The following is a 144,179-nucleotide window of genomic DNA, read 5'->3' as shown; positions in this document are numbered from 1 at the left end:
TATTTCAGGTGCAGCTTCATTCAGTATTCCAACCTAGTTACATTACACTTAGGTATTATTGTGCTGTCCATTTTTTGTATCTAGTCCTGTTGCACAGTCTGTATCCCTTCAGCTCCAATTACCCATTATCTTACCCTGTTTCTAACTCCTGCTGGTCTCTGTTACCAATGATATATTCCAAGCTGATTCTCGAATGTCGGTTCACATCAGTGGGACCATACAGTATTTGTCCTTTAGTTTTGGGCTAGACTCACTCAGCATAATGTTCTCTAGGTCCATCCATGTTATTACATGCTTCATAAGTTTAGTCTGTCTTAAAGCTGCATAATATTCTATTGTAGGTATACGCCACAGTTTGTTTAGGCACTCGTCTGTTGATGGACATTTTGGCTGTTTCCATCTCTTTGCAATTGTAGATAATGCTGCTATAAACACTGCTGTGCAAATGTCCATCTGTGTCTTTGCCCTTAAGTCCTTTGAGTAGATACCTAGCAGTGGTATTGCTGGGTCGTAATCCATTCTGCCATTCTATGTCTTATGATTGGGAAATTCAGTCCATTAACTTTTAGTGTTATTACTGTTTGGATAATATTTTCCTCTGCCATTTTGGCTTTTGTATTATATATATCATATCTGATTTTCCTTCTTTCTACACTTTACTCCATACCTCTCTCTTCTGTCTTTTCGTACCTGACTCTAGTGCTCCCTTTAGTATTTCTTGCAGAGCTGGTCTCTTGGTCACAAATTCTCTCAGTGACTTTTTGTCTATAAATGTTTTAATTTCTCCTTCATTTTGGAAGGACAATTTTGCTGGATATAGGAGTCTTGGTTGGCAGTTTTTCTCTTTTAGTAATTTAAATATATCATCCCACTGTCTTCTAGCTTCCATGGTTTCTGCTGAGAAATCTACACATAGTCTTATTGGGTTTCCCTTGTATGTGACAGATTGTTTTTCTCTTGCTGCTTTCAAGATCCTCTCTTTCTCTTTGACCCCTGACATTCTAACTAGTAAGTGTCTTGGAGAATGCCTATTTGGGTCTAATCTCTTTGGGGTGCGCTGCACTTCTTGAATCTGCAAATTTAGGTCTTTCATAAGAGGTGGGAAATTTTCAGTGATAATTTCTTCCATTAGTTTTTCTCCTCCTTTTCCCTTCTCTTCTCCTTCTGGACACCCACAACACGTATATTTGTGTACTTCATATTGTCATTCAGTTTCCTGATTCCCTGCTCAAGTTTTTCCATTCTTTTCCCTATAGTTTCTGTTTCTTTTTGGAATTCAGATGTTCCATCCTCCAGTTCACTAATTGTAGCTTCTGTCTCTTTAGATCTACCATTGTAGGTATCCATTGTTTTTTCCATTTTTTCTTCTTTGTCCTTCACTCCCACAAGTTCTGTGATTTGTTTTTTCAGATTTTCTATTTCTTCTTTTTGTTCAGCCCATGTCTTCTTCATGTCCTCCCTCAATTTATCGATTTGGTTTTTGAAGAGTTTTTCCATTTCTGTTCGTATATTCAGCATTAGTTGTCTCAGCTCCTGTATCTCATTTGAACTATCGGTTTGTTCCTTTGACTGGGCCATATCTTCAATTTTCCGAGCGTCATCCATTATTTTCTGCTGGTGTCTGGGCATTTGATCAGATTTCCCTGGGTGTGGGACCCAGCTGGTTGAAAGGTTTTTCTGTGGAATCTCTGGGCTCTGGTTTTCTTTTCCTGCCCAGTAGGTGGTGCTCGTGGCGGTCGTTTGTCTGCGGGGCAGTCGACCCGGGAAACCGTGCATGGAGGTGGGGGTCGCTGGCCGCGGCTTGGGGGAGTGCCGGTCCAAATTGCCCAGCTGGCCCGAGACGCCAAGCGTGACGGGAGGGCCCCGCTATCCATTGTTCCCAGTCAAACCGGGGAGCCACGTGCATGGAGGGGACCCCAGTTGCCAGCCGCCCCGGCCAGGAAAATGTGCGCCCCTTGGGTATCTCACCACAGCGGATTCTCCCTGCCCGTTCAGACGTTCCAGAATGGGGTACGCTGTCTTTTTGGTCTGTGTCGTGACTCCGGGAGCTGTTTCATATTGTTTCTGTTTCTTTAGTTGCTTTTCTGGAGGAGGAACTAAGACCCGCGCGTCTTACTAAGCCGCCATCTTCTCCGGAAGTCAACATTCTTTCTTGATGAAAACACTTCAAAGGATAGGAATAGAAGGGAAGTTCCTCAACATGATAAAGGGAAAATATGAAGAATCCACAGTTAACATCATCCTCAATGGAATAAGACTGAAAGCTTTCCCTCTAAGACCAGGAGCAAGACAAGGATGCCCACTGCAACCACTGTTATTCAACATTGTGCTGGAAGTTCTAGCCAGAGCAATTAGACAAGAAAAAGAGACAAAAGGCATCCAAATTAGAAAGGAAGAAGAAAAATCTCACTGCTTGCAGATGATATGATATTATATGTTGAAAATCCCCGAACATTTACAGCAAAGGTGCTATAGCTAATAAATAATAAAGCAAAGTGGCAGAGTACAAAGTCAACACCCAAATATTAGTAGTGTTTCTATACACAAGTAATGAGCAAATTGAAGAGGAAATCAAGAAAAACAACCTATTTACAATAGCAACCGAAAGAATAAAATATTTAGGAATAGATGTAACTAAGAATAAGAAGAACTTATGCACAGAAAACTACAAGAAATTGTCAAAAGAAATCATGGGAGACCTAAATAAATGGAAGGACTTGCTGTGTTCATGGATTGGAAGACTAAATATAGTGAAAATGAATCAATTCTACCCCAATTGATTTATAGATTCAATGCAATATCAATTAAAATCCCAACAACTTAATTTGTAGAAATAGAAAAACCAATAACCAAATTTATTTGGAAGGCAAGGGTGCCCTGAATAGCTAAAAATATCTTGAGAAAGAAAAATGAAATAGGAGGTTTCACACTACCTGACTTTAAAGCATATTACAAAGCTACAGTGGTCAAAATAGCATGGTACTGGCATAAAGATAGGTATACTGACCAATAGAATTGAATAGAGTGTTCAGATATAGACCCTCTCATCTATGAAGAATTGATCTATGGACAATTGATAAGGTGGTCAATCCAATCCACCTGGGACAGAGCAATCTCTTCAGTAAATGGTGCTTGGATAATTGGATATCCACATACAAAGAATGAAAGAGGATCCATGTCTCACACCCTGTACAAAAATTAGCTCAAAATGGATCAAAGACCTAAACATTATAACTAAGACCATACAACTTTTAGAAGAAAGTGTAGGCAAATATCTTATAAAGGTGATGGTTTCCTAGACCTTATACCCAAAGCATGAGTATTGAAGTGAGAAATAGATAAATGGGAATTCCTCAAAATTAAACACTTTTGTAAAACAAAAAACTTTGTCAAGAAAGGAAAAAGGAAGCCTATACAATGGGAGACAATATTTGGAAACCACATATCAGATAAGGGTCTAGTATCCAGACTATATGAAGAGATTCTTCAATTCAACAACAAAAATACAACCCAATTTATAAAATGGGCAAAAGACATGAACAGACACATCTCAGAAGAGGAAATACAGATGACTAAAGGGCACATGAAAATATTTTCCATTTCACTGGCTACTAGGAAATGCAAATCATAACCACAATGAGATACCATCTGAAACCTAGTAGAATGGCCATTATAAAAAAAAACAGAAGCAACAAGTGCTGTAGAGGATATGGAGAAAGAAGCACATTAATCACTGTTGGTGGGAGTGTAAAATGGTACAACCATTCTGGAAGGCAGTTTGGTGGTTCCTCAGGAAGCTAAGTATAGAATTGCCATATGATCCAGCAATCCCATTGCTAGTTATATATTCAGAAGACCTGAGGACAAGGACACAAATGGACATTTTCACACCAATGTTTATAATAGCATTATTTATGATTGTCAAGGAGGAAGCAGCCCAAATGTCCATCAATTGATAAGTACCTAAACAACCTGTGGTATATACAAATGATGGACTATTACACAGCTTTAAGACAGGATTAAGTCATGAAGCATGTAACAACATGGATGAACCTTGAGGTCATTATGCTGAGTGAAATTAGCCAGAAACAAAAGGAAAAATACTGTCTTGTCTCACAAATACGAACTACCATTAATGAGGGAACTTGGAGAATTTTGGTTAAGAACATGGATTATCAGGAGAAAGAAATAGGGTAGAGATTGTTCCAGTTGGTACTGAAGGAATACAGATTGTGCAACAGAACTGACTGTAAAAATTCAGAAATGGATAGCACAATACTACGTGATTGTAGCCCAATAATATAAGTACTGAATGAAGCTGAATGTGAGTAAGATAGAAGAAGGGCTGGGAGCCCTGTATGTAACCAGAGGGAAAGATAGAGGACAAAGACTGAAATGGTATAATTTAAGAATGCCTGGATTGGACAATGATAGTTATTAAATGTACAAATAGAAAAATCATTTTTGCATGAAGGAAGGACAAATGAATGTCAATATTGTAGGATGATGAAAATAAATGGTATATTGGAAAAAGGACAATCAATGTAAACTAGGGTCTACAGTCAACAGTAACATTGTAATTTGCTTCCACTGAATGTAACAAAGGCATTATGCCAAAACTCAGTGTCAATAGGGTGGGCATGAAGTAGGGGTGTGATTCTTTGTGGAAGAAAAAGGAATGTCTTCAGATAGAGTATGGTGTTGAAGGCAGGTCTATACACTTAGGTTGGATTGTACTATGTGTGAATAAAACTGTTTACAGATGAACAAAGAGAAATAAGTGCTAGAGAAATCATGGAGAAAGAGAGGTACCTATTCACTGTTGGTAGGGAAACTGAGAGGTGTTGCCACCCGGAGAGCAGTGTTGTGGTTCTACTGGGGGCTAGGAGTGGGGTTTCTGTATGGTCCTGAAATCCCATTGCTCAGTATATAGCTGGAGGAACTGAGTGTGGAGACATGAATGGACAACTGCACACTTGTGTCTATGGCAGTAGTGTTTGCAATCCACAATGGATGGAGGTAGCCTAAGGGTACAACAAGTGAGGAACATAAGGGAGAACTAAGGTATAAACACAACAGACTATTGGCCGGCCACAGGAAGGAATAAAGTTATGAGGCATCCAACTAGGTGAATGAATCTTAAGGACTATATGTTAAATGAAATGTCCAAAACAAAAAGACAAATATTATCATACCTCATGCATATGGACTAACTATAATATAGAAACTTGGTGAACTGATTTGACAGCACAGATCATCAGGTTGGGGCCTATTGTAAAGGGTCCTAGATTGTAAGCTCTCAGACCAGTCATATATTGTAAGTGTTATTTCTAAATTCTGAGATACTGAGCTCTTTGCTTATAACCTGGTCATTCCCAGAAACTTTGGGTATTTATATGACAACTGAGACTCAGAATCAAAGCTCTGAAACTATAAAGTCAGCAGTACCCAATACAAGAACTGTTTAAAAAGTTGAAAAAGAAGTCAGACTTTGATGTGAAATAGAATGAAGATTATCTGAATAGGACTAAGGTAAATCAGAATACAGAGTATGGATAGCATCCATATTCTAAAACTTCAACTTCCATGTCAGGCCAAAGGGAAAGATGTTTGTTCAGTGCAAAATCTATATTTTGGGAGGTGCATTTCCTAATTTAACTTGTATTGTCAGTTTAGTTGAACATCAAAAGTACATGGAATCTTGAATAGGACATGAAACTTTGTTGGTTTCTCCAGGTTACTATGATGCCTTGATATATCCCAGACTTATTTGGGCAGTGAATAAAGAAGTATTTGGAAGATCCCTTGGGATACTGGGAGAAAATATGGATATTCAACTTCCCTATTTGGAGATTTTCTAATATTCTTGCAAGCAGTGGAGACAACAAATCAATAAACCAAGCCCCCTATCTTGGAGTCTGCCCCTATGAAACTTATTCCTGCAAAGGATAGGCTAAGCATACTTAAAATTAGGCCTAAGAGTTACCCCCAGAGAGCCTCTTTTGTTGTTCAGATGTGACTTCTTTTTCTAAGCCTACATAAGAAGTGAACTCACTGCCCTCCCACCCTATGTGGAACATGACTCCCAAGGTCATGTTTTCCCCTCCTCACCCTTCCCATGTCAAAGTCTTGGCCGTTCTCATCTCAGTTATCATCTGTGCCAGTAAGTCCAATACTGGGTTAAGCAGGTCATAAAACATGTATGAACTGCCACTGGGCAAAATATTTTAGCCTCTTGGGTAAAGGAACTTATACTCAGTCCTTTGTCTCAAATGCTCTCAACTGTTTTGTTTTAGACCAAATGTAGTATTCAAAACACACCTAAGAATACTTGGGCCTTTCTCTTACCTTCAAAATTGCATATTACATGGTAACATGGCCCATACAGCAGATATGTAATGGACACTTCTGAGTTCTGAAAAATACCAAGTATATAATATAAAATGATATGATAAATATAATGTAATGTAATATATAATTATATTTTATTATACATAATGATATAATCTACTCCTAAACAACAAATTTAATTTGTACCATTATTAAAAAATAAATTCCTTCAAGCCTTAACATGTGAACTATTTCTAAATACATATTTGCTTTCTTTTATGAAAAATATTTCTAACAATTCTAGGAAGAATTGTGCAGTGAAAGATAGAGAATTCTCACCATAAATTCGATGGCTCAAATCAGACACTGGAAAGTAAATCTTTCATAGTTGAGTAAACCATGCACACTTAGAATATATGAGGTTATCCTAAATATTAAGTTCTTGAAGAGAATATCAGAGCAAGTCCAAACTACTTTTTCTGCTTTAAACAAATAAGTACATGATGATTTATGTCACAGTATGGTTATATTATTTAGAAGAAACAAATTAGAATTATGGCCTCAGATCTAGCATATCAAAACAAACTCATATAAGCTTCCATTTAAAAACTGCATGCTGATTTCCCTTTCTTTGGGAATCAATCTTGATTTTTACTGGTCATATTTCTCCCTAGGTATAAAGTGCAGCAAAACAACATTGCAACTAGATGTGGCCATGAGACTATGTTTTGGTTCAGGAGCTATAAGCAGTAGTGTGTGCACTTCTGGGATATCTACAGATGGTTAAGTGCATTTTTCTTGACTGTTTCCATCCTTCCTGACTTCTCCATCCACCCAAGATGGAACAGCAGGATGTGATGGCTGTTATGCTAGCCGCCCTTTGATTCCTGAGATGAATGTCATACACTAAGGACATTGGAGCAAGGAGCTGGAAGGAGTGTCAGTGCTGACTGACTTCAGAGTGGCCTTCCAAGCTCTAGAGCGCATATTTCTGGAATTATATAAGAACATATTTGTTTAAATCACTGTTGGAGTTTTTCTGTCATATGCAGCCATGTGATATTAGCCATAACTAAACCCCCAAAATGTGATGTTTCTCAAATTTCTCAATTATCGAAAGCAGGAAAAATATATTGAAGGAGACAGAATAAATTTTTTAATGTATATATAACCTCCTTAACAAAATGGATTTAGAATAGTCATTTTCAAATGATAACTAATTTGAGCTTATTTGGTTCTCACTACTGTGGATTTCTAGATTGTGTTGATGAAGACAGGTTAGCCAAGCATGTGTTTTTAAAGAATGAAGACAATCCCTGAGAGGTTGTCAATAATGTAAATAGTTATGATGATAATTTTCAGATATGCTCTAGGCCAATCAGCTCTGGGATTTGCACCCACTCTGATTGTCCTACAAAGTCATTGGTGGTATATGGAGTGATTCCAATACGTACAAATTCAGGTCAAACTAAACCAAGACATGAAAGCACCATCTCATGGGAGAAAACACAAAATTAGATTGAAAAGACCTTCATCCTGTTCTTTTTTGTTTCTTAACAAAAGTTGACAAATCTTATATTTAAGGTATCTATCAGCCTAGTACACAGAGTAAAATATGTAATATCAAATAAGATAGCAAGGAATTTAGGGTCAACACAAGTCTACTCTAAATACTATGTAAATCTTTCAGAACAGGTTCAGCTAATGCAAATTGAAAAGGATGTAATAAGAAGAATAGCAGATGCTTTAAAATTAGAAATATTCTCTAACATATGTTCTGGTACACACTTCTAATTACTAAAACTGTATTCCTTTTTAAACTGAGAATTTAAGTTGAAATCTCTAGATAGAGTATACGATGGACAAATTTAACTTGTAGTTCTCATCTTCATACCACACAAAGCTTATTTAAAGGATTAAAATATGTAAAAGTTAAAAGATTCCCTATGTATAGTATGCTGAGTTTGACAAGCATGCCAAGTTTGAAGCAGAAAAGAGGAGCATTGCTTTGAAAATTATTTTCCATCACTATTTAGATTATGTCAATACATTTTGGGATTTTTTATTTTTATTTTCATACTTTACATCACATATTTAATGATGTTAACTCTGTATTTATTTCTGAGATTTGGAGGAATGATTGACAGCCAAGTAGTAGCCTTAGGTACAAGGCAAAAAGCTACAAACAGAATGAAAAAAATATAGTTTCAATCATATAGCTAGAAAGCACCCAAGGGCAGAAACTGAGGATAGTAGGAAATGGGAGGGGGGTTATAATGAGAAAGACTGCAAAGAGAAATGAGGAAAAGCTCAGTTATAGGTATCTTAAAGGCAAAAATTCTCCCACTCAAAGAACATCCCTTTTCCTATGTGTGCTTGTCAATTACAGTAATTCAGTGGCATTGCACTCCTTGAGTGAGGTGGTAACTTGTTCAAAACACACTGTGAGAAATTAACATGCAGTGATTATAATCAACAAATTACTATCAACTGACTTTTCTTCATCACATTTATAAAACTATTTGAAGTCTACACACTTACATAGAAAGTTATTTTTATTTTTCCTTTTTTGACAAATATTAATTTTTTCTTGAGGACCATGTCACAAGCACTTTAAAATTTACATAAGAATGTCTGATGGTCTCACTTTACATCCATCAGCCATCTGGACAGAAGATACAATATCTCTGAGACACAGACACACACACACAAACAGAGGGAATGAGAGAGGGAGGGGGGGTTTTCAACCTTTAACATTTTCTTAAACACAATCTCAAGTGAGTTCCATTGCTGATGTTATGTGAAAACTACCATTTTGCTAAGATTACTAGTTTATCACACTCACTATTGACACAATATCTAGTCTTCATAAATTTCAATAGCTGCTTCTCTTTTCAATTTGCTGCTCCCAAACTGCCTGATTTATATCACACATTTAAACAAGTTTCCAGAAATAGAGGTGAGCACTAATAAATCACATGTGATTCCCCTAAAGTATAATAGTAAGCTGCTAATAGTCCTGGAGCTCATTGAGTAAATACTGTAGCTTTTTAGATTTCAAAAATTTAGAACAATATATTTCTTTAAAAGAATAAAAATAGTAGTTACTAACAAAGTAAGTGAGAAATTCTGCTATAGATTATTTTTCCAAAAACCTACCAGTAGAAAAGAAATAAAGATTCAGTCCCTATCCTTAAAGGGCATATGTAAAGGAGAGAGAATATAAGGAGAAAATTGTCTGTCTTAAATTTATTCTTATGAGAAAAAATACAAGTTTCCTGTTTCAAAAGCAACTTACATCCTATGTCAAAGATTTAAGCCAATGTCTTAGTCATATAATAATAAAACTGAGAAACATTATCACTTCATGGCTCTACAAGAAATGTGTGACTTATTGAACAAGTCCATTATATTTTGTATTTGAAAATAGTTTCTATTTTTATATATTCTGATTCTTTGAAAATTGACAATTCATGTACATATTACGGTAACCCTCAGAATGCCAGAATATGCTATTATTTGTAAAAATTTACCTTCTAGTCATTCTAGAAAATTACATAATCTGTGGCCACTGGGATCATTATCCTAAATGCTGCCTGTCTTTTTCTCTAATAAAACTGTCAGAATCACTGCAGTCTGGGAGACAGATTTTGGACTGACAGGCCATCTGCTCTCCTACTACATGCCTGGTAATAAACACTTTCCGTCTTTGAAACCCCAGTGTCTCAAGGATTGGTTATTGAGCACACTGGGCAAAAGAATCCATGGCACTTGTCAATTTGGCAATACAGATGGGTCAAATGCCTGAGGCTCTGGGGCCTGAGGAGAGCAGGTAAGCCAGGGGACCAAGTCTTTTGCAGCCACTTGACTGAATTTTAGTCTACAGGCTTGACAACCAGCATTTCTCTGTTCTGCTGGCATTCCAGAGATTTTGGCACCTTAAAAAGCTTCAAAGAGAGAAATCATTTCCAGTTCTATGTTCAGATGTCTGACTGGGTGAGTGGGTCATTAGGATAAAAGTGGATCAGGGAGTAAGTGGGCAGTGTTAGTCCCCTTGACCTAGGCCTGGGTCAGGCTTCCAGAATGATCCCCTTTATTCTAACCTCTACACCTTCTGTTTTGTTTCCCATATATATAGTGTTTGAAGCTGACCTAATCCAACAATCAATTGGTATTTAATGAAATTAAATAGGCCTATTTAGGTGTTAGCCAGTGTGTTACCTAGGTATTATTTCATTGTTACTCAGCGTGCCAAGAGTTTAATGTCTGTTTGTTAATTGATGTGTTTGGTGTATGATACATAAATACGGCAAGAGTTAAGTGTCTATTTAAATTAGTAAGGTGGTGCATTACCACATTTATATTACCCAAGTGCTTTAACTGGTTTAACTTGTTTGCTATAGGAGTTCTTTAAAATGGAAAATTATAATTCTGTACCAGTTTGAAACTGTTGTGTAATACAGAAAACCATGCTCTTTAGTCTTCATTCAGTATTGCTTGGTAGGATTTTTTTATTGCTTCCATGGAGATGTGACCCACCCAATGGTGGAGAGTAACTTTTGATTAGATGGTTTCCATGGAAATGTGTCTCCACCTATTCAAGTTGGGGTTGCTTACTGGAGCCCTTTAAGAAGACACACAGTCAAAGATCTTTGGAGATGCAGAAGGAAAATTCCCTGATGGGAGCCTTATGAAATGAAGAGAGAAAGCTGTAGATGTTGACATGTGCCTTCCCAGCCAAGAGAGGTCTCCAGAAGCCAGAGACCCCAGCAGATGCCAGTCACATGCCTTCCCAGCTGACAGATGATTTCAGCCTTTCTTGAGTGAAGGTAGCCTCTTGTTGGTGCCTTAATTTGGACACTTTCATGGCCTTAAAACCATAAACTTGCAACTTAATAAATTCTCCTTTTAAAGACCATTTCATTTCTGGTATATTGCATTTGGCAGCTTAATAAACTAAAACAAGCTCTAATAGCATTCTTGAATTTAGCCCTTTGGGATGCATCTTGAATTTGGGGGGAAATTTTAGTTATAAACCTATGGAAAAGCAAAACTTAGTTCATTTCTGTAATGCATCTAGCCAGAATATAATTTAGAATTGGCAGAGAGATGGCCTGTAAATGGATCTGTGGATAAGAGCATCATATTACAGTTAGAGCTGTTCTGCACAAAGGAACAGAAATGGGATGAGATGAGATATGTTCAACCCTTTATTTGTCTCTCCTAGCAATTGGTGGAGGTACTAAATTTTCTCCAGCATACATTGGGTTGCCAGAATTTTCTCACTGTTTCCTATCCACTTTGTTTACAGGTAAAAGAGTTTTACATGTAAAGATAGGCAGAGAAAAGAAAAATGTCCTCCCTGATTCTAATCCAGATTCAATAGAATCTTTATTGACTCCTTCATCTGCTGCATCTCCACCCTATAGCAAAGGGGTTGACAGATCAGGAAAAAAAGGAAGATCTCCTACCACTTCCTCATCCTCTTCAATATCCATTTTTGTCAGAAGGAAAAGAGCCTGGGATATGAATGGTTTCCCTCTTACATACCTGACACTCTACTTGGTCAGGGTTTCTCTTTAAAACCAGCAAGAGAGCCACTGGAAAGAATTCTACCCCTCTGGCTAGTATTTGTAGGAGTAGGTGAACAGTGAGGCCCAGAAGGATTTGTGTATATTCATACAGCTTCTCCATATTGGGTTTATATAACTGGAAAAATAACACCCTCCTCTATAGAGAGGATCCAAAGAAAATAGAGAGCTTAACTACTTCAATATTAATAGCCTATAACTCTAGTTGGGCTGATATTTAGACCTTGTTAAATACCCTGCTAATGGAAGAATAGTGGAAAATGGTAATAGGAAAGGAAAATCAGGAAGATGATAGGAAGCAGGGAGAGAATTCTGTATGCTGGAGCAAATTTAGCAGTACCAATAAGGGATCCCGAGTGGAATCCAAATGAAGCAGATGGCTGGACTAAATTAGAACATTATAAAGACTGTAGGCCTGTGAAAAGGGGTCTCTAAAACTATAAACTACCAGAAGACAAATTAAGTAAGACAGGAACCAATGGATGCTCCATCAGCTTTTCTTGAAAGAATTTATAGCACTTAGCAGCATTACACATAGATCCAAAAAGTGCAGAAAATGACAGAAATTTGAATATGATGTTTATTACTCTGAGTTTCCCTGACACAAGGAGGAAGCTACAGCAAATAGACAATGGACTAGGACTGTCCATCTCTAGGTTGGTTGAGCTCACTTAAAAATATATTTCTATTGAGAAATCTTCACACACATACAGTCCATACATGGTTTATAATCAATGGCTCACAATATCATCACATAGTTGTGTAGTCATCCATGATCATTTTTAGAACATTTTCATCACTCCAGAAAAAGAAAGAAAGGAAAAAACCTCATACATCCCATATCCCTTACCCTCTCCTCTCATTGACCACTAATATTTCAACCTACTCAATTTTTTACACTTTATCCCCTCATTATTTATTTATTTTTATCCTTATTTTTTTACTCATCTGTCCATTCCCTGGATAAAAGAAGTTTCAGACACAAGGTTTTCACAATCACACAGTCACATTGTAAAAGCTATACAGATATTCAATTGTCTTCAAGAATCAAGGCTACTGGAACACAGCTCAACAGGTTCAGGTACTTCCCTCCAGCTACCCCAATACACCATAAGCTAAAAAAGGATATCTATGTAAGGCATAAGAATAACCTCCAGGATAAACTTTCAACTCTTTTTGAAATCTCTCAACCACTGAAACTTTATTTTGTCTCATTTCTCTCTTCCCCCTTTTGGTCAGGAAGGCTTTCTCAATCCCATGATGCCAGGTCCCAGCTGATCCTGCAAGTTCTGTCCTACATTGTCAGGGAGATTTATGCCCCAGGTAGGGGGAGGGCAGGGAGTTCACCTACTGAGTTGGCTTAGAGAGAGACTACATCTGTGCAACAAAAGCAGTTCTCTTGGGGTGACTCTTAGGCAAATTATAAATAGGTTTAGCTTCTTCTTTGCAGGAATTAGTCTCATCAGAACAAACCCCAAGATCAAGGGCTCAGCCTATTGATTTGGTTGTCTCCACTGCCTGCAAGATTATCAGGAATTCCCCAGGTGGAGAAGTTGAATATTTCCTCCTTTCTCCCCATTTCCCCAAGGGGACTATGCAAATACTATTTTATTCACTTCCCAAATTACTTTGGGATATATCAGGGCATCACACTAACCTGTACAAAACCAACAAGATCTCACACTCTATTCTAGATTCAATGTACTTACTGCTGAATTTGCTTTTAAAGTTTATAACAACAGGGATCAAGTTAAAGAAGATCGGTATTTTCAAAAGCAAGCAGCACTTGAGGATCGATAACTTAGGGGGCAACTGTCACTCCTCGTGGCTCTAATGAGCCAAGGACAACCAAGATGAGATAATAGCAAGAAGGTAAGAGTCCTCAAGAGTCAAGGAGGAATTCCTAAGGAATTAGGAGCCAACCAAGTGCATACTGCAGGAAAGAGGGGGTCACTGGAAGACAGATTGTCCTAGCTGCCCCCAGGGAAAAACCCAGAGGGAATCTAGGCAGCCCACATTTCAGATGCCCCAATGAGATGATGGTGCAGTTGACAGTGACTTGGAATGAAAGAGTCCAGGGGCTCTATTGGATATACCATTTCTTTCAATCTCCCACCAAGAGCCTCAGGTAACAATACAGGTGGAAAAACAATTCATTGACTTTCTTGTCAATACATGAGACACATACTCAGTATTAAATAAAAAACCTAGTGCAATTTCCAACCAATCAGTTACAGTACACAGAGTATCTAGGAAGAAAGCAAGTAAACCATTTTTTGCAGCTATTACACTGTCCAATTGAGAGTAAAAATTTGAAACACGATTTCCTCTATGTACCAGAATGTCCAGTTCCCTTTCTGTAAAGAGGTCTACTAACCAAATTAAATGCCCAGATAATCTTTTCTCCAGATTGTTTGTCAATAAACATGCCTCCAGGACATGCTTGTGCACTACAAGTTGCTTTACTGTTCACTGAAGGAGATAAGCAGACCAGGCCCATTCTAGAAGAAATCTTGAAAACTGAACTAGAGAAATGGGCTGATGGAAAACCTATATGAGCAATAACAGTGAGTCTGGAAAAAGTGAAACTTCAAAAGCCTGGTACTGTGACTGGAAAAGTATTTGCAAGCCCCCTTCGGGGAATGGTGAGAGTGAGGAGAAATTCAACTTCCCCAAGTTGAATTCTTGATATTCTCACAAGCAGTGTCAACAACCAAAGCTATAGGCTGAGCCCCCAGTCTTGGGGTTTGCTCACATGAAGCTTAACCCCACAAAAGACAGGTCAAGTCTTCTTAAAGTTTAGGCCTAAGAGTCACCCCCAAGAGAGCCTCTTTTGTTGCTTAGATGTGGCCTCTCTCTACAACCAATATGATGAGCAGTCTCACCACCCTCCCCTCTCTGCATGGGACATGACTCCCAGGGTTGTGGACCTTCTGGGCAATGAGGAACAAAGATTCCGGAATGAGCTGAGGCTCAGCATCAAAGGACTGAGAAAAACCCTAGAATGAGCTGAGAATTAACATCAAATGACTGAGAGAACCTTCTCGACCAAAAGGGGGAAGAATAAAATGAGACAAAGTGTCAATGGCTGAGAGATTCCAAACAGAGTCGAGAGGTTATCCTGGAAGTTATTCTCACGCATTAAGTAGATATCACCTTGTTGTTCAAGATGTAGTGGAGAGACTGGAGGTAATTGCCTGAAAATGTAGTGCTATGTTCCTGTAGCCATGTTTCTTGATGATGATTGAACAATGATATAGCTTTCAAATGAGACTCTGTGAATGTGAAAACCTTATGTCTGATGGTCCTTTTAGCTACTATATCAACAGAAGAGTAGAACATATGGAATAAAAATAAATAATAGTGGGAACAAATGTTAAAATAAATTCAGTTTGAAATAGTGGTAAATGAAAGCGAGGGGTAAGGGGTATGGTGCATATAGTTTTTCTTCTCTATTATCATTTTATTTCTTTTTCTGTTGTCTTTTTATTTCTTTTTCTAAATCGATGCAAATGTACTAAGAAATGATGAAAATGCAACTATGTGATGATATTAAGAATTATTGATTATATATGTAGAATGCAATGATTTCTAAGTATTTTGTTTGTTAATTTTTTTTCATTAATAAGAAAAGTTAAAAAAAAAGCCTGGTACTGAATGTCAAAAGCCTGGTACTGTATGTCATGTTAAGCAGTATCCGCTTAAGCTAGAATCCAGAGAAGGAATTCCTCCACTAATGGAAACATTTTTGAAATATAAATTAACACAACCCTGTCAATCTCCATATAAAATTCCAATATTGCCCATGCAAAAGCCAGGCACCCTAAATAAGTATTGTTTTGTACAAGATCTCCAGCTATTGATCAAATTGTAGAAGGCATCCACCCTACATTATCTGGAGATCTCTGTTGGTTCACCACCAGAGAACTGCATACACCTTGATTTAAAATCTCAAGAATTTCTTGCTTTTAAATGAGAAGACCCAGTTACTAAAATTAAGCAGCAATGCTGTTGGTTTGTTCTTCCACAAGCATTTTAAAATGTGCCCACAATATTTGGAAAAGCAGTAGCCAGAGATCTAAAGGATTTACACTTACATAAAGGAGAATTATTACAGTATTTTGAGGGTATATTAATAGCAAGCTATAACAATAAGGCATCAGATTAAAAAAACACTTCAATCTCTGCATTTCTTAGCAGACCAAGGTTACAAAATCTCAAAGACAAAAGCTCAAATTTCACAAGAATCAGCAAAACATCTAGGTTTTGAGCTATCAAAAGGACAGAGAGATCTATTGCCAGACCAGAGAGAGGCTTTAGCCTGAGTAGCAGAGCCATTTACCAAAAGGCACCTTTGAGGATTCCTAAGGATAGCAGGATTCTGTAGGATTTGGATACCTAATTTTGGATTAACAGCAAAATGCTTATATAAAGCTGACAGGATATGAGCAAAAGCCTCTAAATTGGATGACTGAATGTAAGAATGCTTTCCAGAAAATAAAAAGGGAACTTTTAACAGCTCCATCCGCAGGCCTCCCAGACCTAAGAAAACACTTCGACCTTTTCATACGTGAAAGACAAGAGATTGGATTAGGAATGTTTACTCAGAGGTTAGGAAATACCAAATGTCCCCTGGCCTCTTTTTCTCAACAGTTAGACAAGACCACCCAAGGATGGCCTGTATCCTAAGGACTGTAGCAGCCACCTGTGACATTCTCAAAGAAGCTGAGAAATTTACTTTAGAACAGCTCACCACTGTGCACATGCCATACTACATGCTGCTTTTGTTAGAACAGAAAGGTGGCTATTGGCTCACTGCTGGATGGGTAGGTAAATATCAAGCTATTCTACTAGATAATCCTAACATCACTCTAAAAGTTTCTTCTAGCCTAAACCCAACTACCTTACTTCTGAGTGGGGAAAGAGGACCTGTGCATGACTGCACACAGATAATTGATGAACTCTATTCCAGTCACCTATATTTGGATGATCAACCTTTGGAGCAATCAGATGTATATTGATGGGAGCAGCTTCATGGAGAGAGGACTTCAGAAAGTCTTCTTTGCTGTGGTAACTCTACAGATAATACTGGAGAGTGGGGCCTTTTACTCAGGTACAATGGGCTGAACTAATTGCACTTATCAGAGCTCTCCATCTATGAAAGGGACAGTGGGTAAACATATACACAGACTGTAAGCATTTTAATATAGTTCATGCTCATGGAGCCATCTGGAAAGAAAGAAGACTCTTAACATAGGTGAAAAGGAAATTAAACCCAAAGACATGATCTTAGCATTATTAGAAGCAGTGATGCTGCCTAAAGAAGTGGCCAAAATGCATTGTTACAGTTATCAGGAAGGAGAAATGGATTAGGTAAAAGACAATTGAGTAGCAGATCTAGAAGTAAGAGCAGCAGCCAAACTAAAATCTCCATCGTCATCATTGGTACTTTCTCTAATAGCATATAGAAAACTAAAAAATATTTCTCCTTAGTATTCATCCCATGATTTAAGAGAGAAACAGTGGGCTTTAACTTAAAAGAAATGGATGCTAGTTCTCAATCAAACATTTCACACAAGAGAGTGAAGGGAGGATGGAATTATAATAAAGAGGAGTAATTCTTATTCCTGAACACTTAATGGAAAGGGTTTTCCTTTATTTGCATCAAAGCACTCATTAGGAAGAGATACCATGAATAAATGGTTGAAAAGTTATATTGTAAAACCTCAGATGCAAAGAACCATTCATAAAATAATACAAAGCTGTTTGACTTGTGCTAGAAACAACCCTAAACTTGGGCCTCAGCCCCCTATTAAAGGAGAGCAAGCCAGGGGCACAACTCCATATTGTGGAGTGGCAAATTGCTACTGTTATGCCAAGGACATGTGAAAATTACCAATACCTTTTTGTTTCTGTAGATACATTTACAGGGTGGGTAGAGGCCTTTCCATGCAGGATAAAGAGACCTTCAGAAGTAACTAAGGCACTCCTGAAGGAAAGAATCCCACAGTTTGGACTGCCATTTTCAATACAAATTGATGATAGGGGAACTTGTACATTAAAAATTTCACAGGAATTGTCAGGATCTCTGAATATACATTGGAAATTACATGTGTTTTGGAAACTGCAATCTACTGGGAAAATGGAAAGGATGACTCATACCCAGAAGAAGACAGTGGCAGAATTTTTCCAAAAAATTAATCTCTCATGCAACAAGGTACTTCTGGTGGCTCTGATGTAGGTAAGGGTAGTGCCCAGAAGCAGGCCCCATTTGAGCTCATTTGAAATGTTTATGGGAAACCATTCCTAAAGCAAGGTGGAATGTATACCTGGACTGAGTAAGTCCAGGAGATAGAAACTAAGAAATGTGTTCAGTCACTAGGGGCCATGTTACAGGCAATTCATCACTATGCCTCAAGTTGGCTCTCTTTTCCTATGGTTGTTCCCTTACATCACTTTAAACCTGGAGACCAAGTTCTTTTTTAAAAGTGGAAATACCAATATCCAGCAGGCCAGTTTGACCCAAAATGGGAAGGCCCTTATGAAATCTTATTGACAACTCTTCTGTCAAGTTGATGGGAGTAAAACCATAGGTATACCCTAGTTGAATAAAAATAACACCCTCTAATCAGGTTTTGCCTCTTAGACTCCTCCACAAGATCAATATTGAAAAACAGATAGCTGAAAATCTTGAGGAAGGAGAGGAAACTGACCAGCTTCTGGGAGGGAGATGTCAATGTGAACTCCTAGAGGATTTAAAATTTATCTTCAGGAGAACAAATAAGAGAGAAATATTAGAGTATTTCTTTTATCTGAGTACCATTATGTATATACAAAGGTTTAATAAATATGTGTGCTACCCCAAAGATAAAACATCTTCATTGGCAGCCAAATGAATAAATTACTATGGAAGATTATTACACTCCTCCCAACATGTATTTTTGGCATATTCCTGTTTTGTATTTATGTTGATATAGCAAAGGAGCTGGTATATATATACATTATATATCATCTACCAAGGAGCTTATATATTATAAAGCATGAATGTTTTCTTATGATGGGCACACTCCTATGCAACTTCTATGAATCAATCTGATTGCTGGGTATGTGGCCAATTACCGATGTCTAGTGTTTCCAGGTTACCCTGATGGATATCACCCCCCTCCAGGGAGCTAATTGGAAGGAACTAAGAAAATTAATTAAAAGGACATGAGAGCCATGTGATTCTGAGTTCTATTATCTTGGGTGAACAGTAGTTTACAGACTTAGTCATTGTTCTAGTTTGCTAGCTGCTGGAATGCAATATACCAGAAATGGAATGACTTTTTAAAAGGGGAATTTAATTAGTTGCTAGTTTACCATGCTAAGGCCAAGAAAATGTCCCAATCAATACAAGTCTATAGAAATATCCAATCAAATGCATCCAGGAAAAGATACCTTTGTTCAAGAAGGCTGATGAAGTTCAGGGTTTCTCTCTCAAGTGGAAAGGCACATGGAGAACACATTTAGAGTTTCTTTCTCATCTGGAAAGGCACATGGTGAATGCAGTCAGGGTTTCTCTCTCATTTGAGAAGAGCACATGGTGAACATGGTGTCATCTGCTAGCTTTCTCTCCTGGCTTCCTGTTTCATGAAGCTCCCTGGGAGGTGTTTTCCTTCTTCATCTCCAAAGGTCACTGGCTGGTGGACTCTGCTTCTTGTTGCTGTGTTGTTCTGCTCTCTCAGAATCTCCTTCATTCTTCAAAATGTTTTCTCTTTTAATGGACTTGAGATACTAATCAAGATCCACCCAAATGTGTGGAGGCACACCTGTACTTAATCCAGGTTTACAGCCACTCTTGATTAAATCATATCTCCGGGGAGATGATCTAATTACAGTTTCAAATATACAATACTGAATAGAGATTAGAAGAAATGCTGCTTTGAAAAAATGGGATTAGTATTAAAACCTGGCTTTCCTAGGGTACATACATCATTTCAAACCAGCATACCATGAATATAACCAACGCAGGTCCAAAAAGATGGCCAGTTAATTTAGAAGCACCAGGACATTGAATTTCTTTTTACTTTAAGACAACAGTGGTAGAGACTATTCAACATGCAAAATGTTTAGATGATAAGGCTAGGCATTTAACTATTAGAGAAAAAGAGGGCCATTTGCAACTTTGGGATGTCATGGGAGGGCTGACACCTGGGTAGGGTAGATTAAGCCAGACAGCCCCTCTCTGTTGGGAGCAATGGGACCATTCACAACAGCATAACCCTTCCAATACAAGGAAAACAGGATGGCTGCCTCTAGAGCAATGTCTTCAAGCCATAATATTACAGGACAGACTGGGTAGACTGAATTAATAGACCTAATGTTTGCTGGATATCTCTGAATGGAACTCAAAGGTTATGTGACTACAGCCTATGGCTCTGGCTGTCTCCAGACTGGATAGGCAGATGCACTTTCGCATTATCCTAGGCTCAAGGAACAGTTCACAAAACTTTATCATCATGAGCAAATCTATCATTATTAGAAGCTCAATGGGCCCAGTCATTATTTCATTGGAATGATCATCAGCTGCTCTATTTCTGCCTTCATTAGGTATTGTTATACTTAGGATATAGACACTGAACAATTTTACATGACAAGCCTTAAATGATAGCCTCAACAGTTTATCTCTTTTAAATACTGGTATGACCCTAATGCATAAAGCAGTACTACAGAATCAAATGGCTTTAGGTGACTTAATAGCTTCACAGGGATGTTTGTGCTATAATAAAAGCTGAATGCTGTACCTTGTACCTGATGAATCTGATAATATAACTAAAGTGTTAGAACATATGAAAAATCAAACTAATTGCATAGTCATTAGCTCTACCTCCTTCAGCATATTTGATTTATTTAGCTGGCTTCCTATAGGAATAGGATCCTGGTTTCTTTCAGTATTACAAGAAGGGCTAATGATATTACTATTAATAATTGCAAGCATGTTCATCTTTAAAACATGTCCCTGTCCCTTATCCCAAACCTGTCATAACTGAAATATGGGAGAAGCAATAATATTCCAGAAAAAACCCTGAAGTTAAAAAATATATCTAACGACAATCTAAGAAGTTCCACTCCCCAAATGATTAGAGTTGATGCCCCTTTGTCACACAGAAGTAGCCAGGGCAGTCATCATTCAGATATCCCTCAAGATTGAGGAATGGTCAAATGACAAGGAGGAGTTGTGACCATGAAGTTAGTAATTAACAAATGATTATGACTATTAAATCAGTATATACGTATTTCCTTTCACTTTCTAAGTATATTAAAATAGACAGAGGAAAACACTTGAAATCTCTAAACTGAAATCCAGCTCTCTTGATATCTGAAAATGATTATATAGCTTTTATCTTGTGCCCTGTGATAATAAAAACCTTGTGACTAACCTTCATTTGTACCTATTCATTCAGTTTTTCAACTTCAGAGTCTTGTAATCACTAACAATAACCCCTAATGTTTATTAATGAAGGGTCTTGTGTCAGCCCAGAACTAAACCACCTGAAATACAAAGTTATCTTCATAAACAATACTGGAGCTAATCAAAGTGGGGGGGCCTGCTTGACGTGTGCAGTAGCTTAGAATTTAACCTACAAGTCACCTATACCTCATTATAATATTCTGTCATTTTCTTACCTGTGATTAAGCATTTAATCACTCTATGCATGCTCAATAATTAGATTACCTCTAATTATATCACCTGGACCCACGGTGGTCATAATCCTGAACTCTGACCAGCTTTTTCTCTAATAAAATGCTCAGAATTACTACAGTTCTGGGAGACAGATTTTGGACTGCTGCACCATCTGCTTTCCTACTGAGTGCCTAATAATAAACTTTTTCTGTCTTTGAAACCCCAGTACCTCAGGAATTGGTTATTGAGTGCAACAGGCAAAAGAATCCACAGCCTTTGTTCAGTAACAAGGCTTTCATTCTAACATGTCAGAAACTGGTTGCCATTTCCCTTACAAGTATTTTAAAAAGAAAATCTATAAACTCTTGTCAAGATGCTCAAGTTTTCCACAATCCTTATAGTGTGGAGGTTCAGGGCCTAATTTCTGAGGTAATTATTTTCCCTCACTGTAAGGGAAAGATAAATTTGTAGAGTCTGTTCTGTTCAATTGATGTTACCATTGCATGATCTTGGTAAGAAATTGTTGAAATGTGCACTCCAGCTGGGAGGACTGGCTATCCTCCCAGAAGGAAACATACTTTGATAAAGATTATCTAGGTCCCAGGAAGCTCCCCTCAGTCCCTAGCCAGTTCCCAGAGGACCAAACTGGGCCTGGTCATGTAAGTTCATTGGAATTCAGCCACTATATTGTGTGATACCATATAAACTGCATGCAAGCAGTTAGAAGAAGAAGAAGAGAGGAGAATCTTATGAGAAAGAGACAGAGAGTCTCATCAGAACCTTACCTGGGAAAAGAATGCTCTGTTGTGGATTTTTACGGATGAGACTCTGGATGCTGTCTCAGAGATTCCACAGCATTCCTCCTCAGGTGTTGGTTGCTGTCCTAACTGATCATGTAAGTATGTCTTATTTCTAATAATCTTTTAATTACTTTCCTAATAAATTCTATTTTTATATCACTGAAGTCTGTGTTTTCTGTGAATCTGAGCCTATAAATTAAGTGGCCACAAATACCATGTTGTCTTTCATGCAACTATCACGTGCTCCATTTCATATCTTAAAATTAAATTCCATAACCCTATAGTATTTTAGTCCATTTCCAGTGTGCTCTAAACCTGTACTTTCTCTTTACAAAACCCTCTGGAAAATATTACCCTTTTAGTGATAAAAGCCATACTAGGTAAACCAATTATAAATCTATTTCTCTTTAATCAAATACCATAGCCTTAGTTACCCAAATGTTTTATTTACTAACACACACATGCACACCCATATACGCACATTACAGTCAATTATAACTGGACAAAGAATAAACTATGGTGGAAAACTGAAAGCTAATTCTAAAATTCATAATTTAATGAAAGTGTTCATCTCTCCACTCTCCACATAGTTCACTAAATATTGGGTGACCATTGAATAAACTATTCTACATTTTTCTGAAACTTTAATCTCATTGTGAAATTATAAAAATTTCATTACTTCTCATGTGATGTCATTTGTAATACTGAAATGAAAAGTAGATTATAAGTTACAACTCAAACTATAGGTAGAGAGTATGTTGAATAAACTGAAAATGATGCAGCTTTTCAAAATGCATTCCAGCAGATCATTCTCCTTCTAAATAAGAATGGTTTCCTTGAAAGGTATGCTATATTCATACTTATTACAACCTTATCCTTGAAACAACTTCCTTTGCCCATTGGGTATGCTGTAATGAAATCTTCCACATTTCCATTATTAATCAGTGTATGTTGATGACTTTGTGCTTCAGTTCTGTCTCACTCATTTCACCTTGCTTCATTACTGTGTTAGTTAGATTCAGTTGTCAACTTGGCCAGGTGAGCGTACCTAGTCTTGTTGCTGCGGACATAAGCCAATGGTATGTGAACCTCATCTGTTGCTAATTACATCTGCAGTCAGCTAGGAGGCATGTCTGCTGCAATGAGTGATGTTTGACTTAATTGGCTGGTGCTTAAATGAGACAGCACAATGTAGCACAGCCTAAGCAGCTCGGCATTCCTCATCTCAGCATTTCCAGCTCAGTCCAGGCCTTTGGATATGCAGAAAGGACTCATCCTGGGGAAGGTTGTTGGAACCCAGGGGCTTGGAGAGAAGACCAACAGAGATCACTCTGTGCCTTCCCACGTAAAGAATAACCTCAGTGGAAAGTTAGCTTCCTTTCCTCTGAAGAACTAACAAAATAAATCCCCTTTTATTAAAAGCCAATCCATCTCTGGTGTGTTGCATTCTGGCAGCTAGCAAACTAGAACAATTACCAACAAGGGTATTCATTAACTCACAATCTCCTGGCAGTGTAAAAACATCAATTCCCTTATTATCATACATAATATCATATGTTCAAAGGTGATATGAATAGATTCATCCAGAAGATGAACACCTCGGTAAAATCTACTATCAAAATTTGATTTTTTTAACCATGTTTTCATTTGAATGGTCTAATATAGTGTCTGCTGGAACCAGGCTTTCTCTCTTTTTTCTAACCTCCTTGAAGCTGATAGCCACTTAGTGGCCATCACGCTCACAGCTGGAAACCAAGAAGCAGGTCTTTGTGCTGTAGATTAGAAGGTTCTTAAGAAGCTATCTAAACAACTAATTTGGGACTTATGGACAGAGTTGGGTAGTAGTTTTGTTTTTGTTTTTTTTAACCACAATTGTGCCTGTCATCCATAATTCTGTTCTTTAGACACAAAAGATCACTGGGATAAAGCTAAGAATATATGTAGGTCCATTTTCAGATTCAAATGTTCACTAACTTTATCACTGAAGCAGTTTAACTTCTACCTCAGTTCTATGTCTATTAATGGGAATAATTTTCCTGCACAAGGATCTGCCTAATGAAAAGAAAATTTGGATGAATGAATTGGTGTCTTGAGCAATCGTCAAATCCCAGCTCTCAGACCTGAAAGAGGCTTCAAAGTTCTTAAAGTCTAGTCCTCTGTTTTATAAATGGGGCAGTCAAGAATACTTTTACACAATTCTGATTATCTCATCATTTGTCAGTATTAATTTATGACATCTCCCAGTGCTTCAGTTACAGCTGGTAAATATATTATATTCTCTATATTAGTAATTAGGACAAAAGCTAAAGGATGTTCCAAAAAACAAGCCAAACCAAACCAAAACCATAGTAAAAAGAATTTGGAACAAGGCAGAAACAATATCCTAATTTAAGCACTTTTACTCCTAGCCCTCTTGATGCCACTTTGGGATTATTATTGTCAGTTGTAGACAGCTTTATCTGGAAAAGCAAACCCTCACTCAACTGTGGTGCCCTTTGAGGCATCTGAGGCTCAACAAGGGCAGCTGGAGTTTGTGCCAATAAATGTAATTAGTTGTCATTTTTTTGTTAGCACGACACAAAATTAACCTAATATTTAAAAGTGACTGTTTCATAAAACCGAAAAAGACCTCAAGTGACAACCTAGTCCAGCTGTTTGTCTCTGAGAAGACTATTTTCACAGCTAAAGGTGGTAAAATGTTGATAGCCTTATCAAACATTTTCAGGGATATAGATTCATGTTTTCTAGTAGTAGCTAGTCCCAACAGGAGGCAACTGTATCTACTTTAAATCTCTTTTACTTCTTTTTATTTCAATACAGTCAATTTCCTTTGGTTCTTAACCTTGATGAATATGATCAGAAATTTCATGTTAATTCTTAAAACACTTTGAATACATTAAAATACCCCCCAGCTCCTTCATTAAAAAAAACCCACGGATATACTTATCCTTAACTAGTGCCTATAATGATATTGATTATATAGCATCCATCATTTAATGTATGATATTTTCCTATTTATTTTGTTCATTGCCTGTCTCCCTTTACTAGAACATAAAACAAAACACATGTAGATATGCATGCAAAGTATTAAAATTTTCTAAGGCATTCTTTCAGGTGTACAGATAAAATAATATACAATGCACTGTTGACTTCCAAGACAATGGAGGAAGAGAAGGGAGTCATTTTAGTTTGCTAATGATGTCAGAATGCAGTACACTGGAAATGGACTGGCTTTTATAAAGGGGATTTATTTAGTTACAAATTTACAGTTCTTCAAAGAAAAGGTAGGTAACTTTCATCTGAGTCCTCTGTCACATGGGAAGGCACATGGTAATGTCTGCTGGACTTCCCTCCCAGCTTTTGAGTTCAAACAGCTTTCCCTGTGGTGATTGCCTCCTGCATCTCCAAATGTCTGTGTCTCTGTTGGCTCTGGGTTCTGAGCTGAGTTGTGCTGGGCTGTTAAACTATACTGAACTGGTCCTCTTCCTTCTGACCTCTCCTTTTAAGCTTCACTCATTGTAGAAGTCACTCCCCTTAGCTGACTACAGATGTAGTCAACCATAAATAAATTTCACATGCTGACAATTTGGGTCCACAGCAACAGAGCAACTGTGCACCATCACTTGGCCAAGTTGACACCTGAATTTAACTACTACAGGAGAGCAGATCTACTTTTCTCCCAAAAGCTATGAGCAGACAGTCAGAAACCATCTGAATCAAGTGTTTTGAGGCTTAGGACACCATGGAGTTTCAGCACAAAATCAACAGAAGTGTGGGACAATGAGACAGAGAATCTGTGGTCACAAACTATAATGCTATCAGTGGCTCTTGGCACCCATCCTTGACCCTGAAGAGAAGTAACGGCAGATGGCTTGATCCTTGTGTGTCGGGTGACTGCAGATTAGGTTGACTCCTAGGGTCCCCTGCCCCAAGAACAGAGAGGAACTTTCCTCAGTACTCAGTGCGGTGAAATTAGAATGTGAAACCCCACAATTCCAGCCCATCCCAGTCAGAAGTCACTGGGAGCCATTGTTTCAACTGTATCAGTCATGGAACTCCAAAGGATCCTGCTTTCATATGACTGAATGGAATTTAGGTAGTCATAGAGTGTCATCTGCTGGGAAGACCAGAAAGTGCAGGTTGGTGACAAGGAAGAGAAATAAATAAGGATTTATAGAGTCTTTCCTGACATTTCACAGCCTTGATATTATTTGCATCCACTGCATAGGCATCCACTGATGTTATGGTTGGAAAATACAAACCAACTGTGAAAGAAGAGCATTAACATAAACCCAATCAACAACAAAATCTTAGACAAGAGAGAGAAGCTTTTCTTAAGAATAAACTCATAAGATAATCATATGCCCAAATCAGCAAGAAATCACATCTTACTGAAATATGGGAAAATATGGCCCAGTCAAAGGAAAGAATTAAAAATTCAAAGGAAATACAGAATGTGGAACAACTAATCAAAGATGTTCAAACAAATCTCCACAATCAGTTCAAGGAGATGGCTAAAGAGATGAAGTATATTGAGAAGACAATGGGTGAGCATAAAGAAGTATTTGAAAGCATACAAAGAGCAATACTAGATATTATGGAAATGAAAGACTTGATAGATGAAATTAAAAATGCACTAGAGTCAAATAACAGCAGATTTGAAAACACAGAACAAAGGATCAGTGAACTAGAAAGAGAAACTGAATTTGAATGGACAAAAAGACAATAGAGAAAAGAATGGAAAAAGTTGAACAGGACCTCAGGGAAATGATTGACAACATAAAATGCACAAGCATGTGTCATGGGTGTCACAGGAGGAGAAGAGAAGAGAAAAGGGTCAGAAAAATTGAGGAAATAATGGCTGAAAATTTCCCAAGCCTTATAAAGGACATAAATATGCAAATCAAGAACCCTAACATTGGGCTGGCCACAGTGGCTCAGCAGGTAAGAGTGTTGCCTGCCAAGCCCGAGGACCCAGGTTCGATTCCCGGTGCCTGCCCATGTAAAAAAAAAAAAAAAGAACCCCAACATACTCCAAACAGAATAAATTTGAATGGGCCCACTCCAAGACACATAGTAATCATACTGTCAGATGTCAAAGACAAAGAAAGAATTCTGAAAGCAGCAAGATAAAAATGATTCACCATATACAAGGGAAGCCAACTAAGATTATGTTCCAAATTCTTAGAAGGAACCACAGAGGAGACTGTGGTAAGCTATATTTAAGATACTGAAAAAGAAATATTTCCATCCAAGAATTCTTCATCTGGCATATCTGTCCTTCAAAAATGAGGTAGAGTTTACAGAATAATCACAGATAAACAGATTCTGATAGAGTTCATTAACAAAATCTTGCCCTACAAGAAACATTATGGGGGCGGGGGGTGGGCAATGGTGGCTCAGTGTCAGAGTTCTCACCTGCCACACCACAGACCCAGGTTCAATTCCCAGAGCCTGATCATGCCAAAAAATAAAAATAAAAAGAATTACTAAAGGGAATTCTGCCCACTAATAGGAAAAACAAGAGAGAGACTTGGAGGAGAGTATAGGAATAAAGATTATCAGGATGGGTAACTAAAAGGTTAAAACAATGGAAAAATTGATGTGACAAAAGCCAAAGGATAAAATGGTTGAAGTAAGTACTGTCTGTATTGTTAATGGATTAAACTCCCCAATCAGAAGACACAGATTGGCAGAATGGATTAAAAATATGACCTATCTATATGTTATTTGCAAGGGACTCATTTTAGACACAAAAATACAAATAAGTTGAAAGCGAAAAGCTGGAAAAAGATATTCCATGCAAGCAGTAACCAAAAAAAGAAAAAAGACTGGGGTAATTATATTAACATCAGATATAATAGAGTATAAATGCAAAAATGTTATGAGGAAAAGAAGGAAGTTATATATTAATAAAAAGGACAATTCATCAAGTAGAAGCAACAATCATAAATATCAGAAGGGATCAACAGATTTCTCTACAAATAGAGGGAGATTTCAACACACACTCTCATCAGTAAATAGAAAACCATAGAGGATCAGTAAGGAAACAGAGAACCTAAATTATATGATAAATGAACTATGCTTAACTGTAATATTCCCTAAGACAAAACAATACTATAATTAGCCATTTAATAACCCTACAATGGTTTTCAAATGAAAGGAAGGGTAATACGTCTCTCATTTAAAATCAAAAGTTAGAAACAAGTTTGGTGAGGAAAGCATGTCAAAAGTTGAAATAGGCTGAAAGCTAGACCTCTTACACCAGTTAGCTAAGTTGTGAATACAAAGGCCAAGTTCTTGAAATTGAAAACTGCTACTCCAGTGAATACACAAATGATAAGAAAACATGATAGCCTTATTGCTGACAGAGAAAGTTTTAGTCATCTGGATAAAAGATCAAACCAGGCAAAAAATTCCTTTATACCAAAGCAAGATCCTAATTCTATTCAATTCTATGAAGATAGAAAGGTGAGGAACAACAGCACATCTGTTTGCAACATGGTTTATTGAATATTTTAAGCCCTGTGTTGAGGCCTACTGCTCAGTAAAAAAAGAGCCCTATCAAAATATAATTGTTTATATTTAAGGAACCTGTTCACCCAGGAGTTCTGGTGGAGATGAACAACAAATTTGTCCTGTGTTCAGACATGCTAGCACAGCATTTATTCTACAGCCAAATCAAATCAAGGATTTATTTTGAACTTTAAGTCTTATTAGCTAAGAAATATATTTGGTAAATCTATAGCTGCCAGAGATAGTGATTCCTCTGATAAATCTGGGCAAAGTAAGTTGAAAACCTTCTGGAAATAATTCACCATTCCAGATACCATTATGAAAATTTTTGAATCATGGCATGTGGCCAAAATATTAACATTAACAGGAGTTTGGAAGAAGTTTATTCCAATCCTCAAGGATACCTTTCAGGAGTGTGAGACTTTAGTGGAAGAAGCAACTGAAGATGTGGTGGAAATAGTAAGAGAACTAAAGTCAGAAATAGAGACTGAAGATGTGACTGAATTGCTGCAATCTTGTGATTAATGGAAGAGGAGTTGCTTCTTATCAAGGAGCAAAAATAGTGGTTTCTTGAGATGAAATGTACACCTGCCATGAACATTGTTGAAATGACAACAAAGGATTTAGAATATTACAACAACTTAGTTGATAAAGCAGTGGCAGGTTTTGAGAGGATTGACTTCAATTTTGAGAGAAGTTTTACTTTGCATAAAATGGTATCAAACATCATCACATGGTACAGAAATATCTTTCATAAAAAGAAGAGTCATCAATGTAGCAAACTTCATTGTTGTCTTATTTTAAGAAATTATCACAGCCACCCAACCTTTAGCAATGACCAGCCTGATCAGTTATCAGCAATCAGTATCAATGAAATACCCTCTACCAACAAAACTATTCTGACTCAAAAAGACTTAGATGATGGTTAATATTTTTAGCAATAAAGCAGTTTTTAAATAAAGTATGTACTGTGTCTTTTTAGACAATGCTTTTACACACTTAATATCTACAGTATAGTATAAATATAACTTTTATGTGTAGTGGGAAACCAAAAACTTCATAGCAATGTACTTTATTGCCATGGCTTGGCACCAAACCCACAATATCTCTGGAGTATGCCTGTATAGTTGCATTATGAATAGAAAATTTCTAGAAGGATGAACAATAAACAATTACAGTGTTTACCTCTAGGGCACAGATTTGTGATCTGAGTGAGAGAACATTTACTTTGCACAGATATTTCTTTTTAATATTAAATGTAAAGGAGGATCTTTGTTGGTGGGAATACAACAAATATAGGCCTTTTAAAGGGTTTTCTCAGCCATTATTTTCTTGCACATATCATCCTGTAAAGGAAGAAGGGAAGGGATTGTCACTCCCATGTGAAGACATGGGAGGAAGGTGCCAGCCAGGACATGAATGCAGGCCTTCTCTCCTTAGATTCTTTCTCTTCCCTATGACCCTCAGCCTCTCCTCACCCATAATCATGCACCTCACTCTGTACTGTAGCTGTCCTTGATTGTCCTCAAATACATCTCTGAAGATATTCCAGCCACTTGCAAGCTTGTGAGGGAATGAGAGGCCATAGCCAGTCTGGAGCAGCAGTAGTGTCCAAGTAGAAGAAAGCAGAGAGAGGAGGTGAGGCAGGGCTAGCATGGAGTGCTGGGACCTCTTCCTGCAATGTGAGCCTTTGCTTGGATGTCACTTGTCAGAGACCACTACATAGACAGGCAGGTGGAAAATGTGCAAAGGTAGGATGCTACAGTGTGTGAAGGATTGGGGCTGTGCTTCCTGTTAGTGAGTGGGTGAGTATAGTGTAAGAGAAAGAGAGACAGAGAAGTATTAGATAACTAAAATTGTACTGGTATCTGCAGGCAAAAGTTCCTACATATTTTAAGCCCTCCCTTCTTTCCTTATTACTCTTCTGAAGACATGTGTTCCTACTTCCCGTGACCTTTAATATGCCCTTGATCTGGATTCATCTGCTGGGAGACTAGTAGTATTTTCCCTGGTTTTTTAATCCTTTGAGAGCAGGAGGGCATGTCTTGACACCCAATAGATAGGGTAGGTTTATGCAGGAAATAACAATGGCCTGCTGCTAATTGTTTGGACAACTTATTTAACTTTGTTGAATTTCGGCTTTCTCACCTTCAAAAATGGATATGGCAATGCCCACCCCTCAGGAGTCTGGAGAAAAGTCAACTGAAGATTCTAAACACAATGCCTACCTCATATTAGCAGCCTAATTCAATAATTTGATTCCCCCTCTCCAGTGGATATGCTTGTTCCTGTGCTCAGTATATTCTTGTACCCACATTGTGCCCTGCAAGTATTGTTGGGGAACTCTGAGAAAAGCCTGTCAGATGCTTTCCTTGAGGAAAACCCACAATGAATCCCAGAATGCTGTTTCCCAGAACAAAATGTAGCACAGAGGGTTCATTCATAGCATGGAGACAGTGTATGGACCTCACCCAGATGGCTGGAATAGAAAATTTCACATGAGAGACCTTGAAAAGCAAACCTATAATTGTGTTTTTAAAGACAGAATCTTATGCCAGAAAGGTCTAAGTAGAATACAAGACAGTTTTTAACATACTCGTTGGATAAATAATTTTTTTGCTTATTTCAGTGTTGTATTTTAGCCATGCACACATGATATACATTATTTCCTCTTATTGATGCCTTAATTTGAACATTTTATAGACTTGCTTTAATTGGGACATTTTCACAGCCTTGGAACTATAAACTTGAAGCTTATTAAATTCCCTTTTTAAAGCTGTTCCATTTCTGGTGTATCACATTCTGGTAGCTTTCAAACTAGAGAACCCTCCATAATGTGGGTGGGTTCCATCCAAACAGTAGTAGGTATTACCACCAAGAATTGAGGATTCTAGAGATCATCAACTCTTACCTGAATTTCAAGCATCCAATGCTCCCCTAAGGAATTCAGACTCAAGATTTAAAAGATACTTTTACCAAATTTCTATACATGGTTGACTTTACAGAATTCCAGCCTGCCTGCCCCCAACCCCCACCGTATACATCCTGTCAGTTCTCTTCCTCTGGGGAACTCTGACTGATACACACCCACTGGGATGGTTTTAACAAAAAAAAGTGGATAAATGACAAACAGTGATGAGAATGTAGAGTATCTGAAATTGTCATTCACTTTTGGCTGGGATGTAAAATGGTGCAGTCACTTTGGATAACAGTCTGAAAGTTCCTCAAAAAAGTTAAACATAGAGTTATCAGGTGACACAACAATTCTACCTAGGTAAATGCCTAAAAGAAATGAAAATGCATTTCCATGCAAAAACTTGTACATGAATGTACATGGCAGCATTATATAACAGCTCCAAAGTGGAAACAATACAAGTGTTCATCAAGTTAAGAATGGATAAACAAAATGTGAAGTACCTGTGCAATGAAATATTGTTTTGCAATACAAATAAAGAATTATTGATACATGCTACAACATGGATGAACCCAAAGAAAAAGCTGTATTAAGTAGAAGAATGTAGTAATAAAGGAGGCATATTGCATGAATCTAATGATGAGAATAGGCAAATGCATAAAGAAAGAAACTAAATTCATAGTTGTCTATGACAGAGTGTTTGCAGGGGAAATGGAGAATGATTTCTGCTGGATATAGAGTTTCTTTGGGGAATGATGAAAATGTCCTAAAATTGATGATAGTGATAGTTGCACAATTGTGTGGATATACAAAAAACATTGAATTGGAAACTTAAATGGGTGGATTGTAAGGATCCTAATTATATATCAATAAAGCTGTTTTTAAAAAAAGAAAGTGAAAGCTGATTTATTTTCCTTTCAGGTATCGACTGTGTCTTCATCCTGGGATAATGTGACTAGGCAAATACAGTAAGTCCAATCTTGACCAACTCAAAAGATATCAGTAAGGACCCACAAATCACACTTCACATGGAAAAAGGAGGAGTATTTTGGTGGACAGAAAGGATGAGAAGATGCTACACATAAGAAGGGTGAGTGCAGACTTGCTCCAGTCAGCAGCATGAACTCACCTGCACACCTTTAATTTCAAGCCTTTATCTTCCCTGTCAAAGAGGAAGCATGTTCATCTTGAAGGATCTTACTTGGCTATTAAGGAGCATTTCATAACAGGAAGAGCATTGGGGTGGGGAGAAATGTTATCTTTTAATTCTCAAAGAGGTTACACATGTAAGAAATACTTAAAAGAAGGGAAAAACATGAGTGAATATGGTAATATATGACACTTCACCCAACCAAGGAACAAGACCAATGATTCTAAGTCCCATTTACGGAACAGGGTTTGGTTTCTCATATCTGTATGACCTTGAGCTCTGGTTTCTATTGTTCATCTATAAAATTGGGTGAAGTCACTGTTATGAAAGTCACTATTCCTCAAAAGTCACTCAGCCTATATGGAATGATGCTCCTTTTCCCTGAGATTCCTTCTGCTTCATCTTAGGCCAGCCAGGGCTGCCATCAGAAACAGACTGGACCTTGGATACCCAGGTCCTGCCAGGAATGACTGATGAAGGGTGGGCAAGGAAGGGGAGGAGTGGTCCCCTGCATGGACTGGCTGGCCCACTTTATCTGAGAAATCAGGATGTAGTGGATGATTTTGACCCCTGAATCATTATATATATATTTCTTTTTGCTTTCTTATATATTGGAGTAAAAAGGAAATACCTGAAATCTCTAAATTATAATCCAGATGACTTGATCTCTGATAATGATTTAAGGCCTTTATCTTCTGCCCCTGTGATTATGAAATACTTTGACTAACCTTCATTTGTACCCATTTATTCAGTTTTTCTGATTTAGAGTCTTGTAATCACTAAAGACAGCCCCTGATGTTTATTAATGAAGTGTCTTGTGTCAGTCCAGAAATAAACCACTCCAAATCCAAAGTCATCTTGATAACCAAGAGTGTATCTAGCCAAAATGGGCCCACCTGAGCTGTGCAGTAGCTTAGACTTTAACCTACAAGTCACCTAAACCTCCATTCCACTATTTTTTTGCATGTGTTCTGTGACAAAGTATATAATCAATCTGTGCATGCTCAATAATTAGAACACCTCTAATTACATCATCTGGGGCCACTGCTCATTATCCTAGACCCTGCCTACCTTTCCTCTAATAAAACTATCAGAATAGGGTGCATAGGGTTGGTTCAGTGGTAGAATGCTCACCTTCCATGTGGAAGACCTAGGTTTGATCCCTGGAACCATGCACCTGAAAAAAAAACTATTAGAATTAATGCAGTTTGGGGAAATGGATTTTGATCATCAGCCATCTGCTTTCTTACTATGTGTTAGTAATAAGGTCTTTCTCTCTTTGAAACCCTCATGTTTCAGGAATTGGTCCCTGAGCATGTTGGGCAAAAGGATTGTTACTTTGTCTAGTAACAATTTGGTGATCCTTTCAGATAGAGTGAATGCCCAAGGCTCTGGAGCCCCAGTAGAGCAGATAGCCTAGGTGGCCTAGCCTTTAGAGACTACTGGATCAAATTTAGTCTAGAGTTTTGGCAACTAGGGTTTCTCTGTTCTGCTGGTACTCCAGAGACTTTTGGCACCTTAAAAAGCTTCAAAGAGAGAAATCATTTCCAGTTCAAAGGCCAGACATCTGACTGTGTGAGTGCATCATCAGGATAAATGTGGACTGAGGGGTAAATGTGGCTGTTCAAGTCCCCTTGACCTATGCTTGGCTCATGTTTCCACAACAATACCCTGAGTTCTGACATCTACACATGTTTTCTGGGTACCATGCTGTACAGGATTTGAAGGCCTGACTTAAATTGTCTGTTGGTTATACTCTTAAAAAATGAGTAATCCAACAATTAATTAGTATTCAATGAAATTAAATAGACCTGTTTAAGGGTTAACCAGTGGGTTACCTAGGTATAATAAGAGTTTAATACTTGTTTAATTATTATAATCACTGCATCCCCTCTAGTTAATAATTGGTATGTTACTTAAATATAATGTGTCAAGTGTCAGTTAAAATTTCTCAGTTGGTATGTTCTTCCATGTGCATTGGTAAATATTCCTAATTGACTATTGATTATGAAAATTTTTTAAAAGGGAACCTTTGGCCTGTATTGAAAATTGAAAAGATTTTAGTTATGAATCTATTAAAAAGTTTTTTTTCTGTAACATAATCTGGCCTCAAAATAATTTAAAATGAAAATAGTACTATTACAGTTAAAATTAAAGATATCACAGTTGAAATTCTTTTGTAAAAATGTAAAAACTGGGATTGGATAATATATTCAATCCTTTCTTTTGTCCCCCAAATATTTTTGTTTCTCTTTCTTATGTAACTAACTTTCTGTTTGTTTCTGTCTACCTGTTCAATGTATATTCTCATACCTCCAGATGGTAATAACAAAGTAATAAAAATTCATTTAAAAAGCTCTATTTGAATTGTTTGAAATGGAAATAGGCAGTTTTATACAAATTTTATATAAATTGGTATTTCTGAAGTAAAAAAGAGAAAAATTATCTGAAGGGCAAGATTCAAAACTTAGTTTTGTAACTACTGCAAACAAACCTGGACTTTAGAAAGAAATCACCCCTGGAATTTCCACAGAGCTGTAGAAAACTGCCAAAAGGCTGCCTTTGGAAAAAGCAAAAGCTTTTCTGGTGGTCACAGATTTCAGTGAAATAAATATAATAATTGGAAATAGATAAGAAAGGCAAAAGGAAACCTCAAAATTCCATGGCCCTCACCTAAAACTTTAAATTCCAAGGTCAACAAACCTGGTTTCTTTCTGTCAGACCTGTCCCTGCTCCAAGGCTTAACCACCTAAAGCAGTTATGGAGGGAGAACTAGGAAAGATGGGGGAGGTGTGATTAGAATACTTTTTTACTGGGACTGGAGATTAGAAATGGTAAGCACAAAAGATGCTACAGAATAAGCTGTTTGTCAATATTATTTTTTCCAATAATCCCTTTGCAATGGTAGCTATAGTAATCAAATCGATAGAGTTGATCCCACAGTGTCAGGGTCAGATTCATCCCTGGATGTCATGTCCCACATAGGGGAGAGGGCAATGATTTCACTTGTAGATTTGGACTTAGAGAGAGTGAGGCTATATCTGAGCAACAAAAGAGGTCCTCCAGAAGTAACTCTTAGACATCCCTATCAGTAAGCTAAACTTTGTTGCTACATACATAAATCCACAAGAATAAGCTTCAAGATCAAGGGCTTAGCCTATCAACTTAGGTGTCCCTAATATTTGACACAGCATCAGGGGGTTCCTCAGTGTTAAAGTCTAATAGTTCCATTTTTCCCCATCCCTCAAGGGACTTTGCCAATACTTTTTGATTATCTGCTTAATATATTCTAGGATATATCCAGGCATTACATTAAACTGTACAGGATTAAAGGACCTCATTCTTATTCTGGGCTCCCTGTGTTTCAATTGTTTAAATGAGCTATCCAGACAGGTTGAGTTAGATTATGTGCTACAAAAATTTAGGTTCCAGACAAAATAAACTTTTCTTCCTTTGGTCTCAAAGAGTAGGTGAAGTTCTAAAACATAGACAATGTCTTCCTTAACCCTGTGTTCTGAATTACCTTATTTCTGACCTGATCAGCTTTATTCTTATCTCTAAATACCAGGTTATACATATATAAAACAGCATCTCAAAATTGAGAAATAATAATTACCACTCTGGACTAAATGTGACTGCTATAAGAGCTTAAAATCAAGGCCCCTCTTTTCTTATAAGCATTCTCTAAAAGAGACCATACAATAATTGCTCTTTTGTTTCAGGCTTATATTGTCTCACCCCAGTGTCTCACAGGTTCATTCACAATGTTACATACCTCACAACTTTGTTCCTTTTTGTAGCAGCACAATATTCAATCACATGTATACAGCATCATTCCCCAATCTACTTCTCAGCAGTCCAACATTCAGCCACCTGCATTCATTAGGCATCATTTATAATGCCCAATGTTCACAGTCCATCCAGACCCTGATTTTAGATAATTTCATGGTTCCCAAGAGAAAGATAACCAATAAACACACCCTTACCATATAGGAAATTTAAACCTTCCCTTAACTTGTGTCCCTCCCTCCATTATTTACTCCTTGTATTACTTTGGTACTGCTGATATTTTCTTGTAAATAACCCATATTTACATAATCAGTGTGACAAAGAAGAAATTTCTAGAGATATCAAGAACTATCTGGAAAGAAATGAAGGAAATACAACATAACAGAACTTATGGGTTGGGCAAGGTAGTGCTCAGCAGGAAATATATTGCCTAAATGCTCATATTAAAAAACGGAACAGGGTGCTTGGGTGGTTCAGTTGCAGAATGCTTGCCTTCATGTGGGAGACCTGGGTTCAATTCTGGTCCATCATATCCCTCCCAAAAAGAAGAAAGAGCAGGAATGAGTTAACTAGTCACCTGGAGGAACTAGAAAAAGAAAGCAAACTAACCCCAAAGCAAGTAGAAGAAGAGAAATAATAAAGATTAAAGAAGAGTTAAGTGAATGGGAGAACAAAAGAAAGAATCGATAAAATCAAAAGTTGGTTCTTTGAGAAAATCAATAAAGTTGATGAACCCCTAGCTAGGTTGACCAAAAAAAAAAAGAAAGAAGATGCAAATAAACAAAATCAGAAATGAGAGAGGGTTATTACAACAGACCCTGAAGAAATAATAAAAATCATAAGAGGATACCACGAACAACCATACACAACAAATTATACAACTTAGAGAAAATGGACAAATTCCTAGAAACACATGAACAAGCTCCACTGACTTGAGAGAAATAGAAGATCCAAACAAACCAATCATAAGTAAAGAGATTCAGTCATCAAAAAACCCAAAGTCAGATGGCTTTACAGGGGAATTTGCTCAATCATCACAAAAAGAACTAACACCAATCTTTGTCAAACTCTTCCAAAAAAATTGTGGAAAAGGAATACTACCTAACTCATTTATGAAGCTAAAATCACTTGAATACCAAAAAAAGGTAATGACAGTATAAAAAAGGAAACTACAGGCCAATCTCCCTAATGAACATAGATGCAAAAATTCTCAACAAAATGCTAGCAATCTGAATCCAACAGCGCATTAAAAGTATTATATGTCATGACCAAGTGGGGTTTAAACTGGTAATGTGAGGCTGGTTCAACATGAGAAAATCAATCAATGTAACACAGAACATTAACAGATCAAAAGGGAAAGTCACATGATCATCTCAATTGATGCCGAAAAAGCATTTGACAAAATTCAATATCCTTTTCTGATAAAAACACTTCAAAAGGTAGGAACCAAAGGTAATTTCCTCACTGATAAAGGTTATATATGAAAAACACATAGCCATCATTGTAATCAATGGTCAGATAGAAAGTCTATACCATCTGTCACAGCTATTATTCAACATTATCCTAGATGATCTAGCTAGAACAATAAGGCAGGGAAAAGAAATAAAAGGCATACAAATCAAAAAAGAAGAAGTCAAAGTTACATTATTTGCAGATGACATGATTCTATACTTGGAAAATCCTAAAAAAAAAAAAAAACCTTCTTAAGCTGATAAACAAAATCAGCAGAGTGTCAGAAGAGTGTTGGGATATAAGATTAATGTGCAAAAATCAATCATGTTTCTATACACTAGCAATGATCTGATGAGACAAAGAAAAAAAATCCATTCAAAATAGCAACTAAGAGAATTGAGTATTTAAGAATAAACTAAATTAGAGCTATAAAGCACCTATACACAGAAAGCTACACAACATTGCTAAAAGAAATCAAATTAGATCTAAATAGGTGAAACAACATTTCCTTCTCCTAGATAGGAATGTTAAATGTAGTGATGATGTCAATTCCACCCAAATTGATCTGCAGATTCAGTGCAATACCAATCAAAATTCCAATAATCTACTTTGAAGACTTGGAAAAGCTAGTTATCAAATTCATTTGGAAGGGAAAGAGACTATAATTACTTAAAGATATCTAAAAAGGAAGAAAAAATTGGGAAGATTAAGACTTCTTGATTTTACATCATATTATAAAGCCATAGTGCTCAAAAACAGCATGGTACTTGCACAAAGATAGAAGTATTGACCAATGTAATTGAATCAAGAGTGTGAAAATAGACCACCAAATCTAAAGCCGGCTGATTTTTGACAAGACCTCCACATCCACTGAACTGGGACAAATAGTGTTTTCAATAAGGGGACATGGGAGAACTGGATATTAATACGCAATAGAATGAAAGAGGACACTTAACCTTACATCCTATACAAAAATTACCTCTAAGTGGATCAAAGACCTGAAAATAAAAACCAGTACCATAAAATTACTAGAAGAATATATAGGAAAACCCCTTCAAGGCCTACTGATAGGAGGTAGCTTCCTAAGTTTTACACCCAAAACACCAGCAATGAAAGAAAAATAAATGAATGGAAACTCCTGAAAACCAAATGTTTTTGTGCTTTAAAAGCCTTTGCCATAAAGGTAAGGAGGCAGCCTCAGTGGGAGAAAATATTTGAAAATCCCATATTGGATACAGCTTTGATAGCCTGTATACATAAAGAAATCATATAAAAAACAAGAGAACAAACAACTCAACTATGAAATGGGCTAAGGGTATGAATAGACATTTTTCTGAAGAGCAAATACAGATGGCTAAATGCACAAAAAGAGATGATCATTTTCATTAGCTATAAGGAAAATGCAAATTAAGACTACAAGATACCACTTCACACCTATAAGAATGGCTGCTATTAAATAGGAAACTGCAAATATTAGAGAGCATATGGAGAAATGGGAATACTTATGCACTGGTGGTTGGAATGTGTAATGGTAAGCTGCTAAGGAAGATAGTTTGGTGGTTCCTTCAAAAACTAAATATGAAATGGTAATACCACTACTCAGTATATACCCAGAAGAGCTGAAAGCAGTGATACAGACATTTGCACACCCATGTTCATGGAGGCATTATTCACAACTGTCAAAAAAATGGAAACAATCCAAATGCCCAAATGCTGAAGGAAATAATCCAGACACAAAAGGATAAATGCTGTATGATTTCACTTTTATGATCTTTGTAATGGTGAACTCAGATACTTATGATACAAAATATAGGGGACCTAGAGATACATGGAAGTTAGTGATGGGGAAACTGTTAGCTAATGAGGTTGAACTTAAATGTAAGAGAATGGGCAGAGGTAAAGGCAGTTAATTAGTGGATCTATAAGTGATATTGCCATATTGAAGGTGAACATGATTGAAAGTGGTTGCATAGAGCCATGAATCCTACTGATTAACAATACAAATGTAAATAGGCTCTTGCATGAACTACTTCAAAGGTGTGAATCTTGTACAAAGAGTTTATAAGATTGGGATAAAGGGGGGAAATGACTATTTCATGCCATTGGCTATGTTTAATAGGAAGATATCAACAGTATCATAACAATACTGGTGGTAAATAATGAGGAGTGGAGAACAAGTGTTAAGGGGAGGTTTGGATTTTTTATCTGGTGAATCTGTGTTTATCTATTATTTTTGTAACGAGAGCAATAAAAGTGGTCTAAAATTGAGAATGTTGATGATTATACCACTAATTTAGGGTTATGTAAGACATGCACTGTTGACTGTGGACATTATACATGATGCCCAATCATTAAAGGTGGCTGAAGGATACACTGGCTGAGAAGTAGAATGGTGAATTGTGGTGTGTACATATTATTGAATATTGTGCTGCTACAGGAAGGAATGAAGTCATGAGGCATGCAACATTGTGAATGAACCTGTGGACCATTGTGTGATGCAGAATAAGCCAGAAACAAAAGAGCAAATTTTGTGTGGCTTCATTTAGAAAATACTTTTAAGAAAATTGGGACCTAAGTTGTAAGCCCTTATAGCAGTCACATTTAGTCGGGAGGTGTAATTGTTATTTCTAGACTTTGAGATGTTGTACTATATATGTATAACCTGTATTTTCCTGGAACTTTGGGTACCTGTGTGTCACCTAAGGCCCAGAGTAGGAGTTCTACAGATCTGAAAGTCACCATTGCCACATACAACTATTAAAGAATAAGATTTCAGGCTTCAATTAGAGATAAGAATAAAGCTGATTTGGTCAGGACCAAGGATACGAGGGTAAGGAGGACATTACCTGTACTTTAGAACTTTACCTACTCTATGAGACCAAAGAAAGAGAGGTTTATTTTTTCCAAAACCAAAATTTTCTGTAGCACAAACTCTAATTCAACCTATCTAGATATATCATTTAAATAACTCAAACACAGGGACACCAGACTGGGGAATGCAGGCTTGTAATTCTGTATAGCTTTATATAACACCTGCATACATCCAAGAGTATATTGAACAAATAATTAACAAGTATTGGCAAAGTCCCATGAGGGATGGGAGTTAAAATATGGCACTGTTAAACTTTACCACTGGGGAAAACCCTGATATGTCTCAAACATTAGGGTCTCCCAAGTTAATAGGCCAAACCCTTAATTTTGAGGCTTGCTCTTGTGAAGCTTTTTATAAAGTGGAGAAGCTAAACCTATCTATAGCTATGCCTAAGAGTTACTTCCAGAAGACTTCCTTTGTTGCTCACATGTGGCCTCTCTCTCTAACTCCAGCCTTGCAAGTAATATCATTACCTTCCCTCCTATGCAGAACATGACATTCTGTGGTGAAAGTCTCCCTGAAAAAATGAGACATGAATGCCAAGGATCAGCCTGGCCATGACACTGTGTGGATAACATTGCCTTCCTCACCAAAAGGGAGGAAAAATAAGGTATCAGGGGCTGAGAGAGTTCAAAGAGTGTCAAGAGGTTACTCTGGAGGCTACTTTTATGAAAGCTTCAGCTAGATACTGCTGTTTATCATGATTTGCCAAACTCCAATCAAAACCATTCCTGCCAATCCTAAAGAACATCTAGGGCTTTATCTGAGATTCTACAAAGGTTCCATGCACTATGACTACTTTCCAGGAACCTACAACCTCCAGATGAGTTCCTAGGCCAGAAGGTCCCACCTCTCCAGAATGTCAACTAGTTTCATCCCCTTATACAATTTTATTGACAGCCCTTTCCACAGTGAAAAAGTTAGAATGGGCATAGCCCAAATACCACTACATATTGGGAGAAAGGTCAAAGGAGAAGATGAAGTTATAACAGAGAAGATAGGATTTAACAAATGAGTATGACTCCTGGATCATTTTATTGATATTTCTTTTAGTCTCTGGTGTCTTGGAGCAGCCAGAAAGAAAAACCTAAAAATGTGGAACTGTAGCCCATACCAAACTCTGAAATCTGTACTATAACTAATTGCTGTGGTGTTCTTTGAAATTTATTGCTTTTTTGTATATGTGTTATTTTTCACAATAAAAAAATTGATTTTTTTTTAAAAAAAGGATGTGTGGTAAAATTGAAACATAGGGTGCCCAGAATAAGAAAGAGGTCCTTTAATCCTGTATAGATTGTTTTAATGCCTGGATACATCCTAGAGTATATTAAGCAGATAATCATCCCTTGAGGGTTGAGAGGAAGAATATGAAACCTTACCATCAGGGAATCCCCAGATACTCTGTCAAACTTTAGGGACACCCAAATCAATAAGCCATGCCCTTGATCATGAGGGTTACTCTTGTGAAGTTTATGTAGATAACAGAGAAGCTTAGACTACCTATAGGCATGCGTAAGAGCTACTTCTGGAGGACCTCTTTTGTTGCTCAGATATGGCTTCATTCTCTATAAACCAAACTCTGCAAGTAAAATCATTGCTCTCCTCCCTACATAGGACATGACATCCAGGGGTGAAAGTCTCCCAGGTGATGTGGGAGATGACTCCCATGAATGAATTGGTCCTGGCACCATGGGATTAACAATTCCATCCTGGCCAAAAAGGGGGAAAGAAGTGTAACTAATAAGTATTCGTGGTTGAGAGAGTTCAAATAGAGTCAACAGGCTACACTGGAGGTCATTCTTATGCAAGCTTCAGTTAGACCTTGCTACCTATCATAACCTGACAAACCCCAACCAGGGCCATTCCAGCCAATCCTAAAGAACACCTAGGGCAATATATAAGATTCCACAAAGTTTCAATGCACTAGAGAAATTTTCCAGAAGCCTACAACCTCCAGATGGGTCCATGGTCCAGATAAGTCCTGAAACCTAGAGGGCCCAGCCTCTCCAGAACATCAGATAGTTCCATTTCCCTACCCCATGTTAGTGACAAAGACCCTTCCAATATCAAAAATTTAAAATGGCCATAGCCCAAACACCCCTAATGAGAGGGATGGAAGGATCAAAGGTGATGGTGGAATTATACAATGAAGATAGGATTTAACAAGTGAATATGCATGCTGCACCATTAATTGATATTTCTTTTAGTCTTCAGTATCTTAGAGCAGCTAGAAGTAAAAACCTAAACTTGTGGAATTGTAACCCATGTCAAACTCTGAAATATGTTCTACAATTTTAATTGTGGTGTGGTGCCTTGAAACTTATAGTTTTTTGGTATATATGTTTTTTTTCACAAAAAAAAAGAATGGAAAAAGTTGATTGTGATGATAAAAAAATATTTACGCCTTCTAGTCTCCTATATTCTGGAGCACCTAGAAGGAAAATGGGAAGATTGTATGGGAGCCTATGACAATCTCTGGGATCTGTCCTGTAACTACTTGTTGAAGACTGCTTTGAAAACAATTGTTTTTTTATTTCTTTGCTTCATATATATATGTTATACTATACAATAAAAAATATTTTTACAAAAAGTATGTGTGGTCAGCTATAAGTCAGAGCTCCATCTGTATCAAGAAAACCTTGAATAGACAGGCAGGACAAATATATAAATTATATTTTATTTGTTAATTACATAACTGGTAAATATATTAACGTGAAACAGAACTAAAACTTTGCTATGGTTTCTTAATATAAAATAACTGTGTAATGTTTTTATTTCTGAAAGTAGCTTCATTTAAAATGCTTATAAAAATTACAGCTTGGATTGTAGCTTTATCTAAAGCCTTGACTGTTAACTGTAAATTCTGAAATGTTTTGCTCTGTGTGTAACCTAGTAATTTCCTGGTACTTCAAGTATCTGTGTTATATGTGAAACTCATATTTAGTTCTCCAGCTCTGAAAGTTAGCATGTCTATACAGCAACTGTCAAAATACTGAAAAAGATCAAACTCTGATTCTAGAAGTGGTGAAACTGACCTGAGTAAAACTAAGATAAATCAATATACAAGGTAGAAAATAATATTGTCTGTATTTTAAAGCTTTAATTTCCATGTGAGACAAAAACAAATGTGTTTATAGTCCAAAATTTACTTTTCTATAGCACACTATCAAATTTAATTTGTCTAGTCAGTTTGTTTAAACAACCTAATTCAGCTTTGTTTTATATAGAACTTAGAGTAAGGAATAAATTTCTTAATGTTCTGCACAAGTTAATGTTATACATGGTGCTTTTCAGAATATTTTGAGCAGAAAATGAAGAAGTATCTGCAAAGTACCTTGAGGGACTGGAAAAAAAAATAAAACTATTAAACTTCCTCACCTGGGGAATTCCTGACATTTTCTTAAGCAAGAGGGGATCCCAATTTAATAAACCAAGACCTCAATCTTGATGCGTGCCTTTATGAAACTTATTTCTGTAATAGCAAACTGAACTTACTTATAACTAGGGTCTAAGGGTCATCTCCAGAAAATCTCTATTACTCAAATGTGGTCTCTCTCTAAGCCAAACTCTGACCATCTCCCCTATTGGGACAATTTAAGGGGTGTAAGCTTGGCCCTGGCATTGTTGGACATAACCTGCCCTGGCATCATGAAACATAAGTCCCAAGTATGAGCCTGGAGTTGGCATTCTGAATTAGTTGACCAAAAGAGGGAAAAGAAATAGAGTTTCAATGGCTAAGAGACTTCAAATTGAGTTAAGAAGTCATTCTAGAGCTTAATCTTCTGCAAGTTTCAGCCTGACATTTCAAACTGCCACAATATGGAAAACCTCAACCTACAATATTCCTGGAAACCTTGAAAAATATCCTGAGTTTCTATAAAATTTTACTTATTAAGTTTGTTTTTCAGAGACTTAAAACTTCCAGGTTGTTCCAATACCAGAGAAGCCCTAAAGCCCAGAAATACTGGACTCTCCGAGAACAGCAACCAGTCTCACTGTTTTTTTCCTCTTCCCCTAAAGAACGATGCCTGTTTTCACCCTTGAAGTAGTTAGAAGAGTCATTGCCCAGATATTCCTCAAGATTGAGAGATCATTATCAAATGAGAGGGAGGAATTATAACTGAGGAATCAGGACTGAAGGGATGATTTTGGTTACTGAATCATGATTAAATATTTCTTTTTGCTTTCTCATATATTGGAGTGGATAGAGATAAATAACTGAAATCTCTGAACTGTAATCCTGCTGCTTTAATCCATGATAATTATTGTATAGCCCTTATCTTCTTCTCCTCTGATTGTAAAAGCCTTGTGACTAACATTCATTTGTTCCAAGCTATCCAGTTTTTCAACTTTAGAGTCTTGTAATCACTAAATACAGCTCATAATGTTGATTAATGAAGGGTCTTAGGTCAGCCCAGAATTAACCCACCCAAAGTCCAAAATTATCTTGATAACCAAGACTGGATCTAACCTAAACAGGCTCATCTGACATGCACAGTACCTTAGACTTTAACCTACAAGTCACCTGTACCTCATTCTGCCATTTTCCCACATGCATTCTATAACTAAGCATGTAATTAATCTCTGCATGCCCAATTATTAAATCACTTCTAAGTATATCATCTGGGGACACTGTGCTCACTATCCTAAACCCTGCCCTTCTTTTTCTCTAATGAAACTATCAGAGTTACTACAATTCAGTGAGACAGATTTTGGGCTGACAGGCCATCGGCTCTCATACTACATGCCTAATAATGTATTCTTTCTCTCTTTGAAACCTGAGTCTCAGGAATTGGTTATTCAGTATGTGGGATAAAGGAATCCACTGCCTTTGTCTAGTAACAGCACTGCCTGATTCCTGGCCCACCCAGACACACAGTGTCCCCAGAGTCAGCACCTGGAGTGGGATGATGGGACCAGTCAACCAGGGGTGGGTACTCAGAAGAGGTGGAGATGGATGGAAAATTCTGAGAATCCTGAGTCTTCAGGGTCTCCAACCTAATCCTTCCCTGTGCCCCTAAACCCCATCCTGGCTCAGTTGTAAATGGACTGGTCGTCCAGGTTCCTGGGGGGGGGGGACAGAGTAGGGGCCAGAGGTGGGCAAAGGATGAGCTGGAAGCAGTCATGTGGAGCCATTGGCACTGTGCATGCATGCACTATGAGGCATATTCGCTTCCAACTACTGTCTAAATGCACATGCAGACTCCACTGTGTGTACTTGAACTGTGAACCACAGTCAAGCTTACCATCATAAAAATATGACCTTGTACAGTTAGGTTTACCTGGTCCCTTCTTAAACAGAGAAAAAAGTAACAGAGAGTGAGCAGTTGAGATTAATTGCAGCAAATTATGCCAGTAAGGACTTTTAGGTTTGAAATCAATCAAAGCTACTTGAGTGAATTGATTGTAATAAGTATTTCTAGATACTAAAGACTATCGTAAGCATTTTCCAGCTAAAGGATTATATTGAGCAGTTTTCCAATTATCCAGATATCAATTTCCCCCTTATTTTATGTTACTTCTTATTCTTGAGAAGAGGCATCTTGTGAGCATTTTTTATAGAGAGAAAATGGGTGAATATCTTATTTTTGTTACTACTTCTTTGCTGAGCAGGGGTGCAGATTTTTTAAATATTAATTTGAAAGATGCTCTGGACATAAACTTGCAGATATAATATAGGCAATAATAAGATAAATATAGGGTAAACAAAATAGAATAAAAATTGCATTAGTAAGGCTGCTTTCCATTTTATAGGTAAGTTCATTTACATTCAGAAAATCAGTGTAGTTTGCTATAATCTTTAACACAATTAATATTATTTTGCATATTGATCAAATATCAAAGAGATGTTGTTATATTTATCTGTTATATATGTGCAGCACTTAATGCCAACGAGAGCACAAGTTTTTCCCTGAGCTGTAATCAGTAGATTTAAAGCTATTTTATTTTGAAGTACAACTGTTACTGTTGTAGATCACTTTAGGAAGATATTATATTGCACAAAATAGGATAGGAGAAAATGTCAAAATGTGCACAACTTAATTTTAATCATTATATTGCTTTAGGCAATTTACAGGAGAGTAATTTTAAGTCAACAGTGAGGAGTATGTAAGTAGGTTTTTTCTTTGACTCTCCTCTTTTTAGGGGCCATCTTAATTCATGAATGATGAATTTAAGGCTGAATATTCTATAGTTTTAAAGAAGAGTAAGTAATTAGTAACACAATATAAGATCCCTCCCACTTAGATAAGCTGACCTTCAGGGTGCTTATATTTACCTGTTTTTAATAACACTCATATTTCCTGTCTTGTAAGAGTGGAAGGTTATATTTGTAGGGAAAGTAAGTCAATTATTAGCAAACTCAGAAATCACTTTATAGTACTTTTTATGGAGATGACTGCATTTTCTTCACAATTTGTTATATGACATTTGCATTGACATATTTTTGGTTGCATTTTTGAGGAAGGGCTTCCTGTAAATTATCTCAAAAGGTCTCAAAGTTAATCTCTTCTAAGAGCAACATGGATTCTTATGAGGACAATAGGCAATACTGTAACTGAGAAAACAGGATTTAGGGGATGATTTTGATTACTGAATCACTATATAGATATTACTTTTTGCTTTCTGATACATTGGGGTAGACAGAGGGAAGTTCCTGAAATCTCTAAATTGTAATTCATCTGCCTTGATCTCTGATAACGATTGCATGGTCTTTTATTCTCCCCCTGCAATCGTAAAAACCTTGTGGCTAACCCTCATTTGTACCCAGTTATCCAGTTTTTCAACTTTAGAGTCTTGTAATCACTAAAGGCAGCCCCTGATGTTTACTAATGAAGGGTCTTGGGTCATCCAGAGCTAACCCACCCCAAAACTAAAGTTATCTTGATAACAGACTGGATCTAACCAAAGTGGGACTACTTGACATGTGCAGTAGCTTAGACTTTAACCTACAAGTCACCTATACCTCTCTGCCATTTTCTTTCATGCATTCTGTGACTAAGCATATAATCAATCTGTGCATGCTCAATAATCAGGTCACCTCTAACTATATCAACTGGGGCCACTGTACTCATTATCCTAAACCCTGCCCATCTTTTAATAAAACTATCTGAATTACTGTAGTTCAGGCAGACAGATTTTGGGCCACTAGGCCATCTACTCTCCTACTATATGCATAATAAAATCTTTCTCTCTTTGAAATCCTAGTGTCTCAGGAACTGATTATTGAGTGTGTCAGGGAAAAGAATCTATGGCCTTTGTTCCATCACAATACTTTTTCCCAGGTGAGGTTAGTTTTTTTGACATATATTATCAATAGTCTTTTTCAAAGTATGATTCATTTTCTTAGTTTTTCTACATGACTGAATCTTCCAAGATACATGTAAATTTCATTTATTCCAAATGCCTAGAAAACTTTTTGGTTATTTTTAAAACAAAGGCACTGCCACCATCACTCTGAACAGTGAATGGCACACTGAATCTAGGTATTGTTTTTTTACTAATACTTTTGTAACTTCAGTTTCTCTTTCAGTGCAAGTGGGAAGGTTTCTACCCACCCCAAGAATGTGTCAACTAATACTAGGAGATAGTAAATTTTTCTAGCTGCTTAGGGAATCACAGCAACTTTTGATGGTGACAGTACATCTTTTAATAAAGCTAATATGCTCTCTGGATGCTTAACTTCTTTATTATTGATGGTTAAATGTCCTTTTACCTTCCAGATTGCATCATGAGCATGCACTACAGAAAAGGCACAGTGAGAGACAGTGTGCATATTTATTTCTTTACCTCATCAATGGTTAATGCTCAGCCCAAGGCATAATGAGTTTAGCTTTCTGGGCTGATGTACTTGGCAGCAGGGCTTTGGCCTCTAGCACTTCTGTCAGGGCTACCATGGCATGTCCTGATCATCAATGTCTATGGTCCATAAGACTGCTCCCATGTGTCAACATTTCTAAGTCAGGTTCGTTTAGAAGTGTGACCCAAATTTGGTAACTAAAAACACTTTTTCAATGACCTAAAACAGTCATGCAAAGCAAGTCTCTCAGATTCAGGCAAAAGAGTAACTGAATTTAAAACAATAGAACTAAGGAGGTACACATTAAGGTTATTTAATAATATGTCCATATTTTCTTAGTCTGCTGGCTTTCTTTCTATTCAGGCAGAGAAAGTACCCTGTGTGAAGTATGTACTATAATTTCTTGAGCCAAGGTAAATTTTTGTGGTTTCCCATAAAATATTACAAAGGGCAGCTACAGCCTGAAGGTAAGGTGGTGATCCTTATGCCACTAAGTCTTGTTTCTTGGAAAAACATGCTACAGGTTATTGATGACTCCCAAAGTTTTGTGTGAGAACACCAAGTCCTATTCCTATTCCCTTTCATGTACAAATAGATTAAAAGCTTTATGTACATCAGGCAGCCCCATGGCTGTCTTTTTTGTAATTTGTTGAAAGGCTTGGCTATGTTTTCCAGTCCATTCTAAGGCTTCTTGGTCTGAACTCTGCAGGTGGGCATGCAAAGATTTGGCAATGAGTTCAAAGTTGGGAATACAGATGCACAGAAACTGGCTATTGATTCCCCCACGATGTTTCTTTGTCTTAGGGGTTGAGATATTCATCAAGGCTTGGGGCCTATCAGACAGGAGGGCCCTCTGGCTCTGGGAGAGTAAATACCTTAAATACTTTACAGAACTTAGTAATTTGAGCTTTTTCTGAGACACTTTATGTCTCCTAGCAAGTTCAGTCTTAATAGTATTTGCATATGGATCTCCCATGGCTTCATTGCCTATTATAATATAATCTACGTATTGCAAAAGGACATCTCCATGTGGTTGTGAATTATACAAATTTTTGCTAAGAATTCTCCAAAGAATGTGAAAGAACTCTTAAATCTTTGTAGTAAAACATTCCATATAAGTTGCTCTCCAAGTTTAGGGTCTGGGTCTTCCCATTCAAAGGCAAATATTTCTTGAGGTTTAAAAGCTATAGGAATGCAAAAGAAAGCATCCTTTAAATCTAATTCAGGGAACAATTTGAAGTTCTGAGTTAAAGTTTTCAACATAGTGTTTTCAGAGCTCTCTAGGATCTACATCAGAATACTTACGGTAAGCTTCAAATATTTTTTTTAGGAAAGCAGAGAAATCCTCAATAGACTCTTGCTGCATCTGCTGTGTTTTGTCTCAAGATATTTGTTTTGAGGCCCTGTTATTAAAGCCAGCCAAAATGCATGTCTTCTAGTGCTTAAAAGTAGTTCATTACCCAGGGTAACTAGGCTCCAAGTGGGGACCCACCTTAGGGACTGCTCATAGGCATAAACAGGGTCCTGGGATACACCTCTCATATGCATTCTCTTTCCTGTTTTGCTTTGTTTAACGTTATTCATTTCTCCTCAGATGTTAATAACACACCCATTAATGATTGAATATTGTCTAAATTTGGGATGAGTGTGGCAAAAATGAACACAATAGTCTTTTTATTGGCCTGGATAAGCCCTATAAGTGGGTGTGATATTTTCCAGTTTAACAAATCAGAATTTGAAAATGGCCTGTGGACCAACATAGATCTTTGCAATTATCCTTTCTTATTAACTCCTAAAGGGACCTGATGCATTGGAAGTTGCCCTGCCCCAGTAGTAGCCACATGCTGCCCAAATTGCAAACCCCCATGGGGAAGAGAGGGGTAGGTCATTCCTCTAACAGGATTACATGAAGATGCTGGAAGAACACTGGGGGGCTTGGCCAGGTTCACAAGCTGTAGAGGGGTACGGTGGTATGACCATCAGACCTGCTTGCATTGGGAGGTGTTGCTCAACCCCTGCAGATGCAGAGACTGCAAAATAATCTTTGCACCCACAGGTAGAGGAGGTAGAGGGAATGGAGAGGAAAGAAAGCCATTTAGTGTACCCTTCTCACAAGTGAGAATTTCATTTAAGGTTTTACATATCCATCTCTCTTCCCCTTTGATGTCATCTAGGGGCTTATTGTAAATCAGCTTTGAATATTTTGAGTCCTCCTTTATAGGTTTCTTCTCTGTTGCAACAACCTTCTCCTGTATAGCTTACTCTGAATTTTCAAGTGAAGTAAATTAAAACTTTTAACTTTTTTTATCTTTACATAACCCACAAAAGATTGAATATAGGGCTTTTCTTCTAATCTCTTGTTTTTCTCGCAATACATTTTTTTGGTGTATACTGTTTTCTAAATGTTATTTTATTGAGATGTATTCACACATCATGCAATCACCCAAAGTATACAATCAGTGGTTCACAGTATCATTATATAGTTGTGCATTCATCACCATGTTCATTTTTAGAACATGTACATCTCTCCAGAAAAAAGAAATAATGAGAGAAAAGCAAACCCCAAACATTCCTTAACTCTTAGCACACCCCTTTGTATTGGACTCTACCAAATTTTAAGACTTACAATAGAGGTAGATTAACTAATATATATATTGTTATCAGACAAAAGTTGTGGATTCTTTTGCCCAAAACATTCAATAACTAATTCCTGAGATGCTGGGGTTTCAAAGAGAGAGAGTATATTACTGCATGTATAGTAGGAGAGCGGACAGCCTAGTGGCTCAAAATCTGTCTCCCTGAACTACAGTGATTCAGGTAGTTTTATTAGAGAAAACATGGGCAGGATTTAGGATGATGAGTACAGTGGCTCCAAATGATGTAATTAGAGGTGATCTAATCATTGAGCATGCACAGATTGATTACATATTTAGTCACAGAATGTATAAATGAAAATGGTGGAATGAGGTATAGGTGACTTGTAGATTAAAGTCTAAACTACTGTATATGTCAGGTGGGCTCAGTGGAGTTAAATCTAGTGTCAGTAATTTTGGACTTGGAGTGGATTAGTTCTGGGCTGACCCAAGACCCTTCATTAACAAACATCAGGAGTTATCTTTAATGATTACAAGACTCTACAGTTGAAAAACTGGATAACTAGGTACAGATGTAGGCTAGTCACAAGGTTCTTACAATCACAGGATCAAAAGATAAGAGCTATACAACCATTACCAGAGACCAAGGCAGCTGGATTACAATTCAGAGATTTCAGATATTTCCCTGTCTACTCCAATATGTCAGAAAGCAAAAAGGAATATTTATATAATGAATCAGTCATCAAAATCATCCCTTAAATCCTGATTTCCTGGTTACAATATCAGTGGAACAGAACAAAGCATCCAATAGTACATTCAACAAACACAGGCAAAAGTTGTTTTTTTTTTTTTGCAGTGTAGTTTTACCACCATTATCAAAGACCAGGGCTACTGGATTGTAATTCACCAAATTCAGGCATTTCATTCTGGCTATTCTAAAATACCAGACACTAAAATAAATTTCTATATAATGAGGCACTAGTCAGTCATTAATTAAATCCTTATTTCTCTGTTACACCTCCTTTCCCTCATCTGATCTTTCTCTCAGTCTTCAGGGATCTCTGGACAATGATCACTTTGAGTTCTTTATGAGGAAAGGGATATTGACTTTATGGGTGGAGGAATGAAACCGGTTGATATTCTTGGAGAGGTTGGTACCCCTAGGTTTCAGGGCCTATCTGGCATAAGATCAACCTGGAGGACTTAGGTTTCTGAAAAACTGAACTTACCAATAAACTTTTATAGAGACTTAGATAGACCCTAGGACATAGCCTAGGGTTTTCAGGAATACTGCTGGTTAGGCATACTGTGGTAGTTTGGAATATCTGGCTAAAGCTTGGGTAAGAGTAACCTCTAGAATGACCTCTCAATTCTATTTGAAATCCCTTAGCCATTGAAACTTTATTATGCTTTATTTCTCTTCCCCCTTTTGGTCAAGAAAGAATTCTTTGTCCCATGAAGCCAGGACCACATTACCAGGGACACTAATACTCCTGGGAGTCATGTCTGACAATAGGGCTGTAAGGAATGAATTTAATTGCAGACCAGGCTTAAAGAGAGAGGCCACATATGAGAAAAAAAGAGGCTTTCTGAGGGTGAATCTTAGCATATTACAAGCAGACCTAGCTTTACCATTACAAATTTAAGTTTCATAAGGACAAGCATCAAGATCTAGGGTTTGACTTATTAAGTTGGGAGTCACTAATGTTTGAGAGAGTATCAGAAATTCCTCAGGTGGGGAAGTTTAATAGTTTCACATTTTTCCCAATCCCTCAGGGAGACTTTGAAAATACTTTTTAAAATTTTCTGCCACAAAACTCTGAAATGTAACTGGGTCTTAAATTAACCAACAAAAAAGATAAGATCTCATTCCCTATTCAGGTTCCATGTGATTAGTTTAAATAAACTGACTAGAGAAGTTAAATTAGATACAACAGAAATTTTAAATGTTGTACCAAATGAACATTCCTTGCTTTGGTCTCACATAGAAGTTGAAGTTTTAAAATGTAGACCATATCATCTTTTATCTTGTATTCTAATATACATTGGTCCTAATAAGATCTATTTCATTCATAACTCTAATTAGATTCTGATCTCTTTTTCAATTTCTTTAACAGTTGCTGTGGGGTAATGATGATTTTCAGAATTAGAATTAGAATTCTAATGCTGAGTCTCAGGTGTCACACAGATACCTAATGTTCCAGGTATCTATCTGGTTGCATACAAAGAGTGCAGCACCTCAAAGTTTAGAAATAACAATTAAAACTCAGAAATAGATGTGACTACTGTAAGAGCTTACAATCTAGGAAAATTTACCCCGAGCCTTATTTGTACATTATATACTACTTAATCATTGATTGTCCAATCTCTGCTCACTTTCTATCCCCAGATAATCTATGCACTTGAATACAATTTTCAAAGATTTCTCATTATTGTTAGCTTATATTAATGAGGCCATACATTACTTTTTGTCCTTTTTTTCTGCCTTATTTCACTCAACATAGTATCCTAAAGGTTGATTCACCTACTTGCATGCCACATGATTTCATTCCTCCCTGCAGCTGCTCAATATTCTGTCATATATATACACCATGGCTTGTCCTTCTGACCAATTAGAGTACCCTTAGTCCACTTCCATCCATTAAAAGTTGTGAATAATGCTGCCATAAACACCAGTGTGCATATACCTACTCCTGTTCCTGCTTTCAATTCTTCCAGATGTTTGTCTAATAACAAGAATTATTTAGACAATCCTTGCAGGATCATGTGGTGACCAAATACTTAGTCTACTGTGGGAACAACTACTCTGACCTCCAAAGAGACTGCAAGATTCCACTTCCATAACAACAGTGAATATGTATATCTCTGTTCTAGTTTGCTAGCTGCCAAAATGGAATATACCAGAAACAGAATGGCTTTTAAAAAGGGGAATTTAATAAATCGCAAGTCAACAGTTTTCAGGCCATGAAAATACCCCAATTAAGACAAGTCTATAAAAATGTCCAAATTAAGGCACCAATGAGAGGTTTCCTTCACTCATGAAAGGCCAATGAAGTTCAGGGTATCTCTCTCAACTGGAAAGGCACATGCTGAACTTGTTGATGTCTGTTGGATTTCTCCCCAGGCTTCTTGTTTCGTGAAGCTCCTTCAGGGTGTTCTTCTTCTTCATCTCCAAAAGTCACTGGCTGGGGTGGATTCTGTGGTTCTCCGTAATTCTGGTGGCTCTCATATCACCAGCCTTTTCCAAAATGCTTCCTTTTTTAAAGGATTCCAGTAAAGTAATCAAGACCCACCTGGAGTGGATGCAGTCACATCTTCATCTAATCAAGTTTAATACCCACAATTGTGTGAGTCACATCTCTGTGGAGATAACCTAATCAAGTTTCCAACCTATACTACTGAATAAGGATTCAATGAAATGGCTGCCCTTTACAAAATGGGATTAGGATTCAAACATGGCTTTTTAGGGTACATAATCCTTTCAAACCCACACACCTCTTCTTGAGCACAAGTATCCTTTTCTTTATTCTTTAAATGGTTTTATTCATACACATACAACCCATCCTAAGTGTACAAAGGTGTCCAGTATAATCATATAGGTATGCATTCACCACCACAATCTATATGAGAATATTACTATTTCTTCCACAAAGAAAGAACAGGAGAACAGGAAAAAAGAGGAACAATAACAAGAATCACATAACCTTCATTTATATCCCATCTTATTGATGCTTAACTTTGGTATATTGCTTTTGTTACAGTTAATGAAAGAATATTACAATGTTACTGTCAACTATAGACTCTAGTTTGCATTAATTGTGCTTTATACATATACCATCCCATTTTTAACACCTTGAAATGGTGGCATTCAATTGTTCTCCCTCAACGTTCTTATATTTGTACATTTAATCACCATCATTGGCCATTATATTTTTTGCTATGTTACACCTTCCCAATTTTTTGTCTTCTATCTTTCTGGTGTCATATATGCCCTTAGCCTTCCTCTTTCAACCACAGTCACATTCAGTTTTGTTCATTATAATTACAATATTTGAAGCCATCACATAGTGCTGTGCTCTCCATCTTTGGATTTTTATAATCAATTCTGTTGAAACTTCTGTACTCTTTCAGAATCAAGGGCCCAAAGTCTATCCTCTATCTCCTGATAACCTATGTTCTTAACTTTAACTCTCAGGATTTGCTCATTATGGTTAATTGATATTAATGAGATCATACAGTATTTGTCCTTTTGTTTCTGGCTTATTTTGCTCAACATAATGCCTTGAAGGTTCCACTTTGTTGCATTGTTTATTACTTTATTATGTGTAATACTCAACCATATGTATACCACAATTTGTTTATCCTCTCATCCATTGATGGACATTTGAGCTGTTACCATATCTTGGAAAAGAATAATGTTTCTGTAAGCATCAGTGGCAAATGTCTCTTTTTGTCCCGTTTTCAGTTTCTCCAAGTAAATATCTAGTAATGGAATTACTGGATCATACAGCAATTATATACTTTCTGAGGAACCACCAAACTGCTTTCTAGTGTGTTGCACCATTCTACATTCCCACAAAAAGTGAATGAATGTACCTATTTCTCCCCATCCTCTCTAGCACTTGCAGCTTTCTGTTTTATTTTTTTAATATACTGGCCACTTTAGTAGATATGAGATGATATCTCATTGTGGTTTTGATTTGCATTTCCCTAATCACTAGAGAAGTTGAGCATCTTTCATATTTTTCTGATCCATCTGTATTTCCCCCTTGGAAGTGTGTCTATCCATATCTTTTGCCTATTTTTTAATTGGTTCATTTGTCTTTTCATAGATATCTTTATATATTCTGGATATTAAACCCTTATCTGATATGTGGTTTCCAAATATTGTCTCCTATTGAGTAGGCTGCATTTTTACTTTCCTGACAAAGTACCTCTGATGTGGAAAAGTATTCAATTTTGAGGTGATTCCATTTATCTATTTTTTTTTCTTTGTTCAAACTTTGGCTGTAAGATCTAGGAAAACACTTCCTTCACAAGATCCCTAAGCTATTTCCCTACATATGATTCTAATTGCTTTATGGTCTTAGCTCTAATATATAGGACTTTGACTTTGACTTAATTTTTGTATGAAGTATAAGATAGTGATCCTCCTTCATTCTTTTGGATATGAATGTCCAGTTCCCTATGTACCATTTGTTGAACAGGATGCTCTGTCCCTGTTAGGTTTCCTTGACCACCTTTTCAAAGATCAATTCTCTGTATGTTTTAGGGTCTACCTCTGAACTCTCAATTCTATTCTACTGGTCAGTACATCTATCTTTATGCAGGTACCATGCTTTTTTGACCACTGTAGCTTTATAACATGTTTCAAAGTCAGGTGATTTGAAACCTCCCACTTCATTCTCTCTCAAGATATTTTTAGGTATATGGGGCACTCTATTCTTCCAAATAAATTTGATTATTGTTTTACCTATTTATGCAAAGAAAGTTGTTGGGACTTTAATAGGTATTGCATTGAATCTATAAATCAATTTGGGTAGAACTGACATCTTAACTATATTTAGTCCTCCAGTCTATGAACAGTTTGTAATTTCATTTATTTATGTCTTCCTTGATTTCTTTGAGCAATGTTCTTTGAGCAATTTCTTTCATGTCCTTGGTTAAATTTATTCCTAGATTTTAATTCTTTTAGTTGCTATTGCAAATGGAAGTTTTTTCTTGATTTCCTCCTCAAATTGCTCACTGCTGGTGTATAGAAACACAACTCATTATTTTTTCTGTTCTGATTGTGTATCCGGCCACTTTGCTATACTCATTGATTAACTCTAGTAGCTTTACTGTAGATGTTTTCAGATTTCCTACATATATAGCTATGCCACCTACTAAAAGTAAAAGTTTTAATTCTTACTTTCCAATTCAGTGGATGTTTTTTGTTTCTTTGTGTTGCTCTAGCTAGAACTTCAAGCACAATGTTGAACAGCAATGGTGACACTGGGTTTCCTTGCCCTGTTCCTGAACTTAGAGGGAAAGCTTTCAATCTTTCACCATTCAGTATGATGTTAACTGTGGGATCTTCATATATCCCTTTACCAAGATGAAGAAATACCTTACTATCCCTGTTCTTTGAAGTGTCTTCATCAAGATAGGGTGCTGAATTTTGTCAAGTGCCTTTCCAGAATCCTGGAGATGATCATGTGGCTTTTCCTCTTTAATTTATTGATGTGGAGTATTACATTAATTGATTTTCTTGTGCTGAGCCATCCTTGCATACCTGGGATAAAAGCACTTGGTTATGGTTTATAATTATTTTAATATGCTGTTGGATGAGGATTTTTACAACTATATGCATGAAAGAGATTAGCTTGTAATTTTCTTTCATTGTAGTATCTTTGCTTGGCTTTGGTATTAGGGTTATGTTCATTTCATAGAATGAGTTAGGTAGATTTCCCTCTTCTTTAATATTTTGAAGAACTTGAGTAGGATTGGTAATAATTCTTTCTTGAGTGGTTGGTAGAATTCACAGGTGAAGTCATCTGGTTTGGGATTTCTCTTTTTCAAGAGTTTTTTGATGGCTGCTCACATCTCTTTAATTGTGATTGGTTTGTTTGAGGTCTATTTTTTCTTGAAGCAGTGTTAGTCATTCACACTTCTTTTTAGAAGTTATCCATTTCATCTCAGGTATCTAGTTTGTTAGCATATATTTGTTCATTGCATCTTCTCATTATCTCCTTTATTTCTGTGGGGTCAACAGCTACGTCCCTTCTTCCACTTCTGATTTTACTTGTATCGTCTCTCTTTTTTGTCAGTCTAGCTAAAAGTCCATCATTTTATTGACTTTCCCAAAGAACCAATTTCTGATTTTATTGATTCTACCTATTGTTTTCATTTTCTCAACTTCATTTCTTTCAGCTCTAATCTTTGTTAATTCTTTCCTTCTGTTTTTTCTTTGTAGATAGTTTTCTTTCTCTAGTTCCTCCAGGTGAGAAGTTAATTCCTTGACTTTTGCTCTTTCTTTTTTAATTTAGGCATTCAGGGTAATAAATTTCCCTCATAGCACTGCTTTTGATGCATCCTATAAGTTTTGATATGTTGTGTTATCATTTTCATTTGCCTAACAATATTTACTGATTTCTTTTGTAGTGTCTTTCTTGACCCACTCTTTGTTTAACAGTGTGTTGTTTAGCCTCCAGGTATTTGTGAATTTTCTAGCCTTTTGCCTGTTATTCATTGTCAACTCCATTCTATTATGATCTTAGAAAGTTCTTTGTATAATTTCAATGACTTAAAATTTATTGAGACATGCTTTGTAACCCAGTATGTGACCCATACCCTGGATAATGATCCATGAGAACTTAAATATGTATCCTGCTTTGTAGGGTGCAATGTTCTGTACATATCAGTTAAGTTTAGTTCACTTAACACATTATTCAACATCTCTGTTTCCTTATTGATCCTCCATCTAGATGTTCAATCCATTGATGAGAGTGTGAATTGAAGTCTCCACCTACTATTGTAGAGGTATCTACTTCTCCTTTCAGTGTTGTCAGTGTTGTCCTCTTCTATTTTGCTGTACTCTGGCTCAGTGCATAGATCTTATTTTAACTTTTTTATTGTATAGTATAACATATTTATAAAGCAAAGAAAGAAAAAAGCAATAATTTTCAAAGTATTCATCAACAAGTAGTTACAGGACATTACCCAGAGTTTGTCATGGGCCACTGTATTATTTAGGGTTCACTAGAGAAACAAAGTCAACAGGGAACGCTCACAAATATAAGATTTATAAAAGTGTCTCATGTGACTGCAGGAATGCAGAGTCCAAAACTTGCAGGGCAGGTTGTGAAACTGACGACTCTGATGGAGGGTCTCGATGAACCCCACAGGAAAGGCTCACCAGCCAAAGCAGGAATAGAACCTGTCTCTTCTGAATCCTCCTTAAAAGGCTCCTTGTGATCAGATTAAGCATCACTCATTGCAGAAGATACTCCCTTTGGCTGATTACAAATGGAATCAGCTGTGGATGCAGCTGACGTGATCATGATTTAATTCTATGAAATGTCCTCATCGCAACAGACAGGCCAGCACTTCCCCAACCAGACAAACAGGTACCACCACTTGGCCAAGTTGACACATGAACCTGACCATGACAGTCCACCCTTTATCAACTTGGTAGCTATATATATTACTTTAAACCATACCCAGTTTCCAAATAAAAACAATAAAACATGCATTTTTTCTTTCACCTAATGATACTCAATTGTCCTGCATATAACTGGAAACACATTAATTCTCTCCAGATCTCTCCAAGGGCACCAATCCTTGGGCAACATTCATTCTTAAACTTGATATCTTACAACTTAAATAGTATAACATGAACAAAATAGCATTACAGTCCTCGTTTCTGTAACTGATCATGTGGTTGAAGTTCATATTTATCACTACCTTCTTCCACTACTTATTCCATGTTCCCTTTACTCTCAGCAAGCACTTCAGCTGACCGTGGTTCTTTGCCTGGTGGCGTGACCCAAACCTTCATTCCTGAAGTTTCAGGGCCATTGGTAGTCCTACCTGGGTTGGGTTGTTGCAGTTTTGATTTTAATCACAGGACATGGTAGTACTAAAAGACGTCCTAGGGGCTCTCCTATATGCCAAGAAAACTCTTTTTTACCTCCATTATTTAGTTGCAGTCCTACTTCTTCTTGATAGTCAGGGTCAATCACCCAAGACAATAATGTAATCCCCTTCTTGACTTGTTGATCCAGTAGCATAAGTAGCCCAAAGTGACCAGGTGGCAGTCTTAACTTCCAGTTCAGTGGAATCCTTGTTTCTCCTGGAGGAAACACTCCCCATATTGAAAATAAAACCTGTGGACCACCAGAGCTCAGGGTCTCAGGGAGAGGAAGCAAAAATTTTCCTAGTGGGTCACTATTACTTGGCGAGTAATAGTGAGTGGTACCACTCCCATTTCCACCCCTTGGTTCCTGGACCCATGGATCCTGGCTATGGGAGAAACAGCACCATACAGCAGAAGCTGATTCAGAGCATATACAGCTTCTTGGAGAACATTACCCCAGTGCTTCAAGGTATTGCCACCTAGTTGGCACCGTAATTGAGTTTTCAAAAGGCCATTCCACTGTTCTATCAATCCAGCTGCTTCTGAATGATGGGGAACATGGTAAGACCAGAGAATTCCATGACCATGTGCCCATTCCCACACTTCATTTGCTGTGAAGTGTGTTCCTTGATCAGAAGCAATGCCATGCAGAATAAATGATGCTGGATAAGGTATTCTGTAAGCCTACAGATGGTAGTTTTGGCAGATGAATTGCACACAGGGAAAGCAAACCCATATTCAGAGTATTTATCCATTCCAGTTAGAACAAATTGCTGCCCCTTCCATGAAGGGAGTGGTCCAATGTAACCAATCTGCCACCATGTAGCTGGGTGGTCACCTCGGGGAATGGTGCCATATCGTGGGCTGAGTGTGGGTTTCTGCTGCTGGCAGATTGGGCACTCAGCAGTGGCTGTAACCAAGTCAGCCTTGGTGAGTGGAAGTTCCTGTTGCTAAGCCCATGCATAACTTCCATCCCTGCCACCACGAACACTTTGTTATTGAGCCCATTGGGCAATGACAGGAGTTGCTAGGGAAAGAGGCTGACTGGTATCCACAGAACAGGTCATCTTATCCACCTGATTATTAAAACCTTCTTCTGCTGAAGTCATCCCCTGGTGTGCATTCACATGGGACACAAATATCTTCATGCTTTCAGCCCACTCAGAAAACTCTATCCACATACTTCTTCCCCAAACCTCTTTGTCACCAATTTTCCAATTATAGTCTTTCCAATTCCTGACCATCCAGCAAAACCATTAGCAACAGCCCATGAGTCAGTATACAAACTCACCTCTGGCCAGTTCTCCTTCCAAGCAGAATGAACAATCAGGTGCAATGCTTGAAGTTGTGCCCACTGGGATTTCCCCTCACCACTGTCCTTTAAAGACACCCCAGAAAGGGGTTGTAATGCTGCAGTTGTCCACTTTCAGGTGGTACCTGCATATCGTGCTGAGCCATCTGTAAACCAGGCCCGAGTTTTCTCTTCCACAGTCAATTCACTGTAAGAAACTCCCCAAGAGTCCTTAGCTCTGGTCTGGGAAAGAGAAGGTAATGTGGCAGGAGCAGAGACCATGGGCATTTGGGCCACTTCTTCATGTAACTTACTTATGCCTTCAGGACCTGCTCTGGCCCTGTCTCATATATACCATTTCTATTTTACAGTAGAGTGCTGCTGCACATGCCCAACTTTATGGCTTGGTGGGTCAGACAACACTCAGCTCATGATAGACAACTCAGATCTCATGTTAACTTGGTGGCTCATGGTTAAGCGTTCATTCTGTACTAAGGCCCAGTAGCAGGCCAAAAGCTGTTTCTCAAAAGGGGAATAGTTATCTGCAGCAGATGGTAAGGCTTTTCTCCAAAGTCCTAAGGTTCTGCCTTGTGATTCTCCTATATGGGCCTGCCAAAGTCTCCAGACCGCATCTCTGTTTGTCACTGACACTTCCAGCACCATTGGATCTGCTGGATCTGCTGGCCCAAGTGGCAGAGCAGCTTGTACAGCAGCCTGGACCTGTCACAGAGCTTCCTCTTGTTCAGGTCCCCACTGAAAATTAGCAGCTTTTCTGGTCACTCAATAAAAAGGCTAGAGTAGCACACCTAAATGAGGAATATGTTGTTGCCAAAATTCAAAAAGACTAGCTAGGCATTGTGTCTCTTTTTTGGTCACAGGATGGGCCAGATGCGGCAACTTATCCTTCACCTTAGAAGGGATATCTCAACATGCCCCACACCACTGAGCTCCTAGAAATTTCACTGAGGTGGAAGGCCCCTGTATTTTTGTTGGATTTATCTCCCATCCTCTGACATGCAAATGCCTTACCAGTAAATCTAGAGTAGTTCCTACTTCTTGCTCAGTGGTCCAATCAACCTGATATCATCAATATAATGGACCAGTGTGATGTCTTGTGGGAGTGAGAAAAAATCAATGTCTCTGTGGACAAGATTATGACATAGGGCTGAAGAGTTGATATACCCCTGAGGTAGGACAGTGAAAGTATATTGCTGACCTTGCCAGCTGAAATCAAACTGTTTCTGGTGGTCCTTACTAATAGCTATTGAGAAAAAAGCATTTACCAGATCAATGGCTGCATACCAGATACCAGGGGATGTATTGATTTGCTCAAGCAATGATACCACATCTGGAATAGCAGCTGCAATTGGAGTTACCACCTGGTTGAGCTTACAATAATCCACTGTCATCCTCCAAGACCCATCTGTTTTCTGCACAGGCCAAATAGAAGAGTTGAATGGGGATGTGGTGGGAATCACCACCCCTGCATCTTTCAAGTCCTTAAGAGTGGCAGTAAACTCTGCAATCTCTCCAGGAATCCGGTATTGCTTCTGATTTACTATTTTGCTTGGTAGGGGCAGTTCTAGTGGCTTCCACTTGGCCTTTCCCACCATAATAGCCCTCACTGCATGAGTTAGAGAGCCAATGTGGGGATTCTGCCAGTTGCTCAGTATGTCTATACCAATTATACATTCTGGAACTGGGGAAATAACTGAAAGATGGGTCCGAGGGCCCACTGGACCCACTGTGAGATGGGGCTGAGCTAAAACTTCAATGATCACCTGGCCTCCATAAGCCCCCACTCTTACTGGTGGACCAGAGTGATGTTTTGGGTCCCCTGGAATTAATGTCACTTTTGAACCAGTGTCTAATAATCCCTGAAACAGCTGATCATTTCCTTTTCCCCAATGCACATTTACCCTGGTAAAAGGCCGTCAGTCTCATTGGGGAAGGCTTGGAGGAAGATTAACAGTATAAATTTGTGGCAGTGTAACAGAGTTTTCCCCTAAAGGGACCTGGCTTCCCCTTCATTCAAGGGGCTCTGGGTCTGTAAACTGTTTCAAGTCTGGAAATTGATTAAGGGACTCTGTGTTTTTGTAATTCAGGTTAAACTTCTGTTCGCTTGACCTAGAACTCTTTTGTTTATACAGCTCGAACAAGAATTTAATAGACTGCCCTTCTATTGTATTTCTAGATACCCCATGATTTACTAGTCAATGCCACAAATCTCTGCGAGTCTTATAATTTCGATGCCTGCCTTGAGTTTGCTTTCTATTATAATAGCCACATCCACCCTGTCTTTGGTGATTAGGTGCTGCCACCTGGCTTCTGCCAACTCAGGATGCCATCTTCCCCATTGTGTTTAAGGATTCCAGCTCAGTGACAGCAGTTCCTACAGCAATATCTGACCTACAAAGAAGTGCAACTACAGACCTCTTCAGGGATGATGGTGCTAGTCTCACAAATTTATTTCTCATTGTTCTGGTAAAAGATGCATCCTCTGGACATTCCTGTGGTGTAAGAAGAGGTTTTGCATGATAAATCCACTCTAACATTCCAATATCTCTAAGTCTCTGGATCCCCTCATCTACATTATACCAGGGCAGTTTTGGCACTTCAACCTCAGGTAATGTTGGCCACCTTTTGATCCATGTTTCAACCAACCAACCAAATATACTGTTAATACCTTTTCTAACCCCTTGAGCTATAACATCGAATGCAGAATCTCTTCTTAGGGGGCCCATATCAATAAATTCAGCCTGATCCAGCCTTATATTCCTCCCACCATTAGCCCACACCCTTAAAATCCTTTGCCACACATATTCCCCTGATTTCTGTCTATATAAATTGGAAAACTCACACCGTTCTTTTGGAGTATAATGTACCTCCTCTTGTGTGATACTTTGTACCTCACCTTTAGGGGCCTGTTGGGACTTTAGTCTAGTTATAGTTCTGGAAGAAATAAGGAGTGGTGGGGGTGGTCATGAAAAGAATTAGTAGTATCTTCCAAGCCATTTGCTTCAGGGCCTTCATTTGCAGTTTCATCTGGTGAAACAGGATTAATCACTCTAGGTCTAATCCCTTCAGGAGGAGGTTGGGTGGCCAACTCCTCAAAGTAGGCTGGAGGTGGGGTGGTTATATCCTCAGGGCAAACTATTACAGGGTTATCTAGATAAGGCTCAGCATGATCTAGGGTTTCAACCTCACCCCCAACATCATTATCAATCCATATGTCACCATCCCATTTTTCAGGGTCCCAGTCCTTTCCAATCAATGTCCTCACTTTAACAGCAGACACCATGCAAGATTCAGATTTCAGTTTATGTTGTAAAGTTGCTACTCTAACAATAAGATTCTGAGTCTGATTTTCAGAGATCTCAAGTCTATGGCTACAGGAAACATCTCATAGAAACATCTACATCTGTCAGACAGCATACAAGTTTCTCGTTTGAAGCCTTAAGCCCATCCTTTTCACTCCTTTGTGTAGCTAGTGTATCTAACAACAACCAACCAACATCTCTATACCTCTTAATTCTAAAGAACTCTGTAAAGATGTCAAAAACATTATCCCCCAGAGCCTAGCTTCATACAAGTGAAGCATTAGGAGAATCGGATGGTGATATTTTGACTATCTCTTTTGCTAACTCACTCTGTGGATTGGGAGTGTCATTCTGATTATGGGAATCAGAGTCCTTAGTGTCTTTGAGTCCAGTCAGTAGAAAACCATTCATAAATACCCATTTTTAAGATTCTCTTTCTTAAGAACCACTCCTGGTACCAAGATGTATTAGCTAGGGTTCTCTAGAGAAACAGAATCAACAGGGAACACTCGCAAATATAAAATTTATAAAAGTGTCTCACATGACCGCAGGAATGCAAAGTCCTAAATCTGCAAGGCAGGCTGTGAAGCTGATGACTTTGATGGAGGGTCTGGATGAACTCCACAGGAAAGGCTTACCAGCCAAAGCAGGAAGAGAACCTATCTCTTCTGAATCCTCCTTAAAAGGCTTACCATGATTAGATTAAGCATCACTCATTGCAGAAGACACTCCCCTTTGCTTGATTACAAATGGAACCAGCTGTGGATGCAATTGACATGATCATGATCTAATTCTATGAAATGTCCTCATTGCAACAGACAGGCCAGCACTTGCCCAACCAGACAAACAGGTACCACAACTTGGCCAAGTTGACACATGAACCTGACCATGACAACTACCACATCATCATCTCAGATTTTTCCTTCAAGCTGCTCCAGAACAGTGGAAGCTAGATGGAATACATTTTTTTATCATCACAATCAACTTTTTCTTCTTTTTTTCTGAAAAATAACATAATTAACAAAAAAGCAATAAATTTCAGAGCACATCACAGCGATTAGTTGTAAAACAGATTTCAGTGTTTGGTATGGGTTAAAATTCCACAGTTTTAGGTTTTTTAATTCTAGCTTTTCTAGGATACTGGAGACTAAAAGAAATATCAATATAATTATTCAACAATCATATTCATTGTCAAACCCCATCTTCTCTGTATAATCCCACCATCACTTTTAATCTTTCTATCCCATTCTTTAGAGGTATTTGGGCTATGCCCATTCTAACTTTTTCACGTTGGAAAGGACTATCAATAATATGGGGTGGAGAGATGGATCTAGCTGATGTTCTGTAGAGGCTGACCCTCTAGGTTTCAGGATTTATCTGGTGCAGGGACCTATCTGGAGGTTGTAGTTTTCTGGAAAAGTATCCTATTGCATGGAATATTTGTAAAATCTTATGTATTACCTTAGGTGCTCTTTAGGATTGGCTGGAATGGTTTTGGTTGGGGCTTGGCAAGTTATGATAGGTAGCAGTGTCTAACTGGGGCTTGCATAAGAGTGAACTTCAGAGTAGCCTCTCCACTGTATTTGAACTCTCTCAGCCACTGATACCTTATTTGTTACACTTCTTCTCCCCCTTTTGGTCAGGATGGCATTGTTGATCCCACAGTGCCAGGGCCAGACCCATCCCTGGGAGTCATCTCCCACACTGCCAGGAAGACTTTCACCCTCTCATATCCCATACAGGGGGAGAGGGCAATGATTTCACTTACTGAGTTGGGCTTAGAGAGAGTGAGGTCATATCATGGTAACAAAAGAGGTCTTCCAGAAGTAACTCTTAGGCATATGTATAGATAGACTAAGCTTCTATGCTACCTACATAAGTTCACAAGAGTAAACCTCAAGATCAGGAACTTGGCCTATTGATTTAGGTGCCCCTAATGTTTGCCACATAAAGGGGTTCCTCAGTGGTTCCATATTTAATAGTTCCATATTCTTTCTCCCATCCCTCAAGGGACTTTGCCAATGCTCTTTGATTATCTGCTTAATATATTCTAGGATGTATCCAGACATTACATTAAGCTATACAGGATCAAAGGTCCTCATTCTTATTCTGGGCTCTCTGTGTTTCAACTGTTTAAATGAGTTCCCCAGACAGGTTGAGTTAAATTATTTGCTACAGAAAATTTATGTTCCAGGCAACATAAACCTTTCTTCCTTTGGTCTGAAAGAGTGGGGGAGGTTCTAAAATATAATGTCTTCCTTAAACCTGTGTTCTGAATTACCTCAATCTTGACTAGATCAGCTTCATTCCTACCTCTAAATACCAGGTTATACATATCTAAGACACCCTCTCAAAATCCAGAAATAATAATTACCACTCTAGATTAAATGTCACTGTGATAAGAGTTGACAATATAGGCTCCTGTTTCCTTATAAACATTTTCTAAAAGAGACCATACAATAAATGCTCTTTTATTTCTGGCTTATTTTGCCTCACCCAATGTCCCACAGGTTCATTCACAATGTCACATGCCTCATAACTTTGTTCCTTTCTGTGGCAGCATAATATTTGATCACCTGTATACAACATTATTCACCAATCTAATTCTCTGTCAGTGCATCCTTCAGCCACTTGCATCCATTAGGCATCATGCATAATGCCCAAAGTCCACAGTCCATCACCTCTTCAATTTTAGATACTTTCATTGTTCCCAAGAGAAAGATAACCAATAAACACACTCTCATCAAATAGGAAATCTAATCATCCCTTTCATTTTTATCCTTCCCCCCATCATTTACCCCTGCTATTGTTGGGGTACTGCTGCTGTTTTCCTGTTGAACATAGCCCTCAGCATGGAATAATAGCTCCCCCCCCACCATAACCTGAACTTATACATCTTTGTACAAGAATCATGCCTTTGAAGTAATTCTTGCAAAAGCTTATTTATATTTCTATGTTAATTAGTGGGACACATGTCTATACATCCCTTTCAATCATGTTCACATTTAATATGGCAATATTACTTATAGATGCACTGGAGAACCAACTCCACTTCTATCTATTCCTTTACATTTGAGTTCAACCTCATTAGCTAACTATTCAACCATCTCTAGCTTCTACGTATCTCTAAGTCCCTTATTTTCTGTATTCTAAGCCTCCAGTTTTACCTTTACCATGGTAATAAAAGTGAAGTTACACAGCATCTGTCCTTTTGTGTCAGGCTTATTTCACTCAGCATTATGTCCTCAAGTCTCATCCATCTTATCATGTACTGCAGGACATCATTTCATCTTCCTGCTGCACAATATTCCATCATATGTATATACCACATTTTGTTAATACACTTGTCTTTTGATGGACATTTGAATTGCTTCCATCTTTTGGCAATTGTGAATAAAAAATGTTTCCATGTTTTGGATGCTGTGAACATTGGTGTGCAAATGTCTGTTTGTGTCACTGCTTTCAGCTCTTCTTGGTATATACCAAGTAGTGCTATTTCTGAGTCATAGGGCAACTCAATATTTAGCTCCTAAGGAACTGCCAAACTATCTTCTAAAGCTATTGTACCATTATACATTCCCACCAGCAGTGAGTAAGTGTCCCAGTTTCTCTACATCCTATCCAACATTTGTAGCTTTCTTTCTGTTTAATAGCAGCGACTCTTATAGGTGTGATGTGGTATCACATTGTAGTCTTGATCTGCATTTCCCCTATAGCTAATGAAAATGAGCATCTCTTCATGTTTAGTGCACAGATTTTTATAGTTGTTATGTCTTTCTGATGAATTATCCCTTTGATTAATACACAGTGTCCCTTTTTGGCTCTTTTAATTGTTTTTCACTTGAAATCTTAATGTCTGATATTTCTATAACTATTCTTTTTGCTGGTTCTTGTTTTCATGAAATATCTTTTTCCTTCCTTTCACTATCAACCTGTTTTTGTCCTTGGTTCTCAAGTGAGTCGCTCATAGATAGCATATAATTAAGTCCTGTTTTTATCCATTCTGACTCTCTATGCCTTTTGATTTCAAAGTTTAATCCATTGACATTTAATGTTATTACTGTAATGGCAGTACTTTCTGTAGCCATTGTTTCTTTTGGGTTTTGTCTGTTGTATCTTAGTTTGCTCTCTCTTTTTACCTTCATAGTTATACTAATCATTTCTACACTCTTCTTCCATCCTCTCTCTCCTGTCTTTTCCTATCTGCCTATAGCACTCCATTTAGTATTTCTTGTTGAGTATGTCTCTTGTTCACAAACTCTATGTCTGTCTGCCTGTAAATATTTTAAACTCTCCATCATTTTTGAAGTACAATTTTGCCAAATATAGAACTCTTAGTTGGCAGTTTTTCTCTTTCAGTATCTTAAATTTATCAAACCACTGCTCTCTCATTTCCATGGTTTCTGCTGAGAGATCAGCATTTATTCTTATCCAGCTTTCCTTGTATGTGATAGATCATTTTTCTCTTCCTGCTTTCAGAATTCTCTCTTCGTCTTTGACATTTGACAGTCTGATTAGTGTCTTGGAGTAGGTCTATTTGGATCTGTTCTGTTTGGGGAATGCTGCACTTCTTGCATCTATAATTGCTTAACTTTCTTAAAAACTGTAAAAATTTCTGTATTATTTCCTCCTTTACTCTTTCTACCCAATTCCTCTATCCTGGATATCCATAATACATATATTCATGTACTTCATGTTGTCATTCGATTACCTGCAACCCTGCTCAAATTTTCCCACTCTTTTCCTTATCTGTTCTTTTGTGTGTAGGGTTTCATATGTCTTGTCTCCTAGTTCACCAATCCTTTCTTATTCCTCTTCACATCTGCTGCTGTATGTCTCCATTGCATTTTTCGTCTCTTCTATTGAGACTTTCATTCCAATTAGTTCTGCCACTTGTGTTTGTTCAAGCTTTCCCATTCTTCTGTATAGACAACTGGTGTGTCTTTTTTATCGTTCATCTCTTTTGACACCTCTTCTTTCAACTCATTGATTTGACATAGAAGATTTGTTTGGACAACTTTAATGAGTTGTTTCAACTCCTGTATCTCAGTTAAGGTGTTAGGTTGTTCCTTTTGTTGGGCCATATTGTTGTGGTCCCTTATATTAGTTGCGATTTTTTGCTAGTGTCTAGTCATCTGAATTTCTGGCTTAGCTTTTTTTGGAGGTCATTTTCTCACTTTTGCCTCTGTTTTTGCATGGATTGCCTTTGTTCTCTATGTGTTTGCTTCTCTTACTTGTCAGTTATCATATTAGCTCTGCCCCCAGATTCACCCCAAACTCAGGTGCCTACAGGGACTGCCTCAGGAATAGGGGTAGGCACCAAGTAGCACAACAAGGTTTGTTTGTGGGCAAAACAATTTGCTGGGTCCCAGTGGTGCCATTTTTCACTGGTTCACAAGACCTGGGCTTGTTTTAAGATGCTGCTTTAACGATTTTGTCATCCATATTTCTCAGCCAAAGCAGGGTGGTTTCCCATTCAGGGGCTCTAGACCAGCTTCAGTGAGCCTGTGTTATTTTCTGTAGAGCCCTTCAATTTTCTTGTAATTTCTGGTATTCCCAGATGATAAACTTAATCATCCTCAGAAGGTTTTTGCCTCAAAGCCCAGGCTGCATCTCACAAGCCAGGGTTGTTACTGTGGGTTCCTGTGCCCTCACTTTACCATTAAAAATATGGGTCAATGTAGAGCTGTGTCTCTCCCTTTATCTGTGTCTGAAGACTCTCCCTGTCTTCAACTATCCCCCAGGCAGGAATCTGGCCTTCTGCTGCCATTTCCCTCAGGAGTGGGGGAAGGGCTTTCAGACCCAGGTCTGAAAACACAGCACCTGCTCATGTTTTCTCAGACTCTTTGTCCCTCACTGACTTGGGCTTTTAAATATCCTCACCTATTCTCTGGATCTTGAAACAGCGGGGGTTTGTCTCACTAATCTGAGAGAATTTATATTTGTTGTCCTGAGTTGGAAGGATCCTTGTTTCTGCCTCATTTTTTTTCTCACACTGTGTGTGAAACTAAATTAAGAAGAGGGAGAATACTGGCCTGTCAACAACAGAATTTTCTTACTTGATGTTTTCTCTTTCTTCAATTCAACATTTATATGGTCATTCTCCAATGTGTATCTTCCTCCAGAGTTCTGAGCAATTAAGAATTGTCCTTTTTTTTCATTGAATCTCTAGGGAGTGGTTTTTAGCAGCTGTTTATATTATCATATTGATCACATTACATTTTGAATTTGATAATCACCTGGAGGACAGAGGTCCCATTCTCCGGACAGTCTACACTTTATTTAATGTATATTGTAGCCACACAGAGTTGCAATAATGTGCTAACAATTTTTTCTGTAGATTATGTTCTCCAATTTAGACCAATTATTAAGAATACTTCCTAAGGGAGATGTAGCTGGAACATTTTGAGAGTTTCCCATGGAAGGGCAGTACTGAAAGAAATCACAAAAACAGAACATTAGAGTAAGAGGTCTTCAAATTCAACTGGTTTCCTAAAAGCTGAAAACTGCACAAACTGTGCAAATTCAAACATAGAACGAAAATTCTATGAGTCATGGATAGTGGGGTTCAAACCCACTGAGGTCACATGCACATTCCCGGGTTCAACTCAATAGTTCTTTCACACACACTAACACAAAAAAAATAATTAAAACAAAAGAAAGCAAACTAAGCATGACAAATGAAAGATCACACACTTACCCAGTATAGGGAAAGTTTCAATTGCAATATCATCTTCACACAGTTGTACCTGGTATCTGTCCACAGCAGGTGTCTCCACCTGGACTCTCTAGGAAATATTCCCAGGCAGCTGCTAAGGCACAGAGCCATGGAGTCCAGGTGAACCCTTTAGCTGAGGAGACATGGATTAGGGAAGTTAGGGCTCCTGGTTGGCTCACCAAATTGTTAGTCATAAAAGCATGGTCTTGTATAGTTAATCCTACCTGATCCCACAATAAACAGAGAAACACATTTATTTGCTTTGGTGAGAAGCTGAATGTATTGAAGATGCATCAACAAGGAGCTGAAGGAAACAATCTTCCTAAAACCAGTTCAAAGTGATAAAGGTGATTTAAGTTTTTATAGTCCAAGCAGACAAAGGAATGGCAAAGGTCCAGAAGAAAGCAGAAAAAAGAAAAGAAAAGAAAAGAAAAAACTAAGTAAAAGGCATAGGGTCATTAAAATCCAGTAATGGTCACTTGTTTCCTTCAGTTTGGTCAGCATATCCTATAATCTTTCAGGCCTTTTCTCCCTGTGGTAGTTTGAAAGAATTTATGTACCCTAGAAAAACCATGTTTTAATCCTAATCCATCTTGTGGGAGCAACAATTTCTTCTAATCCCTATTCAGTACCATAAATTGAAAACTTGATTAGGTTATTTGTACAGAGATGTGACTCACCCAATTGTGGGTATTAACTTTTGTTTTCTTTTTGGTATTAACTTTTGAATAGAGGGATATGTGGCTCTCACCCATTCCAGATGGGTCTTGATTACTGTACTGGAATCCTTTAAAAGAGGAAGCATCTTGAGAATGTGAGAGCAGCAGAGACATGAAAACTAGAGACCACCAGTCAGTGACCTTTGGAGATGAAGAAAGAGAATGTCCCTGGGAGAGCTTCATGAGGTAAGAGGGTTGGAGAGGAAGCTAGAAGGCATTGCCATATTTTTCATGTGCCTTTTCAGTTAGGAGAGAAACCTGGAACTTCATTAGTCTTTCTTGAGTGAAGGTAACCTCTTGTTTGTGCCTTAATTTGGACATTTTTATAGACTTGTTTTAATTGGGACATCTTCTCGGCCTTAGAACTGTATACTAGAAACTTATTAAATTACCCTTTTCAAAAGCCATTTTGTTTCTGGTATATTGCATTCTGGCAGCTAGCAAACTAGAATACTTTCTTTGTTGATCATTCAGCTTTTTTATTTTGTCCTTCAAAGGTGAGGGAAGGGTTGATATTATATTTCATATGGCACTTCATACTGCCAAGTATGTTATCTTTATTGCTGAAAGCAGATCTGGAATATTTCATGAATATAACCAAGAACCAGGAACAGAGAGTAAACAGTTAAGGTTAATTGCAGTAAATTCTGCCTGCAAGGACTTTTAGGCTTGAAATGAATCCAAACTGTTTGAGTGAAATGATTACAATAAATATTTCTAGCTACCAAAGAATATACTAAGTATTTTCCAACTAAGGGATTATATTGAGCATTTTTCCAATTACCCAGCTATCAGGTTTCACCCAATACAGAGAGAGTCTGGAACCATAGACTGGCTGAATGACCCCTAACACAGTGCCACATCTATGCCCTCATTGTACAGTTGGATAACTGGGTCACAGAGAGAGGCAGGGCTTGTCCAAGGACACAAGAAGAGGATGAGGTCCAGAGGATAAGGAAGGTTCTGGCCACACTGGCAAGTACCCCATCATTCAATGGGGATGCTTTTGGAATGAGGGGGCCCAAATCCTGGGGGACCTTCACAGGTACTGCCCATGTGGACCCTTTTTCCTCTTAGCATCCCTACAAGCACACAAGTACACACACTAACTTCACAGGTGGGAACTGTAGTAGTGGGATTTGAGGAGGATCAGATATCAGGGAGATGACAAGGGAAAGAAGAGATTGGATGGAGCCCAGCCATGGGAGAATGTCATCCAGTGCTTTAGCAACATGCCCATGGCCCATAGCATGGGGAGAAGGAGAGATGCCAGGCCAATGGATAGGGGTATTCTCAAACTCCCAGGGATCTACTTGCATTGGTTCTACCCCCAAAGCAGCCTGAAGAGGACAGGAATGAGGCCCTGCAGTCCACTACGATGGGCACCTGGAACTAGGATGAGGCTCACCAATACCACACCTAGTTAAAGGGGGATACAAGAGAGGTGGGAGGCTCATCCTGTATAAATTAGGGTGCTTGAAGTTGGTGACTCCAAGTGTTCACTGAGATCAGAGAAGCCTCTTTGGCCTTGGTTCTCCATTGATGATCCACTGTTGTCTGTTATCCATGTAAAACACTTGGAGGTCATTCTGGCTAGAGAGAAGCTTGGGCAATTGGGGAAATGTGTAATTAAGGATGATCAGAACATGACAGAGTTCTGGACCACAAGTCTGATGGTCAGAAGCAGGAGTGCCCTATTTGGTGCTATGGATCATCCTTTGTAACTATGGTTGGAATTATTGTCCTAGCTGTGTTGAGGATGCTTGGTGAGTGAACTGGAAACACCAAGGCCAGTGGAAAGAAAAAAAGAGGCAAGGGAGTCTTTCCAGGTCCCTGTCAACACACGTGGGCCTTCAGTATTCTTATTTTGCCCTTCCTGGGGACCCAGAAATCTATTGCCTTCATGACAACAAATAATGTTGTATGTTGTGTTTTGTGGTTTTCCTGCTTGGAGCTTGTTCTAGTTTGCTAGCTGCTGGAATGCAATATACCAGAAACAGAATGGCTTTTTAAAGGGGGAAGTTTATTAGGTTGTTACTTTATAGTTCTAAGACTGAAAAAATGTCCCAATTAAAGCAAGTCTATAAAAATGACCAAATTGGACTTCCTGGAAGATGGCGGCTTAGTAAGATGCGCGGATCTTAGTTTCTTCTCCAGGACACCTACTAGGGGAGTAGAAACGATACAGAAAGCGCCCAAAGCCACAACAGAGATAAAAAAGACAGCGTACCCCATCCTGGAATGGCTGGCTGGCTGAGAGAAGCAGCTCGGGTGAGATCGCCGAGGCGCGCGGGCCTTACCGGGCGGGGTGGCAAGCGGCCGGAGTTACTCCCTTCCCCCTTCCCGGGCCGGCTGGGAGAATTGGAGAGGTGGTCCCCTGAAACCAAGGCGACTGGCGCCCACACCACGCGCAGCCCCCGGACCAACTGAGAGAATTGGATCAGAACCCCCCAGGCCGCGGAGAACGGTGACCCCGTGACTCCCGGGGAACGTGCACTCTCTCGGGCGGGCCGCTGCCGCTGGCGCCCTCCCGCCACGGTTGTTGCCCAGGGCCGACTAGGAAATTCGGACGGGCTCTTTTCCCTGGCTGCGGCGACCAGCAACCCTCCCTGCGTTCGGACACCCTCCCTGCGTTCGGACCCCGGGCCGGCTCAAGCTGCTTCGGCTAGCGAACCCCCAGGACGGCGAGAGTTTTACAAAGTTTAAGGTCCCACAGCACCTTTTACTGGTGGGACCCGCAGACAAACGTGTGCCACGAGCGCCACCTACTGGGCAGGATAAGAAAAACAGAACCCAGAGATTTCACAAAAAATATTACAACCTTGCTGGGTCCAACACCAAGAGAAATCTGAATAAATGCCCAGACGCCAGCAGCAGAAGATAACTGTCCATGCTCAAAAGATTGAGAATATGGCTCAGTCAAAGGAACAAACCAATAGCTCAAATGAGACACAAGAGCTGAGACAACTAATGCTGAATATACGAACAGAAATGGAAAACCTCTTCAAAAATGAAATCGATAAATTGAGGGAGGACATGAAGAGGACATGGGCTGAACATAAAGAAGAAATAGAAAAACTGAAAAAACAAATCGCAGAACTTATGGAAGTGAAGGATAAAGTAGCAAACATAGAAAAAATAATGGATAGCTACAATGATAGATTTAAAGAGACAGAAGATAGAATTAGTGATTTGGAGGATGGAACATCTGAACTCCAAAAAGAAACAGAAACTATAGGGAAAAGAATGGAAAAATTTGAACAGGGTATCAGGGAACTCAAGGACAATATGAACCGCACAAATATACGTGTTGTGGGTGTCCCAGAAGGAGAAGAGAAGGGAAAAGGAGGAGAAAAACTAATGGAAGAAATTATCACTGAAAATTTCCCAACTCTTATGAAAGACCTAAAATTACAGATCCAAGAAGTGCAGCGCACCCCAAAGTGATTAGACCCAAAAAGGCGTTCTCCAAGACACTTACTAGTTAGAATGTCAGAGGTCAAAGAGAAAGAGAAGATCTTGAAAGCAGCAAGAGAAAAACAATCCATTACATACAAGGGAAACCCAATAAGACTTTGTGTAGATTTCTCAGCAGAAACCATGGAAGCTAGAAGACAGTGGGATGATATATTTAAAATACTAAAAGAGAAAAACTGCCAACCAAGACTCCTATATCCAGCAAAATTATCCTTCAAAAATGAGGGAGAAATTAAAACATTCTCAGACAAAAAGTCACTGAGAGAATTTGTGACCAAGAGACCAGCTCTGCAAGAAATACTAAAGGGAGCACTAGAGTCAGATACAAAAAGACAGAAGCGAGAGATATGGAAAAGAGTGTAGAAAGAAGAAAAATCAGATATGATATATATAATACAAAAGGCAAAATGTTAGAGGAAAATATTATCCAAACAGTAATAACACTAAATGTCAATGGACTGAATTCCCCAATCAAAAGACATAGATTGGCAGAATGGATTAAAAAACAGGATCCTTCTATATGCTGTCTACAGGAAACACATCTTAGACCCAAAGATAAACATAGGTTGAAAGTGAAAGGTTGGGAAAAGATATTTCATGCAAATAACAACCAGAAAAGAGCAGGAGTGGCTATACTAATATCCAACAAATTAGACTTCAAATGTAAAACAGTTAAAAGAGACAAAGAAGGACACTATATACTAATAAAAGGAACAATTAAACAAGAAGACATAACAATCATAAATATTTACGCACCGAATCAGAATGCCCCAAAATACGTGAGGAATATACTGCAAACACTGAAAAGGGAAATAGACACAAATACCATAATAGTTGGAGACTTCAACTCACCACTCTCATCAAGGGACAGAACATCTAGACAGAGGATCAACAAAGAAATAGAGAATCTGAATATTACTATAAATGAACTAGACTTAATAGACATTTATAGGACATTACATCCCACAACAGCAGGATACACCTTTTTCTCAAGTGCTCATGGATCATTCTCAAAGATAGACCATATGCTGGGTCACAAAGCAAGTCTCAACAAATTTAAAAAGATTGAAATCTTACACAACACTTTCTCGGACCATAAAGGAATGATGTTGGAAATCAATAATAGGCAGAGTGCCAGAAAATTCACAAATACGTGGAGGCTCAACAAAACACTCCTAAAAAACGACTGGGTCAAAGAAGAAATTGCAAGAGAAATTAGCAAATACCTCGAGGCGAATGAAAATGAAAACACAACATATCAAAACTTATGGGACACAGCAAAGGCAGTGCTAAGAGGGAAATTTATTGCTCTAAATGCCTATATCAGAAAAGAAGAAAAGGCAAAAATTCAGGAATTAACTATCCATTTGGAAGAACTGGAGAAAGAACAGCAAACTAATCCCAAAGCAAGCAAAAGGAAAGAAATAACAAAGATTAGAGCAGAAATAAATGAAATTGAAAACATGAAAACAATAGAGAAAATCAATAAGGCCAGAAGTTGGTTCTATGAGAAAATCAATAAGATTGATGGGCCCTTAGCAAGATTGACAAAAAGAAGAAGAGAGAGGATGCAAATAAATAAGATCAGAAATGGAAGAGGAGACATAACTACTGACCTCACAGAAATAAAGGAGGTAATAACAGGATACTATGAACAACTTTACGCTAATAAATACAACAATTTAGAGGAAATGGACGGGTTCCTGGAAAGACATGAACAACCAACTTTGACTCAAGAAGACATAGATGACCTCAACAAACCAATCACAAGTAAAGAAATTGAATTAGTCATTCAAAAGCTTCCTAAAAAGAAAAGTCCAGGACCAGATGGCTTCACATGTGAATTCTACCAAATGTTCCAGAAAGAATTAGTACCAATTCTCTTCAAACTCTTCAAAAAAATCGAAGTGGAGGGAAAACTACCTAATTCATTCTATGAAGCCAACATCACCCTCATACCAAAACCAGGCAAAGATATTACAAAAAAAGAAAACTACAGACCAATCTCTCTAATGAATACAGATGCAAAAATCCTCAATAAAATTCTAGCAAATCGTATCCAACAACACATTAAAAGAATTATACATCATGACCAAGTAGGATTCATCCCAGGTATGCAAGGATGGTTCAACATAAGAAAATCAATTAATGTAATACACCATATCAACAAATCAAAGCAGAAAAATCACATGATCATCTCAATTGATGCAGAGAAGGCATTCGACAAGATTCAACATCCTTTCCTGTTGAAAACACTTCAAAAGATAGGAATACAAGGGAACTTCCTTAAAATGATAGAGGGAATATATGAAAAACCCACAGCTAATATCATCCTCAATGGGGAAAAATTGAAAACTTTCCCCCTAAGATCAGGAACAAGACAAGGATGTCCACTATCACCACTATTATTCAACATTGTGTTGGAGGTTCTAGCCAGAGCAATTAGACAAGAAAAAGAAATACAAGGCATCAAAATTGGAAAGGAAGAAGTAAAACTATCACTGTTTGCAGACGATATGATACTATATGTCGAAAACCCGGAAAAATCCACAACAAAACTACTAGAGCTAATAAATGAGTACAGCAAAGTAGCAGGTTACAAGATCAACATTCAAAAATCTGTAGCATTTCTATACACTAGTAATGAACAAACTGAGGGGGAAATCAAGAAACGAATCCCATTTACAATTGCAACTAAAAGAATAAAATACCTAGGAATAAATTTAACTAAAGAGACAAAAAACCTATATAAAGAAAACTACAAAAAACTGCTAAAAGAAATCACAGAAGACCTAAATAGATGGAAGGGCATACCCTGTTCATAGATTGGAAGACTAAATATAGTTAAGATGTCAATCCTACCTAAATTGATTTACAGATTCAATGCAATACCAATCAAAATCCCAACAACTTATTTTTCAGAAATAGAAAAACCAATAAGCAAATTTATCTGGAAGGGCAGGGTGCCCCGAATTGCTAAAAACATCTTGAGGAAAAAAAATGAAGCTGGAGGTCTCGCGCTGCCTGACTTTAAGGCATATTATGAAGCCACAGTGGTCAAAACAGCATGGTATTGGCATAAAGATAGATATATCGACCAATGGAATCGAATAGAGTGCTCAGATATAGACCCTCTCATCTATGGACATTTGATCTTTGATAAGGCAGTCAAGCCAACTCACCTGGGACAGAGCAGTCTCTTCAATAAATGGTGCCTAGAGAACTGGATATCCATATGCAAAAGAATGAAAGAAGACCCATCTCTCACACCCTATACAAAAGTTAACTCAAAATGGATCAAAGATCTAAACATTAGGTCTAAGACCATAAAACAGTTAGAGGAAAATGTAGGGAGATATCTTATGGATCTTACAACTGGAGGCGGTTTTATGGACCTTAAACCTAAAGCAAGAGCACTGAAGAAGGAAATAAGTAAATGGGAACTCCTCAAAATTAAACACTTTTGTGCATCAAAGAACTTCATCAAGAAAGTAGAAAGACAGCCTTCACAATGGGAGACAATATTTGGAAATGATATATCAGATAAAGGTCTAGTATCCAGAATTTATAAAGAGATTGTTCATCTCAACAACAAAAAGACAGCCAACCCAATTACAAAATGGGAAAAAGACTTGAACAGACACCTCTCAGAAGAGGAAATACGGATGGCCAAGAGGCACATGAAGAGATGCTCAATGTCCCTGGCCATTAGAGAAATGCAAATCAAAACCACAATGAGATATCATCTCACACCCACCAGAATGGCCATTATCAACAAAACAGAAAATGACAAGTGCTGGAGAGGATGCGGAGAAAGAGGCACACTTATCCACTGTTGGTGGGAATGTCAAAGGGTGCAACCACTGTGGAAGGCAGTTTGGCGGTTCCTCAAAAAGCTGAATATAGAATTGCCATACGACCCAGCAATACCATTGCTAGGTATCTACTCAAAGGACTTAAGGGCAAAGACACAAACGGACATTTCCACACCAATGTTTATAGCAGCATTATTTACAAGTGCAAAGAGATGGAAACAGCCAAAATCTCCATCAACAGAAGAGTGGCTAAACAAACTGTGGTATATACATACGATGGAATATTATGCAGCTTTAAGACAAGATAAACTTATGAACCATGTAATAACATGGATGGACCTAGAGAATATTATGCTGAGTGAATCCAGCCAAAAACTAAAGGACAAATACTGTATGGTCCCACTGATGTGAACGGACATTCGAGAATAAACTTGAAATATGTCATTGGTAATAGAGTTCAGCAGGAGTTAAAAACAGGGTAAGACAATGGGTAATTGAAGCTGAAGGGATACAGACTGTGCAACAGGACTAGATACAAAAACTCAAAAATGGACAGCACAATAATACCTAATTGTAAAGTAATCATGTTAAAACACTGAATGAAGCTGCATCTGAGCTATAGGTTTTTGTTTTGTTTTGTTTTGTTTTGTTTTGTTTTGATTTTACTATTATTACTTTTATTTTTTTCTCTATATTAACATTCTATATCTTTTTCGGTTATGTTGCTAGTTCTTCTAAACCAATGCAAATGTACTAAGAAATGATGATCATGCATCTATGTGATGATGTTAAGAATTAATGATTGCATGTGTAGAATGGTATGATCTCTAAATGTTGGGTTAATTTCTTTTTTTCCGTTAATTAAAAAAAAAAAAAAAGAGAAGGGATATTTGGAGAGGAAGGGATACAGACTGTACAACGGGACTGGATATAAAAACTCAGAAATGGACAGCACAATACTACCCAATTGTAATGCAATTATGTTAAAACACTGAATGAAGCTGCATGTGAGGTATAGGTTTTTTGTTTTTGTTTTTTTTGTTTTTTTTTCTTTCTATTATTGTTTTAATTCTTATTCTGTTGTCTTTTTATTTCTTTTTCTAAATCGATGCAAATGTACTAAGAAATGATGAATATGCAACTATGTGATGTTATTAAGAATTACTGATTGTACATGTAGATTGGAATAATTTCTAATTGTTTTGTTAATTCTTTTTTTAATTAATAAAAAAAAATGACCAAATTAAGGCACCCACAAGAGGTTACCTTCACTCTAGAAAGGCTGATGAAGTTCAGGGTTTCTCTCTCAACTGGAAAGGCACAAGGCCAATATGGTGGTATCTGCTAGCTTTCTCCCCATATTCACTAAACAGTCATCCTCCAGGCTTCAAGTACCCCCACCTTTTTTTCTTTTGTGCTATGGCTTCCATTCCACAGCCTGGAGTAGATGATAAGTCTACTGAAAAGGCCTGGCCAGACATAAGAAATTAGTAACAGTCAGACATAGATGCTAATCAAGACAGTAAACCTTCTCTCTGAGGTGGATGAAAGCCATTCTCAAATAGCATAGATTTGTTTATTTTCTCTGATACAAATTGGGTTGTGTGGAGCTGACATCTACTTACACTGATCCAAGCAGTTTTGACACTCCAGGAGACCAGCTGTTAATGGATTTCTTCCCTTGCTCTTTTGGATTCAACATGTAGTAACAAAGAGGTCTTTTGCCCTTCACACTTTTCATTATATGTAAGTAATAAAAAGATCATTTGTTGAAATTTTCTTTTTGATCCATGAGTTTGTACTCCTATGATACACCATTGAAGGAACTTGATCCACAGCAGGAGTCAGCCCTGCACAAATCTGGGAACAGTGTGCCAAGGAGCATGCACAAAGTGTGCAGAGACTCAGAGACAAAAGTGAGTTTGGCCAGATAGGAGGTTAGAAAGGCATCCAATGTGGCTGGAACAAGCTTGGACCAGTGGAGGAGAGGAGGAGAGCAAGGTAGGAGAGTGAGCCAGATTCTGAAGTCTGGTAGGTTTTATAATTTACCTATTTATTATTTATCTATTACCCCCCAAAATATAGTGGCTTACAAAAGCATATTTATTATCTCAACGTTTCTGTGAACAAGGCATTCAAGCAAGGTTTAGCTGTGTGATTTTTACTCTAGAGTCTCTTCCAAGGCCTCAACTGAGGTTCAACTGGGGAAGGACTTGCCTCCAAGGTCACTCATGTCATTGGCAGGGTTTAGTTTGGATTGAGAGTCTGAGTTGCTTTCTGTCTGTTTTTCAGTGCCTCCCTCTGTTTTTGTCATATGGGCCTCTACATAGGGCAGTCCATAATGTCACAGTTCGTTTCCAAGAGTGAGAGATGAACGAGAGGGAGAGGGAGTAAGAGAGAGATAAATGATAGATAGATATAGATAGATAGATAGATAGATACATACATACATACATACATACATACATGCATAGATGATTGATAGATAGATAGATGATAGATAGATATAGACAGAAAGAAAGAACACTAGATTATATATAGATAAATAAAGAACTAGCATCAGAGAAGTAACAGATTTTTCCAACCCAACTTAACCCCAAGACTGACCAAAGAACATAACTAGGGACTTACAAACAGAAGATACTTCCTGATGGTGGCCAGCTGAGAAATGGAAATCTGTGTTCTATGCAAAACAAATGAGAGAGGAGTGCCATGGTAGAAGCTTATAAAGGTTTAGGTCCATATAGGAGTTTGAGCAGGCTCTCACAAGATTTGATTAAGGGAGGGGAGTTTTACATTCTTGCCCTCCCCAGGGGATCTGCTGTCTTTTTAATGTCTGTCCCAGTCATGTAGGCAACTGCGTGCAGTGATTTGTTCTCATGATGGAGGAGGTGGTGTGGCCTGGGCCCTGGGTCCTACCAATGCACCACATACAGCTGACTATGTCAATCAAAGGACAGACTTTGCATCCATGGACACCAAAACAGTAGTAGTCCCTACATACAAAGATAACAGTCCTAGAAAATAATGAAAACCTGCGATTTAAGTCTTAAATGAGATTATTTTCCAGTTCTACTGATGTGGTGAATTTTGTGAAGCCAACAGTGTATTCCACAGAGTCCAATTCACAGGATTCACAGTCCAAGACAGGCCAGTGGCACCCAACAAGGACAGGTCAATGCACACAGCAGTGGGATTTATTATGCACATAGTTAACTACAGAAGCCTATTGCAAAAAGTTGTTTGCTATGATGCTAAGGGTGAAAATAAGATGTTTATGGGGAACTATGAAAACAAAAGCTAATTGCCATTAGTAGACAAAGTGTTCCTGGAGAAGAGATGCTATGAGGCAGTTTTAGATACCACAAGTTTTCCCCAGTAATTGAAAAGAGCTTTCTGGAGTCATATATCCAGTTAGCCTGGACATAATAAGTGTCCAGAGTATAAATATTGTGCCTTGGGGTATGAGGATGTGTGTATCTCAAATTTTTTACATATACAACTTTTGGCATTTTGAGTATAAACTGTGGTCTAATGCTTAAATCTTGGGTGACCCCCCAATACACTATGGGCTTAGGATTTCCAGCCAATATGGCTGCATTGGCCAGGACCACAGCTGACTGACCTTATTTTCCCCAATTTTTCATACTTTTTACAAAGGCAAGAGCAAGTTATTTTCATTATCTCATTGTGGCTGTAGCATTGCTCATCCTTTTCTCAGAATTCACAGCACCTGCGTTGGTCCCATTGTTACCAGTTGAACAGGAGTGGGAGCAGCTGTTTGGGGGTGTGAACTGAGGAGAGTGAAGGCTGGATACAACTGACATGTCCACTGCTACAGAGATTGCTTGTCATCTTTTAACTGCTTTTTAAAAAGCCCAGACATCTTTTCAACTAACCTTGTTGCTGTGGGATTGCAAGGCAAATGAAATGTCCATAAGACATCACATTTAGTAGCCCAGACTTGAGTTAGTTGTTTGGCGAAATGGATTCCTTTATCACTGTCCATATGCATGAGGAACCCGAAGAATGTGTTTAGTTTTTCTAAGCACAGATTGTAGCTCTTTGGTTATCGCCCCCTACTGGGAATGCTAGCAATAGTCCAGTGGCTATTTCTACGGCTGTAAAGGCATATTTTGCACCTTTAGATAAGGAAAATGACCCAATATAATCTACCTTCCACCCAGTGACCAGAATCTGCTCACAGGGGATGTGACGGAGTTGATGAGAAAGCATCCTTGGGCATCACAGAAAACAGAAGGTACAGGGATCCACAACATCCATTAGCTGTTGTCTAGTGATGGATAGCTGAAATTGCTGTGATAGCCTCCACAGAGTTTGGTACCCTCAGTGTCCTGTTTTCCTATGCAACTATTTAGCAGCCACATATGACATTGACTCTAGCCTATGAATTCCTGCTAAAGTATCTGCTTCAATATTGCCAGGTAAAAAATCAGTGTTATGGCAGACTTTTACAGACTAAAACATGTTTTAGTGGGCAAGCTGCTGAAGTGGAATATACTAGAAATGGAATGGCTTTATTAAGTTGCAAGTTTAAAGTTCTAAGGCCAAGAAAATATCCATATTAAAGCATTGAGGGAAAGATACATTGGTTCAAGAAGGCCAAGGATGTTCAGGATTTCTCTCTCAGCTGGAAAGGCACATGGTGAGCTCTGCTAGCTTTCACTTCAGTGGCTTCCCTGGGGCTCCATCTATTTTGTTGGCTCTGTCAACTCTGGTGGCTCTTGTAGCTCTTTCCAAAATGGTCCCCTCTTGTGCTAGTTTGAAAGGAAGTATGCCCCATAAGAAAAGCCATGTTTTAATATAAATCCCATTTCATAAAGGTAGAATAATCCCTGTTCAATACTGTATGTTTGAAACTGTAATCAGATCATCTCCCTGGATGATGTGATTTAGTCAAGAGTGGTTGTTAAACGGGATTAGGTGTGGCATGTCTCCACCCATTTGGGTGGGTCTTGATTGGTTTATTAGAGTCCTATTAAAGAGGAAATATTTTGGAGAATGAGAGATTCAGAGAGAGCAGAGAATGCTGCAGCACCACGGAGCAGAGAGTCCAGCAGCCAGCGACCTTTGGAGATGAAGAAGGAAAACACCTCCCAGGGAGCTTCATGAAACCAGAAGCCAGGAGAGAAAGCTAGCAGATTATAATGTCATGTTCACCATGTGCCCTTCCAGCTGAGAGAGAAGCCCTGACTGTTTTCACCACATGCCTTCTCACTTGAGAGAGAGACCCTGAACTTCATCGGCCTTCTTGAACCAAGGTATCTTTCCCTGGATGCCTTAAATTGGACATTTCTATAGACTTGTTTTAATTGGGACATTTTCTTGGCCTTAGAACTGTAAACTAGCAACTTATTTAATTCCCCTTGTTAAAAGCCATTCTGTTTCTGGTATATTGCACTCCAGCAGCTAGCAAACCAGAACAACTCTTAAAGGGCTCCAGTAAGAAACCCAATCTTAAATAGGTGGAGACACATCTCGACAATATAATCAAAAGTTGCAACCCACACAGTTAGGTAAGTCACAGCTCCATGAAAATCGTCAAAATAGTGACCAGCAATAATGAATGAGGATTAAAGTACATGGTTTTCTGGGATACATAATAACTTCAAACTGACACACATGCTTGCCTTTCAATTGTGATAGGCAGTCCAGATGTCATTACACATTTATTTTCCCCATAAAGGGTAGCTGACAACAGTCTATTGCTCTTGCTTCCATGTGGCCATCCACACTATCAAGCTCTGACACACTGCCCAATTGTCAGTACAAATAGGCAATGCATTTCCTGGTTCATGGACAATGAAGATCCATACAAGCCTTAATTCAGCCTGTGACTGCTTTGTATGGTCCCAGTTTTCCACTACACTGTACAAAGTTGTATGGCTACTGTTGTCCAGGCAATTGGCTGCCTGTGAGCTGATCCATAACTATAACAGAGTCTTCTGGTATACTGCCACATCCATCAATGGTGGGTACAGAAATAGCCACTTTGGGAATATCAGCAAGGAGGGGCAAGTGTTACTCTTCCACAAACGAAACTGTTCCTAAGATAGTATGCATTTCTGCACTCAAAGGGTTATTGTTAAAAATGCTGCACTGTAGCAGACAAGCTTTCCATTTCATTAATATGCTCAATTGTGCACTGCCAGAGTGAGGCTTAGAGGTGATGTCACTTATCCATCCCTGTATGGGGATGGCTGTTCTGAACGTCACAGGGAATTTTGAGTTAGTCCTTCAACTTGCAATAAAGCATTGTTTTTCTAAGGGACTGTACCACAGTGCAACTTCTTTTCAGAGCTGGGAGCAAAAACAAAAAGAAACTCATTTTGCTTGTGCCTTTTTCACAAACCCCACCCAAAGCCAGTATCAGTACTGACCATATCTAATTCACAGCGTATGTCTGTGTCCACCCGCTATAGATCCCTCCCTTTAACTATTGTCCCTCACCGATGATTTACACCTGGTGTTGCTGTGGCACTGCTGATGTGTTCCTGTTGAACATAGCTCATAGCATTCAAAAGCCATTTTCCCCCTGTTCCCTGGACTTAAAAGTTCTTTGTACATGAATCATACCTTTGGAGTAGTACTTGCAAGAACTTATTTATATTTCTAGCGTTAATTAGTGGGACACATAGGTCTATAAAATCCTTTCATCATGTTCACCTTCAATATAGTAATATTACTTATAGACCCATTAGTGAACTACCTTCACTTATATTTATTCCCTTACATTTGAGTTCAACCTCATTAACTAACTGTTCTACCACATCTAGCTTCTATCTATCTCTAAGTCCCCTATATTCTGTATTATAAGCCCCTAATTTTAGCTTTAGCATGGTCATAAAAGTGGAGTTATGCAGTATAAATCTTTTTGTGTCTGGCTTATTTCAACCAACCTTATGTCCTCAAGGTTCATCCATTATGTTATACACCTCAGGACATTATTTTGTCTTACTGCTGCATAATAATCCATCACATGTATATAGCACATTTGTTTATCCACTCATTTGTTGATGGGCATTTGTATTCTTTCCATGTTTTGGTGACTGTGAATAATGCTGCTGTGAACATCAGTGTGCAAATGTGTGTAGCCACTGCTTTCAGCTCTTCTGGGTGTATATCAAGTAGTACTATTGCTGAGTCATAGGAAAACTTGATATTTCATTTCCTAAGGAACCACCAAACTTTCTTCATAGCAGCTGTTCCATTATTCATTCTCACCAGCAGTGAATAAAACACCCAATTTCTGCATACCATCTCAAACATTTGTGGTTTCTTGTTTTATTTTTTTATTAAAAATAGCAGCCATTCTTATAGGTGTGAGGTGATATCACATAGTAGTTTTGATCTGCATTTCTCTTATATCTAATGAAAATGAGAATCTCTTCATGTGCTTTTGAGCCATCTGTATTTTCCTCTTCAGGAAAATGCCTATTCATATCTTTAGCCCATTTCATAATTGGGTTATTTGTTCTTTTTTGCTCAATTCTATGATTTCTTTATGTAAAAGGATTTCAAACCTTTGTCCAATGTGAGATTTCCAAATGTTCTCTCCCATTGAGTTGGCTGTCTCTTCATCTTTTTGACTAAGTCTTTGAGATGCAGAAATATTTGATTTTGAGGAGTTCCCATTTATTTATTTTTTTCTTTTGTTGCTTGTGCTTTGGGTGTAAAGTTTAGGAAACTACCCCTTATTGCTAGGTCTTAAAGATTTTATCTACCTTTTCTTCTAGACACTTTATCATGCTTGTTCTTGTATTTAGCTGTTTGATCCATTTTGAGTTAATTTATGTATTGGGTATAAGGTAAGGGTTCTCTTTCATTCTTTGGCTATTGATGTCCAGTTCTCCCACGCCCATTTATTGAAAAGACTATTTTGTCCCAGTCCAGGGGACTTGGGGGCCTTGCCAAAAGTCAGTTGGCCAGAGATTTGGTGGTCTATTTCTGCCCTCTTGATTCAATTCCATTAGTCAATACTTCTACCTCTGTGCATACCATGCAATTTTGACCACTGTGGCGTTATAATAAATTTTAAACTAAGGAAGTGTTAATCCTCCCATGTCATTCTTCTTTTTAAGGATGATTTTAGCTATTCAGGGTCTCTTTCTCTTCCAGATGAATGTGGTACCTAGCTTTTCTAAGTCTTCAAAGTAGGCTGTTGGAATTTTGATTGGTACACCATTGAATCTGTAGATTAGTTTGGGGAGAATTGGCATCTTAACTATATTTAACCTTCCTATTCATGAGTAGGGAATGTCTTTCCACCTATTTAGCTCTTTGATTTTTTTTAGCAATGTTATGTAGTTTTCTGTGTACAAGTCCTTTACATGCCTAGTTAAGTTTATTCCTAGGTACTTGATTCTTCTAGTTGCTATTTTGAATGGATTTTTTTCCTTAACTGACTCCTCAGTTAGATCATGGCTTGTGTATAGAAATGTTACTGAGTTTTGCACATTAATTTCATATCCCAACACATTGCTGAATTTGTTTATTAATGTAAGTAACTTTGTTGTAGATTTCTCAGGATTTTTCAAGTATAGTATCATGTTATCTGCAAATAATGAAAATTTTAATTCTTCCTTTCCAATTTGGATGCCTTTTATTTCTTTGCCCTGCTTGATTGCTCTAGTTAGAACTTCTAGCACAGTGTTGAGTAACAGTGGTGACCGAGGGCATTTTTGTCTCACTCCTGATCTTAGAGGGAAAGCTTTCAGTCTCTCTCCACTGAGAAAAATGCTGGCTACTAGTTTTTCATATATGCCCTTTATTACATTGAGGAAGTTACCTTTGATTCCTAACTTTTGAAGTGTTTTTTGTTTTGAAAAGTATGTTGAATTTTGTTGAATGCTTTTCAGCATCAGTTGAGATGGTCACGTGGTTCTTATCTTTCAACTTGTTAATGTGCTGTATTACATTAATTAATTTCCTTGTGTTGTACTGTCCTTGCATTTATTGTATAAACTCCACTTGATTGTGGTGCATAATTCTTTTAATGTGTTGTTGGATTCAATTTGCTAGTATTTTGTTGAAAAGTTTTGCATCTATGTTCATTAGGGAGATTGGCCTGTAGTTTTCCTTTCTTATAGCATCTTTACCTTGTTTTGATATTAAAATGATATTAGCTTCATAAAATGATATTAGCTCATAAAAAGAGTTAGGTAATGTTCATTTTTCCTCAATTTTTGGGCAGAAAAAGTTTGAGCAGAATTATTGTTAGCTCTTTTTGGAATGCTTGATAAAATTCCCCTGTGAAGCCACCTGGCCCTGGGCTTTTCTTTGTAGGAATATTTTTGATGACTGACTGAATCTCTTTACTTGTGATTGGTTTGTTGAGATCTTCTATTTCTTCTTAAGTCAGTGTATCTTGTTTCTGTGTTTCAGGAATTTGTGCATTTCATCAAAGTTGCCTGGCTTGGTGGCACATAGTAGTTCACACTATCCTCTTATGATTTCTTTAATTTCTTTAGGGTCTGTGGTAATGCACCCTTCTCATTTCTGATTTTGTTTATTTCCAATGTCTTTATTTTTTCTTTTGTCAGTCTTGCTCTTGGCCCATTAATTTTGTTGATTTTCTCAAAGAATCAACTTTTGGTTTGATTGATTCTTTCTATTCTTCTTCTTATTCATGTCACTCTGTTTTAACTTTTGTTATTTCTCTTCTTCTATTTACTATGGGGTTAGTTTACTGTGCTTTCTGAAGTTCCTGCAAGTGAATAGTCAAATCCTTGATTTGTGCTCTTTCTTGTGTTTAAATATAGACATTTGGGGCAATAAGTTCCCTCTCAGCACAGTCTTTGCCACATTCCCTAAGTTCTGATGTCATATTCTTATTTTCATTCATCTCCAGATAGCTACTGATTTCTCTCGCAATTTATTCTTTGACCCTCTGGTGGTTTGAGAGTGTGTTATTTAATCTCCATACATTTGTGTAAGTTCCTGTGTTTTGCTGATATTGATATCCAGCTGCTGAGTCAGCTCAAGCAATGGTTCAAACAGGGTCAGATGGGGCAGTGGGAGATTTATGAAAAAATACAACATATAGTTTAAGAGAAGGTGGAGGCTAGGCAGTTGGTTGCCTGACTGGTGGCAATCTACCGCAAGAAGCCAGCACAACTTTATTTTATACTGTTTAACAATAGAATATCAGATAAGGTAGTGCAGTACATGAGAATGTGCTTGATGTAATGAATAGGGATACAAAACTTTCTTGAGAACAGAATGAACATTAATTAGCCTGTTTGAAGCTGCAGAGGCAGAAATTTCCCACCGTAAGGCTGGATTAGATAAGGTGCAGCCCTGGCCAGACCTCATCACATAGAAGATCAAGGGGCTGTGCCTCCAAGGTTATTCTGATGAGGCTTTGCCAGCAGTCAGAGGCCTGTTTCATGAAAAACCTGGCCTGGGCCTCAACATTTCCCTTTTTTTATTCTTTAAGAAGAGCCCCAAGTTTTTTCTTGATGGCCCCTTTGTGACTGTGCCTGTCTTAGGTTGCTCCTCCTTTAAGGACTCTTACCTGTCTTTGAATAACCAGTCATCTTCTGGGGTCAAGCAGCATGGTAAGAGCTGTGCAAGTGAGAGAGAGGCAATGCCCCCTGAGAGGGTCTGATCATGCCCTCTTTATATTTGTAGTACTGGCATGACAGAGGTCAAGGCAACAGTCTTAAATTTGTATTCATGTTGCCTTCTTTGGAAACATTTCCATATTATGCATAAAAGACAAAAGAGAAGAATTAACATCACTATCAAGCTAATAGTAAATTTTCTTAATGTTTTCAGCCATGTTAGTAAGTGATCCCATTCATAACATCAGTGCCTTCTAATAGTTTTAGAAGTTAAGTGTGCTGATGAATTGTTGTTCTGTTTAGAAGAGTTGGAGGTCTCCACACCAGAGGACTGAAGAGAAGAGAATAAAACCAAGTATAATTAAGCACAAAAAATATATAAATATATAGCAGAATGCTTTAGCGTGTTGAATGGAGTAAAGCCTTACAAATTATTTAATAATTCTTTGGCAAATTCTTTAAGATCAATTATATCAACATGTATTTTTTTGTATATCTAGAATAGAAGAGCATAATTGTTGAAGATCAAGGCTCACATTGTTATTGAACTATATACCAGCCAGATGATTTTGAACTTGTGACCAATTCCACTTGGATTCATTATAAGGTAAAGCAGTTAAACATATGCTGTGATATTCTGGATGGCATAAGAGTGCCTCTCTAAATTTAAGAGCTTGGAGTTGATCTCCAAGCTGAACCATAACAGATTCCAATGCATTTAGTTTAGCATCAAATTTAGTATTTAAATCCAGCTGAGTTTGAAAGGCTACAGAAATATTGTGGACCAAATCTCTAATAGTAGTAGTATTTTTGATTACTTTGACTTAAGGCCAGGGCAGATACAGTAGCAGTGGTTATCAAAGTTACTAAAGATAATATACCAGATATAATTAACCTGACTACTCTTTTTGAATGAGTACGTTCAGAATGTAGTGCTTTTAATACTTGTAGTCCTGGACTATAGGACTGGGGACCACTGAAATTAACTGGCAGCATGATAAAAGCAGGCTGATGAACTATAAGAATATTTTGGCCAGCATTATGTACAGATAGGCAATTTGTTAAATTGCAATTAAAAAAGTAATAATAAACATGCCATTTTTTCATGTTACAATTAAATTTCCAGCAAGGATTACATAAGGAGGGTTAACACATGCAGTTGCATTAAATAAATTACAGCAATAATTCCCTCTTTTAGTATAGTAATTATCTTTTTTGCATAATCCATTATTGCCATGATAAGACAGTTGAATAGACTGAGATGCTACAGTTAATCTCCACAGATCCTTTTGAAAATGTCCATCTTTAGTTGTAAGTATATTAGTAACAAATCCTCCCAATTGCTGAGGGCTGGAATGGGAAAAGAAATTATTTAAATTGTGTGTCCAATCTAACATCATGAAGGTGTCACCACTTAAACTAATATGTTCTGAGGCAAAGGGTTGAACACACTCAACCCATGGAGGATGCTGGTCAAGAACAGTATGTGTACTACTGGCACAATAAGGAAAAGGGGGGGTTTGGTAAGGAATCCAAGTGGTGTCATCCATAAATCCTCTGTTTTTACCCATTTGGAGAATTTTATCATAATCACCAGAATTAGCAAAATTAAAAAGTTGAGCTCCCCCGATTGCCATAACTAAAAGACATCCGTTAATAGTTCTAGAAGAAAAACATAAAGGCCAAAATACTGAACTTCCTGTATAGTTGATTATTCCATGTTCATATTCAGTGGAACCCACTGACTGATCTCCCAAAAGCTGGATGTTATCTACAAAAACAGGTTCATTTCAAGAAGCAGGAGATGCTATGGGAGGAAAGGGAACATAAGCCCAATGGCAAGCTCCTGAAACCAAGCCCACCTGAAGGGTTAACAAAGAACAGCAAGCTATAAAAAGCACTTTTGGATTAGAAGATTGACCAGTTGATAGTAAAATTATAGCAGTATCTTGGGGAAGTTTTTTTATTTGACCCCATGTCATAGCAGGTGCAGAAGAGGTATTAGTCATCAGCTGGTGGTGGTGTTTCCGCTGGTTCTGAGTGGTCAGCATCAACTCCTTCATCTGTGTTATCAATGGCCAGTCTACTGTTCTAGATTTGTCTCACACAGTGTTCTAGGACTCAAAATGGTTGCTTTGCACCTTCTGGGAAAAACACAAACATAACCTCTTCTCCACATTAAAGCAGGATCAGGTTCCTTTCATTGGCCTGTCTGAAAATCTTTCCATCATACTAATACTGTGGAATGTGTGAGTATTTGTGTTAGTTAGATTCAGTTGTCAACTTGGCCAGGTGAGCATACCTAGTCTTGTTGCTGCAGACATAAGCTAACGGTACGTGAACCTCATCTGTTGCCAATTACATCTGCAGTCAGCTAGGAGGCGTGTCTGCTGCAATGACTGATGCTTGACTCATTTAAGCTGGTGCTTAAATGAGAGATTGCAACGTAGCACTGCTAAGCAGCTCAGCATTCCTCATCTCAGCACTAGCAGCTCAGCCCCGGCCTTTGGAGATGCAGAAAGAAGTCAACCTGGGGAAAGTTGTTGGAGCCCAGGGGCCTGGAGAGAAGACCAGCAGAGACCATCTTGTGCCTTCCACGTAAGAAGGAACCTCAGTGGAAAGTTAGCTGCCTTTCCTCTGAAGAACCAACAAAATAAATCCCCTTTTATTAAAAGCCAATCCATCTCTGGTGTGTTGCATTCCGGCAGCTAGTAAACCAGAACAGTGTTCTTCTGGAAATGAGATTTAGCTGATGTGTGAGAGGTTTTAAGATTTAAAAAATTTAAAGTATAAAGGGCTAAAGCTAATTTTCATTGAGGGAAGGTAAGGTATTCTCCTCCTTTTTTATTTTTTATAGCACTAATTTAAGAGAATAATGAGCTCTATTTTTAATTTTTTGTAGGTAGTTTTTATGATATTTTTATACAATAGTGACCAAATTCTAATCAGCTTAAGTGACTGGGCACAGTTTGGTCCTTTGGGCCAAACTCTCAGCTAGGAACCAAGAGGAACTTCCTGGGAGCCAGATGTCTTTATCAAAGTATACCTCCTTTCAGGAGGATAGCCAGTCCTTCCAGTTAGAGTGCACATTCTAACTGTTTATTACCAAGGTCATGCAATAGCAACATCAGTTGTATGCAATGGCAACATCAGGTGAACAAAACAGACTCCACAATTGTATCTTTCCCTTACATTCAGTCCTTAGAATCTGATCTGTTCATTATGCAAACCATGGTCATTTGGGGGAGTAAATTTAGTTTATACATATATATATTACATAAATACAGGACAAAGCATTAGAATATTTTGGCTAAAAGGAATTTAGGTATTTACATGATTTGAACATTCTTTAGCCTGTAACAGATCCACTTATAGCAATATTACTTTAGGTTAAGAGATTTGTTTAAACAGTGTGATGATTTATTTTTCTTACACAGTTAAGGACATGATAAAAGTTAACGTTAAGTTGTTCTGATAAAGCACAGACTCTCAGCTTTTTATACTAATTACTCAGAAAAGACTTTTATAACTTTTCACTAGAACAGGCCAAGAGTCCAAGAAAACTTTGTCACTTTAACAGAGAGAAAGCTAAACTTTAGTTTTGCATTATTAAATTTTATAGATAGACCCATTAAATTTTTCTTGACTTTGACCATAATTTCCATTTCCACAAATCTTCAACAACTTGTTTTGACTTTGTCTTATATTTTTTCTTATTTTGTAACTGCCATTCACTTTATCTTAGGACAAAACTACTTTCCTTTTCCTATTGATAAAGCCACATTTTTATATCCCTCATACTCAAGTCATTACTTCAAGCAAACATTTCATCACATACAATTACCATCAAAATCAAATTTTCCTCTAAACCGATGCAAATGTACTAAGAAACGATGATCATGCATCTATGTGATGATGTTAACAATTACTGAGTGCATATATAGAACGGTATGATTTCTAAATGTTGTGTTAATTTCTTTTTTTTTCTTTCTTTCCGTTAATAAAAAAATTTAAAAAAGATCAAATTTGTTAGAGTAATGTTAAATACTTAAAATACTTTAATGCATATATGAAATATCAAATTGTAATTTTAAACAAGAATTTTCACTTTTTTAAGGTTTTTTTAATATTTATGAATAGGAGCTAAACTAATGGCCAGTTTTCAACTTGCCTTTTGTTAAGGACCTGAGTTAACAAAAGGAGATAGAACTACCATTCCCATCCCTTGCCACAAGATTTTATTTGTAGCATTGGTATAAATTTCAGTAGAAAAATTATTTAGAGCAAACCAAGGTAACCTAACTAAACACTTTGAGTCAGAACTGCATACCCCTTAGGGGACCAATCCACTACAATTCCATAGGAACCATTAATGATTTCTGACTTTTTTGTTCACCATGGCATTGTCCCCATTGAATATTTTCTGACTAAGGTGTATATGAATTTTTTATATAAAGACACCTTATTAGGAACAGGCTCAGAAATTAATTTCTCTTTATCTTGCTCTGCTAATGGTATGACAAAGAAGCAATCTTCCAAATCTATCACAATGATAAACCAGTTTCAGGAATCATAACTTGTGTGGTCAAGCCAGGTTGTAATGACCCCATAGGTTGAATTACAGCATTAACTTTTTCAAATCAGTTGTCATTTCCCATTTTCCTGATTTATTTTTTATAATAAACACTAGAGAAATCTAAGGACTATAATATTCTTCTATATGTCCTGCTTTAAACTCTTCTTCAACTGAGTTAGAGCCTCTAATTTTTCTTTAGATAAGGGCCATTGCTCAACCTACACAGGCTCATTTGTTTCCCAAGTTAAAGCTATGGGTTGGGGTGTAATGTCAGCAGTGGTCCGAATTATATATTTGGATAGCTGAGATAAAGTAAAAGTACATAATGGGGGTATGTTTAAGATTAACAGTCTCATATCTGTTTTTTTAATTTTTCTCTTACTTTTGCCCAAGTTTGAGGATTAACTGTACTTTCTTCTGGAAACCATGGGCAACAATTCTGTCCATGACTAAGAAAAGTTTCTAACTGAGACTGAGAAAAATTTTGTGCCTCTAGTGGACAGCATGGATTTGTAGAGGTTCCTTTCTGCTGAACCTGAATACCCCATGCTTTACCCTTAGCTTAAAATATCTCCAATTCATTCCTTACCTTTTTGTAACTCTTAGTAGCTCTTTGTAGTATTTGTAGTGGATGTCCCTGGAGCATTTCCTCACTTTACCCTATCAGGTCCCCGTTCAGGTGCCAATTGCCAAGTCCAGCTTGAGCAATGTTCAAACAGGATCAGAAGGGGCAGTGGGAGATTTATGAAAAACACAACACAGAGTTTAAGAGAAAGTCGGGTTAGGGGGTTCTTTGCCTGACTGATGGTAACCAAACCCAAGAGGCTAGTTCAAGTTTATTTTATACTGTTTAACAATAAAATATCAGATAAGGCAGTGCAGTACATGAGAATGTGCTTGATGTAATGAATAGGGATACAGAACTTTTTCTTGAGAACAAAGTGAACATTAATTAGCCTGTTTGAAGCTGCAGAGGCAGAAATTTCCCATGGTAAGGCCAGATTAGATAAGGCACAGCCCAGGCTGAACCTCACCACACAGGAGACCAAGGCTCTGTGCCTCCATGGTTATTCTGATGTGGCTTTGCCAGCAGTCAGAGGCCTTCTTCATGAAAAACCTGACCTGGGTCCCAACATCCAATTTCATTACATTGTGATCAAAGTGCTTTGAATAATTTTAATGTTTTAAAATTTAGAAAGACCTGTTTTGTGCGCCAGCACATGATCTATCCTGGAGAATGTTCCATGAGCACTAGAGAAGAATGTATATCCTGGTGTTTTGGGGTATAATGACCAATTTATGTCTATTAGGTCTAATTCATTTATCAAGTTGCTTAACTTCCCTATTACCTTGTTGATCATCTGTCTGGTTCTCTATCTATAGAGTAGAGTGGTATATTGAGGTCTCCTACTATTATTGTTGAAACATCTATCACTCCCTTCAATTTTGCCAATGTCTGTCTCATGTACTTTGGAGCTCCTTGACTGGGAGCGTAAACATTTATGATTGTTATTTCTTCTTGCTGAAACTATTATTAATATACAGTGTCCTTCTTTGTCTGTTATGATACCTTTACATTTAAGGTCTATTTTGTCCAATATTACTATAGCTACTCCTGCTTTCTTTTGGTTACAACTTGTGTGGTTACTGCATTTTTAGGCTGTTTGCACCACCCAGAGAGTCTCTGACTCCCTGCCTCTCAGATACTCAGCCTTTGCAACCAGGACAACCCCATGTGATGCAGAAGACCCTCCGAGGTCACCCACACCCTGGAATCACCAACCCATTCACCCTCCCACCCCCTCTTTAGCCATTTCTTGGAGCACTGCTAAACTTGCCCCATCCTTTCACTTTAAATCTACTTGTATCCTTGTGTCTCAGATGAATTTTTTGTAAGCAGCATATAACTGCATTATATTTTTTAATCCTTTCTGCCAATCTGTATCTTTTAGTTGGTAAGGCTCATTTGTTAAGATTCAAAGTTATTATTGAAAAGGCACTTCATGAATCCACAATCTTATCTTTGGGATTTTATTTGTCAGATCTATATACTCTTCAATTCTGTGCAGTCCTCCAGACTTCCCTCTCTTATCTTTTTCTTCAGCTCTCAGAACTCCATTTAATATTTCTTGTAGGACTGGTCTCTTGATGACAAATTCTTTCAGGATTGGTTTGTGCAAATTGTAATCTCTCCCTCATCTTTGAAGGATAATTTGCCTGGGTACAGAATTCTTGGCTGGAAGTCTTTCTCTTTCAGGATCTTAAATATATCATACCACTGCCTTCTTGCCTACATAGTGCCAGTTGAGTAGTCTGAACTCAGACTTATGTGGTTACTCTTGTACGTAAAAGATTGTTTTTCTCTTGGTGCTTTCATGATTTTCTGCTTCTTTTCAGCATTGACAAATTGATTAGTATATGTCTTAGGAAGGCCTATTTGGATTTATTGTACTTGGAATTTGTTTGACTTCTTTGATATGCATACTTATGCCCCTTATAAGATTTAAGAAGTTTTCCCCATTATATCCTCAACTTATCTTCCTAATCTTTACTCATCTCTTCTCCTTCTGGGACACCAATGAGTCTTATAATTGTGCACTTTTCTTTGTCCATCCTTTCCCTGAGCTCCAATTGAAAATTTTTCCTTTTTTTTTTTTTGGTCATTTTCTCTTTTGAGTGTTCAAAATCAGTTTCTTGCCCTCTATGTCATTAGCCATCCTATTGATTTTATTTAGTGGAATTATATGAACATCTTTGATTAGATGTTCCAATGTCTGTGTCTCCTCTGGTGTTTTATTTTGGTCATTAGACTGGGCTATATCTTTCTGCATCATATGCTTAGTGATAATCTGTTGTCTTTGTGGCATGTAAATATCTTAATAGGTTTACTTTGTAAGTTGATTTCCTTCAGTAATCTAAAGACTTGCATTTGCAGGATGGATGTGGAGCTGGATGCTGGGCATTGTACAGGACACAACAGTGTGGTGATGCATTGCAGTGCGTGTATAGGCATAGGTTGGAGATGCTACACTGATAACTGTGAGCATGGGCATCCAGCAGTGGGGAGGTTATGGTTGTTTAGGGGTATGTGTCTGGGGCCGGGGCCCTGGTGTGTGCTGGTCTAGGGTGCAGGGCCCTTTGGGCACATGCACAGAGCTCACTGCAGCAGGTTGGTGCTGTGTCTGCTTGGGCTGGAGGCAGATGTGGCCCAAATGTACATGTTAGCACTTGCCCAGAGGTGGGGGCGTGACTGAGTGTCTTTGCCTATGCACTGATCTGATGGCTGTAAATTGATGTACAGGCACAGAGTTAAGGGTGGTAGAGTGGGGTTGCATGACTTTATAGTTTGGGAATGAGTGTAGCTTGGGTATGGAGGTACGCACCCACAGTCTTTCTGCATTGGCAACTGCCTCCAGGGGGTAAGGAGCAGGAGGTAGGGCCTGGGAAGGGTGGGGTGAGTCTGCACTTGTGCAGGAGAGGTGGTTTGGGCTGAGGCAGATGTATGCACACTGAGAGCCCAGGGGTTGGCTCTGATGCCTGGAGAGAGTGGAGCCAAGAAAAATGTGGTCTCAATGTTCCCCTAGGTTGATTCAGAAAGAGACAAGACACTGCATAGGCCCTTGGAAAGGGTGGGACTGCCACTTTCTAAAGCTGAAGGATGAATAACTTTCAGACTTTGAAATCCCATGATGTTTGCCCTGTAGATTTTACACCTGTGTTCTTTCCAATTTCTCCCTATGGAAATGAAAACCTGTATCCTGCGAATATCCTCCTTTGCATATTGGCACCAGACAACTTGTTTTGAGATTCATAGGTCCACAGCAAATGAGAATTTTTTTGCACCTTAATATTGTTTAAGGTGATGTGTGCAGTTGCCAAGTTGACAAGGGGTGGATATGTGGTAGTTAGATTCAGTTGTCAACTTGGCCAGGTGAAGATGCCTAGTTATACTGCTGTGGACATGAGCCAATGGCATGTGAACCTCATCTCTTCCTGATTACATTTGCAAGCAGCTAGGAGGCATGCCTGCTGCAACAAATGATGTTTGACTTAATTGACTGGTGCTTAAATGAGAGAGTGCAATGTAGCACAGCCCAAGCAGCTTGGCATATCTGATCTCCTCACTCACAGCTCAGTCCAGGCCTTCGGAGATGCAGAAAGGAATCACCCTGGGGAAAGTTGTTGGGACTCAGAGGCCTAGAGAGAAGGCCAGCAGAGATTATTCTGAGCCTTCTCATGTAAGAAAGAACCTCAGATGGAAATTAGCTGCCTTTCTTCTGAAGAACTAATGAAATAAATTCCTATTTATTTCATTATTGAAATGGATGAGGCTGTGTCCTTGACTGCCTGTAGATCACTTGTATTGGCATTCACTGTCCCCACAGCCTATCATGCTCCATCTTCTGTCCTCCCTAAGGGAAAATTTCCCATTCCCTGGACATAACCAAATACAATGCTTTGGAAAAAGAATACCATAAGCCCAGGGGCCGTAAGTTCTAAGGGTTCAGGGCCCAGCTACTCTTTTATGATAAATCAGTGATAATATGACTGTGATGGTTTGAAAGGATATATGAACCCTAGAAAAGCCATGTTTTAATCAAAATCCCATTTCATAAGTCCCCTTTTATTAAAAGCCAATCCATCTCTGGTGTGTAGCATTCCAGCAGCTAGCAAACTAGAACAACACTTATGGTTGCATGTAACCTTTGGATTATGTTGTTTCCATGGAGGTATGACCCCACCCATTCAATGTGTCTTCATCCACTTACTGGAGTATTTTAAAATGGAGACTTTTGGAGAAAGCAGAGTTGCTTGAAGAGCTGATACAAAGAACAGAAAGATGAAACCAAGTGACAGATGCTTACAGACAGAAAAAGGCCACCAGGAGATGTTAAGCTAAGAGGTGAAATCCAGTTTGCCTGAAGAAGCTAAGAGAAGACCCAGGAGTCAGAAGCTGAAACCAAAAGCTTGGAGAGAAGGACAGCAGATGTTGTCACATGCCTTCCCATGTGACACAGAAACCAGGAATACAGTTGGACGTTCTGAAAGTGAAGGTATCCTCTTGATGATGTTTGAATTTGCACCTTTTAGTGGTCTTAGAATGGTAAATTTGTAACCTAATGAATCTTCTTTGTAAAGGCCAATCCATTTCTGGTATATCTCATTCCAGCTGCTTTAGCAAACTGAAGCAGATTTTGGTACCAGAGCAGTGGGGTGCTGTGATTTGCAAACACCAAAAATGTTTAACAGCTTTGTAAATGGATAAGGGGAAGATTCTGGAAGAATTGTGAGGTGCTTGATAGAGAAAGCCTAGATTGCTTTGAAGAGACTATTGGTCGAAATATGGACTCTAAAGATACTTCTGATGAGGTCTTATGCAGAAATGATGAATTTGTCATTGCAAACTGAAATAGAGGTGACCCTCACTTTAAAGAGGCAGAGAATTTGGTAAAATTGAGAGCATTGATGTTGGATGGGAGGTAGGACCTGAAAGCAATGAGCAGGGATACTTAGCTTAAGACATATCTAAACTAAATGTGGAAAATGCAGCTTGACTTCTCCTTGCAGATTATAGTAAAATCTGACAGGAAACAGATAAGCTGAGAACTAACTGTTGGGTACAAAGAAACCATAAATTGGTAGCTTGGAAAATTCTGAGCATTGGAAAATGAATGCCTAGAGAGTAATGACCCATGTGAGGATTTAGTCAACCATGAAATCAGTCAGCCATTTCAGTGCAAGCTGGAATTAAGAATGAAGTTTTTCAGAAAGAAGTTGTGGAAAGTCCTATTGTCTGATGGTTGTGATCCCTGTATAGTGTATGGAAAACTAACAAGAGTGTCAAGGGACCTGTATGAACAGAACCCCTGCCAGTCTGAACTAAAGGGGACAAATTAAAGGAAAAATGACTTCAAAAGCAGAACAATGGAAGCTAAGGACTGGAGTCAGGAAATCCTGGATGAGGAAAGTGGATTCATCCATGCATGTGAGTTTTACCCAGAGTCAGAGGGTGGGCAAAAAAGTGTTGCCACCTCAATCTTCAGAGAGGGCAGATCACAAAACCCAGGGATTTGGTTTTGGCATCAACCCCACTCTTTGGAAGGGGCTGAACATGTGCATGGTATAGAGTCCATGTGCCACCCAGAGGCATGAAGAGGGTATGGTCAAGAACAAGGTGTTCTCCCCAGAGCTCCCCAACGTTGCAACCGTTCCCCCAGTGTTTGCAGAAAGCAAGGCCACTGCATAATCCCTTAGCAGTGATGGGCTACTGCTTTCTCAAGCCCTAGAGATGAAACACCATTCTATAAGTGACTCTCATAGTATTAAATCTAATTAAGTATGCCTTGTGGGTTTTCAGAATTGTTTGGATCAGATGACCCATTTTCTTTCCAATTTCTGCCAATGGAAATGGGAATGTTTATCCTATGACTGTCCCTCCTAACAAAGTTATATTGGCAGTAGGTAACTTGTTCTAAGTTTCACAGGCTCACAGCCAGAAGAGAATTTTGCCTTAGGACAGATAATGCTTGCAGCTGATTTTGATGAGACTTTGTAATGCTTTCTACTTTGCATTGTATGTGTTGTTACTGAAATGATTTAAGGCTTTTTTGATATTGTGATGGAATGAATATATTTTGTATATGGAAAGAACATGCCTTTTGGGGGTCCAGAGGGTGGAATGTGCTGCTTTGAAACTGTTATGTACTCCAGCAAAATCATTTCTTCTAACCCAGTCTGGTGGGGGCAGATCTATTGTTGGGTGGGACACTTTGATTAGGTTATTTCCATGGAGATGTGAGTTACCTAATTGTGGAGTGGACCTTTTAATTAGTTTTTTTCCACGGAGATGTGACCCACCCAAATGGGGTTGGGACCTTTTGATTAGGCTGTTTCCCTGTAGATGTAACCCTACTCATTCAAGGTGGGTAACAATCAGCTTACTGGAGTCCTTTAAGAGGGAACCATTTTGGAGAAAGCTCATACAAAAATATTTGGAATCTCTTAGAGAGCTGGCACAGAGAGCACAGATATGAAGTCAAGTGACAAACATTTGGAGATGCAGAAGAAAAAGGCCCCAAATATGCCAGAAACTGAGAGCCATTTCCAACCAGAAATCACGATAGAAGGGCAGCAGACATTTCCATATGCCTTCATATGTGACAGAGAAACCCCAGATGCAATTGGCCTTTCTTGAGTAAAAGTAACCTTTTTTGGTGCCTCAATTTGGACATTTTCATGGCCTTAGAATTGTAACTAGCAACTTAAATCCCCTTTATAAAAGCCAATTCATTTGTTATATCACATTTCAGTACCTTTAGCAAACTGAAAACACTCAACAAACTTTTCTTAACTTTGGCCTTAATTTCCTTTTTCATGAAACTTTTGTAACTTACTATATTTATTCAGGTTTTGTTCTACTTATTCTTTTACCTCTTAATTAAAAAGACATCATTTATACCTTTTATAATTAAGCTACCAAAATAACTTTCAAAACTTTTTCAGCAAACATTTCACAACATACAATTACCATCAAAATTAAATCTGTCAGGGTGGGCCATGAGGACTCAGTAGGCATAGTTGTTGCCTGCCATGCCAGAAACCCAGGCTCAATTTCCAGTGCCTGCCATGCAAAACAAACATAAAAACAAAAAAAACCTCAAAAAAATTTAAACCTGCCAGAATAATGTTAAATACTTAAAACAGTTTAGTCAACGTGCATTTTTGAAACAGCAATATACAATATTTAACAGAATTTGTACTTCTTCCAAGTGTTATAATCATCATGCAATTTTTTTATTTCTTTATTAACTAAAAAAAATTTAACAAACCAAATAAAACACCAACATATATAATCAGTAATTCACAATATCATCACTTAGTTGCATATTCATCATTTCTTAGAACATTTTCATCAATTCAGAAAAAGAAATAAAAAGACAATAGAAAAAGAAATAAAATGAAAACAGAAAAGAAAAAAAATTATACCTGCCATACCCCATACCCCTCACTTTCAATGATCCCTAGCATTTCAAACTAAATTCATTTTAGCATTTGTTCCCCCTATTATTTATCTTTATTCCATGTATTCTACTCATTTGTTGACAAGGTAGATAAAAGGAGCATCAGACACAAGGTTTTCACAATCACACAGTCATATTGTGAAAGCTATATCATTATTCAATCATCCTCAAGAAACATGGCTACTGGAACACAGCTCTACATTTTCAGGCAGTTTCCTCCAGCCTCTCCATTACATCTTGGATAACAAGGTGATATCTACTTAATGTGTAATAACCTCCAGGGTAACCTCTTGGCTCTGTTTGGAGTCTCTCAGCCATTGACACTTGGTTTCATTTCATTCTTCCCCCTTTTTGTTGAGAAGGTTTTCTCAGTCCCTTGATGCTAAGTCTCAGCTCATTCTAGGGTTCTTCTCAATCCCTTGATGCTGAATCATTCCAGGATCTCTGTCCAACGTTGCCAGGAAGACCCACACACCTGGGAGTCATGTCCCACGTTGAGAGGGGCAGGGAGGAGACTGCTCGTCATGTTGGCTGGAGAGAGGGGCCACCTCTGAGCAACAAAAGAGGCTCTCCTGGGGGGTACTCTTAGGCCTAAATTTTAAGTAGACTTGACCTATCCTTTGTGAGATTAAGTTTCATATGAACAAACCCCAAGACTGGGGGCTCAGCCTGTAGCTTTGGTGGTCCACACTGCTTGTGAGAATATCAAGAATTCAACTTGGGGAAGTTGAATTTCTCCCCGTTCTCACCATTCCCCAAACGGCACTTTGTAAATACTTTTCCACTTACTGACGAATCACTCCGGGATTCATCGGGGCATCACTCTGGACAAACCAACAAAATTTCATGTCCTACCTGAGATTCCAAGTACTTATGGTGTTCAATCAAATTATCTACATAAGTTATATTAGGAAATGCACTACTCAAAATATAAATTTTGTACCAAATAAACATTTTTTCCTTTAGTCTCACACATAAGGTGACATTTTAAAATATTAATTACCATCTATTTTTAGCACCCTGCAATAATGACATTCCTTTGTTCTTCCTCGTGCAAAAGCGTTTTTAAATTTTTTACATTTGGTCACTATTATTATACAGTCTAGGTATTCCTAGATTGTACCATCTCAATCTTTAACATCTATCTTTCTTTCTGATTCCATTTATGCCCCAGCCCTTCTCCCTCTATCATTCTCACATGCAGCTTCATTCAGTGTTTTAACATAATTGTATTACACTTAGGTAGTATTGTGCTGTCCATTTTTGAGTTTTTGTATCCAGTCCTGTTACACAGTCTGTATCCCTTCAGCTCCAATTACCAAATATCTTACTCTATTTCTATCTCCTGATTGACTTCTTACAAACAAAATATTCCAAATTTATTCACTAATGTCAGCTCATATCAGTGAGACCATACAATATTTGCCCTGTTGTTGTTGGCTAGTCTCACTCAGCATAATGTTCTCAAGGTCCATCCATGTTGTTACATACTTAATAACTTTATTCTGTCTTAAAGCATCTCTTCATGTGCCTTTTGTCCATCTGTATTTCCTCTTCAAGGAAGTGTCTTTTCAAGTCTTTTTTCCATTTTGTAATTGGGTTGGCTGTCTTTTTGTTGTTGAGTTGAACAATCTCTTTATAAATTCTGGATACTAGACCTTTATCGGATATATCATTTCCAAATATTGTCTCCCATTGTGTAGGCTGTCTTTTTACTTTCTTGATCAAGTTCTTTGATGTGCAAAAGTGTTTAATTTTGAGGAGTTCATATTTATTTATTTATTTATTTATTTATTTATTTATTTATTTCTTCAGTGCTCTCTCTTTGGGTATAAGGTCTATAAAACTGCCTCCAATTATAAGATTTATAAGATATGTCCATACATTTTCCTCTAACTGTTTTATGGTCTTAGACCTAATGTTTAGATCTTTGATCCATTTTGAGTTAACTTTTGTATAGGGTGTGAGACATGGTTCCTCTTTCATTCTTTTGTATATGGATATCCAGTTCTCTAGGCACCTTTATTGAAGAGACTGTTCTGACCCAAATGAGTTGGCTTGACTGCCTTATCAAAGGTCAAATGTCCATAGATGAGAGGGTCTATACCTGAGCAAACTATTCAATTCCATTGGTCAATATATCTATCTTTATGCCAGTCCCATGCTGTTTTGACCACTGTGGCTTCATAATATGCCTTAAAGTCAGGCAGCATGAGACCTCCAGCTTCGTTTTTTTCCCTTAAGATACTTTTAGCAATTTGGGGCACCCTGCCCTTCCAGATAAATTTGCTTACTGGTTTTTCTATTTCTGAAAAGTAAGTTGTTGGGATTTTGATTGATATTGCATTGAATCTGTAAATCAATTTAGATAGAATTGACATCTAAACTATATCTAGTCTTCCAATCCATGAACACGGTATACCTTTCCATCTATTTAGGTCTTATGTGATTTCTTTTAACAATTTATTGTAGTTTTCTTTATATAGGTCTTTTGTCTCTTTAGTTAAATTTATTCCTAAGTATTTTATTCTTTTAGTTGCAATTGTAAATGGAATTCATTTCTTGATTTCCCCCTCAGATTGTCCATTACTAGTGTATAGGAACACTACAGATTTTTGAATGTTGATCTTGTAACCTGCCACTTTGCTGTACTCATTTATTAGCTCTAGTAGTTTTGCTGTGGATTTTTCAGGGTTTTCGATGTATGGTATCATATCATCTGTAAACAGTGATAGTTTTACTTCTTCCTTTCCGATTCTGATGCCTTGTATTTCTTTTTCTTGTCTAATTGCTCTGGCTAGAACTTCCAGCATGATGTTGAATAACAGTGGTGATAGTGGACATCCTTGTCTTGTTCCTGATCTTAGGGGGAAAGTTTTCAAATTTTCCCCACTGAGGATGATATTAGCTGTGGGTTTTTCATATATTACCTTTATCATTTTAAGGAAGTTCCCTTGTATTCCTATTCTTTGAAGAGTTTTCAACATGAAAGGATGTTGAATTTTGTCAAATGCCTTCTCTGCATCAATCGAGATAATCATGTGATTTTTCTGCTTTGATTTGTTGATATGGTGTATTACATTAATTGATTTTCTTATGTTGAACCATCCTTGCATACCTGGGATGAATCCTACTTGGTCATGAGGTATAATTCTTTTAATGTGTTGCTGAATTTGATTTACTAGAATTTTGTTGAGGATTTTTGCATCTATATTCCTTAGAGAGATTCGTCTGTAGTTTTCTTTTTTTGTAATATCTTTGTCTGGCTTTGGTAGAAGGGTGATGTTGGCTTTATAGAATGCATTAGGTAGCTTTCCCTCCACTTCAATTTTTTTGAAGAGTTTGAGCAGGATTGGTACTAATTCTTTCTGGAATGTTTGGTAGAATTCACATGTGAAACCATCTGGTCCTGGACTTTTCTTTTTGGGAAGCTTTCTAATGACTGACTCGACTTCTTTACTTGTGATTGCTTTGTTGAGGTCGTCTATTCCTTCTCAAGTCAAAGTTGGTTGTTCATGCCTGTCTAGGAAGTTGTCCATTTCATCTAAATTGTTGTATTTATTAGCATAAAGTTGTTCATAGTATCCTGTTATTACCTCCTTTACATTATGCAATTTTTAAATGTTTGAACAACAGCAAAAAAATTTTAACGAAAGGAATCTTATTTGATTTGTGATTTCTTTTTTTTTTTTTTCAGAAGGGCAGGCACTGGGAATCGAACCCGGGTCCTCGGACATGGCAGGCAAGCACTCTTACCTGCTGAGCCACTGTGGCCTGCCCGATTTGTGATTTCTTTTACAAAATAAATTTAATTGCAATATGGTCTTGACATTTAAAGTCTCATTCTTAATTTATACCATGTCCAAGCAGCATTAAAATAGTAAATTAATTTTTCACTTAAGAGGGCTCCCCTCCAAATTTAGACCAATTATTCAACGTTCAACTTAAAGGAGATATAGTTGCCATATCCTAAGAGTTTCCCATTGCTAGGCAGCACTAACAAAAATCACAAAGACAATACATCAATACAGGAGTTTTTCTAACTTGATAGATTTTCCAAGTAATTACAGCATGAATAGGCTGAAAAAGTGAGAGCAATCAGGTTAGAAGATAAACAGAATACACTTACCTACCACAGAGAATATCTTAACTTCAAAATTACTATCACACAACTGTGCCTAGTGTCTGTCTGCAGCAGAAACCTCGCCCAGAACCTCTAGCTTCAGTCCTCCAGGGAATTGCCTGGGCAGCTGCCAGGCCTAGAGCAGGGGCTTCCAGGAAAACTCCCACAGCTGATGGGGCACAGATTAGGGCTGTGTCTCAGAGCCCCTTGCTTTCTCATACCGGCAAGTTAATAGTTTCAAATTCTCATCTACATGGTACAGCCTTTATTTAATGCATTTTAAATGTCTACTTGGGCTACCTGCATGTGTATTTCTAACTACAACTCTTCTTTTAGTCTTCAGATTTCTCTGTATTGCTCTGTATGCCTCTGCTATAGCTGACTGTACTGCACACAACAAGAGCAAACTGACAGCAGCAGAATTATGTCTACCATTCTCAATATGCAGTCTATTCCCTCTGGTATTTTCAGGGCATACTTGAATTTATGTGGAGGTCCACAACAGTCAAGCAAGTGGGTGAACCCTCCCCACATCAAGGAAGCAGCCTACCTGGGATTACTCCCACAGACTTGAGGATTTTTCTTTTCAATTCAAATTTTTTCCTTTAAGCAGTGAACTGCAGCTTTGACCACCGTGGCTTTTTCCATAGTTGATTGCATGGCTCCTAACAAATGCCAGGCAACAGCCATGGCAGCTTAGCTGCTTTACCTTTCTTATAGAAGTCTAACTGTCCAACTGTTCTGTGGCCTGCTGCAGATGCACTAACAATCCACCCAGGGAATGTAAGCACAGGCCATTGTGCGATTCCCCTCAAAGAGTTTCCCTTCCCAGTATTCATGCCATCCATGGCTGGGGATTTTTTTAGTCTCCTGACTGGCTTGCTAAATGTTCCAACCCAATTTAGCCTCAAGACCAAAGAACACACCTGGTAGGAGGTTACCCATGAGATTAATTTGGGACTTACAATCAGGAGAAGAATCTTCCCAAAGATAGCCAGTTGGGAAATGGAAGTCAATGCTCCATGCAAAAAAAAAAAAAGAGAAAGAGAGGAGTGTCTTTGGAGCAGCTTATAAATATTTAGGTCCACAAGGTGTGACAACAGAGTTTCTGCAGAGTTTCACAAGATTTTATTAGGGGTGGGGAGTTTTGCATTCTTTTCCCCCTGAAGGGGTCTGTTGACCTTTAATCCTGGCCATGTAGGTGGCTGCATGCACTGACTTGTTCTCATAATGGAGCAGGTAGAGGGCCTGGGCCCTGGACCCTCACACAGATGCATTGTTTATAAACCTCAAAAGTCATATAACATCTTTGTCCATATTCTATTGATCAGAATAAAGTCACATATTTCAATTCACATTCAACAGGAGGAGATTAGACAAAGATGTGTATACTGGTAGGCAGAGTTCTTTGGAAGCCAAGTAGAGGCTGATCACTACATAAACTAAAACCCCTTAATCTGATTCTCAATATAGTGAATAGCCATTGAAGGGTTTTAAACCAGAGGATAATGATAACTAATTTTCATTGAATTTCAAAGCTATTATGCTGTAGACTGGGAAATGAAGCCAACAAGGGAAGTTACTTTCTGAACCACATCACCAGAAGCCATCCCTGCCTTGAGTTGAGCTCCCTACTGCTTCCCATATTTGTTTGTAATTCTTTCATTTCTAAATTCATTTATTAGACACCAGTGACACCAACCCACAATTTTTATAAAGAATTTTTATGTACATATACTAAAGTCCTTAGGAAGTATATGCTAGAATGATCCATCCTCATGGTTCAGGTGAGGAAGCTCTGGAAGCTCAAGAGGTACAATTACTTTTCCAGGGTCAAAGAACTAATGGAAGGAGAGCAAGGTCTCGCCCCAGTTCTAACTGCTTATCCTGAGGTCTTGAATTTCCCAGGTCTTCCTAGGGTCTGCAAAAAGCACTGCATTGGTATAACTGTGCAGTTAAATAAAAAAAAAAAAACATTGTAGAGGAGGGTGAAGAGTCTGTGACTCAGAGGGACTTTAGGTTAGGTTAGGTTTTAGTTACACTGGTAACTAGGTACCCACATTCTATAGAGAGCCTCTTAATCAGCTCAATTGAGCAGAGACACTCACAAGAAGAAGATGCTTTCTTGTTTTCCTTCTTCCCAAGTTGTCACCTGAGCCAACCCAAAGTGAGAGTCTTTTTCAATGCTTCAGAATCTGCTTCAGAATCTTCATCCAAGAAGATTCTGGTGATTTATCAGGAGGCACCCAAAGGTAACACAGGATTGCACAAGGCAAGGGAAAAGAAGATCATATGAATACTTGTGATCCCATATGGGCAGCCTCACAGCAATTCACACTCCCAGCATATGTATGTGGAAGGGAGGGGCATGTGGTGGAAGGGAGGTGTGGACAGACCCAAGGACAGGTTTTGGAAGGGATATTATCCTGCTGCCCTACAATGTTAACAAGCAGATTGTGGATGGCACAGTGGGGAGGTGAGTGCTAGGGACATGAGCATCTGCCCAGATGTTAATCTGAGTCATCATCTCCTTTCCTCATGAACTGGAGGACTGTGCAGACAGGGTTCTGTTTGCAATTTTGGGAGAGCATCAAGTGAGATTGTCCTCCTCCTCTGCCATGGTAGTAACCAGGCACAGCCCTGATGCTTCTGGACCTGGCTGAGCACTGTCTTTCCAGAGCTCCACCTGGGAAATTGGTGAGGAACCAGAAGATAGAGTCACCTAAACCGCCTGCCCATACAAGGAGCCAACAAAGACCAGTGCAGGCTGGAGGTGAGAGTGAGTGCAGAGAGGCCTGTATACTCAGGATCCAAAGACAACCAAGGAAGCCTCACCAGGCACCATCCTGGCAACTCCCCCTGACTCTCTCCCAGGATTTTCCCAATTATTGGTCCACAGTCCCACTCCCAAAGCTATGTGGGCTGATATCATTTCCCTATTCCTCTTGCAGAGTGTCTTGGGGATGCCACTTCACATCTCTGAACCTCAGGTGGCTCCTCTGAGAAGTGGGGTGGAGAGAGGACAAACCTCATAGGGTAAATGTTGGGATTAAGTGGGATAAGCCATGGAAAGTCTTCACCTGGTACCTGGCTCTGGATTAAGGCTTGTAGGGGTGCTATGGTTTTTCATATTTATTGTTTTCCTCATTCATATGAAGAAGTACTCTGACTTACCCCTCCTTGATCCCATGGGAATGGTCCAATCTATTTTCACAGTTGAGAATATTTGAGATCCAGTCTAGGTAATCTCAATCCTTGATGTAGCTAGAGAAGAGATTCCTGGGGACAGAGGTGATGGAGGCCCTCTCAGTTATCTGGGAAGGTGCTTATTATTTACAGGCACTTCTCTAGACATTTAGGATAATTCAGTGAACCAAACAGAGTATAATGGTTGGGTTCATGTGTCAACTTGGCCAGGTGATGGTGCCCAGTTGTCTGGTTGGGTAAGCACTGGCCTAACTATTATTGCAAGGATATTTCATGGCTGGTTGATAAACTAGAAGGCTGGTTTATTAAATCATCAGACAGTTGTTTACATCTGTATCTGATTATATCTACAATCAGCTAAGTGTGTGTTTTCCACAAATGAGAGAGTTCAATCAGTTGGGTTTGATGCGATCAGTTGAAGATTTTTAAGGGAGAAGAGAGAATTTTCAGTTTTCTTCAGTCAGTGAGCCTCTCCAGTGGAGGGTATCAACATCCTTCATGGCAGCTGCCAGCTTCGCAGTCTGCCCTGTGGATTTTGGAGTCTTGCATCCCTACAGTTGCATGAGACACTTTTATAAATCTCATATGTGCAGATACCTCCTGTTAGTTCTGTTTCTTTAGAGAACCCTGAGTAATACACAGACATAAAACCCTGTCTTCTGGGCTACCAAACCAGTTGGGGAGGAAGACAGTATCCATCATGAGCAGGTAGTGTCCACAGTACATTAGATGTAATCCCACATGTCTCCTCCTGATATAGATGCATCCTTCCATATTCTGAAGGGACTAGACCAACTGAAAAAGTGAGTAGAATTTAGGTCAAGTAGGAGGGGCTCCTACCTTCACAGAAGACTAGGAAATGTGGAATGGGGGCTGTGGCTCAGGATGGGCTAGGCTGGACTCTGGGTCCCACACATCTGATGATTCCACTAGAGAGCTGAGGCCTGGGGGCTTCCCCTCAAAGGAGGAAAGATGTCAAGAAAAGCTATGGATGGTGCCCTGAGCACCCTGGGAAGCAAAAGGAAAACTGGGCTCTCAAACCAGTCACTGCAAAAACCCATCCCCACTGCAGCCCAATCCCAGCTGTTCCTGCCCCACCAAATCCTCCTACCCTATGATCATTATCCTAAAAAGGGCAGTGTGGTGAGCAACCCACTCACAAATCTGCCTCCCACATCAGTCAAGGGTCCTCAGCTTCATTAGGGTTGGGTAAGGCTCTGTCACAACTTATCTGGAGAAAAATGTCAAGGGTAAGAAGAGATCCACACATGGCACACAGAATAAAGAGGCACATTAGAGCTTGAGCAAAGAGGGACCTGGGAAATCTGAGGCATGAGGACAGACTCCACTTGTTCCCACATCAATCAGATATTTGTGGAGAACAGTGTAATGAACAGAGCAGACAGCCTCACCCTGCTTTCATATAGTTGGCATTCCTGTTAGGAAAAGGGCCAAGAAAGGAAAGGAACTGTCAGACTTCCCTAAAGAAGGGCAGAGTTGGTCAGACTACTGATTGAGAGCCCCCTAAAATCAAGAGTCTGTGCTATCCCTCTGTTCAGTGACCAGGCCTGCTACCCCCAGAGCGACATGGGATGGGGTGAGGTGTAGGTATGGCCTTTTGAAGGTCATGGTCAGTATGCTGGTTTGAAAGGATTATATACCCCAGAAAAGCCATGTTTTAATGCTGATCCAATTTTGTGGGAGCAGTCATTTCTTTTAATCCCTATTCAGCACTATAGGTTAGGAACTCAGATTATCTCCATAGACTTGTAACTCACCAAATTGTGGCTAATTAACCTTGGATTAGAGGGAGATGTGACTCCACTCATTTTGGGTGGGTCTTGATTAGTTTACTGGAATCCTTTAAAAGAAGAAACATTTTAGAGAAAGTTTCAGAATGATGAGATCCATGAAAGCCATGAGAAATGCAGAGCCCACACAGCCAGAGACCTTTGGAGATGAAGAAGGAAAATCTTGGGGAACTTTCACGAAACAAGAAGCCTGGAGAGAAAGCTAGCAGATGTCATCATGTTTGCCCTGTGCCTTTTCAGTTGAAAGAGAGACCCTAAACTTCATCAGCCTTTCTTGAGTGAAAGTAACCTCTTATTAGTGCCTTAATTTGAACACTTTTATAGACTTGCTTTAATTGGAACATTTTCATGGCCTTAGAACTGTAAACTAATCAACTTAATAAATTCCCCCTTTTAAAAGCCATTTCATTTCTGGTGTATCACATCCCAGCAGCTAGCAAACTAAAACAGTCAGGTACGGGGTCCAGCCCCTGCAGGGGTCCTGTCAGAGGGCAGTATGGAAGGGAGAACTAGGCCTTTGATTCTGTTTCTCACCTAATACCCCTTGTGCCATTGCCTCCATCCTGAGCAAATTGCTGTATGAATTCCCAGAGGATTTCTGTTAAACTCGAAACTTTCCCTGCCTAAATGTGCTAGTGGTCTACAAAAGGCTCAGTCTGCCTGGCTCAGAGCTGGGGCAGGTTGCCCAGCTACTCCTTACCTAGCATGTGCAGGTGGAGCCCATTCAGTGAAAAACAGAGAGTGAGAAGACTGGGAGTTGGTGCTTGTGGGCAAGTGCTGGGGAGATAGTAGGGGGTGAAGCAGAGAGTGGCAGGACACAGGAAAGAACCTCCAGAGGCTGGTATTTGGCTAATAACAAAGAAAGAGTAGCCTTAGACTACTTATCTGGTGTTCTGCACTCTGAGAGGATTTCCTGGGGTGGGGTGTTTGGGCTTCTCAAAGGCAGTGGGATGTTTTGTGCCTTTGAAAGGCAGTAGGATGGCAGTCATGTGGGTAAACTTCTCTTCTCTTACAAGTCCAGCACTAGCCTGAGCGCCAGGCCCAAAATCATACCTTCTGCTAGAGATCCCTGAAGTCCCACCTCTGGCGCTAGATCCAGTACCCAGGCTGGGAGCAGCTCAAGGTTTAGGAGCAACTCTGGATTCAGCTCCAGTGCTTACTCCAGCAGCTGCTCGAAAGCTAGATAGTGAGGGATTCTTGCCATCTCCCAACACAAACTCTCTCATTGGAGAAGAGAGACACAGTTTCAGTGAGTGAGGGGTTGCCTTCTGGGTCTTATTGTTGTCTAATGTCAGACTCCTGCAATTGTTATGGGCCATTGGTTCCTGGGCTTTAGGACAGAAGACGAAGGGCTTAGTTGTGAGGGAGTACTTCAGACAAGCTGGGAAGATAAGTGAATGTCTGTATAAAAGGGAAAAATATTAACCAACTGATTAGGGTCAATGTTTTTGTTGTAAACTCTTAACCTGAATATTAAATTAAATTCCTGTTTCTACTATAGCCTGGGAGCTGCAATTTGGGTCTTTCACTTCCTGTGTTAATTTCAATGATATACAGACTCTGCTATTCTCATTGAAATAAGAAAAATCTTCGTGGTCATCAGTTTATTTTATGTGGAATAAGTTTGAAGAGCCAGCCACCATTCTCTGGATTACAGAAGGAAAATCTCAAGTGCCCATTTTGAAGAGCAGTGTCATTAAACCGGATGAGAATCTGAGACAGCACAACAGAACTCCTGGAATTAGGGTTGAAGGGAATTTCTCAGAGCATAGCAATAACCTCTGGAATGTGCATGTCTTCAAAATCACATTTACTAGGACCACTTCCTGACACAGGACAGTGACATGCTTTGGAGGATGAGGAGCAAGGACCTCAAATGAGGAACCGGGAGCAAGGACCTCAAATGCCAGCCACATGCTTCCCATGTGACAGAGAACCCAGATGCTGCCTTTCTTTCAAGAAGGTATCTTCTGATCTTATGTCACCTGCTGAGATGAAGGAGGTGGCATGGACTACCACCACCACAATGGCTTGTAAAGGAGAAGGCAGAGGCCCAGGCAGTGATTCTAGGCAGCCCAGGTGGCAGGGAGGAGAAGGAAGGTGGTAGCCGGGCATCACTTCATCTCCTTGAGGCATTGACGGCATGACCCAGGGAACTGACACTGTAACCCCTTGAGGATGATTCTGTTTGCCTCTACTTTTGGTGGAAATGGGGCTCAGAGAAAATGAGATCCCTTGCCCATGTCAGAGAGTCAGTAAATGAAAATCATGATTTGCTTTTGTCTCCCTACCAACTCACCAAGCCTCTTCCCATATAGATGTCCAGCTCACCATTGTCCAAGAAATGTCATGTGTCTAGGCCTGATCCAAAGTCAGGCTCTAACTGCTCTCCTGCTCATTATGTGCTCTCTAAAGCATCCTCTGTGCCAATGAATAGAGTGACAAAGAAAGGCAGTGAAATAGACATAGATGAAGGTCTTTAATCCTGGTAGCTGTACGTGCTTGGCTATGAGGCAATGAAGTGACTCCAGACCTCCAGTGTATTGGTATCAAGCCTGCAGTGTCTGGGAGTGGAGATTGCCAAGAACATCATCCTTGGGAGTGTCAAGGCTGTCACCCTGCATGACCAGAGCACTGCACAGTGGACTGAACTATCCTCACAGTTCTACCTGCAGGAGGAGGACATCAGTAAAAACCGGGCTGAGGTATTGCATCCCCACCTCGCTGGACTCAACAGCTATGTACATGCCTGTCAGTGCTTACACTGGGCCCCTTGGAGGACCAGCTGTGGGTGGGTGAATTCTGTTACAACCGTAGTATCAAGATGGTAGTTACAGACACAAGGGGCCTATTTGGGCAGCTTTTCTGTGACTTTGGAGAGGAAATGATCCTCACAGGTTCCGGTGGGGAGCAACCATTCAGTGCTATGGTATCTATGGTTATCAAGGACAGCCCCAGTGTGGTTACCTGTCTGGATGATGCCTGACATGGGTTCAAGATTGGTGACTTTGTCTCCTTTTCAGAAGTGTAGGGCATGATAAAACTCAATGGAAATCAGCCCACAGAAATCAAAGTTTTGGATCCCTACGCCTTTAGCATCTGTGACACTTCCAACTTCTCCAACTACGTCCATGAAGGTATCATCAGTCGCATCAAAGTACCTAAGAAGACTAGCTTTGAATTCTTGCTAACTTCACTGGCAGATGCTGACTTTGTGATAACAGCACAACCAATACTCTAACAACATCTGGCAACTGCTGCACAACTTTCCTCCTGAACAGCTCACAAGCTCAGGAGCCCTGTCCTGGTCTGGGCCCAAATGCTGTCCACACCCACTCACCTTTGACATCAGCAACTGCTATACCTACACTATTTGGTGGCTGCTGCCAATCTGTTTGTCCAAACCTATGGGCTGACAGGCTCTCAGGGCCAAACTGCTGTGGCCACACTCCTACAGTCTGCGCAGATCCCAAGTCTGGTGTCAAGATCCATTTCTCTAACCAAGAACTGCAAAGTGCCAATGCCTCTGTTGACTGTTGATGACAGCCATCTAGAGGGCTCAAGGTCATGCTGCCCAGCCCAGACAAGCTCCCTGGGTTCAAAATGTACCCCATCAACTTTGAGAAGGATGATGAGAGCGACTTTCACATGGATTTCATTATGGCTGTGTCCAATCTCTGGGAAGATAATTATTACATTATCCCTACAGACAGGCACAAGGACAAGCTGATTGCAGGCAAGATCATCCTAGCTATTGCCACAACCGCAGCAGCTATGGTTGGCCTTGTGTGTCTGGAACTGTACAAGGTGGTGCAGGGGCACTGACAACTTGATTCCTATAAGAATGGCTTCCTCAACTTAGCCCTGCCTTACTGTTGCTTTTCTGAACCCCTTGCTGCACCTCTTCACCAATTCTATAATCAAGAGTTAACATTGTGGGATTGCTTTGAGGTTTGGGGGCTGCGGCCTGACAGTGAAGAGATGACCCTCAAACAGTTTCTCAACTACTTTAAGACAGAGCACAAAATTGGAGATCATTATGCTATCCCAGGGTGCATCCATGCTCTATCCCTTCTTTGTGCCAGCCACCAAGCTCAAGGAAGTTGGATCAGCCAATGACGGAGACTGTGAGCTGGGTGTTGAAGCGAAAATTGGGCTATCGTGTGTGGCCACCAGGTGGGTGCTTGAGCTGTGCTACAACAAATAAGTGGCAAGGATGTGGAGGTCCCGTATGTATGATACACCATCAGCTGGCCCTGCCTACTCCTCTAGACTGTCCCTAATCTACCCCTCTCAGACCCCTTCTAGACTGGGGCTACCTAAGCCTGGTGTTCCCTCACCATACCCCTCCCCAAACCCTACTTGCTGCTGCTTCCTATCTTGTTTGGAACCTGAACCCTAATAAAAAATTATTACCCCCCCCAAAAAGAAGGTATTTTCTTGTTGATGCCTTGACTTGAGCATTTTCACAGCTCTAGAACTGTAAATTTGCAAATTCATAAGCCCCATCTGTAAAAGCCAATCCATTTCTGTTATATTGCATTCTACCAGCTTTAACAAACCAAAACAATCTGGGATCTTGGTTTCTGAGCTCAAAAATTTTTTCCTGGTTGATTTTTGTCCAATGCAAACATTTGTGGTGCAGCCTTTAAGGCTATAGCTGTTACTACTTTCATAAGCATTATTGTGCCCTAGGAACTGGTATTTGTAGCATTCCTACAATTCCTTGTTCAATTTTATTCAAAACAGAACTTTTCCAGAAGGCCACTAGCCTCTTTATCATGTCCTTGGTGATCACTGTTCTCTGGTTGATCTCTGGCCTGGTGAATCACTGTAAGCTTGGGTTTGTCAGGATAATTGTCTGTATTCCTTGCCAAGCAAAGCTACCTGTTTTTCTCTGGCCAAGGAGAAGTCTGGAGCCATGTGATTCTGAGTTCTACCATCTTGGGTGAACAGTAGTTTACAGACTTAGTCATTGTTCTCATTTGCTAGCTGCTGGAATGCAATATACCAGAAATGGAATGGCTTTTTAAAAGGGTAATTTACTAAATTGCTAGTTTACAGTTCAAAGACCAAGAAAATGTCCCAATTAAAACAAGTCTATAGAAATTTCCAATCAAAGGTATCCATCCAGGGAAAGATACCTTGGTTCAAGAAGGCTGATGAAGTTCAGGGTTTCTCTCTCAAGTGAGAAGGCCCAAGGCAAACACAGTCAGGGCTTCACTCTCAGCTGGAAGGCACATGGGGAACATGGCGTCATCTGCTAGCTTTCTCTCCTGGCTTCTGGTTTCATGAAGCTCCCCAGGAGTCATTCTCCTTCTTCATCTCCAAAGGTCGCTGGCTCTTGGGCTCTTTGCTTCATGGTGCTACAGCATTCTCTATGCTTTCTGAATCTCCTTCATTCTCCAAAATGTTTCCTCTTTTATAGAACTCCAGAAACTTATCAAGATCTGCCCAAATGGGTAGAGACATGTCATCACCTAATCCAGTTTAACAACCACTCTTGATTAAATCACATCTCCAGGGAGATGATCTGATTACAGTTTCAAACATACAGAATTGAATAGGGATAATCTGCCTTTATGAAATGGGATTGTCATCAAAACATGGCTTTTCTAGGGTCCATACATCCTTTCAGCACAGTCATATTGTCACTGGTTGTCATAAAAGAGTAGCTGGGCCCTGAGCCCTTAGAACTTATAGCCCCTGGGCTTATGGTATTCTTTGTCCAAAGCATTGTATTTGGTTATGTCCAGGGAATGGGAAATTTTCCTTTAGGGAGGACTGAAGATGGAGCATGATAGGCTGTGGGGAGATGCCAATACAAGTGATCTACAGGCAGTCAAGGACACAGCCTCATCCATTACAATACTGGATCACTTCCTATTGTGGTGGTTACAGATACTGCTCTGAGCTCATCTGGGTGCCCTCTCCAGGCATCCCCATGATCCAGAGCTAAAATCTTAATAGTTTACCAGCACTTAACCTCCAGGATACCATACCAGCCCCTAGCCTGCACCTTGTTAAGTGCTTGAACATCACCCTCCTGGGCCCACCTATAAAGTCAAGAGTCAGATCAATTGCACAGTGTTGCTGAATTCCCACCTCCTTTGTGATGGTTCCAAGTGTCAGCCAAATACATGGCAGAGTTCAACTTTGCTAGCAAAGATTCTTTATGGCAACTGAGTGGCAGAGCAGAAACCCTGTCTCTGGTTTTTGGTGAACTATGGCTTTTAATATATTTTTTTAATTTATGAATTCCATTCTTTAAGAACTCCAACCTCCCTTTAGTTGTGGATTAAGAACACAGGAGGTAGGTGAATCTAAGAGGCCTTACAAACCTCTTTTCCATCTGATCATAAAGAATACATGCAGATAACTCTCAATAGAGCTGGGAATTAGAGGCCTTTTCTGTAAGTCCACATTGATGATGGCCATGAGTCTCCTTATGGCACGGAGTCACTCCACCCTCCTGAAGAAGTCCACACAATCCCTAAAGTATCTCATGATCAAAACTCTGATCAAATCAACCTGAATATTGACAGAAGTCCCTCAACAGGGAGGCAAGTTCCTTGTCATCTTTTGTAGCCACTGAAGGCCTGACTAGAGGGAGAGCTCTTAGTGCTATTGAGTTACTCTGGAAGGATTTGGAGCATCAAAATCATGCTGACTGAATCCTTGAGTTTATTCACTTGAGTCTTTACTGGAGACAAGAACAAGGGAAGGAGCAAATCTCTGCAGCTAGCCATAGTACCCTTTATTCATTACAATGAGACAATATTTCAAGCTCTGTTTCAAATAATCTAGCAGTATCATAGGTTTTGTTTTAAATCTGCGCATGCGAAAGACAAGGGAAGTACTTATCTTTCTGAAAATGAGATATTATTTGAAATATTATAACCAGTGCTTCACATTAGTGAAATCAGAATGATAGCAAAGGTTACTAGGCTAAAAGTTTTCTTCCTAGGACCTGACTACCACCTTGAAGTCCAGGCATCTCACAGGATTCCTTAGCTAGGAATGATATAAACAAGAACAGTTTTATTGGGCAACATAAAGTCTGTTTCCATTCAGCTATTGGAATAACGAGGAAACATTTTCTCTTGTTTCTAAGATTTTTTAAATTAACAAGGCAAGTGTTGGAATCCTTCTGATAAGAGAGGCGACCTCAGGAACTCAGATTTACAATATGGAAAGACAGTACAGAATACGATTATCAAGCAACGACATATAGACTCATTATTGCTTTTCATTTGCATCTGTAAACCTCATTCATCCCTCCTGCATGTATCCAGCTCAAGTTGGGGTGTGGGGTGTCTGGGAATTATGATACTCAGTCCCCTGGCCCTCAGTCTTCTCTCTGTACCCTGCAGAGGGAGGCAGTGTGGTCAGATAGTCATTTCAGTGCTGCTGTTTCCCCCAAGATTAAGTTAGCTCAAGGTTCTGAGATCTCATCCTTCCTCTCTGGGCCCCTTACCCCTGCCCTGCCATGCAGTTAATGTTTAGAGGGGTGGAAAGAAGAAACCCACATTTTCTGAGCTTTATTGGCTCATACCTGGATTTGAGTCCTTGCATTGAGTGTACCTGGGGCAACACTCCACTACTGTTTAGCAATAATGTAACATTACTATACATTGAGTACCTGCCTAAATTCATGCATGATCTGGACCTAGAACAAATTTAGGCGCAGTTGCTGGGTGGTCTAGTCTGCCAAAGCTGCCTAAATGCAACACACCAGAGATGGTTTGGCTTTTAATAAAAGGGGATTTATTTAGTTAAAAGCATCTAGTTATTCAGAGGAAAGGCAGCTAACTTCCACCTGAGGCTCTCTTGTGCATGGAAAGGCACAGGGTGATCTCTGCTGGCCTTCTCTCCAGGCTTCTGGGTCCCAATAGCTTTCCCTGGGGAAAAGGAAAATGCAGAACATGATTATCAAGCAATGACATATAGACTCATTATTGCTTTTCATTTGTATCTGTAAACCTCACTCATCCCTCCTGCATGTATCCAGCTCAAGTTGGGGTGTGGGGTGTCAGGGAAATATGATGCACTGTCCCCTGGCAAACCCCATTTTCTGCACCTTCAAAGGTCTAGGTTGAGCTAAGGTATGCGGAGCTTCTTAGTCTGTGCTGCATTGAGCTCTCTCTTTTAAGCTTCCCGTGAATTAAATTAAACATCACTCATTGAGGAATTCACTCCCCTTAGAGACTGCAGATGTAATCAGCCATAGGCACCATCATCTGGCCAAGTTGACACCTGAACCTAACTACCATAGTGGGGGTATTATCCTCAGTCCATAGACAAAGCACCAAGGCCCAGGGAGGTTGAGTGACTTGCCCAAAGTCTCCCAGCTGATAAGTGAGGGAATGGGGACTGTGTGTCAGGCCTATAGGGTCAAGAAGTCTGTGGCAGAATCCACTCAGATGTGGCAGAAGGCCCTCGAGTCTGCTACCCATGGACTTCCTCAAACCCACACTGTCTTATCTAATCTGGCAAAGCTGGTCCAGTAGGCACTCATAGCCTTAGAGACAGTCCTGTTTTAGGGCAGTTGCCCTGGGGGTTGGCAAAAGGCTTTACAAAGATGTACTGGAGGTCATTCATATTGTCAGTCCCACTCAGATGGTGTAGGCAGGCCCTCAGTGAGGAGGTTTAATAGATAAGTATAGATCTTGGCACACTTGGAACTCACCTGGGGATGCTCAGGCCAACAGTGAGGTGTGGAAGGAATACAAAAGAGTTTGTGGAATTTCCACAAAGAAAGGGAAAATTGGAGATCCAATTCATGGATTCATGAATTTGAAAATCTTAATTGTATTTAGACTTCACCTCCACAAAAAAGTTTTGAAGTGTCTTCTTTCAAAATCAATATCAAAAAAGATATTAAAAAATCAAAATAAAAAAATTTCAATATCAAAAAGATTTTTGGGGTTCCAAGATGGCGGCTTAGGAAGGTACGTGCGTCTTAGTTCCTCCGACTCCAAATCAACTAATAGGTGAACAGAAACAGTGCAGAACAGCTCCCGGGGCTACGGTAGGGAATGGACACAAAGCGTAACCCAGTCTGGTCTGGCTAGTCTGACTGCAAGACTCGGCTGCGGTGAGATCCCAAAGCGGTGCGCGATTTTCCGATCAGCGGCAGCTGCGGCGGTCGGAGCTACTCCCTCCCTCCTTCCCGGGCTGGCTGAGAGTCTCAGAGAGGCAAGTTTCCCAAGCCGAGGTGGCCGGTGCCCCTCTTTTGCGGGCGGCTTTGAGTCTCGGCTTCGAGTCCGCGGCTACGAATCTCGGATCAGAGGGCTATCCAAGCCGCGGTGGCCCCCCCCACGGCGGGAGGCTTCCTGGTCCGGTGGGGAATTCCCCAGGCCCACTGCAACTGGCGACCAGCCACAGGGTCGCCTCAAGCCGCAGCACGTGATGCCCCCACCACGCTCGGCCCCTGAACCAACAGAGAGAATTGGATCGGAAATCCCCAGGCCGCGGAGATCGGTGACCGGGGGGGGGGACCCATTCCAAACACTTGAGACAAAAGTGTGCCACGTGCGCCACCTACTGGGCAAGATAAGAAAAACAGATCCCAGAGATTTCACAGAGAAATCTAACAACCTTGCTGGGTCCGACACCCAGAGAAAGCTGAATAAATGCCCAGATGCCAGCAGCAGAAGATAACTATCCACGCTCAAAAGATTGAGAATATGGCCCAGTCAAAGGAACAAATCAATAGCTCAAATGAGATACAAGAGCTGAGACAACTAATGCTGAATATACGAACAGAAATGGAAAACCTCTTCAAAAATGAAATCGATAAATTGAGGGAGGACATGAAGAGGACATGGGCTGAACATAAAGAAGAAATAGAAAAACTGAAAAAACAAATCAGAGAACTTATGGAAGTGAAGCATAAAGTAGCAAAGATGGAAAAAATAATGGATACCTACAATGATAGATTTAAAGAGACAGAAGATAGAATTAGTGATTTGGAGGATGGAACATCTGAATTCCAAAAAGAAACAGAAACTATCGGGAAAACAATGGAAAAATTTGAACAGGGTATCAGGGAACTCAAGGACAATATGAACCGCAGAAATATACGTGTTGTGGGTGTCCAAGAAGGAGAAGAGAAGGGAAAAGGAGGAGAAAAACTAATGGAAGAAATTATCACTGAAAATTTCCCAACTCTTATGAAAGACCTAAAATTACAGCTCCAAGAAGAGCAGTGCACCCCAAAGAGATTAGACCCAAATAGGCATTCTCCAAGACACTTACTAGTTAGAATGTCAGAGGTCAAAGAGAAAGAGAGGATCTTGAAAGCAACAAGAGAAAAACAATCCATCACATACAAGGGAAACAGAATAAGACTATGTGTAGATTTCTCAGCAGAAACCATGGAAGCTAGAAGACAGTGGGATGATATATTTAAATTACTAAAAGAGAAAAACTGCCAACCTAGACTTCTATATCCAGCAAAATTATCCTTCAAAAATGAGGGAGAAATTAAAACATTCTCAGACAAAAAGTCACTGAGAGAATTTGTGACCAAGAGACCAGCTCTGCAAGAAATACTAAAGGGAGCACTAGAGTCAGATACGAAAAGACAGAAGAGAGAGGTATGGAGAAGAGTGTAGAAAGAAGGAAAATCAGATATGATATATATAATACAAAAGGCAAAATGGTAGAGGAAAATATTATCCAAACAGTAATAACACTAAATGTCAATGGACTGAATTCCCCAATCAAAAGACATAGATTGGCAGAATGGATTAAAAAACAGGATCCTTCTATATGCTGTCTACAGGAAACACATCTTAGACCCAAAGATAAACATAGGTTGAAAGTGAAAGGTTGGGAAAAGATATTTCATGCAAATAACAACCAGAAAAGACCAGGAGTGGCTATACTAATATCCAACAAATTAGACTTCAAATGTAAAACAGTTAAAAGAGACAAAGAAGGACACTATCTACTAATAAAAGGAACAATTAAACAAGAAGACATAACAATCATAAATATTTATGCACCGAACCAGAATGCCCCAAAATACGTGAGGAATAACTCAAACACTGAAAAGGGAAATAGACTCATATACCATAAGTTGGAGACTTCAATTCCCCACTCTCATCAAGGACAGAACATCTAGACAGAGGATCAATAAAGAAATAGAGAATCTGAATATTACTATAAATGAGCTAGACTTAACAGACATTTATAGGGCATTACATCCCACAACAGCAGGATACACCTTTTTCTCAAGGGCTCATGGATCATTCTCAAAGATAGACCATATGCTGGGTCACAAAACAAGTCTTAACAAATTCAAAAACATTGAAATCATACACAACACTTTCTTGGATCATAAAGGAATGAAGTTGGAAATCAATAATAGGCGGAGTGCCAGAAAATTCACAAATACGTGGAGGCTCAACAACACACTCTTAAACAACCAGTGGGTCAAAGCAGAAATTGATAGAGAAATTAGGAAATATCTTGAGGCGAATGAAAATGAAAACACAACATATCAAAACTTATGGAATGCAGCAAAGGCAGTGCTAAGAGGGAAATTTATTGCCCTAAATGCCTATATCAGAAAAGAAGAAAAGGCAAAAATTCAGGAATTAACTGTCCACTTGGAAGAACTGGAGAAAGAACAGCAAACTAATCCCAAAGCAAGCAAAAGGAAAGAAATAACAAAGATTAGAGCAGAAATAAATGAAATTGAAAACATGAAAACAATAGAGAAAATCAATAAGGCCAGAAGTTGGTTCTATGAGAAAATCAATAAGATTGATGGGCCCTTAGCAAGATTGACAAAAAGAGGAAGAGAGAGGATGAAAATAAATAAGATCAGAAATGGAAGAGGAGACATAACTACTGACCTCACAGAAATAAAGGAGGTAATAACAGGATACTATGAATAACTTTACGCTAATAAATACAACAATTTAGAGGAAATGGACTGTTTCCTGGAAAGACATGAACAACCAACTTTGAATCAAGAAGACATAGATGACCTCAACAAACCAATCACAAGTAAAGAAATTGAATCAGTCATTCAAAAGCTTCCTAAAAAGAAAAGTCCAGGACCTGACGGCTTCACATGTGAATTCTATCAAACATTCCAGAAAGAATTAGTACCAACTCTCCTCAAACTCTTCAAAAAAATCGAAGCGGAGGGAAAACTACCTAATTCATTCTATGAAGCCAACATCACCCTCATACCAAAACCAGGCAAAGATATTACAAGAAAAGAAAACTACAGGCCGATCTCTCTAATGAATATAGATGCAAAAATCTTCAATAAAATTCTAGCAAATCGTATCCAACAACACATTAAAAGAATTATTCATCATGACCAAGTAGGATTCATCCCAGGTATGCAAGGATGGTTCAACATAAGAAAATCAATTAATGCAATACACCATATCAACAAATCAAAGCAGAAAAATCACATGATCATCTCAATTGATGCAGAGAAGGCATTCGACAAGATTCAACATCCTTTCCTGTTGAAAACACTTCAAAAGATAGGAATACAAGGGAACTTCCTTAAAATGATAGAGGGAATATATGAAAAACCCACAGCTAATATCATTCTCAATGGGGAAAAATTGAAAACTTTCCCCCTAAGATCAGGAACAAGACAAGGATGTCCACTATCACCACTATTATTCAACATTGTGTTGGAGGTTCTAGCCAGAGCAATTAGACAAGAAAACGAAATACAAGGCATCAAAATTAGAAAGGAAGAAGTAAAACTATCACTGTTTGCAGACGATATGATACTATATGTCGAAAACCCAGAAAAATCCACAAAAAAACTACTAGAGCTAATAAATGAGTACAGCAAAGTAGCAGGTTACAAGATCAACATTCAAAAATCTGTAGCATTTCTATACACTAGCAATGAACAAGCTGAGGGGGAAATCAAGAAATGAATCCCATTTACAATTGCAACTAAAAGAATAAAATACCTAGGAATAAATTTAACTAAAGAGACAAAAAACCTATATAAAGAAAACTACAAAAAACTGCTAAAAGAAATCACAGAAGACCTAAATAGATGGAAGGGCATACCCTGTTCATGGATTGGAAGACTAAATATAGTTAAGATGTCAGTCCTACCTAAATTGATTTACAGATTCAATGCAATACCAATCAAAATCCCAACAACTTATTTTTCAGAAATAGAAAAACCAATAAGCAAATTTATCTGGAAGGGCAAGGTGACCCGAATTGCTAAAAACATCTCAAGGAAAAAAAACGAAGCTGGAGGTCTCGCACTGCCTGACTTTAAGGCATATTATGAAGCCACAGTGGTCAAAACAGCATGGTATTGGCATAAAGATAGATATATCGACCAATGGAATCTAATAGAGTGCTCAGATATAGACCCTCTCATCTATGGACATTTGATCTTTGATAAGGCAGTCAAGCCAACTCACCAGGGACAGAACAGTCTCTTCAATAAATGGTGCCTAGAGAACTGGATATCCATATGCAAAAGAATGAAAGAAGACCCATATCTCACACCCTACACAAAAGTTAACTCAAAATGGATCAAAGATCTAAACATTAGGTCTAAGAACAAAAAACAGTTAGAGGAAAATGTAGAGAGATATCTTATGAATCTTACGATTGGAGGCGGTTTTATGGACCTTACACCTAAAGCAAGAGCACTGAAGAACGAAATAAATAAATGGGAACTCCTCAAAATTAAACACTTTTGTGCATCAAAGAAATTCATCAAGAAAGTAGAAAGACAGCCTACACAATGGGAATCAATATTTGGAAACGACATATCAGATAAAGGTCTAGTATCCAGAATTTATAAAGAGATTGTCCAACTCAACAACAAAAAGACAGCCAACCCAATTACAAAATGGGAAAAAGACTTGAATAGACACCTCTCAGAGGAGGAAATACAAATGGCCAAAAGGCACATGAAGAGATGCTCAATGTCCCTGGCCATTAGAGAAATGCAAATCAAAACCACAATGAGATATCATCTCACACCCACCAGAATGGCCATTATCAGCAAAACAGAAAATGACAAGTGCTGGAGAGGATGCGGTGAAAGAGGCACACTTATCCACTGTTGGTGGGAATGTCAAATGGTGCAACCACTGTGGAAGGCAGTTTGGCGGTTCCTCAAAAAGCTGAATATAGAATTGCCATACGACCCAGCAATACCATTGCTGGGAATCTACTCAAAGGAATTAAGGGCAAAAACTCAAACGGACATTTGTACACCAATGTTTATAGCAGCGTTATTTACAATTGCAAAGAGATGAAAACAGCCAAAATGTCCATCAACAGACGAGTGGCTAAACAAACTGTGGTATATACATACGATGGAATATTATGCAGCTTTAAGGCAGGATAAACTTATGAAGCATGTAATAACATGGATGGACCTAGAGAACATTATGCTGAGTGAGTCTAGCCAAAAACTAAAAGACAAATTCTGTATGGTCCCAATGATGTGAATCGACACTCGAGAATAAAGTTGGATTATGTCATTGGTAACAGAGTTCAGCAGGGGTTAGAAACAGGGTAAGATAATGGGTAATTGGAGCTGATGGGATACAGACTGTGCAATAGGACTAGACACAAAAACTCAAAAATGGACAGCACAATAATACCTAATTGTAAAGTAATCATGTTAAAACACTGAATGAACCTGAATCCGAGCTATAGGTTTTTGTTTTGTTTTGTTTTGTTTTGTTCTTACTATTATTACTTTTTTTTTTTCTCTATATTAACATTCTATATCTTTTTCGGTTATATTGCTAGTTCTTCTAAACCGATGCAAATGTACTAAGAAACGATGATCATGCATCTATGTGATGATGTTAAGAATTACTGATTGCATATGTAGAATGGTATGATTTCTAAAAAAAAAAAAAAATGGTCATCACAATACTACTTAATTGTAATGTAATTATGTTAAAACACTGAATTAAGATGCATCTGAGCTATAGTTTTTTTTCTTATATATTTTTGTACTTTTTATTTTTATTTTTATTTTCTCTCTATATTATCATTTTATTTCTTTTTCTGTTGTCTTGCTATTTCTTTCTCTAAATCGATGCATATGTACTAAGAAATGATGACCATACACCTATGTGATGATATTAAGAATTACTGATTGCATATGTAGAATGGAATGATTTCTAAATGTTGTGTTAGTTAATTTTTTTAATTAATAAAAAAAAAGATTTTTGTCTCTTCAATTGAATTTTTATTTTTTCTTTGATTGGATAAGGTATATGCCCTCAGGTAGTTCCCTTATAGCCTTAGCACAATTCAAGCACTAAATTGCTGTAAACCTTTCATCCTAGTGAAGGTAAAATTTTATTTTCTTACCTTATAAGTATTCTTAAATTATTTTTAATTTTATTTGCATATTATTATATAAAAGTTTTAATGTGATCACAGGCCTATGTTGTTTTGAAAGTTAGTAAGCTTCAAGACCTTAAGAGTCACTGAACACAGACCATTATCCACTGTTCTCTCCATCTACCCAGCATGAAGGATGGAAGATAGAGTTAAGAACTTTATAGTAGGGAGGACTATAGGATGTGGGATAATTTGCAAGACTGATGGGGCAGAGGATCACAGGAGAGTTTTGTACATCATCCTAGGGCTGGGAGTTGACAGAATAACTATTTCAAGTCTAGTCTTGATTCAGCACATTGGACTGAGCAGATAGTATCAGGTGACCTGTGAAAATTTTTCTCAGGCATCACAGACATGGGAAATCTGCCCACCCTGTCTCTCTAGGGAGCCATCCACTCACCCATATCTTTATTTGATGTTGATTCTGTGAAGATAGGGCAATTTCCATGAGCACCAGGAAAAGGATGTTTGTCTCAAAGTTCACCCTGGTCTTCTTCCTGAGCTTCTGGGATGAGTCACATGTAGATGATATAGATGACAGTGATTCAGAGTAGATGACAAAATTGTCTTAATACCTCAGAGCCCCTTGGTGATGGTGAGCCCACTGACCAGCTTGTGGAAATCCACCCTGCAGAGACCAAGCAGGCAAAGGGGTCACTGTGTCTCTCAATGACTTCACCACCTAGTGCCAACAGCAGTGTATCTGCATAACCTTCCTTTGGAGACCAATGGATAGATCAGATGGGCCATCTACATGTTACTCACTTTCTCTTTCCACCTCTTTACTAATGCATTCTTCCTCTGAGACTAACTCCTCATGACAATTCCTACCAAGAGTCCCTACAGTACTGTCCCAGGCTCCAGGACCCTGCTTACACTGGAATGGCCTTGTTGGCCATGGTGATGACTGGCATGTTGATGCTGGCAAAGATGTGGCTGTCCATGTTGTTGGTGACTGCTATGTAGCCAATGTCTTATCCTTGGCTTACAGGCTAACAGGGTATTTGGAGATGAAATCTCCATAAATGATAGGGAAAAAAGCCAGATGGTCAACATAAGGTATGGGTGGGAAAGCCAACAGGTTCCTGTGCCTCTAGTATCCATTTGATCATCACCTGAGCCTTTGAGAGCTGTAAAATGGGTGCATGATCCATGGATAATAAGAAAGAATTATGGCCCCCATCCTCCACTTACAGTTGGAGAAACTAAGGCCTGTAGAGGAGAGGTGGCAATGAGTTGCCTAAGGACAACAGCAAGTTGAAGACTGGGCCAGACCCCAGACGTGACACCTTTGTTTCTTCTGCCCAGCAGTGCCCTTCTCCAAACTCAATCACCAATACCTCCATGCCTGCTCACATTCTGTTCAAGCCAGGGGCATCTTATATGTCAGCATCAGGTCACAGGGTGTTGATAACTCTCAGGTCTTTGACCATCATACTGTGTATCCCCCCTGGGATATCTCACCATTTTTCAAAATGGGGGAGTGGGGTTGGTAAGTTGGGCTCAGAACAGAGGATTATTTGGGACAACATATGGACAATAAATGGAAATTAGAAACATCCCCCAGCAGTCATGTAAACTGTGATCCTACTACTGATTGTACATGCGCTCCACTTTAGGAAGCGCGCAGACCTATACAGAGACACTGATTTCTGTGGCTGTTTCCCCAAGATGGTGAGGTTACTAGGGTCCTCCTAATAGTTCTTAAAATTCCTATTCACCCAAATAATGGCCAGGTACTGATCCAAAAGACCATAGTGACCTAGGGCAAGGCAGGGCATGGAGGGTCATTGGGACCATTGGGTCTGGGGAGAGGGTAGTAGAATGTGTGACTCATGGCCGGGAACACAGTAAGTTTACAATTAGTAAAGATTGCATTAAAGGGCCCTCAACATCACTGAGATCCTGGTAGAAAACCAAATGGAAAATGGTGGGTCCCAGTGATGCTTACTCTGGTGGGGTGCTGGAGAGTGGTCCCAATGATGCTGACCCTGGTGGGGTGCTGGAGAGTGTTTGGTGTTTCAGCACCAGGAAGGAGGGCCACCAGTCAGGTTGCCATTCAACTTTCTTCTCCCTGCCAAGGTCCCTCTTGTTGTCTGTCTCTACTACCACTGCCTGTGTCTCTGTCTCCTCTTCAGTGTATCATTTTCTTCCTGACTTCACTGATTCCCTTGGTTTCTCTGGGTTGCTGTCCATCTGACTGACTGGCAGCAGCTCTTATTTCATTAAAGATGCCAAGGAACTCCTGTGTCTTTTCTCAACTGCAGTTACATGGCTTTATAAATAGGGTCTTTTGCATTTCTTTAGAGCTGTCAGGAGTTACTTTGAGAAAAGGGAAACTGAGGAGTATGACCCTACTGGATTCAGAGCTTAAGAGATTAAGCACACTCATTCCCCCATCCACAGTACCCCAAGGTGCCTGGAAACCTGGAAGGTTAGGGTGCCCAGTGTGAGGAAATCGTGGGGCCAACAGTAATTGAAGGTAACCATGATGACATTAATGTATGCCGAGATCTCCTTCTCATAGATATAGAGGCTGAGAAAATTGGTTCTCTAACTGCCTTCATAAGGAAGGCACCTCCTTAGGTGCAGATCATGATGGGAAGGTCTCCAAAGGCTGATGTAGGAGGAGAGAACCAGAGATGCCCTGCCTGCCCTGCTTCTTGGCTAATTCCCTCCTTCCGTGCAGAGTGTGGTTCTCTGTGGCCATGGTAAAGTCTAAGAGAGATTCTCCAAGGAAATACTCTGCTCCAGACTTGGGGACCAGCGGAGATAATCCTCTTCCACTACTGCTTCCATGCAATTCTGCTGATTTCTGGAAAATTTGTACTTTGAACTCTGGATGTAACTAATGATGGGGCTGGGTTTCCTGTGGCTCCTGCAGGGTACAGGGGGCTGGAGGAGCTAGGGGAGAGTGAGCCAATACCTTATCTTGCCCTGAGGGACCTGGAAACTGAGGTAGATGCAGTTTTTATCCCACAGATACTGGCTTGGGAGATGGTGGTGTGAAGGCCTCTCTTCTTGAAATCTTTGACTTTCATGGTCTCTATGGGTGACAAGAAGGACTGGCATGAGGATCATCACTGGCCATGTGATCCCAGCCATAAGGTTCTGTCATACCCCAACTTGCTTGTACTGTGTCAGCTGAGATTTTGCTAGGGTTTCTCTATGACTTTAGTGGAGCAGAAAAAACAATGCCTCTGAAGATGTTGACAGAATCATCAAGAGGTTTAACTTCTCTTCAGTGCCTACATAAGCCTCATAATTATGAGTGGGATGTGGGCTGGGTTAGGCCTAACTCAGGCTTGGTTTCCTAGAATCAGGACAGGCCAACCAGTGAAGACTCCACATTTCAAGTTATGGGGAAGGGGAACAAGTTTGTATCTGAGACAAAGAACAAATCTGTACCTGAGACCAAAGGCATGGCCCACTGCCATGACACAGTTTGCTTGAAGAACCAATTTTCTGCCCCCTCCCCTGAAGTTATTGCTCAGTGAATTTCAGAAGAAGCCAGTCCCACATATGTCCCATTCTGTAAAGCTTCTAGGAGGGTCAGGAGAGGCTGTTGGAGGTTTGAGTTCTGGTTATGACTGGCTAGCTGTGAACTTGACTTCAGTTTCCTTATCTGTAACATTAGTGAAAAGAGTGTTTCCTTCATGGTCCTTTTGCCTTCAACCTTGTCAAGGTCACAAGAGTGTGGGTGCTCAGGGTATGCTCTTTGATTTGATTGAATATTTATTTCTTCTCAGCTGTGATCTTCCTGAGAAGTGGTCTGTTCTTTTTCTTTAATCTTGCCCTATCATGCTGAGTTGGCTGACCATGTAGCTGGGAGCCTGAGGCTGAAATCTTCACAAGCCCTGTGCTTCCTTCTGGGAAATATACTACCAGGAGGGTTTCCCCTCCCAATTGTGAGCCATCAAAATGGCTGCTGTGTTTCCAGCCCTGGTTCTGAGCTGGTTTCAAATAGCTTAACACATCTAATCTTCACAAGAGTCCTGAAGGTCAATGTTTTCATCTGGCCATATCTCATATAGGAAATTGAGGCTCAATGATTTCCTGCTTGTGGTAACCTTGGGAGGAAGAGGAAGAAGTTATTTGATCCCAGAGCCAAGCACTTCTCCCATTCCAGTGCTGCCTCTCCTCCCAGTGCAAGTGTGGGAACAGATCCATCCGTTCCAGGTGGCTGTGGCAATTATTTGCTTCCTGCCTTTCACCTGTTCCAGGGTTGATGGTGGTTAAGGGCAGAGAAGGAGCCATACTCCCAGACCTAAGAGATATTAGCCTCATTTTTCCTAGATCCTCTCTCTTGAAATGAAAATCTCCTTAAATAACCTAACAAACAAATATGGGAAGCAAATATGTGAAGAATCCTTTAAAAGAGGAAGCATTTTGGAGAGAGAGAGTGACAGAATGACGAGAGAGCCACAGAATGATGGTAGATCCATGAGAATGACGGGAGAGCCATATGAACCACACAGAGTCCACCAGCCAGTGATCTTCGGAAGTGAAGCAGGAAAATGCCTCCCAGGAGCTTCATGAAGCAAGAGGCATGGAGAGAAAGCTAGCAGATATTGCCATATTAGCCACATGACTTTCCAGTTGAGAGAGAAACCCTGAACTTCATCAGCCTTTCTTGAGTAAAGGTAAACTCTTGTTGGTGCTTTCATTTGGACATTTTTATAGATTTGTTTTAATTGGGACATTTTCTCGGTCTTAGAACTGTAAACTAGAAAATTATTAAATTCCCCCTTTTAAAAACCATTCCATTTCTAATATATTGCATTCTGGCAGCTAGCAAACTAGAACACTACCTAATTCATTTCCTGAAGCCAAAATCATTCTAATACCTAAACTGGGTAAAGATGCTATTAAAAAAGGAAAGCTACAGGCCAATCTCTCTAATGAGCATAGATGCAAAAGTTCTCTACAAAATACTAGCAAATCGAATCCAACAACACACTCAAAGAATTATAGACAATGACCAACTGGTGTTTATACCAGGAATGCAAGGATGGTTCAATATAAGAAAATGAATTAATGTAAACAAGTGCATTAACAAATTGAAAGGGAAAAATCACATGATCATCTTGATTGATGTTGAAAACATATTCAATAAATTCAACATATTTTTCTAATAAAAACACTTCAAAAGAGGAGAGAGGAGGGGCAAGATGGTCACTTAGTAATATGTGCGTTTTAGCTCATCCTCCAGAACAACTACGAAATAACCAGAAACAGTACAGAACAGCTCCCGGAACCACTATAGTGACCGGACACACAGCATACCCCAGTCTGGACCAGCTAAACCAGCTGCGAGTCTGCAGAACAATGAATTCCCCAAGCCGCGGCAGTTCCCCAAGACGTGGGCGGCTGGTGGCCGGCACCCGGCGCTCCTCCCCCACAGGCGGCTTCCAGAGGGAAAGGAAAGAGACTCTAACAGTAGCAGGGACTGAGTCCAACCAAACATTCATTGTGGCATTAATAAACAAATTCTGACTACTAAAAATAGGCCCCCAGCTCAGGCAAAAGTGGTCAAGGCGGAGGTTGCCTATTGGGGTAACAGAAAAAGAGGAAAGGGGATGAAATGGAACCCTTTGTGACTGTTTCTATGGAGGCTTGACTTCCTCTGGATTCAGCAGCGAGATTACACAGGCTGCAACTGCCCCAGGTATATGCAGAAATAGGCTGCTTTCAGGGCTGTCTCCCACCTGAGCCTTCCCCAGGGGAGGGGGGAAACACAACTCAGGTGGAATCCCTCTCTCAAGGAATTCAGACCCAAGGGCTTCACAATTTGAAGCCATTAAAACCAGCCTACAACCTTTCCTCTGTCTCCACCACACCCCCAGCAGGGAGAGCCTTCCAAAGTTAAAGGAGCCACAACATCTGTTGCTGGTGGGACCCGCAGAAGACAAGCACCACATACTGGGCAGGATAAGAAAAACAGAGCCCAGAGACTTCACAGGAAAGTCTTTCAACCTGTTGGGTCTCACCCTCAGGGAAAACTGATGCAGGTGACTCCTTCCCCCGAAAGGAGGCCAGTTTAGTCTGAGAAAGCCCGGCTGGAGTCTGTAATACCTATGTAGACCCTCCTAAGGGTGGGAAGGGAAAAGGCATCTTACAAGCAGGACAAGAAACAAGAAAACAAGAACTGAAAAATTCCCTCTGTTAAACAAAACTTAAGCTAGAGGCCCAGAAAAGCTGAACTGAAGGTCAGAGAACAGATAGACAACAAACATATCTAGCAAGAAAACTCTAGGTAAGATAAGTGAAAGCAATCTCCAGAATAAACTAAAAGGTAATTAAATGACCAGAGACCAGCAAAAAATAACAAATCACACCAGGAAAATTGAAGATATGGCCCAGTCAAAGTAACAAACCAACAGTTCAAATGAGATACAGGAGCTGACACAACTAATTCTGAATATACGAACAGAAATGGAAAACCTCATCAAAAACCAAATCAATGAATTGAGGGAGGACATGAAGAAGGCAAGGAATGAACAAAAAAAAGAAATGGAAAGTCTGTAAAAACAAATCACAGAACTTATGGGAATGAAAGATACAGTAGAAGAGATACAAAAAAAAAAAACAATGGAAACCTACAATGGTAGATTTCAAGAGACAGAGGTTAGAATTAGGAACTGGAGGATGGAACATCTGAAATCCAAAAAGAAGCAGAAACTATAGGGAAAAGAATGGAAAAATATGAGCAGGGCCCCAGGGAATTGAATGATAATATGAAGCGCACAAATATACATGTTGTGGGTGTCCCAGAAGGAGAAGAGAAGGGAAAAGGAGGAGAAAAACCAATGGAAGAAATTATCACTGAAAATTTCCCAACTCTTATGAAAACCTAAAATTACAGATCCAAGAAGTGCAATGCACCCCAAGAGAATAATCCAAATAGACGTTCTCCAAGACACTTACTAGTCCGAATGTCAGAGGTCAAAGAGAAAGAGAGATCTTGAAAGCAGCAAGAGAAAAGCAATCCATCACATACAAGGAAAACCCAATAAGACTATGTGTAGATTTCTCAGCAGAAACTATGGAGGCAAAAGATGGTGGGATGATATTTAATACACGTCTATTTGGATCTATTCTCTTTGGGGTGTGTTGCACTTCTTGAATCTGTAATTTTGGGTCTTTCATAAGAGTTGGGAAATTTTCAGTGATAATTTCTTCCATTAGTTTTTCTCCTCCTTTTCCCACTAAAAGAGAAAAACTGCCAACCAAGAATTCTATATCCAGCAAAATTGTCCTTCAAAAATGAGGGAGAAATTAAAACATTTTCAGTCAAAAAGTCACTGAGAGAATTTGTGACCAAGAGACAAGCTCTGCAAGAAATACTAAAGGGAGCACTAGAGACAGATACAAAAAGACAGAAGAGAGAGGTGTGGAGAAGAGTGTAGAAAGAAGGAAAATTAGGTATGATATATAACATACAAAAGCCAAAATGGTAGAGGAAAGTACTTCCCAAACAGTAATAACACTAAATTTTAATGGACTGAACTCCCCAATCAAAAGACATAGACTGGCAGAGTGGATTAAAAAACAGGATCTTACTATATGCTGTCTACAGGAAACACATCTTAGACCCAAAGATAAACATAGGTTGAAAGTGAAAGGTTGGGAAAAGATATTTCATGCAAATAACAACCAGAAAAGACCAGGAGTAGCTATACTAATATCCAACAAATTAGACTTCAAATGTAAAACAGTTAAAAGAGACAAAGAAGGACACTATCTACTAATAAAAGGAAAAATTAAACAAGAAGACATAACAATCATAAATATTTATGCCCCGAACCAGAATGCCCCAAAATATGTGAGGCATACACTGGAAATACTGAAAAGGGAAATAGACACAGCTACCATAATAGTTGGAGAATTCAATTCCCCACTCTCATCAATGGACAGAACATCTAGACAGAGGATCAATAAAGAAAAAGAGAATTTGAATATTACAATAAATGAGCTAGACTTAACAGACATTTATAGGACATTACACCCCATGACAGCAAGATACACCTTTTTCTCAAGGGCTCATGGATCATTCTCAAAGATAGACCATATGCTGGGTCACAAAGCAAGTCTCAACAAATTTAAAATGATTGAAATCATACACAACACTTTCTCGGATCATAAAGGAATGAAGTTGGAAATCAATAATAGGCAGAGTGCCAGAAAGTTCACAAATACGTGGAGGCTCAACAACACACTCTTAAACAACCAGTGGGTCAAGGAAGAAATTACAAGAGAAATCAGTAAATATCTCGAGGCGAATGAAAATGAAAACACAACATATCAAAACCTATGGGATGCAGCAAAGGCAGTGCTAAGAGGGAAATTTATTGCCCTAAATGCCTATATCAAAAAAGAAGAAAAGGCAAAAATTCGGGAATTAACTGTCCACTAGGAAGAACTGGAGAAAGAACAGCAAACTAACCCCAAAGCAAGTAGAAGGAAAGAAATAGCAAAGACTAGAGCAGAAATAAATGAAATTGAGAACATGAAAACAATAGAGAAAATCAATAAAACCAGAAGTTGGTTCTATGAGAAAATCAATAAGATTGATGGGCCCTTAGCAAGATTGACAAAAAGAGGAAGAGAGAGGATGCAAATAAATAAGATCAGAAATGGAAGAGGAGATATAATCACTGACCTCACAGAAATAAAGAAGATAATAACAGGATACTATGAACAACTTTATGCTAATAAATACAACAATTTAGATGAAATGGACAACTTCCTAGACAGGCATGAACAACCAACTTTGACTTGAGAAGGAATAGACGACCTCAACAAAGCAATCACAAGTAAAGAAGTCGAATCAGTCATTAAAAAGCTTCCCAAAAAGAAAAGTCCAGGACCAGATGGTTTCACATGTGAATTCTACCAAACATTCCAGAAAGAATTAGTACCAACCCTACTCAAACTCTTCAAAGAAATTGAAGTTGAGGGAAAGCTACCTAATTCATTCTATGAAGCCAACATCACCCTCATACCAAAACCAGGCAAAGATATTACAAATAAAGAAAACTACAGAACAATCTCTCTAATGAATATAGATGCAAAAATCCTCAACAAAATTCTAGCAAATCGAATCTAGCAATACATCAAAAGAATTATGCATCATGACCAAGTAGGATTCATCCGAGGTATGCAAGAATGGTTCAACATAAGAAAATCAATTAATGTAATACACCATATCAACAAATCAAAGCAGAAAAATCACATGATTATCTCAATTGATGCAGAGAAGGCATTTGACAAGATTCAACATCCTTTCCTGTTGAAAACACTTCAAAGGATAGGAATACAAGGGAACTTCCTTAAAATGATAAAGGTAATATATGAAAAACCCACAGCTAATATCATCCTCAATGGGGAAAAACTGAAAACTTTCCCCCTAAGATCAGGAACAAGACAAGGATGAACACTATCATCACTGTTATTCAACATCGTGTTGGAAGTTCTAGCCAGAGCAATTAGACAAGAAAAAGAAATACAGGCCATCAAAATTGGAAAGGAAGAAGTAAAACTATCACTGTTTACAGATGATATGATACCATACGTCAAAAACCTTGAAAAATCCACAGCAAAACTACTAGAGCTAATAAACGAGTACAGCAAAGTGGCAGGTTACAAGATCAGCATTCAAAAATCTGTAGTGTTTCTATACACTAGCAATGAAAAAGAGGGGGAAATCAAGAAACGAATTCCATTTACAATTGCAACTAAAAGAATAAAATACTTAGGAATAAATTTAACTAAAGAAACAAAGACCTATACAAAGAAAACTACAAGAAACTGTTAAAAGAAATCACAGAAGACCTAAATAGATGGAAGGGCATACCGTGTTCATGGATTGGAAGACTAAATATAGTTAAGATGTCAATCCTACTTAAATTGATTTACAGATTCAACCCAATACCAATCAAAATTGCAACAACTTACTTTTCAGAAATAGAAAAACCAATAAGCAAATTTATCTGGAAGGGCAGGGTGCCCCGAATTGCTAAAAGTATCTTGAGGCAAAAAAACGAAGCTGGAGGTCTTGCACTGCCTGACTTTAAGGCATATTATGAAGCCACAGTGGTCAAAACAGCATGGTATTGGCATAAAGATAGATTTATCGACCATTGGAACCAAATAGAGTGCTCAGATATAGACCCTCATATCTATGGACATTTGATCTTTGATAAGGCAGTCAAGCCAACTCATTTGGGTCAGAACAGTCTCTTCAATAAAGGTGCCTAGAGAACTGGATATCTATATGCAAAAGAATGAAAGAGGACCCGTATCTCACACCCTATACAATAGTTAACTCAAAATGGATCAAAGATCTAAACATTAGGTCTAAGAACATAAAACAGTTAGAGGAAAATGTAGGGAGATATCTTATGAATCTTATAATTTGAGGCAGTTTTATGGACCTTATACCTAAAGCAAAAGCACTGAAGAAATAAATAAATAAATGGGAGCTCCTCAAAATTAAACACTTTTGTGCATCAAAGAACTTCATCAAGAAAGTAAAAAGACAGCCTACACAATGGGAGACAATATTTGGAAACGACATATCAGATAAAGGTCTAGTATCCAGAATTTATAAAGAGATTGTTCAACTCAACAACAAAAAGACAGCCAATCCAATTACAAAATGGAAAAAAGACTTGAACAGACACTTTTCAGAAGAGGAAATACAAATGGCCAAAAGGCACATGAAGAGATGCTCAATGTCCCTGGCCATTAGAGAAATGCAAATCAAAACCACAATGAGATATCATCTCACACCCACCAGAATGGCGATTATCAACAAAACAGAAAATGACAAGTGCTGGAGAGGATGTGGAGAAAGAGGCACACTTATTCACTGTTGGTGGGAATGTCAAATGGTGCAACCACTGTGGAAGGCAGTTTGGCGGTTCCTCAAAAAGCTGAATGTAGAATTGCCATATGACCTAGCAATACCATTGCTAGGTATCTACTCAGAGGACTTTAGGGCAAAGACACAAATGGACATTTGCACACCAATGTTTATAGCAGCATTATTTACAATTGCAAGGAGATGCAAACAGCCAAAATGTCCATCAATGGACGAGTGGCTAAACAAACTGTGGTATATACATACGATGGAATATTATGCAGCTCTATGACAGAATAAACTTATGAAATATGTAACAACATGCATGGACCTAGAGAACATAATGCCGAGTGAGACTAGCCAAAAACTAAAGGTCAAATACTGTATGGTCTCACTGATATGAATCGACATTTGAGAATAAACTTGGAATATGTCATTGGTAACAGAGACCATCAGGAGATAGAAATAGGGTAAGATAGTGGGTAATTGGAGTTGAAGGGATACAGACTGTGCAACAGGACTGGATACAAAAACTCAGAAAGGGACAGCACAATACTACCTAACTGTAATGTAATTATGTTAAAACACTGAATCAAGCTGCATGTGAGAATGATAGAGGAAGGAGGGCTGGGGACATAAATGAAATCAGAAAGAAAGATAGATGTTAAAGATCAAGATGGTATAATCTAGGAATGCCTACAGTGTATAATAATAGTGAAATGTGCAATGTACAAATTTTAAAAATGTTTTGGCATGAGGAAGAACAAAGGCACGTCATTATTGCAGGGTGCTGAAAATAGATGATAATGAATATTTTAAAATGTCACCTTATGTGTGAGACTAAAGCAAAAAATGTTTATTTGTTACAACAGTTAGATTTTGACTAGAGCATTTCCTAATACAACTCATGTAGATAGTTTGAATGAATGTCATAAGTACTTGGAATCTCAGGTAGCACATGAGATTTTGTTGGTTTGTCCAGAGTGATCCCCCGATGAATCCCAGAATGATTAGATCAGTGACTGGAAAAGTATTTGCAAGCCCCCTTTGGGGAAGGGTGAGAGTGGGGAGAAATTCAACTTCCCCAAGTTGAATTCTTGATATTCTCACAAGCAATGTGGACAACCAAAGCTATAGGCTGCACCCCCAGTTTTGGAGTTTGCTCTCATGAAACTTAACCCCTCAAAGGATAGGTCAAGTCTACTTAAAATTTAGGCCTAAGAGTCACCCCCAAGAGAGCCTCTTTTGTTGTTCAGATATGGCCTCTCTCTCCAGCCAATATCATGAGCAGTCTCACCACTCTCTCCCTCTCTGCATGGGACATGACTCCCAGGGGTGTGGACCTTCCTGGCAACGTGGGACAAAGATCCTGGAATGAGCTGAGACTCAGCATCAAAGGACTGAGAAAAACCCTAGAATGAGCTGAGAATTAACATCAAGGGATTGAGAGAAACTTCTCGACCAAAAGGGGGAAGAGTAAAATGAGACAAAGTGTCAATGGCTGAGAGATTTCAAACAGAGTCGAGAGGTTAGCCTGAAGGTTATTCTTACGCATTAAGTAGATATCACCTTTTTGTTCAAGATGTAGTGGAGAGGCTGGAGGGAATTGCCTGAAAATATAGCGCTGTTTTCCAGTAGCCATGTTTCCTGATGATGATTGAACAATGATATAGCTTTCACAATGAGAGTCTGTAATGTGAAAACCTTATGTCTGATGGTCCTTTTAGCTACTATATCAACAGAAGTGTAGAACATATGGAATAAAAATAAATAATAGTGGGAACAAATGTTAAAATAAATTCAGTTTGAAATAGTGGCAAATGAAAGTGAGGGGTAAGGGGTATGGTACGTACAGTTTTTTTTTTCCTCTATTATCATTTTATTTATTTTTCTGTTGTCTTTTTATTTCTTTTTCTAAATCGATGCAAATGTACAAAGAAATGATGAATATGCAACTGTGATGATATTAAGAATTACTGATTGTATATGTAGAATGGAATGATATCTTAATGTTTTGTTAATTTTTTTAATTAATAAAAAAAGTTTTAAAAACTGGATATTACAGTAGCATTTAAAAGAAGATGAAATTAAACCATTACATAAATCACATCCCTTCAGTGATGCTCTTGAGTTGGTGGATGTAATATCTGTTTTGTATCCCCGTAGTTAATAAAGCAGTATATCCCCCCCCACACACACACACAAAGAAAGTGACCTCTGGGGGCAGGCTTGGTAATCATGGTGGACTGCATTTGATATTTGGCATAAGTAAAACCCACAGAATCACCATGGTGTTCTGTGATGGCAGGGCTCAATAGTTACTCATCACAGGGATCTCAGCACTTGTCAAAACTGTAGCAAATATTTGAGGCATTAAAATGGGTTGAAAAGACAAAACATTAAAAAGGCCCACTTCCTTCCATGATGCTAAGTTAATAAAGATTGCTGCCTCTGTAGAACGTGTTTCAAAAAAACATGTAGAGGAAAACATGATATCCAGGAATCTACAGATCCTCAATAATGATAAGCATCTGGCAGGAAGGTAGGCTCTTTTGCCCTGGGATATGTAGGTGTGTGTGCATATACATGTGAGTGTGTGTTTGTGCATGCTTTTCTTTGAATCTCTACATGGGCATGTGTATGTGGGTGCATGCATGTATTATTTCATGTAGCGGTAGTGGCAGCACTCTGGAGCATAGGTCCTCTCCTATGAGAAGGGATTCTAAAGCAAAGTATTTTCAGTTCTGTGCTGAGCTCTCCATAGTGCCTTGTGAATATCATTGCCTTAGTCTTGCCCTAACATCAGAAATCAGTGTCAAAAGCCCAAGCCTTTTATGTGGGTGTAAACAGTACCAAGTCAGAATAGCAGTAAGGCCTTGTCAGTTGAAGAACCCCAATTCCACTGATTCTGGTGTCTTGCAATTAAGGCTCAGACCTGAATATTTTCTTTGCACCTAATATCCCACATATGAGCTACCTGCATGCTACAGGCTTATGCAGACTGGGTATGCTGAAGGAAGTCAAATGCTACTTCTTTCCACTTTCAAGAATTCACTGTTCACTGGCACAGGCCAGGATACAGCTTCCATCTTCTCCCAGCATAGAGTTTCACTTCACTGTGTGGTAAGTGAAACCCATGGGAGATAGGGAATGAGCTCAGGGGCTAAGATATAACAGAACCAAGCAGAAGTACTATTTCATAAATGAACAGAACCAGGACAACATTTGACATGATAAGCAGAAGTCCAAGTCAAAATTATAAAATAATGAGAATTATTTGCAAACATATGAAAGTAAAAGGGGAAATATTAACCCCATGAAAGATAAAAAAACAATTGAATATAATCTAATGATTATTAAGAAAGAATATATTTTATTGTTGTTAATTGTTTTGGTTATTTATTTCTTGTAAAGCATTGAGGTCAATGAGAAAATTTATCTTTTTCCTCCATGTATTCATTTGTTTGCAAGAAATGAGAGTACGTTACCCACGTTAATGTTACAGATCCAACTCAGCATCATTAATCAAACAGGCTACACTGTGTGACAATATTCACTATGATTTTCATTATTTATTTGTTTAACATTGTTACAAACTCATCTACACGTAGAGTATAAAGTAGTAAGAAGCAATATTCTGTCTCTATTGCCTCCCCACCCCACCATAACTGCTTCCCCAGAATAATCCAGTTCCAACTTCATTGCCTAGATCCTTAGGGTAAATATCTCTAAATAACATGCATGTTGCTCTTTCATCTATCCATGCCCCACAAAACATGTGCAAACTTATAATTTGCCTTCATCTTCCAAACGTGGTTATTTGGTATATGTTACATTTCTTAGACCAAGGCAAATATTGCCATATTGTATTATTAGCCTGTTTTTTTTTTTTTTTTTATCTTTCATAGAGGATCTACTCAGGCAGGAGAAAAATTCAGAAACTGATGAATGGAAACTTGTAAGCTTTGAATGTGTAAAGTCTTTAAGGTGTCATCTTTATTCTGGTGTGTTCCATTTTTGTCATATCAATGAGGATCCACTGATTTTAGTAAAATTAAGCCATAGGGTACAGAGACAACTCAAGGAAATATTTTAAAATATGCATCTCCTATTATTCCCACTACCATCAACCTCAATCTTAAGGAGTAATCCATTTTGGATGTAATTTCTGTGTTGTTCAGGAAGTCTTCATTCATATAGAACATGCTAACAGAAAAGTGATTAAATCATAGGATTATGTTTTATAAGATATAGGAATTTGACTAAAAAAAGCAAATAACTCAATGTAGAATATCAGATGTCAAGAAAAGGTATGGAAAGATGTCAGCAAGATGGTGGGGTAGGAAGCTCCAACTCCTGTCCTCCCACAGAAACATCAGAAAACATACAGGAAATGGCACAAACAACTTTATTAGAATTCTGGAAATATATAAAAACTTTACATGAATCAACCAAGTTATGAATCAAGAAAAAACCTACTGAAAGCTTGTTATCTTTACTGCTTTTACTAATCCCTTTCCACATTCTCCTTGGATGAGTGGCAGTTCTGGAGCCTGAGACACCTACGTTTTCAGTGTAGTACCCTTGTCACTGTTTCTAGAGGAAGGAGAGCAGACCTTACATGCAAAATAGTGTGCATCTCTTTTCAAGCCAAACAGATGGCTACTTGAATGACTGATCCAAGGTGTTTATCATTTCTGTTACACATATCTTGGAACATATTTGGGTAGAGAAGCACCAGGCATTAATTTAAAATAATGTAAGGGAAGGGTCACACTGCAACTGGCTTGGCCGGCATCCCCATAATACCAGTCATAAAAGAAAATTGCATGCAAAAACCCTGATGATGGAAGCAAAATCTTCATCAAATACTAACACATCAAATGCAACTCGACAATTAAAGGATTATACATAACAATCAATTGGAAATTATTCCAGGAATGCATGGGTAGTTCAACATAAGAAAGTTAATCAATATAATACAATAGTAAAATAACAGATAAAAACCACATGATTAGCTCATTTGACAAAGAAAGTGCATTTCAGAAAACTCAGTACACTTTCTTGATAAACACACTCAAAAATAGAATAAAAGATAATGCCTTCTACATGATAAAGGGCATACATGCAAACTCCATAGTTAGCATCATATTCAATATTGAAAGGCTGAAAGTTTTTCCCTTAAGATCAGGAAAAAAACAAGGAAGTGTTAGCTAGAGTAATTAAGCAAAAATAAAGAGTTAAAAAGCATTTAAATTGGAAAGAAAGAAAGAAATTTACCCCTGCTCATAGATGACATGATTCTATATAGAGAAAATCCCCAAGAATCTGTAAGAAAGCTACTAGACTTAATACATGAATGATGGCAAAGTTACAGTATTAAAAACTGTATGGTTCTGGCACAAGGTTAAATATATAGACCAACGGAATAGACTTGAGAGCACAGAAATAAACTTTCCTATCAAAGGTCAATTGATATTTAACAAGGGTTCCCAACCCACTTGTTGTAGTTAGATTCAGGTGTCAACTTAGCTAGGTGAAGGTGCTTAGTTCTATTGCTGTGGACATGAGCCAATGGCATGTGAACCTCATCTGTTGTTGATTACATCTGCAGTCGGCTAGGAGGTGTGCCTGCTGCAATGAATGATGTTTGATTTAATTGGCTTGTGCTTAAATGGGAGACACAATGTAGCACAGCCCAAGCAGTTCAGCATACCTCATCTCAGCACTTGCAGTTCAGCCCAGGTCTTTGGAGATGCAGAAAGGAATCACCCCAGGGAAAGCTGTTGGAACGCAGAGGCCTGGAGAGAAGGCCAGCAGAGATCACCCTGTGCCTTTCCACATAAAAAAAAAACCTCAGTTGAAAGTTAGGTGCCTTTCTGCTGAAGAACTATACATCAACTAAATAAATCCCCTTTTATTGAAAGCCAATCCATCTCTGGTGTGTTGCATTCCAGCAGCTAGCATACTAGAACACCACTCAATAGGAAAAGAATAATGTCTTCAGCAATTGTTGCTGAGAAAATAGGATATCCACATGCAAATAAATGAAAGTACACCCTTATCTTACTCAATGTACAAAAATTAATCCAAAAATGGATCACGGACCTAATGGTAAGAGATATTCCTAAAAAACTTTTAGAAAAAGAAATAAGGGTGAATATTCATGACCTT

At 38.8% G+C, this 144,179-nt stretch overlaps 1 long non-coding RNA gene and 1 pseudogene across 1 annotated transcript; both read left to right on the top strand.

The window, feature by feature from the left end:
- The first annotated feature begins 32,146 nt into the window (after positions 1-32,146).
- LOC143674107 (uncharacterized) lies at positions 32,147-101,205 on the top strand. The gene is made up of 3 exons (XR_013170871.1): positions 32,147-32,905; positions 90,514-90,620; positions 100,427-101,205. It is a non-coding gene; the product is annotated as an uncharacterized LOC143674107 (long non-coding RNA).
- Positions 101,206-113,894: 12,689 nt separating this feature from the next.
- On the top strand, positions 113,895-116,023 carry LOC143657666 (ubiquitin-like modifier-activating enzyme 1 pseudogene; annotated as a pseudogene).
- The last annotated feature ends 28,156 nt before the right edge of the window (positions 116,024-144,179 follow it).

Source organism: Tamandua tetradactyla, chromosome 2 (genome assembly GCF_023851605.1).
Source record: "Tamandua tetradactyla isolate mTamTet1 chromosome 2, mTamTet1.pri, whole genome shotgun sequence".
Classification (NCBI taxonomy): domain Eukaryota; kingdom Metazoa; phylum Chordata; class Mammalia; order Pilosa; family Myrmecophagidae; genus Tamandua; species Tamandua tetradactyla.
Note: the sequence above shows the minus strand (reverse complement) of the source record. Positions and strands in the feature narration are given on the sequence as shown.